General features: G+C 43.2%; 4 protein-coding genes across 10 annotated transcripts in view; 1 reads left to right on the plus strand and 3 right to left on the minus strand.

Annotated features, from left to right (window-relative positions):
• LOC118402048 (vesicular, overexpressed in cancer, prosurvival protein 1-like) overlaps positions 1–16,004 on the minus strand; it is a 23,826-nt gene extending 7,822 nt beyond the window's left edge. For both annotated transcript variants that reach the window (XM_052476910.1, XM_035799898.2), the window contains exons 1-3: positions 15,589–16,004; positions 12,581–12,639; positions 8,175–8,252 (exon numbers count right to left, since the gene is read on the minus strand). In XM_052476910.1, the coding sequence (XP_052332870.1) occupies positions 8,175–8,252; positions 12,581–12,639; positions 15,589–15,636 (185 nt within the window). In that variant the 5' untranslated portion in view covers positions 15,637–16,004. The remainder of the gene's footprint in view (positions 1–8,174; positions 8,253–12,580; positions 12,640–15,588) is intronic.
• A 6,523-nt stretch (positions 16,005–22,527) lies between these two features.
• Positions 22,528–31,035, minus strand: LOC118402049 (biliverdin reductase A-like). 2 transcript variants are annotated; one of them, XM_035799899.1, is made up of 7 exons: positions 30,879–31,035; positions 28,394–28,514; positions 27,278–27,397; positions 25,987–26,084; positions 25,710–25,817; positions 24,542–24,710; positions 22,528–24,352 (listed from the first exon to the last, which is right to left on the minus strand). In XM_035799899.1, exons 1-7 carry the CDS (start codon positions 31,033–31,035, stop codon positions 24,073–24,075), a joined length of 1,053 nt encoding a protein of 350 aa, XP_035655792.1. In that variant the 3' UTR covers positions 22,528–24,072. The 2 variants fall into 2 exon arrangements, with proteins under 2 accessions (XP_035655792.1, XP_035655794.1); XM_035799901.2 differs by having other exon boundaries at positions 30,883–31,007.
• LOC118402050 (cytochrome c oxidase assembly factor 1 homolog) lies at positions 31,029–67,658 on the plus strand. Of its 5 annotated transcripts, none has more exons than XM_035799906.2 (6): positions 31,029–31,121; positions 33,802–33,955; positions 34,081–34,232; positions 34,344–34,420; positions 34,557–34,711; positions 67,534–67,658. In XM_035799906.2, the coding sequence occupies exons 2-5, from the start codon at positions 33,862–33,864 to the stop codon at positions 34,672–34,674; spliced, it is 441 nt and encodes a 146-aa protein (XP_035655799.1). In that variant the 5' UTR covers positions 31,029–31,121; positions 33,802–33,861; the 3' UTR covers positions 34,675–34,711; positions 67,534–67,658. The 5 variants fall into 5 exon arrangements, with proteins under 5 accessions (XP_035655799.1, XP_035655797.1, XP_035655798.1 ...); XM_035799904.2 differs by lacking the exon at positions 67,534–67,658 and adding an exon at positions 42,936–43,583; XM_035799905.2 differs by lacking the exon at positions 67,534–67,658 and adding an exon at positions 40,325–40,850.
• Positions 51,329–117,111, minus strand: hecw1b (HECT, C2 and WW domain containing E3 ubiquitin protein ligase 1b). Its single transcript, XM_052476913.1, has 28 exons — positions 116,902–117,111; positions 104,941–105,274; positions 104,378–104,485; positions 100,610–100,704; positions 99,165–99,240; positions 97,868–98,037; positions 82,687–82,829; positions 82,370–82,470; positions 80,447–81,793; positions 80,252–80,353; positions 72,137–72,287; positions 70,281–70,405; positions 69,941–70,074; positions 69,537–69,722; positions 69,167–69,301; positions 68,901–69,006; positions 68,705–68,801; positions 67,742–67,825; positions 67,545–67,648; positions 67,275–67,389; positions 66,499–66,612; positions 66,055–66,207; positions 65,632–65,730; positions 65,077–65,206; positions 64,745–64,891; positions 56,040–56,154; positions 53,991–54,189; positions 51,329–53,775 (listed from the first exon to the last, which is right to left on the minus strand). Exons 1-28 carry the CDS (start codon positions 116,929–116,931, stop codon positions 53,664–53,666), a joined length of 4,812 nt encoding a protein of 1,603 aa, XP_052332873.1. The 5' UTR covers positions 116,932–117,111; the 3' UTR covers positions 51,329–53,663.
• Positions 117,112–123,270: the final 6,159 nt, after the last annotated feature.

A 123,270-nucleotide genomic window follows, 5' to 3' on the forward strand; every position in this document is an offset into this window, starting at 1 on the left:
AATGGGATTTATTACAGACAGAAACATTCATAAGTTTCATCAGCTGTTCGTGCGGCTGGTCTCAGACAATCCCGCAGGTGAAGAAGCCAGTTTGGGGGTCCTGACCTGGCCTGGTTACACATGGTCTGTGAATTTTTGTCCGGGTTGGACTTACTGCCAAATTCTCTAAGATGACGTTGGAGGCGGTTTATGGTAGAGAAATTAACATAAATTCTCTGGCAACAGCTCTGGTGGACATTCCTGCAGTCAGTATGCCAATTGCCTGCTCCCTCAAAACTTGAGACGTCTGTGACATTGTGTTGCGTGACAAAACTGCACATTTTAGAGTAGCCTTTTATTGTCCACAACACAAGAGCACCTGTATAATGATCATGCTGTTTAATCAGCTTCTTGATATGCGACACCTGTCAGGTGAATGGATTATGTTTGCAAAGGAAAAATGCTCACATTTCTGGGATCTTTAATTTCAACTCATGAAACATGGGATCAACAATTTACATGTTGCGTTTATATTTTTGTTCAGTATATATAGTTGACATCAGTAAAGTTTTTCTCTGTCATCTCTACTTTCGCGGAGCAAAGGCATTTAGGGACCGGGGAGAGAATGCAATAACTCTACCCCAAAAAATGGAAAGATTTTCTGTGCAAAATCTGTCCAAATGACATCAGTTTGACCGGCTGGTATTGGAAATAGAAAGCTGTGAAAACAATCCATGTTTCTGCTAAATGGCATATATATATATATATATATATATTTCTGATAATATTTCAGTTTGACTTGAATGCATATTTGATTTGGTTGAAATAGTATCAGCATTAATGATGCTAATAAAGATAATGCCTTTTACAGAAGGTATCTAATTGTGCATTTGCATTCTCTCGGGATGCTGAAAGAAATAAATCATTTTCTCCACTCCTGTTCCAGAGTCAAAATGTAGCCAAAGTGTATAATTTTACTGCAAGAAATGATTCATTCTGAAGGAGTTAATATAAAGGTTATTGTAAATAAGAATGTGTTCTAGCTTGTTATGGCTAGCGTTCCCCTAGGGGATTATGAGCCCCTCCTTTATAGTAGAATCATACAACCAGAATCTAAAGACGGTGACATCTTGTGGAAGCCCTAGGAAGTGCATGCACATCCATATCTAAAATGGACATCAAATGGCACTGTTTTCAAAATCGAGTTCTCACTTCCTGTTTGGTTTTCTTCTCGGGTTTTTGTCTGCCATATGAGTTCTGTTATACTCACAGACATAACAGTTTTAGAAACATCAGAGTGTTTTCTATCCACCAGTAATAATAATATGCATATATTCCCATCTGGGAAAGAGTAGGAGGCAGTTTACTCTGGGCACGCCTTTCATCCAAAAGTGAAAATGCTGCCCCCTCTCCCCAACAGGTTGTTCTTAACTGACTTGCCTAGTTAAATAAAGGTTAAACAATAATAAATAAATAAATAAATAAATGGTTATAGGCCCTACAGTCAGTGTCTGATCTGAAGAGTAGGCTACATACAGTTTCCTTGACATCTCATATGCCTACTTGAAGTCACCTTCTTGTGACTGTCAAATTTGTATCGCACCTCATAATCATCACACATACTCTTTCCCAAACATTACTTTTCTGGCCCTCCCTTCTCTTTATTTCCAACTCTCTATTTGAATTAAACTCTGACATTGTCCTTTTTGCCTCAGTGGATCGATGTACATTTTTTCTGCCCGTTCCTAAAAGCATTTAGCGTATAGACAAGCGTACAGTTAGACCCTAAAGCTTAGGCTTACGCACTAATGCCAGATAGCCTAGAATAATGAATAAAAACCTCAATGTAGCCTAGATATAAATTGCACAATAATTATAAATTCATGGCTTTTTGTAGGTATTGTTTCCTCTTATTCAACCCATGCTTCAAACACACAATATTTAATGACCCTAAACCCACCTGACCTGTGGATATAACTGCGGGGACTGCAGTTTATGAGTCAACCTGCGCATCACTAACATGCATGTATGCTAGGGTTGACCCCATTTAGTCGACTAGTCGATTGTTTGGTCGATAGGCTGTTGGTCGACCGAGATTTCTTTAGTTGAACATTTAATCAATAGCCTAACTGTTAAATGTCCCTGGATTTATAAATCATCAATATATATACAGAAATAAGACCAGTTAGCCTCGTGCTAGCCTCATCTCCCGGCTAGCCAACAATGTAAACCAACTACAATATCTCTCTTGCCAATTGGCCTGGACCCGTTGTCGACACAGACGGGTCCAGTCCAATTGATCCAATTGATCCATCACGACTGGTCTGCTGACATAATTTGGCTCTCAACCGGCCTCTGCGTCTTGGATGTCAGTGAAGACCCATCTGCTAGCCCCAGCCAGCTAGCTTTCTGAACGCCGTGTCTCCCTCTCGCCTAGCGTAGTAATGACTACCGAACGGCTCCCTGTTTCATCACCTACTGGACTGTTCATTAACACGGTACTTCATTTTGTTTATCTCTCGGCCCCAGCCTCGAACTTAGGCCCTATGTGTAGCTAACTGACCCGCTCTGCCCATTCATCAGTGCCACAGGGTTCAATCCTCGGGCTGACTCTTTTCTCTGTTATATATCAATGATGTCGATCTTGATGTGGGTGATTCTTTGATCCACCTCTACACAGATGACACCATTCTGCATACATGTAGCCCTTCTTTGGACACTGTGTTAACAAAACTCCAAACGAGCTTCAATGCCATACAACACTACTTCCATGGCCACCAAATGCTTTTAAATGCTAGTAAAAACTAAATGCATGCTCTTCAAACGATCGCTGTCCGCACCCAAACGTCCTACTAGCATCATTGCTCTGGACGGTTCGGACTTAGAATATGTGGACAAATATAAACACCTAGGTGTCTGGCTAGACTGTAAACTCTCCTTCCAGACTCATATTAAGCATCTCCAATGCACAATTAAATCTAGAATAGGCTTCCTATTTCGCAACAAAGCCTCCTTCACTCATGCTGCCAAACATACCCTCGTAAAACTGACTATCCTACCGATCCTTGACTTTGGGGATGTCATTTACAAAATAGCCTCCAACACTCTATTCAGTAAATTGGATGCAGTCTATCACAGTGCCATCCATTTTGTCACCAAAGCCCCATATACTACCCACCACTGCGACCTGTATGCTCTCGTTGGCTGGTCCTCGGTACATATTCGAAGCTCCAGGTCATCTATAAGTCTATGCTAGGTAAAGCTCCACCTCATATCAGCTCACTGGTCACCATAGCAACACCCACGCGCTCCAGCAGGTATATTTCACTGGTCATCCCCAAAGCCAACACCTCATTTGGCCTCCTTTCCTTACAGTTCTCTGCTGACAATGACTGGAACAAATTGCAAAAATCGCTGAAGTTGGAGACTTATATCTCCCTCACTAACTTTAAGCGTCAGCTGTCAGAGCAGCTTACCAATCGCTGCAGCTGCACACAGCCAATCTGTAAATAGCCCATCCAACTACCTACCTCATCCCCATATTTTATTTTGTTTTTCTGCTCTTTTGTACACCGGTATTTCTACTTCCTCATCCTCACATATCACTCCAGTGTTAATTGCTCAATTGTAATTACTTCTTTATTGCCTTACCGCCTTACTACATTTGCACACACTGTATACAGATTTTTCTATTGTGTTATTGACTGTACATTTGTTTATGTGTAACTCTGTATTTTTGTTTTTGTTGCACTGCTGGAGCTTTATCTTTGCCAGCTCGCAGTTGTAAATGAGAACTTGTTCTCAACTGGCCTACCTGGTTAAATAAAGGTTAAATAAAAATATATAAAAAATGTAGCAGATATTGGATATGGTATAAAGAGTATGTGGCCTTTTCTGAAGCCTACAGGCTGGAGATAAAATGTATGACAATGTAATGAGAAGGACGCTTTTTACATCATGCAGGTTTCTCAGATCAAACAGCCTAACCTATATGGGCACAATCAAATAAAATGTGAACTGTCATGTTAACAAACAACATATCCTAAAATCAGAACAGGACAAAGTAAAATGGACATTATGAAATGGACAATCACTGTTGTCCAGGTGTTTCACCCCATTGCCATGATCAGTGGTTTCAAGTTTGTTTCTGTAAAAGCTGACTACAGCGAGAAAAAATTGCCTCTGCATTACCCGCTGTGTAAACACATTGCGAATAGGCTCACTATAAATCCTTATAAAGTTGGGTAACTGATACTCAGTGCATAAATAGCCAAATTGATTAGTCACAGGAATCAGGACAAATAAAGCCAACGCAATGGCCTGTTTTACAAATGGTGGGCCTACCACATGGATGGGCATCCATAAAATGCCCTTGGGCCGACATGGTCGGCTACAACCAAGTAAGCACAAGCGGCCATCTTTTGGATGTATTTTTTTGGTATTGTCCGGACTTTGTTTTTTGGTGTTTTACAAATGGTAGGCTTACCACATAGATGGGCATTCATAAAATTCAATTTCAGGCAACACTGTAGGCTACACCGCAGTAAACATGGACCAACACCAACGCCTTTTGGACATCTTTTCTTGGTGCAGTTCCAGACCAGCCTTGATTTCCACATCCACTGACATTGGTTTTTGGTCTAAATATAGACATCTATAAATGACGTATTCAACTTTCATTCAGAACCAAATATATGAGTCTGATTTCAACACCCCCGTCTGTAAAGTACATATTTTCAACATCTGGAAAATAAGTATTTTCAACCTTCATTCAGAACCGAAAATGAACCAAATTTCAACGTCTGGAAAGTACATATTTTTCAACGTCTGGAAAAGATGCCTTTTCAGCGTCCTAGAAAATATACATTTGAACATAAAGAAAATACCTTTCACCCTTCCAGACTCATATCAAACATCTCCAATCTAAAATCAAATCTAGAGTCGGCTTTCTATTCTGCAACAAAGCCTCCTTCACTCACGCCGCCAAACTTACCCTAGTAAAACTGACTATCCTACCGATCCTCGACTTCGGCGATGTCATCTACAAAATAGCTTCCAATACTCTACTCAGCAAACTGGATGCAGTTTATCACAGTGCCATCCGTATTTGTTACTAAAGCACCTTATACGACCCACCACTCCGACCCGTATGCTCTAGTCGGCTGGCCCTCGCTACATATTCGTCGCCAGACCCACTGCCTCCAGGTCATCTACAAGTCCATGCTAGGTGCCCTATTCGGACAGAATTAGTTTTAGGGCGTACTGTGGATCACTAAATATCCTAATGATTACGATCACACTTCCTCAATTCTGATATTATGGCAACACTATAGGAAAGATGGTTTGGTATGGTTTAGAAACTTGGGAACCAAGCTCGAGTTATCTATCTGTGACCTATCACCTGGACATGTTGAAATACTATGCAGTGGGGCAAAGAAGTATTTAGTCAGCCACCAATTGTGCAAGTTCTCCCACTTAAAAAGATGAGAGAGGCCTGTAATTTTCATCTTAGGTACACCTCAACTATGACAGACAAAATGAGGGAAAACAAATCCTGAAAATCACATTGTAGGATTTTTAATGAATTTATTTGCAAATTATGGTGGAAAATAAGTATTTGGTCAATAACAAAAGTTTATCTCAATACTTTGTTATATACCCTTTGTTGGCAATGGCAGAGGTCAAATGTTTTCTGTAAGTCTTCACAAGGTTTTCACACACTGTTGCTGGTATTTTGGCCCATTCCTCCATGCAGATCTCCTCTAGAGCAGTGATGTTTTGGGGCTGTTGCTGGGCAACACAGACTTTCAACTCCCTCCAAAGATTTTCTATGGGGTTGAGATCTGGAGACTGGCTAGGCCACTCCAGGACCTTGAAATGCTTCTTACGAAGCCACTCCTTCATTGCCCGGGCGGTGTGTTTGGGACCATTGTCATGCTGAAAGACCCAGCCACGTTTCATCTTCAATGCCCTTGCTGATGGAAGAATGTTTTCACTCAAAATCTCACGATACATGGCCCCATTCATTCTTTCCTTTACATGGATCAGTCGTCCTGGTCCCTTTGCAGAAAAACAGCCCCAAAGCATGATGTTTCCACCCCCATGCTTCACAGTGGGTATGGTGTTCTTTGGATGCAACTCAGCATTCTTTGTCCTCCAAACACGACGAGTTGAGTTTTTACCAAAAAAGTTATATTTCGGTTTCATCTGACCATATGACATTCTGGATCTGGATCATTCTGGATCATCCAAATGCTTTCTAGCAAACTTCAGACGGGCCTGGACATGTACTGGCTTAAGCAGGGGGACACGTCTGGCACTGCAGGATTTGAGTCCCTGGCGGCGTAGTGTGTTACTGATGGTAGGCTTTGTTACTTTGGTCCCAGCTCTCTGCAGGCAATTCACTAGGTCCCCCCGTGTGGTTCTGGGATTTTTGCTCACCGTTCTTTTGATCATTTTGACCCCACGGGGTGAGATCTTGCGTGGAGCCCCAGATCGAGGGAGATTATCAGTGGTCTTGTATGTCTTCCATTTCCTAATAATTGCTCCCACAGTTGATTTCTTCAAACCAAGCTGCTTACCTATTGCAGATTCAGTCTTCCCAGCCTGGTGCAGGTCTACAATTTTGTTTCTGGTGTTCTTTGACAGCTCTTTGGTCTTGGCCATAGTGGAGTTTGGAGTGTGACTGTTTGAGGTTGTGGACAGGTGTCTTTTATACTGATAACAAGTTCAAACAGGTGCCATTAATACAGGTAATGAGTGGAGGACAGAGGATCCTCTTAAAGAAGAAGTTACAGGTCTGTGAGAGCCAGAAATCTTGCTTATTTGTAGGTGACCAAATACTTATTTTCCACCATAATTTGCAAATAAATTCATTAAAAATCCTACAATGTGATTTTCTGGGGGAAAAAATCTCATTTTGTCTGTCATAGTTGAAGTGTACCTATGATGAAAATTACAGGCCTCTCTCAACTTTTTAAGTGGGAGAACTTGCACAATTGGTGGCTGACTAAATACTTTTTTGCCCCACTGTATATTCACGCCTAGAATAAAAACCTCCAGGCTTGCATCCTAACTGCCAATTTATTGGGAAAAAATTAAAAATTACAGGGAGCAGTTTGAAAAACAATTATCCTGTCCGAATCATCTTCTGGAATAACTGACATTCTGGACTAATCATTACATAACCAACGTTCTCTAGTAATACTAGTCCTGTGCGAATAGGTCTATGGTCTAAAGAGTGCAAGGGATGAGGGAATAGGGAATGCTTTTCCTAAACAAATTAGGGATTTCAGAAACATAACTTTTCAGTCAAAATAGCTTTAATTATGTTGCACCTTCAGCCACATGGACAGCGCAATAAACACTTTGATGTTCTGTGGTGTTCGCTGCAGGAGGGAGGAGAAAGAGACAACTGGATGCTCGTCACAGTCACCCCGTGTTTTTTTTAACACAGCGCAGCAAGTCTTAGCCTGGCCCAGCACTATCAAATCAATTGCTAGTAATTTGTGTGTCTTCGTTATTTAATCAAACTGTGTGCTTAAAGCATCAGACAAGCTCAGTGAATATTGTTGATTTGATTAAAACACATAGGATGTGTCAATATATGGAAAATATACGTTTAAAAATGTCAGACGATTCTTGGTCGACCAAGATTTGTTTTAGTCGGGACAGCCCTAATGCATGCACAGAGCAGTTTCTACAATGACTGAATTGCATATTAAGATCATGTCACAACAATCAACCCACTTGGCATACGCTGGTCAATCAATGTTGCTTCCACAATGAAATTACATTGACCCAACGTGGCATTGATGTTGAATTGACGTCTGTGCCCAGTGGGAAGCATTTCACTGTGAGCCAGCGTTGCTATTCTAAGCTGCAGCAAGAAACCCTCACGTGAGGGGCATGGTCTAAGCAAAAGCAAAGGTGCTCCCATAGGACCATAAACTCTATGAACAAACCAGTGTCTTATGCATAAATGCACACAAGTACATACAGGGGCTAAGTTGGGTAGAGACAGAGAGAGAAGTGTGTTGAGAGAGAGAGTGCGAGTGAGAGAGAAAGCGAGAGAGAGAAAGCGAGAGAGACAAAGAGAAAAGAGAGAGATAGAGCAGGGAGGGAAGTAGGAGGGAGTATATCAAATAGAGTAGGATGAGAAGCTAGACTGGCATGCTAGTCTTGGGGGAACTCACCAGAAGTACCATAGTCTCTGGATGGAGAGAGCCCGGACACAGCACCGCGTCCCACAACAGTCCTCATACGACCGGCATCTACAACACGCACACGTACACACGTACACACACACACACACACACACACACACACACACACACACACACACACACACACACACACACACACACACACACACACACACACACACACACACACACACACACACACACACACACACACACACACACACACACACACACACACACACACACACAGAGAGAGAGAGGAAGCCTTTATTACAATCACCAGCATCTAGAAAACTGAGAGAGAAGGCTTTTGTACAAACAGTACAGTCTTCCAATAACCCTCTCAAAACACATTCAGACAAATGGCAGTTCTCATATGCACAGTACTGAGATAAATGTCTGAGACAAATACCAAGAGGCCCTGGAGAATAGACATATCAAGCAGATGACAAACACTCTGCAGTCTAAGGTGAATATTAAGTAAACTATTGAGGGAGCACTAGAATTTGTTCCAATTTAATTTCAGTTTGTCTTGAGTCCCTGAGCTGAAGTTGGATATCTACAGTTGAAGTCGGAAGTTTACACTTAGGTTGGAGTCATTAAAACTTATTTTTCAACCACTCCATGAATTCCTTGTTAACAAACTATAGTTTTGGCAAGTCGGTTAGGACATCTACTTTGTGCATGACACAAGTAATTTTTCCAAAAATGGTTTACACAGAGATTATTTAACTTATAATTCACTGTATCACAATTCCAGTGGGTCAGAAGTTTACATACACTAAGTTGACTGTGCCTTTAAACTGCTTGGAAAATGCCAGAAAATGATGTCATGGCTTTAGAAGCTTCTGATAGGCTAATTGACATAATTTGAGTCAATTGGAGGTGTACCCGTGGATGTATTTCAAGGCCTACCTTCAAACTCTGTGCTTCTTGGCTTGACATCATGGAAAAATCTAAAGAAATCAGCCAAGACCTCAGAACAAAAATTGTAGACCACAAGTCTGGTTCATCCTTGGGAGCAAATTCCAAATGCTTGAAGGTACCACGTTCATCTGTACAAACAACAGTACGCAAGTCTAAACACCATGGGACCACGCAGCCGTCATACCGCTCAGGAAGGAGACGCGTTCTGTCTCCTAGAGATTAACATACTTTGGTGCGAAAAGTGCAAATCAATCCCAGAACAACAGCAAATGACCTTGTGAAGATGCTGGAGGAAACAGGTACAAAAGTATCTATATCCACAGTAAAAACAAGTCCTATGTCAACATAAACTGAAAGGCCGCTCAGCAAGCAAGAAGCCACTGCTCCAAAACCGCCATAAAAAAAAGGCAGACTACGGTTTGCAACTGCACATGGGGACAAAGATCGTACTTTTGGAGAAATGTCCTCTTGTCTAATGAAACAAAAATATAACTGTTTGGCCATAATGACCATCGTTATGTTTGGAGGAAAAAGTGGGAGGCTTGCAAGCCGAAGAACACCATCCCAACCTTGAAGCACGGGGGTGGCAGCATCATGTTGTGGGGGTGCTTTGCTGCAGGAGGGACTGGTACACTTCACAAAATAGATGGCTTCATGACGAAGGAAAATTACGTGGATATATTGAAGTAACTTCTCAAGACATCAGTCAGAATGTTAAAGCTTGGTCGCAAATGGGTCTTCCAAATGGACATTGACCCCAAGCATACTTCCAAATTTGTGGCAAAATGGCTTAAGGACAACAAAGTCAAGGTATTGGAGTGGCCATCACAAAGCCCTGACCTCAATCCCATAGAAGATTTGTGGGCAGAAATGAAAAAGCTTGTACGACCAAGGAGGCATACAAACCTGAGTCAGTTACACCAGCTCTGTCAGGAGGAATGGGCCAAAATTCACCCAACTTATTGTGGGAAGCTTGTGGAAGACTACCCGACACGTTTGACCCAAGTTACACAATTTAAAGGCAATGCTACCAAATACTAATTGAGTGTATGTAAACTTCTGACCCACTGGGAACGTGATGAAAGAAATAAAAGCTGAAATAAATAATTCTCTCTACTATTATTCTGATACTTCACATTCTTAAAATAAAGTGGTGATCCTAATTGACCTAAGACAGGGATTTTGTACTCGGATTAAATGTCAGGAATTGTGAAAAACGGAGTTTAAATGTATTCGGCTAAGGTGTATGTAAACTTCCGACTTCAACTCTATCTGAACCCCCTGCTGATCAATTGTCAGCATCTGTATGCAGGAGAGCTGATGATGAATGGCTCTCATTGTGATGCCTTTATTTGTATGGTAGGTTAAACAGAACCAAGAGTTTTCAAGTCTTGGTTCCATTGAACATGCCATGTAAATAAAGGCATTTTAATTAATGATATGAAGAGTGCCTTGGTCCTCCTTTCTCTTTGATGATTTTTTTTAACCCGTTTTACCAAAGAACACCTATCTACAAAGACCTACTATTGTTTACCCTAGCAGCACTTCCCTTCCTTTTTTTGCTACATGCTCTCATTGTGACTTGACTACTCTACACACACACACGCAGGCACGCACGCACGCGCGCACACACACACACACACAAAATGTTTTATGCGTCAAATATAGGAACCTTTAGGTAAGAATGAATCATACTTAGTCATTGAAGTAAGTAGAAACTCATTCATTTTAACAAATTACTTTTATAGTTGTTTCTATGTCGATGGGGCAGTGCTTATTGTGTGAGGCAGAGACGTGATTTGGCAGTTCCAGGCTTCAGATCTGCAATGCGCAGAGAGCCGCGGTATCTGATGTTTTTCAAGGGCAGATAGCAGTTTCAGTTTTAAACATAGAAGAGATATGATCTATGGCATCATTACAGATTTCAGAGAAATGTTCATCATCCACTGATCTGCACTGCACATCCAAATCCTCTGGCTAAATCGACGGCAATCCACTTCCATGACAAATCCTCCACAACATTGGAAATACTCCTTCTCCTTCTGTCAGTATTTTGTACTGCATTTTAAAACCAGCAGTACTATAAGTGTGAGAGCTGAATTTCCGGCTTTCAGCATTAAGGCCATCCATTACACAAGTCATTAGCAGCACACCGCTAGGAGAGGGCATAGAGCTGAGCCAGCATTCTCTTAATAGTGCACTATTTCAATTCCACAGTCGCCCTGCAATATACTGTATTTCATTAGATCTGTGTGTGCACTATTTTACAGAGGCAATTCAATCCAAATCCCCCAGTCACTGCAGCATACTAACTCCCAGTAATGCTCTCCTCTCTCTCCTACCCTAACTCCAACTCCATCCTTAGGCTTTACATTTTTTATAACTCCTACTGATGCACCACCACTGTAGTGCATTTTTAAAAGCTCCTCATACATTGAAAATGAGGCCTTTCTAAAAAAGCAAGTGGTAGAATTCTGCAGCCAGCCTAGTGGCTAACATGTTTTTATAATTGCAAAGACTCTGTCTGAAGACTAATTATTAATCCATTAGTTCAATGATTTAGATAGAAGTCAAAGAGCTTCTCCAATGTGATTTCTCAACCCAGTGGATGCTGTGTAGTCTCAAAAACCAGACCCTCGGCAACACAGTGACTATGGTCTGGTTTCATTGATGGAGTTTTTAGGCATAGAGGAACTACGTCACAGCCTACGTCACTACCTTTCCACTTAAATAAAATACTAAATAGTAGCTAGCAAGATGGAGATCACAAAGCTTATGTTTAATGAGTGCATTTCGCAAGTGGCTAGTTTGCATCAACTACCTTAACTAAAACCACTGCAAAGGTTTTGTCTGCAAACTTTGGTTTTGAATCCTGACATTCTGGCATATCTGCCTGGTGATTTGTTGGGACTCCCCAGATTTTTTTCACCTTATCAATCAATGTAGGCAGTGACGTTGGTATTCTATGCCAAAAGAGTCCATCCTAGAAGCCAAACCCTAATCACTGTGATGCCTAGGGTCAGGTCCTCGAGACGAGATGCTGTGTGGGATTTGATGATTGGATTTGGAAAAGCTACAGCTTATTCATTATTTCCCTTCGTCGCTTCGACGGCATGCCTTTTGAATGACTGCCAAAATGAGTCTGCTATGATAGTGGAGTGAGTCAAAGGCTGGTATTGACTCATAATAACGTTACCAACCTGGGTTATTTCTCTGTATTCATCCACATCCAGGGACCATTTTCTTTAACCAAACACCACCCGGCCTTCAAACAAGCCAGAGGGAATCAATAGACTGCCCTCTTTAAATTCACATACAGTTTCATCTGAGTGGCAGAAGGTTGAAAACAAATAAATATGTCTTGTAAAATATGAATGCCTTACTATTAACCATTATACAGTATGCTGCAATGTAATTTAGTCTGTGTCCAGATGAATTATGTTACCCATGTGTATGTGCAATATACTTACATGAAATAGATTGGGTAGCCTCCTTCAAAATACCAGCAGTACTTCTTGGAAGCTGTGCACTGTATATGAGAAGAGGAAAACTGGTCATTGATTTATAGTTGCTGGTAGGAAATCAAAGACCAATCTCAGAGGGGAAAATGAAGCATCATGATAAAATCATCTTGAAAGGCAGATAAGAAATGAGAGAACATGTTGAATGGCCATTGTGTTGGGCATGTAAACATGTCAACCATGTGAATTCCTTGGAGTTGAATTTCTCTGTGATGTGCCAAATGTGACCACCAAACAGGACTTGGTTGTCTTGTCATAAACATTGGTATTATAAATATCACTTACTTAAGCAAAGTTCATATTTCATGAACCAAACTTCTATTTCATGCTCTATGTTCAGAGGCCAACTCAAGATGATTGTGAACCGCTGACTGCAAAGTCCAGACGAGACCAGAACCCACTCTGCACACATACAATGCAGCCTCTGTCAGACCAGGCCCAGGGCTTTGTGTATAACAAGCCTCTAAATGAGATACTGGAGAAAAACAGGCTGTGGACTCACTATTACTGCCCTCACTGGGCATAATCACAAGCTATTCCACTGTGTTCTTTTCTGAGGCTCTGGCTTGTATGATGATGAGACGTCCACTTTGTTTGATGTCTTTCCATCACCATTTAAGGCATGTGTGACCTGTGAGGCGAGCCAGCTAGCATTGGCCCTTGTTTAATGGGAGTAATTGTGGGAAACACTCCAGTGTTTTTTCCACACCAGCCTGCCAGGTGGATGTTTGTGTCCACGGTCAATTGCAGCTAGCAGGGTGTCCCTTCCAAATACAGTCATGGCAGGGGGACACAAAGGCAGCCCCTGAGCAGGACTGGAGCCTGCCTTTGTGGTCACGGAAAGGACCACAAAGAGCTGTTTGTCACTGCTTCAGCTCAGTGACAATTAACAATAGTTAGCAGAGGAAGAGCTGCCGTGTGTGTGTGTGTGTGTGTGTGTGTGTGTGTGTGTGTGTGTGTGTGTGTGTGTGTGTGTGTGTGTGTGTGTGTGTGTGTGTGTGTGTGTGTGTGTGTGTGTGTGTGTGTGTGTGTGTGTGTGTGTGTGTGTGTGTGTGTGTGTGTCAGTGGAGGTACCTCAGTGGAGGAAGGAGAAGACCATCCGACTCAGCGAATTTCATAATAATAAGATTGTGAAACATTAAAAAAGGTGATTGTTTTTGGATAAAACTATTCTAAATATATTTATGTAACCAAATAATTGATCAAAACACACTGTTTTGCCATAAAGGTCTACAGTAGTCTCAGCAGCACTCTTTAGGCTAGCACAATGGTGTAGCCAGGGGAGAGCTAGCTTCTGTCCTCCTCTGAGTACATTGACTTCAATACAAAACCGAGGAGGCTCATGGTTCTCAAACCCTTCCATAGACTTACACAGTAATTATGACAACTTCCGGAGGACGTCCTCCAACCTATCAGAGCTCTTGCAGCATGAGCTGACATGTTGTCCACCCAATCAAAGGATCAGATAATTAATCTAGTTCTGAAAGCATAAGCTACAGCTAGATAGCACTGCAGTGTATAAAATGTGGTGAGTTGTTAACTCAAAGAGAGAGAAATACAATAGTTGAACAGTTTTGAATAAATAAATAATTTTCAAAATTAAGGAGAAGCAAGAGAGAGAAAGAGAGTTAACTATATTTCACAGTATATATTTTTTCACTTTCACTTACTTAGCTAGCGTCAAATGCATAGCTAATTTAGCCTACTCAAACACCCGGCTCAAACAGGGTTGGATGCTATGTTAGCTAGCTGGCTATGGGTATCCAACACTGAAACTCTTCCAAGTTAAGGTACGTTTTGGTTTTATTCATTTATTACCACCAGGGCCCACCGTTGTAACTGCTAAAGTGCTTGCTGCTGACTACACTGTACTGCATGATTGTAGTGGTTTACTAAAGTGTTTGTTCTAGTAGCTATGTTGACTATGACGTGACAATGATGTAGGCTGTGTGTAGCGGATAGTGGTCATGATATGAAGGTTTGGCTTGGAAAGGTTTCTTCACCTAGATAGATGGAATTATATATACAAGAAGCTGTTTGTACATGGTTGCTATGAAAATGAATTGAATTTGTGCATGATCAGGGGTGTTTTCATTGTGCCTTTTCTGTTGAAAAACTTTTCTTAAACGGAAGCAAACAGAACGAAACATGTATAACCATATCTGAATTTGTCCACTCAAAACTCTTGTTTGCAGATGTTGGACTATTGATTACACCCTAGATCAGCTTGATGCACGCAAGAGTGTGCAAGGCGGCATTGAATGTGAATGTGGCACTGTCTGTCACCTTGATTAGTCAAAATTCTCTCCACCCGAATTACCTACATTGTAAACTTTCATTGATATGCTAGGTTGTAGCAAACTCATGAAAATGTGAATATCATGTAGTAGCCTAATCCTATCGATGTTACATTGAGCTGGGTGAATGGAATATGAATGACAGTCATCCGATATGCTGTAATAGGGACATGTTCATGAAACAAAAATCATCCTTCCTCATCTTAAACGTCACCAACCACCACTGGTGTGTGTTGTCTCTTATTTGATGGAACCAAATGATCAGCGGCAAGATAAGGCCAAATGAATTCATATTGTGGTATGATATGATCCAGGCTGATGTAAATATGAGCCCAGTAAGATTGTTATGAATGCGGAATTTTTCAAAAGAATGTTTCATTTCAAGAACATGAAATAGATCTTAATACATTACTACAGAATAGCCTTCGATATAACACTAATTTATGTAACCTTACATAACTGCCTAACTTTCATACGCCTTAATAGTTTTCAATAGCATACAATTTCTGCAGCAGCAAGGCACATTGTTATGTTGACATTCAATAAACCCCAGGGTTTTAATTAATATTTGAGAGACCAACGAGTCAGAAGCAAAAAGAGGGCAATAATTCTCCACTTTCATATTGATTGAATTACTGACTATAAATATCAGATACTCACCTCATCCACTAACCAAAACAGAAATAGGATTCCACACAGAACTGCCATAATTCACGAGATGTCAACACCGGACAGTAGCCTTGTTCACCTAAACACCGTGATAATCCAAAATTCATCAGACATAGAAATCATTCTTTGTCCATCTCGTCGCATAGTGCGTTTGCAGTTTGGCGAGCCACGGGCCACGACTGTTCTATGTTTATTTCGCGCTGTCAATCCGTGCCATTGGTTGGTGCGGCTTCAAACAGTCAAGCAATCAGAGCTGATCAGTTCTTCACAGTTGAGTTCGTCACTGGCAATTAGCTTTAGCATCAAATCGTATTGTACATATTATTTTTACAAACGTACGTGTTTTCCCTCTGCACACATACGCGTAAAGATGATCATAATCCACACGATACGACACGCCCCTACAGTATCCCTAGGAACACTGCACTCAAGGACGCAGAGGCAGTGCTTGAAAGCGCTCGCAGACCATTCATTCAGAACATTTTTTTTAACCCATGACAGGCTATGACTCCACACTGTCACTTCTGTGTAACAACATTTAGATCACACAAATCATATGAAGTATGCAACGCAATGCTATAGAGCCCTCAAACTCAACTCCGGACCTCAAAGCCAGTTCCACTGAGCTTTTTATTGGTTCCCTTTTTATCAGGAGCTGATTTAGACCTGGGACAGAAAACCAGCAGGCTCGGGACCTTGTAGGGAAAGAGTTGAATACCCCTGCTATAGAGGTTTTGTCATTTGTAAGAGTAATGAGTAATGAATGAAGGATTTAATACATTAATATATTTTCTGATCTTATTGGTGTGGGTGTGTCTAAATGTTGTCTACATGTTGTCTAAATGTTTCATGAGTAGCCCACAGTGTTCTCTCTGATCGCCATCAGTTACTCTCTGTGAGTCTCACAACAGAAGTAGATAGCACAGGCAGGAGCAACACTCATGTCCATCGCCTGGCAACCATATATCCTTCAGATCAGACCAGTATCATGGCCCTGGGTCCGGGTTGCAACAGCTTGTGTGCTTGTGAAACATCAATACAGAATAGTTCCCATGCATGCCTCTACAAAGCTTTATTATTGGTGGTTGCCTGCCTGAAATCTTAAGCTGTCAATCGGTGTGGCTTCAGACAGTCAAGCAATTGGAGCTGATCCGTTCTTCACAGTTGAGATTGTCACTGGCAAAGTCATTTCCGGGCAAGAGTGTCTGCTGGCATCATGCTTGATGAGTAAACAGTGTTTACTCATTAGGTGTGCTTGCTGAAGGCAAAGCACAACTCTAGATGTCTTACATAGTCATATTATTATTAGATTTCTTTAGCCAGCTCTAGAGCTTAAATCTCTGGAGTTTAAATATTTAAGACTGCCCCAACTCAGATTGCTTGAGGATTTTTTTAGAGAATTTATACTTTTTGAACTATAACAATATTTAAATTATCTCCCAATGCATTTCAATGGCAAAAAAAGGCCTATAGACTTGAATGGTCAAAAAAAGCTACAATTCTAGACCTTTCTCATACACGGTTTAAGCTGTCAACACCAAATCCACATTGAGAAGATGTTCAGACTGGCCCAACTTAGATTTCTTGTCAAAGGATATATGATACTATGTATACCTTTGGAACTATACATTTTAAATTGGCATAAATTAACATGGGTTTGAATGAGAACCATAGGAATAAAGTGATTGCTATTCTAAATGGCCCTACAAGTTACAAGACCAACTTTAAAACGTTCAGGTTCTAACGTTCAGGTATCCTAACTTCAAATTCTCTAAAACCAGAATGAGACAAAATAATATGAGAATATTGTTCCTACTGGAAGATGAGGAAAAATTAGACCTTTCCAGCTACGTGATCATGCCGATATCGGAGGAGCTTGACATTGATGTAACAACGTAAGATCTGGAGCGATGTCATCGGATCAGCGTGAAACAGAAGAACGCTAAATATCCTTGTATGGTCATCTTTAACCTGTGGAACTATAAGACCAAAGTCAACATTCTGAAGGCACAGGAGGGAAAGGAAATCAAAATCCATGGTCAGTCCATTTGATTCTTCCAGGACCTGTCTGCTAAACTGAGGAAAAAACACAAGAGATTCATTCCGATCAGACAGTCACTGGAGGAAAAAGGTATCAAGTCTCAACTCCGATTCATGACAGTACTATGGGTATGAAAGGGAACACATAAAAAGCGATAAGTATACTTGGCTACATACAGTGATTCCCAAGACCAGCTTATCGTAAATTGAGACAATATGTGAGTGGGTGTATGTATGAGTGGATGTATGTGTAGGTGGTGTATGTGCATATGAATGGGAGAGTGAAGGGGGGTGAATATGAATATGTGTAGGAGGGAGGGCGGGAGAGAATGGGTGTGCAGAGGTATAGGGTGTATGTTGTGTGTGATTGAAGGAGAATGGATAAGTAAATGTATAGAGGGGTGTAAATGTGTCTGAGAAGAAGGGAGGGGGGGAAAGACGGAGGTTGGGATAAACTAGGCCTGGGTGGGTAAGAGAGGGCAAGGATGGGAGGTGGTGATAATCTTGGCTTGTGGGAGCAAGGGTTTGTAAGGATGGGTGGCTGGTACTACATAGCTATATGGAATTGTTTTAAGAAATATATATGTACTGTATAAAAAATATGTTTGATCAAAAATTATTTTTGGCCTTACTGCCCATGCAAACGCATTGAATGACAGATTTACTACCTCGAACAACAGATAGTCCCCCCTAAAAATCTGAAGGAAGTTTGTTCAGAAGAGTCTGTTCTATATCTGAGAGAAATAAGAAAGATTAGGAAACACTTTTTAATTATAATTTTTTACATGTATTTAACTTCTTCTTTTTGGCACTAAACAGTCTCTATATATACTTCCATTCATTTTTTCAACCGGTACTGGGGGAGCTTCAGACCAGTCTTGTGAGGCCTGTGAGCATCCTACAGCAAAACAACAAACACGTGTGTGTTCGTGAGTCTCACCTGTCATTTTGGAGTCACTTTTATTATGTATTAGAATATGTTTCTAAATATTTCTTCACTACTGTGGATGCTATCATGATTACGGATAATCCTGAATGAATCGTGAATAATGATGAGTGAGAAAGTTACAGAAGCACAAATACCATACCCCCAAGACATGCTAACCTCTCACCATTACAATAACAGGGGAAGTTAGCATTTTTGGGGGGTATGATATTTGTGCTTCTGTAACTTTCTCACTCATCATTATAAATGATTCATTCAGGACTTTCTGTAATCATGGTAGCATTCACATTAATGTGGAAGTGTTTGGAAACATTTTATTCTTATTTACAATAAAAGTGACTCTAAAATGACACAATACATTATATATGCCATTTAGCAGACGCTTTTATCCAAAGCGACTTACAGTCATGTGTGCATACATTCTACGTATGGGTGGTCCCGGGGATCGAACCCACTACCCTGGCGTTACAAGCGCCATGCTCTACCAACTGAGCTACAGAAGGACATGATTTACCATTTATTTCTATTGGGCACATAATAATCTGAAACACAACCAAAACAAACAGCAAATGAATCCAACAAATTTGTAGAGTCATTGCGTGCAATGAATATGGGACCAAATACTTAACTTTTTACTACTTTAATACACATACTGTATAAGTGAATTTGTCCCAATACTTTTGCTGCCTTAAAATGGGGAGACTATGTACAAAATGTGCTGTAATTGCTAAACTATTCACACGATATGGATAAAAATACCCTCAAATTAAAGCTGACTGTCTCCCAAATTTTGTGATATCCAATTGTGATCTTGTCAAGTCTCAACCTTCGCCTCTTCCGAGGAGTTGCAGCGATGAGACAAGATCGTAATCACAAAATTGGGCAAATTTAAAAATAAAAAAGGTACAGTAGGGTTGTGGATCAGAAAACCAATCAGTATCTGGTGTGACCACCATTTGCCTCATGCAGCGTGACACATCTCCTTCACGTAGAGCTGATCAGACTGTTGATTGTGGCCTGTGGAATGTTGTCCTACTCTTCTTCAATGGCTGTGAGAAGTTGCTGAATATGGGTGGGAACTGGAACATGCTGTTGTAATCCACACCAAGTGAAATCACTGCAACACTTAAGCTGCAGTCAGGTTCAGAATGGGTGGAAAGAAACAAGTTAGAAATGTGTTCGTTTCAAAAACTAAAAGCATTATATTTGGGACAAATCATTCACTAAACCCTAAACCTCAACAAAATCTTGTAACAAATAATGTGGTATTTGAGCAAGTTGAGGAGACTAAACCATGGATTCTAAACTGTCATGGTCAAAACATATTGATGCAAAAGCAGCTAAGACGGGGACCGGTCTGTCCATAATAAAGCGCAGCTCTGCCTTCTAATCAACGCTATCAACAAGGCAGGTCCTACAGGCCCTAGTTTTGTTGAAACTGGACTACTGTCCAGTCGTGTGGTCAGGTGCCACAAAGAGGGATTTAGGAAAATTACAATTGGCCCAGAACAGGGTAGCACGGCTGGCCCTTAAATGTACATGGAGAGCTAACATGAATAATACATATGTCAATCTCTCCTGACTCAAAATAGAGGAGAGATTGACTTCATCACCACTTTTTGTTGTGGGAAGTATTGACATGTTGTATGCACCGAGCTGACTGTTTAAACTACTAAGGCAGCAGCTAATTGGGATCCATAATAAATACAAAACCTTCTCAGACCTTCTAACCCTCGCAAGGCTGCAGGCCCAAATGGCATCCCCGCTTGCGTCCTCAGAGCATGCGCAGACCAGCTGGCTGGTGTGTTTACGGACATATTCAATCAATCCTTATCCCAGTCTGCTGTTCCCACATGCTTCAAGAGGGCCACCATTGTTCCTGTTCCCAAGAAAGCTAAGGTAACTGAGCTAAACGACTACCGCCCTGTAGCACTCACTTCCGTCATCATGAACTGCTTTGAGAGACTAGTCAAGGACCATATCACCTCAACACTACCTGACACCCTAAACCCACTCCAATATGCTTACCGCCCCAATAGGTCCACTGATGACGCAGTCGCCAACACAGCACACTGCACACTGCCCTAACTCATCGGGACAAGAGGAATACCTATGTAAGATTGCTGTTCATCGATTACAGCTCAGCATTTAACACCATAGTACCCTCCAAACTCGTCATTAAGCTCGAGACCCTGGGTTTCGACCCCGCCCCGTGCAACTGGGTCCTGGACTTCTTGACGGGCCGCCCCCCAGGTGGTGAGGGTAGGTAACAACATCTCCACCCCGCTGATCCTCAAAACTGGGTCCCCACAAGGGTGCGTTCTCAGCCCTCTCCTGTACTCCCTGTTCACCCACGACTGCGTGGCCATGCACACCTCCAACTCAATCGTCAAGTTTGCAGACGACACTACAGTGGCAGGCTTGATTACCAACAACGACGAGACAGCCTACAGGGAGGAGGTGAGGCCTTCGGAGTGTGGTGTCAGGAAAATAACCTCACACTCAATGTCAACAAAACTAAGGAGATGATTGTGGGCTTCAGGAAACAGCAGAGGGAGCAGCCCCCTATCTACATTGACGGGACAGTAGTGGAGAGGGTGGAAAGTTTTAAGTTCCTCGGTGTACATATCACGGACAAACTGAAATGGTCCACCCACACAGACAGCATGGTGAAGAAGGAGGCTGAAGAATTTGGCTTGTCACCAAAAACACTCACAAACTTTTACAGATGCACAATCGAGAGCATCCTGTCGAGCTGTATCACCGCCTGGTACGGCAGCTGCTCCGATGATAACCGGAATGCTCTCCAGAGGGAAGTGAGGTCTGCACAACGCATCACAAGGGGCAAACTACCTGCCGTACAGGACACCTACACCACCTGATGTCACAGGAAGGCCAAAAAGATCATCAAGGACAACAACCAACCGAGCCATGGCATGTTCACCCCGCTATCATCCAGAAGGCGAGGTCAGTACAGGTGCATCAAAGCAGGGACCGAGAGACTGAAAAACAGCTTCTATCTCAAGGCCATCAGACTGTTAAACAGCCATCACTAACATTGAGTGGCTGCTGCCAACATACTGACTCAACTCTAGCCACTTTAATAATGGAAAAATTGATGTAATAAATGTATCACTAGCCACTTTAAATGTTTACATACCCTACTTTACTCATCTCATATGTATATATTGTACGCTATACCATCTACTGCATCTTGCCTATGCCGTTCGGCCATCACTCATTCATATATTTTTATGTACATATTCGTATTCATTCCTTTACACTTGGGTGTATAATATAGTTGTTGTGAAATTGTTAGGTTAGATTACTTGTTAGATATTACTGCATGGTCGTAACTAGAAGCACAAGCATTTCGCTACACTTGCATTAACATCGGCTAACCATGTGTATGTGACAAATAACATTTGATTTGATTCTCCCCTACCAACCTACACGTGCACTCCTGTGTGAATCACAGCAGGCCACCTTGTCATCCCCATGGCAAAGCTCCAGGGCAAAGCTTGGGCGGCAGGGCCTTCTCCAGGGTCGCTCCTCCCTCCAGCAATCTGTGGTTCTAAGTCCATCACCATCTTTCAGTCAATCCCGAAGCCCCACCGCTTTGACAAAGCATATCCTTAATCCCCCCCCCCACACACAAAGAAATACACTACTCTCTTCACCATACTGAGCAGCACCTAACCCAAAGCCTTACCCTAAACCGCGTTCATATCCAAATCCCAACCCTACATCACACTCTATCCCTTTCTTGAGCCCACCCCTCTCTTTATTCATGTTCTTGTTTAGTCTGATGTTTTGACTCCTGTTAATCTGTTTGTTTTTGTAGTGACTTTGGGTCCTTGAAAAGCGCTCTATAAGTACCATGTACTATTATGACACACAGTGACTATTTCATCAAGGATGGAACAGCCAGAATCATACAGGAAGACGATCAATCAGGCACACTTTATTAATATGGATACCAGCAAATTATGAATCTTATAGCAAACTATACCGTTACAATACACTCAAAACATGTAAACATTCAGGCATTATAATCCAATATAACAGCACGATTCTCCCTCCTCAACTGATAAAGAAATGTAATTTCCTCTCCCTATAAATTGCTACTAACACTACAGTGACACCCAGTTAAGTGTCACTGGGTAGTGTGTACTTGTGTGACACGGGATGGAACCATAGATATCATTAGATGGGACTGACATGGATGTTAACAATGGAGGAAACTGAGCAGGCCAATAAGGCACCAATTCAGTCTGTCAGCATCCCGGAATTAAATACAACACTAATTTGGAGACCATTGAAATACTGGTTTCTGTTGTGGCCCCATTCAGAGGGATAGTCACTGGGGAGACAAAGAACAGGAGGACTTATTCTACCATCGAAGTGCAACCTTAAGACTTTCTGGAGTGTACAGTTCAAGTTTTCACATACTCTTTTTTTGTGTTTGTCTTTTAAGTTTCATCACCATCAGCCATGCAAAAGTCGTTTTGAAACAGAGAGAAAAGGGGAAGGGAAGCGTGTTGCAAGAACAATCACAAGAGTGATTTATTTAGTGCTAACACCAGGGAGGTGTTTTCAGCCGTGGCGTCACGTCTTTGTAAATGAAAATGGCTCTTTATGGTTGAATAAATAGAATAAAGCAACACTGTCAATTTGTCAACACATGACAATACACTCCCCCTCCAAGGGATGAACATTAATCAAATAATACTTTAAAACAGATGTGCCAATTGCAGTCCAACAACATTTGGACAACTGAAGTTGCAGTGTAAATAACACACTTTCACCTGCCAGAGCTGTCGAAATATTCATCCGTGCCATATTTAGCTGAGGTATCAGGCAAACACCTATTGTAGAGAGTGAATGATTTGAACATGCAAGGATCAGTATGACACTGTTTTGCTTTCCACTTCTGAGTGCACGGTAGCTAAACAACATAAGCCAATAAATGTCATAAGATAAATAAGTAATGAACATATAAAAGCACCACCAGCTAATGCTAAAGCATCATGAGCTGTGTTCAACCACCAGAATGTTAGAGTACATGTAATGTAGATTCACTTGAATAAGTAACACAATGCAAACATCAAACTATTAATGGACCTTTCATCAATGTGAAGATGCAGTACATATGACGTCTGTTGTGAGTAACAGCCTAACCCTAATATAATAAGCTGACATGCCTTAGAGACCTATCTGTTTCTGAAAGGCATCGCACATCTCCTTTCCCTCATTTATGAATAAAATCCCTTAACATTGCAAAGACGTTGCGAGTGCGTCTGTCAGTAGTACAGCATGTTACAGTAGCTGTACTGTAGAAGGCTTATTTAGGGGCCGGATCTTGTGCGCTTGGACATCTACCAGTAGGCTGAGAAAAAAAAACATAATTTCTAGAAATCCTGGGAATTTTGGAAAAGTTACTGTAACTTTGCTGGGGCCCCCCGGTAGGCTGGGACCCCACTGTGTCTCTAGGCGTCCTGGGCTGATCCCTGGCCTTGCTGGCTCAGCTGCTGGATGCGGTCGGCCAGCTCCAGACAGTGGAGGACCCTGTGGCGCTCGGCATGGAGCTGGTCACGGGGGACCTGGCCCAGAAGCTTCTGACTGAAGAGCACCAGGTCCTGCATGAAGAGACCCACCGGCTCCCTGGCAGCCGGGGGAAGCTGGGTCATGGTGCATGAGTCAAAGCGGAAGTTGATATTCTTCACTCTGGGCAGGCCAGGACCCCGCTCCTCAATCCATGTGAGAGGCCTGTATTAAAACCACAACATGTTACAAGGAGGTTATAGTTAACCCAAAGTTTCAGGGCTGGACTACCAGTATTTTCTTTAGGTGTAATAAAGGCAATTATGTTTGAGGCTGGCCGAATAGCTAGGTTTGAGGTGTTGTGAAGGACACGTTATCTGATATTATTACTTGATTCTAATGTACAGTACATACTTCTGCTCTTTAGTCATGAGTTGAGTGGTCATCTTCATGTACTTGTTCTCCTGGTCTTCCTCCATGCTGGCAGCGGTGACAGACAGCTCTCCAAACAGATCCACCAGCCAGGTAAGCCGGGCGATGCCACTGAAAGCTGGAAACCCAAAGCCCGGCTTCAGAGGACCTCCTATCAGACGACACATAGGAACACTACAGTCAGAAGTAGTTGTAAAGGGACATGTAATCCATTGGCTCATTGTCAATCATCATCTGGTTACATTTAGGACTGGTTAGCACACATTTTGCATTGATTTTGTACTCATCACATTACAGGACATACACTGTTGTGGTGCATATATATATATGCATATATATATATATATATCACACCATAAAGCATAAAATGAACATGAACCATTGAAGTGAATTTCCCAAAATATACAGTTATATTTCATTTGGTGCTTGCTGCCTCCTACAGTCCAACTCCTAAAACTGCCCTGACTCAAATGTCAGACACTACTCCCTCTGGCTCTTCCACTCGCTCTCCGCTACGATTCTTAGTCAAAAGTCAGCCGCTATAAAATATTGTCTGTCATCTGAGGTTGTGTGGAGCGTTTCAAGTTGAGAACTATGATTTATTATTCAGTCACTGCTGCTTTAGGAGAAGCCCATTCATATGCATTAACTAACTTGTTCCCCAGCAGTGCTCTGATGAATAGAACAGTTAGTCCGCATCCCAAATGGCACCCCATTCACTATGTAGTACACTACCAATGACAATAGTGCACTATGTAGGGAATAGGGTGCTGTTTGACATGCACCTCTAGACATCATCAATAACACCCTGCCTTATTTCACACCAGAGATCTGTCTGCCTGCCTCACTCCACAGGCTGGCTCTCTTTCACATCAACCTAAATGGGTGTACTGTGGAGACTGAGAAAACAACATTTTACAAGTCACTTTGATGGGAGCTATACTATATCAAAAGCTCTGGAATGAAATATTTATTCCGAACCCTGTGACCTGGACGATGTACATCAAATTGATACATGTTATGCAGTTATTTTCTGTAACAAGTATTGTATTTTAGGTGATGTATCAGTGTTGTATTTGAGGTGATGCATCAGTGGTGCTGGGATTTTTGTGTATTTGTGCTTTACTCCCTGTCCCAGTCTGTCTCTCACCTGTGAAGTGAAGGGATCCTTCCTCCAGCTTTTTCCCTGCTATGTCCTTCTTCAGCTGCTTAAAGTCGGCTGTCAAGAGTTCTATGTGCTCCTCATGCAGGACCACTCCTAGGTACATATTAGACATAGAACATTAAATACATAGGTGATCAATACTAGTTAAGATACGCGCGTCTACTACATCATCCCCATAATGTCATCAATACTTCACCATGTCTTCTCTATACACTTCGAATTAACCAAAATAAATCTCTCCCAATGATTATGTCCAGCTCACCTTTTTCCTGAGCCAGGTCCCAGAGGTCCACGGCAGTCTTGTGTGTCATGGCCATAGGATATTCCACACAGACATGCTTCCCAGCTTCCAGAAATGTCCTGTGCTCCGTTAGAACATGCAAAATAGTATAGGATAATTGAGTTTGTTTGAGTAGCCAAGAAGGGTGTCAAAGAGACCTTGCTTCAACAGAACATGCAAAATTATGAAGACGATTTAAAAAGAGTTCTGTACTAGGGAGATGCACAACTCAAATGTAACTTAATATCCCAAACTTCCCAGTAATAACCGTTGGTCAATGTTTCAATAACCCAGGATGTTCAGAGTTTGGAAAACTTCACATTGACCACTCTTAAACTCCTTGTAACTTTCTCAAAAACATTCCAATTAAATTGACAACAAAAGAAGATAATGAAGTATCCTGTATGACAAAGTCGTTCAAGAACATTTCAGCCCCCCTTTACTTTTCCTTTCCTTTACAGTATGAAGGGCAGTACCTGCTGTTCCATTTAGACCGTTAGCCTGGAACTGTCTAGCAGTGAAACATGATGACAATGTTCTCAACACCCCTCATTAACCAGCCTAAAATAACTCTCCATTCTTTAACAGCCTGTCTAAGCCTCTCTGTACACTCCTAACATTTAACAGTGAGAGGGAGAGTAGAAAGCATCATTTAAGAGTGTGTTTTCGCTACAGTTTGCAGTCATAATGAGGGGCCCTTAGAGAGCAGGAGCCTTGGTCATGCTCTCCAGGGTTTGAGAGGTAGACATCAAACAGCTACACATATTGTAATCAGCTGTGGGAGAGGGAGGAGACTGCTCAGGATAATGTGAATGCCAGAGGAGCCCCTAGGGTGACATTTGTTGATACAGCTCCGGAACCGCCTCAGATGTTACCTGATCGATTTACAATGAAGCACCTATGAGGGTCAAGGACGATATCTTGAACAACTTGCTAAACTGTCGTGTTACTGTGTGTCCCAACGTTGTATAATACATAGCTTATAAACTACAACTGTTAGACAGTTTGTCTGAGGGCCTGGTAAATGGACCAGGCTCAATGAATGGTTAATTAACCTACAAACTGAGCCTCCGTGGACTGAGAAAGAAAAGCAACAGTGTACTGAAGCTTGACACGTGTTCCAGTGCTGACTCCTAGTGGTGATTTGTAACATGGTGAAACTATAGCTCTGTTGTGTAAGAGCACTTCAGACAGAAACAAAACTGATGACGGGGTAACTAAACAACTACCAAAGAGGACCGTCAGAGACATGGGGTCAGTGAGAGAGTTTTACCTGATGTTTTCCTCATGCACAGCGTTTTCAGTGCAGACGAAGGCCACCTTTATGTCATCTCTCCTCAGGGCATCCTCGATAGTGATCTGTTTCACTCCCTGCTGCTCCTCTAGGGTCCTCCTATGGGAAGACAGCACTAGAGTTGTATTCAGTAGGGGAAAAGTGACTTGAAAAAACATGTCAAGAGCACAGTTGAATTGTTCCGTTGTGTAAAGGTTTGCTACAGTGTGCACGACTCAGGCAACATGGTCATCCACACATCCCAGCTGCTGCCTCTATGATCGAGTACAGGACAGGTCAGAGATTATATATCACCATTAAACAAGATCACGTAATATGATTTTAATCGCTTCACTCTACAATATTGAAGTATTACAAAAGTAAAAAAGCGCACAGTGAAAAATGACAGGCGACTGACCTTGACTCCAGTGCTTATTTATTTAATATTTTCAGTGCAACAAAGGTCATTGCACTGCAAATATACACTGAGTGTACAAAACATTAAGAACCCCTGCTCTTTCCATGACAGACTGACCAGGTGAATGAAGGCGAAAGCTAGCTATGATCCCTTATTCATGTCACTTGTTAAATCCACTTCAATCAGTGTAGATGAAAGTGGGGGAAGACACGTTAAATAAGGATTTTTAAGCCTTGAGACATGGACAGCTTGGAGCATTTCCTCTCTCTCTCCTATTGAAAAAGCTACGGTCCGGTTGAAATATTATTGATTATTTATTGTAAAAACAACCTGAGGAGCTACTACAACAATTGGATACCACGAAATTGGGGAGAAAAAGGGATACATTTTTTTATTTTTTATTAAATTAAATTTAAAAAACAAGCTAAGCTGTGTTTTGCTATATTGCACTTGTGATTTCATGAAAATTAAATATTTTTAGTATTTTTATTTGAATTTGTCGCTCTGCAATTCAGCGGATGTTGACGAAAATGATCCCGCTAAAGGGATGGGTGCGCCAAGAAGTTAATACTAGTTGTTCCTGCCAAAACCAGCACCTGGACACACTGCTGTGTTTCTATTTATTTCGTATATTGCAACCATTGTTTTTCTCTTGTTTTTTTACTGTCAGCAAACAATGAGATGTCTTGGTGCCTCACCTGGAAATGAAGCCTTTGACACTGAGCTTCTCAGCTGCACTGGAAGGCAGAGGGGCTAGCATGTCCCTGATCCTCACAAAGCCTGCTGTCCCGATGCCCACCACTACTGAACCAAACATGTCTGACAGCAGAGAGGAACAGGGAGTTGGGAAGGAAATGGTTGGAAAGAAACCAGTGTCTTGCTCCTTTCAATTCTGTCAAAGCCAACATACAGTGCATTCGGAAAGTATTCAGACCATTTGACTTTTCCTCATTTTGTTACATTATAGGTGTTTAGAAATGTTTGCAAATGTATTAAAAATATAAAACCTTATTTACATAAGTATTCAGACCCTTTGCTATGAGACTCGAAATTGAGCTCAAGTGCATCCTGTTTCCATTGATCATCTTTGGGATGTTTCTAGAACTTGGAGTCCACCTGTGGTAAATTCGATTGATTGGAAATCATTTGGAAAGGCACACACCTGTCTATATAAGGTCCCACAGTTGACAGTGCACGTATGTGCAAAAACCAAGCCATGAGGTCGAAGGAATTGTCCGTAGAGCCCCGAGGTAGGATTGTGTAATGTCAGAACATTTCTGCAGCATTTAAGGTCCCCAAGAACAGAGTGGCCCCATAATGATAAAGTGAAAACAGGTTTAGAAATTTTAGCAAATGTATTAAATACAGAACTGAAATATCACATTTACATAAGTATTCAGACCCTTTACGCAGTACTTTGTTAAAGAACCTTTGGCAGCGAGTACAGGGTATGACGCTACAAACTTGGCACACCTGTATTTGGGGAATTTGTTCCCATCTTCTCTGCAGATCCTCTCAAGCTCTGTCAGGTTGGATGGGGAGCGTCGCTGCACAGCTATTTTCAGGTTCTCCAGAGATGTTCAATCTGGTTCAAGTCAGGGACTTGTTCAGGGACTTGTCCCGAATACACTCCTGCGTTGTCTTGGCTGTGTGCTTAGGGTCGTTGTCCTGTTGGAAGATGAACCTTCGTCCCAGTCTGAGGTCCTGAGCGCTCTGGAGCAGGGATCAAGGATCTCTCTGTACTTTGCACCGTTCATCTTTCCCTTGATCCAGACTAGTCTCCCAGTCCCTGTCACTGAAAAACATTCCCAGAGCATGATGCTGCCACCACCATGCTTCACCATAGGGATGGTGCCAGGTGTCCTCCAGACATAACGCTTGGCATTCAAGCGTTATGGCATTCTGGCCAAATATTTATTGGTTTCATGAGACCAGAGAATCACCGAGTGCGCTGTCATGTGCCTTTTACTGAGGAGTGGCTTCCGTCTGGCCACTCTACCATAAAGGCCTGAGAGTGCAGCAGAGATGGGAGAACCTTCCAGAAGGACAACCATCGCCACAAAGGTACTCTGGAGCTCTGTCAGAGTGACCATCGGGTTCTTGGTCACCTCCCTGACCAAGGCCCTTCTGGTCAGCTCTAGGAAGTCTTGGTGGTTCCAAACTTCTTCCCTTTAAGAATGACGGAGACCACTGTGTTCTTGGGGACCTTCAATGCGGAAGAAATGTTTTGGTACCCTTCCCTAGATCTGTATCTCGACACAATCCTGTCTCGGAGCTCTACGGACAATTCCTTCATTCAACCTCATGGCTTGGGTTTTTCTCTGGCATGCACGGTCAACTGTGGGACCGTATATAGACAGGTGTGTGCCTTTCGAAATCATGTGAGTTCAAATGAATTTACCACAGGTGGACTCTAATCAAGTTGTAGAAACATCTCAAGGATGATCAATGTAAAAGGGATGCACCTGAGTTCAATTGAGTCTCATAGCAAAGGGTCTAAATACCTATGTAAATATGTTTGTGTGTGTGTGTGTGTGTGAATACATTTGCAAACATTTCTAGAAACCTGTTTTCACTTGGTCATTATGGGGTATTGTGTGTAGATCGATGAGGGGAAATATATTTAATCCATTTTAGAATAAGGATGTAAGTTCACAAAATGTAGAAAAAGTCGAGGGGCCCGAAAACTTTCCGAATGCACTGTATTTCCAGGACTTATCTAATGTCTTTGTGCAATGTGCACAGCTGATGAAGGCTTCCTTCCTATCAGACCTAAAATGGTGCAGTGTAATAATGAGTACACTAACGTTAGCTATCATGGTGGGATGCCCCGCGACCCCGCGATAGCTATATACATCTCAAGGTATCCATATTACAGATATATAAACTAGAACTAGGGTGGGGTGCTGATCATTACAAATTACAAATGCAAATCATTACAAATAATAGGAACATTCGAGGTCTCCATTGATTTACACAAGTAACTTAAAAATTAGACAAGGAATTTCATAATTGACATGAAAATGGTAAGTCTATGTTCTGCATGACATCAAGAATAAATACAGTAACACACGTACAACTTCACGAATTCCCTGGAAACAATGCGCAATGCTGTCCTTGTTGAATGAGTTCCACATTCAGCACTAATTAAAACTGGTTTACATACAAGCATGATGTCCTTACCTACTTTCTGTATTGCCCTCGACGACAGTAAATTGACGCAGATGACTCGCTTATGTGAATAAAATGCTACTGTCGAGCTCTTGTCGCTGTGATATAACTGTGTAACAACTTTCATAACACTTTTTTTTTCAAGACAGCTTGCGTGTGACGTGTACATAGAACGTGAAGTTTCATCACGTGATATGGACGTCTCGCCTCTTATGTGGTTGTACGTTTTGTTATAAAAACAAATTACGACATTCGGTAATTATTATATTTTCGTTCATTTACATAACGTTTACATGTATTTTAAAATGTATGGATGTGTTTCAGCCAATGACTGGTTTCAGCTCAAGCAAGCTTTAGGTTAGATTTAGGTTTAGGCAGCAATATGGCGACTCCCATAAATACAGCATGAATGTCCTCAGTTCAGTCTCTAATTGAACTGTTGTTGTAGATGACATTCTGAATTATATTTTTAGAGTAGTGCATGTTCCTCTAAATTTAATTTGGTCGTAAAAGTCTTCGTACGAAATGCCTACACCAGGCTACAAGAACGTTTTGCTTGAATGAATTTCCAAGGCTGCGCTACAGTGCTATCCTTGGTTGCGCTTACCCCCAAAATACTAATTACACTTTGAATACCCTAGATGGCGATGTCACAAGAAGCCTAACCTATAACGTTAATGAACAAAAATTGTAACGCAACAATTTCAAAGATTTTACCGAGTTATAGTTCATATAAGGAAATCAATCAATTGAAATGCATTAGGCCCAAATCCATGGATTTCACATGACTGGGTAGGGGCGCAGCCATGGGTGGGCCTGGGAGGGCATAGACCCACCCACTTGGGAGCCAGGGCCATCCAATCTGAATTGGTTTTTCTCCACAAAAGGGCTTCATTACAGACAGAAATACTCCTCAGTTTCATCAGCTGTCCGGGTGGTTGTTCTCAGACAATCCCGTAGGTGTTAGGTGATTGCTGGATGTGGATGTCCTGGGCTGGCCTGCTTACACTGGTCTGTGGTTATGAGGCCCGGTTGGGCGTACTGCCATATTCTCTAAATCAACGTTTGATAGAGTAATTAACATGAAATTGTCTGGCAACAGCTCTGGTGGACATTCATGCAGTCAGCATGCCAATTGCACACTCCCTCAAAACTTGAGACATCTGTGGCATTGTGTTAAGTGGCCTTTTATTGTCCCCAGCACAAGGTGAGCCTGTGTAATAATCATGTTTCAATAAGCTTCTTGATATGCCACACCTGTCAGGTGGATGGAGTATCTCGGAAAAGGAGAAATGCTTACTAACAGGATGTAAACTCATGAAACATGGAACCAACACTTTTTATAAGTTGCATTTCTATTTTTGATCAGTATAGATTGACACTAATATGAATATACTGTAGGGGATCATTTTAAGAAATACAGTGCCTATAGAAAGTCTACACTCTTAAACTGTTTACGTTTTGCTGTCAGAAAATTACATCTAAAAAGGATTACGTTACATTTGTTTTCATACAGATCTACCTACTCTACTCTACATTTTCAAAGTGATAGAAAGCCATAGAACATTTTCCAAATTGGATTAGTATCTACCCCCCTAAGTTAGTACTTGGTGGAAGCACCTTTGTCAGCTGTCACAGCTGTGAATCATGTCTAATGTAATCCCTTTTTAAATTTCATTAAAGGCAGAAAAATGTGAAAACGGCTCAAGGGGGTGTAGACTTTCTATAGGCACTGTATTTTGGGCAAATTTGTACCTGTGTACAGGTCTTAAGTGGGTTCTCAGGGTAGTCTTGTGTTTTAAGTAGTCTTGTCTTGGCTTTCTCTGCTCCAAGACACTGGACTGTTACTCTCTCCCTGCCCACTTTAAAAAATATATATATAAATAATGCCCTACCCAAACCTCGTTCTTTCATTGTACAATTATAGGCCTACTGCACCCAGTCACACAGAATGTGGTCAGTAAAAGAGGAAATTGTCATTTTAATGTCTGACCTACCCTTAAAATTAAAATCCTTAGTTGCTACATCCATTTTTGTACTTATCAGATAATAAGGCTATGGATTATTGAGGAATATGACTAATACATGCCTCATGAGCTTACTTAATGGTCGTACCCCATCAGAACTTAAAATATAAGCTTGTTTTAGGCCTAATGATTGTAAGCAATGTAAATGTCAACACTGTATAGCCTCAAAACATTGTTAAATCTATAATTATGTTTATCTTGGATGGTCAGTCCTTGCATCCATAGCTATGTCTATACATTTGAGAGTAGTTACATTTCTACAGGCACATCACTCAGCTTTTTACTAAAACACAGGCGGGGCGACCCTTTGTTATTGTTTCAACTAAAGATCTTAGGTTTAAAGGGATAGTTCACCATAATTAGAAAGAAATATATTGGTTTCCTTGCCCTGTAAGCAGTCTATGGACAAGGTAGGACACAAATCCATGCTTTGATTTAATCTGTGCTTCATGTCAAAATCATACTAAAGTATAAAAAAAAATGTATTGTGTAACTCAATGAAGTTACTTACAGATGATGTGGACATGAAGCACGGAAATGTTAATAGATGTACCATTGATTTACATTGGATTTGTGCCAAACATGCTAACAAGCTAGCATTTAAAACAGTGGCCAAGTAAACAAAACCAAAGCATGGACTGCTGTCCATAGACTGCTTACAAGGTAAGGAAACCAATGTAATTTGGGTGAACTATCCCTTTAACAAAACAGATTTGATAAAGACGACAATAAAGAGTAACAGATCCAAAATAAATATGATTATTTTATGAGTTGGATGATCAATTGTGCAAATAATCTGAATGTATGCTCCTTTTGACTCAAAGATTCTGATGAAATGTGGGATGGTTTTGTGGAATTTGTACATTTTGGAGAACGTCTTTATAACTTGTATGTCTGTCATCAAACAGTCCACTCTCCAGGATATTCTTGTCACTGGTACCGTGAGTTTGCTACTCTAAGCAACAATCATGAGGGTCTCCACAAGCAAACTCCAGCAGATGGCCATCTACACCACCTTGTTGACTGGTGCTGGATGCGGCACAATGTATTACCTTCTGCAAAGTACGTATCACTCAGTGTAGGTGTTGCCATGGATAATTCATGGTTCTTTAATGTTAGAAAGTGAATGAAAGCAAAATGTGCTCATGTAAATATTTCTGCCTGCCACTCTTTGTTTTCTTTGCTAGAGAACTTCTCACGGTCGGACTACCACCGTCTTGCCCTGGAGCAGCTGAAAGCCAACCAGACAGCCATGGACAGTCTGGGAGCACCACCCCTGAAGGTCCACAACATCCACCTGTCTGACCGACACAACCGGGTGGAACCTTACACGGCTGAGGTAGCTCTCTGAGGGTCATTCCTCCTGTATGGGAACCAACTAGGAGCATCACCAGCATTACCATTATCCATCACTGTGTGTAAGATATTAATATTACTTTTTATGTTTCAGATCAAAATCCCAGTGACAGGATCTAAAGATGGTGGCTACCTCTACACATCCTCAGTAAGAGACCCCCAAACACTTGGGTAGGTACTCTTCATCAATATTATTCTATATAAATATAGAGGAAATTAGAGGAAATTGATTGATCCATATAATGCAATTGAATGCTGTTGTTCATCATACAGTAAGTACCCTTCTCTCTTTCCCTGGTGCCACTAGGTGGAATTTAACGCAGGCAGTGCTGCAGCTTAGAGAGGGTCAGCGTATTGACCTTCTCACATTCACACCACCGCCAAATAAGACAGAAGGACTTGAGACAGGCAACTGGTCCTCCTGATCTGCTCACCAGTCACCAAAACTACAGTGTGATGAAGGTAGAACTGCTACAATTGTCCCCATGTCATCAGGCATGGTGTCGCCATAGTTTTATGAATTGAAGTGTCATAGTCATATTTGAAAAAAGCACCAGAGTGCAGTGCGGGACACTTATTTAGACAAAAGGGCATACACAAGCTGCCTCTTGGTTTGGAATAACCACAGTAATGTTGATGATTTGACCAATGTTTATCGATGCTACTGTGTACATAACATTTACATACAGGGAAAATGAAAAAAGTGCTACGTCCATAAAATGTCATGCATATTCAATTTGCTCAGCGCTGTCCTGAGTAAAATGTTCATCCTACTGGTGAGAATGAAAGGACAATAACAGAGCAGCAATTGTGTCATATGCAGTGGTAAAAAAACAACAGCGTATTCCTAGTATAACATTTCTCCAGATGAATAATGTAAATTGGCAGTGTTGGGGAAGCTGGGGAAGCTAGTCTGAAAAGAGTTTACCAGCCACCAATTACTTCACACTGGAAGAGGTTAAGTAAACTATATTACTCAATCTGCAATGGCATAGAATATAAATAGCAAGAACAGATAACTCTGTAATAAGATGTTAACAGAACGTGTAATTTATCCTATTAAACACAACAAAAAATGTTGTTTCAGGTGAGAATTAGCCAGGTCTGAAAATTAAGGAAATTCTTGCCTACTTCACCCATATTTTATTTTTGCAAAAAAGAGTAGTGTTTCATTCCATTAGTTACCTACACCACTAGATGGCAATAAAGTAATTAACTATTGAAAACACTACAAATATTTGAATTTAGTTGCACTACCACAATGTGCAAAATGTAGTTTAATTACTAACTGAACCACATTTAGTTCAGTACACCCCAACACTGGTAATTGCTTAGTCCAAAGCCATATCTTAATATCCATCACTTGAGAAACATTTAGGCAATGGTTCCAGTTGTACTGTACAGTATCTGAACAACCAGAAATGTTGTCTCCCAAGGAGGTATTGTTCTATGTTTTCAGATTGATTTATTCGGATGTGACATTTTACAGTGAAAATGAGATCTTTAAAACGTGGAAAATAAACAGTCAAATGGCTTTATACAAGTTATGATAGCAAAATAAATTGTACTTGTGAATTCTGAACATACTGTATGAACATTAGGAAAATAATGGCAAATAAGCTAAACATGAACCACAATATTAAACAGAAAGTGAAAGAATGGGGAACCAAACAAACAACGTCAGAAGTTGAATTCATTGAAATGCAATGCAGGCAAACAGAGATATATTTTGGTTTGTGGAGTACAGACAGTGTGGTGTGGTAAACAATATACAATCAGTAAAGAGTCCATCTACAGTAGAAGTGCTCATACCCATCTATCAGAAGATTATCTTCTGTAGGGAGCTGAATGACTCCTCGAACCTGAATCGCTTGGAGACGGCCTTCGCATCCTGAGACAGTCTCTGTGTCGGGCATCATCATTTTGCATTATCCTATGGTGTAGGCAGCCACTACTATCAACTCATAAACAAACATGAAAATGCACATCCTGAGGCTGTGTTCCTAGTGGCCAGTGATTTTAATGAAGGGAAACTGAAATCAGTTTGACCCCATTTCTACCAGCATGTCACCTGTGCAACCAGAGGCGACAAAACTCTAGACCACTTTTACTCCAGAAATGCATACGAAGCTCTCCCCTGCCCTCCCTTCAGCAAATCTGACCATAACTCTATCCTCCTGATTCCTGCTTACAAGCAAAAACTCAAACAAGCAGGAAGTACCAGAGTGGTACAGAAGTGGTCTGACAAAGCAAAGTAGCTGACTAAGCTACCAAACTGTTTTGCTAGCAAAGACTGGAATATGTTCCAAATTAATCTGATAACATTGAGCTCTTTAACACATCAGTCAACGGCTTCATTAATAACTGCATCAACGACGTCATCCCCACAGTGAACGTACATATACAGTGCATTCGGAAGGTATTCAGACCCGTTGACTTTTTCCACATTTTGTTACATTACATCCTGAATCTACACACAATAACCCATATTGACAAAGCAAAAACAGTATAGACATTTTTGCAAGTGTATAAAATAAAATAGAACATCACATTTACATAAGTATTCAGACCATTTACTCAATACTTTGTTGAAGCAGCGATTACAGCCTCGAGTCTTCTTGGGTATGATGCTTCAAGCTTGGCACGCCTGTTTTTGGGGAGTTTCTCCCATTCTTCACTGCAGATTCTCTCAAGCTCTGTCAGGTTGGATGGGGAGCGTCTCTGCACAGCCATTTTCAGGTCTCCAGAGCTGTTCAATCGGGTTCAAGTCCGGGCTCTGGCTGGGCCACTCAAGAACATTCAGAGACTTCTCCTGAAGCCACTCCTGTGTTGTCTTGGCTGTGTGTTTAGGGTCGTTGTCCTGTTGGAAGGTGAACCTTCACCCCAGTCTGAGGTCCTGAGTGCTCTGGAGCAGGTTTTCATCAAGGATCTCTCTGTACTTTGCTCTGTTCATTTTTCTCTCAATCCTGGCTAGTCTCCCAGTCCCTGCCGCTAAAAAACATCTGCATAGCAGGATTCTGCCACCACCATGCTTCACTGTATGGATGATGCCAGGTTTCCTCCAGGTGTGATGCTTGGCATTCAGGCCAAAGAGTTCAATCTTGGTTTCATCAGACCATAGAATATTTTTTCTCATGGTCTGAGAGTCCTTTATGTACCTTTTGTTAAATTCTAAGCGACCTTTCATGTACCTTTTACTGAGGAGTGGCTTCCGTCTGGCCACTCTACCATAAAGGCCTGATTGGTGGAGTGCTACAGAGATGGTTGTCCTTCTGGAAGGTTCTCCCATCTCCACAGAGGAACTCTGGAGCTCTCTCAGAGTGGCCATCTCCCTGACCAAGGCCCTTCTCCCCCGATTGCTCAGTTTGGCCAGGTGGCTAGCGCTAGGAAGAGTCTTGGTGGTTCCAAACATCTTCCATTTAAGAATAATGGAGGCCACTGTGTTCTTGGGGACCTTCAATTCTGCAGAAATGTTTTGGTACCCTTCCCCAGATCTGTGCCTCAACACAATCCTGTCTCAGAGCTCTGGACAATTCCTTCAACCTCCCTCATTGCTTAGTTTTTGCTCTGACATGCACAGTGTCACTGTAGGACCTTGTGTAGAAAAGTGTGTGCCTTTCTAAATAATGTCTAATCAATTGAATTTACCACAGGGGGACTCCAATCAAGTTGTAGAAACAACTCAAGGATGATCAATGGAAACAGGATGCACCTAAGCTCAATTTCGAATCCCATAGCAAAGGGTCTGAATACTTATTTAAATAAGGCATTTCAATTGTAATTTTTTTACTACATTTGCAAACACCTGTTTTCACTTTGTCGTTATGGGGTATTGTGTGTAGATTGAGGGAAACATTTATTTAATACATTTTAGAATAAGGCTGTAATGTAACAAAATGTGGAAAGGGGGAAGCGGTCTGAATACTTTCTGAATGCACTGTATCCCAATCAGAAGCCATGGATTACAGGCAATATCCGCACTGATCTAAAGGCTAGAGCTGCCGCTTTCAAGGAGCGGGACACTAATTTGGATGCTTATTAGAAATCCCGCTACGAACTCCGACAAGCCATCGAACGGGCAAAGCATCAATATAAGACTAAGATTGGATCCGACTACGCCGGCTCTGACGCTCGTCGGATTTGGCAGCGCTGCAAACTATCACGGATTACAAAGCTGCCCAGACGAGATAAATACCTTCTATTCCCGCTTCGAGGCATGCAAATATGAACCATGCATGAGAGCACCAAGACCTTCAAACAGGTTAACCTTCACAAGGCCGTGGGTCAGACGGATTACCAGGACACGTACTCGGAGCATGCGCCGACCAACTGGCAAGTGTCTTAACTGACATTTTCAACCTCTCCCTGACCCAGTCTGTAATACCTACATGTTTCAAGCAGACCACCATAGTCCATGTGCCCAAGGACGCCAAGGTAACCTGTCTAAATGATTATTGCAACCCACACACTCACAGATACGTACACTGACTCTCCAACACACACACACATGCATATTGACGCCACTCACACACAGTTTTGTTTTTCTATCCTTTTGGCGACCAAAAAATGTGTTCACTTTCAAAAATCCTATTTTCCCCTTAGCCTAACACTATACCTAACCCTAACTTCTAAACCTAACCCCCAACCTTAACCCTAATTGTAACCCTAAATCAAGTCAAATGTATTGGTCACATTTGTTTTAATGAACCTGAGCCTAAAATATAATTTTTCCTCATCGGGACTGGCGAAATGACCCTACTTCTCAGAATTTTCCTTTGAGGACTTCTGGTACCCACAAGGATAATGAAACAAAAAAACACACACACACACACACACTTTTACACTGCACATTGACTCTGTACTGGTACTGCGTGTAATATAGCCTTGTTATTGATATCAATTGTGTTATTATTTTCGAATGTTATTTTCTTACTTTTAACGCTGCATTGTTGGGAAAGGTCTCGTAAGTAAGCATTTCACAGTAAAAGTATACAACTGTTGTATTTGGCACATGTGACAAAAGGTAGTTCCGCGCTATTTACTACCGAAGTGAGAAAATGCTCATAATCTATTGTATTGTAGATGTCTCTGACCAAATAGTATGAGATAAATTCAATTCACAATGATGACCGTTTTTCAGAGCATTTCTGTTTGGTTTTTCTCTCTCGTGCACTGACGGACCACTCAATAGTGCAGAGAGTGATGCTTCAAAGTCACGTTCCCTCACATTCCAATTTGTATAGATTAGAGCTACTAGCCAAGTTAGCCAAGATATCACTTACTGGGCACTTTCAAAATCGAGATGAAAACATGAATACAATGTAACACAAACTAAATGTAATATGGTCAGAACTATAAATATCTCAGAATGAGTACTGCCGTTGACATACAGCAGCCCCAACACAATTATTAACACAAATATTCACCCACAATCCCACATCTGATGGTATTACATTTTCAATAAGCATTTCAAATATCCTCTCTTGGACTTGTGCAGTCATTGATTAGACATGTCAGGAATTAGACTACAGTCATTTGAGAGCCAAAATGGGCCAGTGAACAAACATATTGCATCATTGCACATGCATTTTCAAATGAATGAGAAAGTTCAAGGCAAAGTTCACCAATGTTAAGATGGTGACCGTCAAACTATTCAATGTCTGGAATGCCTTGAGCTTTATATTGAAGTCATTGGACTAATAATGAAACTAGTCACTGGTCCTAATGGTAGTAAGAAGCTGCAGGTTTCTGCCATCCCTCTAGCCTGCTCTACTCTAGTCAGCGAGGCATTTCAGATGCTTGAGCAGGGTTTAGGTTTAATTGGATTACCCTCCTACTCAGGCAGAGGGAGACAGGTGTTTTTTCCAACTCACTGCACAATAAATCCCCCATTCCCTGCAGTGGGGCTTGGGGTATTCACCGTTAGGAATGTGAGTGGCAACTTTCTTTCTGTAAGTTGCTGACTCTCCTCAGCTCTTACATTTTAGTAATTTAGCATATGCTCTTATCCAGAGAGACTTACAAAAGTGAGTGCATACATTTTCATAACTTTTCTTTTCTGTGTACTGTTCTCAGCCGAGCAAAGCAGGAGGAGGGACCTTGCTCTGCAGTCCTGACCTTTCCTCCTCTTCCTCAGGAACATGGCTGTGTTCTCCATCCCTGTGCTCTTCTCCACACACCTCTTCACTATGGCAAACCTCCCCCTGGAGAAAGATAGGGGACTTAACGTTGAAGGACAAGCCTTAATAATGAGCACACTGCCCCTTACAACAGGATCAAAACACATAGGACTACAACGTGATGAACCATTTCTTAATAGGTCTTAGAGAAGGCTAACTATAGTGATGATATTATTATTATATTATGATAGTGATTGTTGATGTTGATTGTTGATTATACATTTTAGTGGATAATCAAGATTGTAATTTACATCCAACTGGTCTGTCTTCCCTTGATTAGAAATGTATAGTGAAATTGAATGATTGGGAAATGGGCAATAAGGTGGCACAGACCATCGAAAGTTGTCATGGTCACTGAATAGGTCTTTGTCTCCCTGCATTCCTTCATGATTCAATCATTATTAAACCAATGCGACCTTCAAGCTCACCTAACCATTCATTTTAATTACCCACTTTAATTCCCAGAAAGAGAGCCTGGGTTCATCAATGACCTCATGCAGTATTATTGGCTGGCTAGCTGTCACATTGTGGCTCCCGGCTTAAGGCTCCAAAGACTGTCTCTACCCTCAGTTTATCAAGTGCAGTGAGATTCAGGAGTCAGCAAATCAAGTTTTCATACATACACAAGTAAGGACTATAACATATATCTAAACTATCTAGCATAAGGCCATACCCAATACTTGAACATAATTACAAGATGTTTTCCAACTGTTGTAAATAAGTGTGTTAGTAGTAGTAGGTTCCGAGTAGGGCCATCCATGCCTCGATCCAGTTATTCACAGAGTTATGTCTCTAGCCTTTAGCCCTGGCTGACGTTGTAAACCCTGACGCTGATAAACCCATTGATGGTCTCAGTGAGAGTCACACTGAGGACCAGGTGCATGGGCTCTCAGCTGTGTGTATATGAGAAAGTGATTATAAAGCACAGGGTAGGTGGGTTAAGGTGAGAAGACACTCAGCCCAAACAGGATCACTCTCACCACAAATTAATGATCTTGAAAAAAAAACAATAACTTAATATATATATTTAACTGACTAAGTGTTTACACGACTACCTGGACAAAATTGGCCCTGGCAAAACGTCCATGAGGGACTAAATTCTGCTCATTCCCAAGAGGCCTGATTACAGCACTCAAACACATGTTATAAAGCCTGTGTGACTTGTAACTTATAAAAATGAAACTCCCACAAGCTATTTTACACATGGCCACTCATACACACATGGTCACTCCTACACACATGGTCACTCCTACACACACACACAAACACACACTTAGATACTACTGCACTGTTGGAGCTAGGAACACAAGCATTTCACTACACCTGCAAGAAGATCTGCTAAATATGTGTATATGACCAATACAATTTGTTTTAATTTGACACACACACTTTGATAAACTAGCACAGAAGAGCGCTAATGATAAGTCACTCGTGTGTTTCCCCAACATCTCCTGGTTAAAGGTATGGTATGCAGCTACGAGAGGTCTGGCTCAAACTGGATTACAATATATTACCTCTGAATCGCAGACAGCTTGGCAGCCCAATTAGCATGGCTTAGCATACTCCTCTGTTGCACTGACCAAATCAAATGTTATTGGTCACATACACATGGTTAGTAGATGTTAATGCAAGAGTAGCGAAATGCTTGTGCTTCTAGTTCTGTGCAGTAATATCTAACAAGTAATCTATCAATTCCACAACAACTACCTAATACACACAAATCTAAAGGGGTGGATGAGAATATGTCCATAGAAATATATGGATGAGTGATGACCGAGCGGCATATGCAAGATGCAATAGATGGTATAAAATACAGTATATGCATATGAGTTGAGTAATGTAAGATATGTAAACATTGTTAAAGTGGCTTTATTTAAAGTGACTAGTGATCCATTTATTAAAGTGGCAAATGATTTTAGTCTGTATGTAGGCAGCAGCCTCTCTGTGTTAGTGCTGGCTCTGTTAGTGATACTATGTTGACTAATTACATTATTTAAGGGAATGAACTCACACTAGTACTGAACCTGGCCAACTGTAGTTTACAACTCAACAAGTTATGCACGGGAAAAGATTGTAATACTGTAACTTGTCTCAGCTGTCCAGATAAACCATGAAAAAAGATAAATCGATAAGAGTGCTAATCAAAGAGTGTCCATGGTTTTGGAATAGATTACATGCTTTTGTCCATGCTTTGGCATGACAAATCTCCTGTGACTTCAGTTCTCTTTATTTTCGGTATGTCAATGGCCAGATTCACTTGCCAGTCTTGCACCCACAGCTGGGGAAAATGACTAGTCAATGGGGATCTGTAATTGTATTTCTTTGTAAATTATTAGATGGACATACATCCACTGGATGGTGCCTGAAGTTGTTACCACATTGAACATTGATTGAAAAGGACAACCATGCACTATGATTGAAAGCATCCCAAGTTAGTTATTAGAATATTATACACCAGGCAGAAAATAGCCTGTAGCTTTTTTAATAACCCCCAACCTCTTTGCCAGGTATAACGTTGTACAGGTCCTGAAATGGCTCTGTCCTTGATTGGGGTTTTGATGCTGTCCAGAAGAAGCGCAGTGGCTCCCCGGTTCGTCTCGACCTGAGGGTGGCTTCTCTCGTTGATGATCCATGGACTGGCTTGTGGAATCATTCTTGGTTAACTTGATGAATACTCTGTATACAGAAATGCGCGCTGTTGTGAGCGTAACAAAGTGTCCTTTCTTTTACTGCGTTTTGGAGAAGTTTTCCAGTTAGGGCATTTCTGACCAAATTTACAAATGTAATTCTAGCCAATCACCCTGTGTTTAAGTGTCACGTTCTGGCCTTTATTTCCTTTGTTTTGTCGTTATTTAGTATGGTCAGGGCGTGAGTTGGGGTAGGCAGTCTATGTTTGTTTTTCTATGATTTTGGGATTTCTATGTTTTGGCCGAGTATGGTTCTCAATCAGAGGTAGGTGTCATTAGTTGTCTCTGATTGAGAATCATTCTTAGGTAGCCTGGGTTTCACTGTTGGTTTGTGGGTGTTTGTTTCCGTGTCTGTGTTTGTTCACCACACTGGACTGTTTTCGGTTTCGGTTATTCACATTACGTGTATTGTTTTTGTATTTCATAGTGTTCAGTGTTTTTGTTATTAAAAACGATCATGAACACTTACCACGCCGCATCTTGGTCCTCCTCTCCTTCAACGGAAGAAAACCGTTACAGAAACACCCACCAACCAAGGACCAAGCGCCGTGGTAACAGGCAGCAGCAGGAGAGGCAGCACTATTTAGAGACATGGACTTGGGAAGAGATCCTAGAGGGGAAAGGACCCTGGGCACAGCCAGGAGTATATCGCCGCCCCAAAGAAGAGCTGGAGGCAGTGAAGGCTGAGAGGCGCTGGTATGAGGAGGCAGCACGGCGGCGCGGATGGAAGCCCGAGAGTAAGCCCCCAAAAATGATTGGGGGAAGCACACAGGAAGTGTGGCGAAGACAGGTAGGAGACCTGCGCCAACTTCCTGTGCTTACCGGAGGGCGAGAGAGACCGGGCAGGTGCCGTGTTATGCTGTGGAGCGCACGGTGTCCCCAGTGCGGGTGCATAGCCCGGTGCGGTACATACCAGCTCCTCGTATCGGCTGGGCTAGAGTGGGCATCGAGCCAGGTGCCATGAAGCCGGCTCTACGCATCTGGTCTCCAGTGCGTCTCCTTGGGCCGGCTGTCCAGAGCTGCTAGAGTTTCACGCCTGTCCAGAGCTGCTAGAGTCTCCCGCCTGTCCAGAGCTGCTAGAGTCTCCCGCCTGTCCAGAGCTGCTAGAGTCTCCCGCCTGTCCAGAGCTGCTCGAGTCTCCCGCCTGTCCAGAGCTGCTAGAGTCTCCCATCTGTCATGAGCCGCCAGAGACACCAGTCTGCAAGGAGCCGCCAGTCTGCAAGGAGCCGCCAGAACCGCCAGTCAGCCAGGATCCGCCAGAGCCTCCAGTCAGCCAGGATCCGCCAGAGCCACCAGTCAGCCAAGATCTGCCAGTCAGCCAGGATCTGCCAGAGTCGTCAGCCAGTCCGGAGCTGGCCTTCAGTCCGGAGCTTCCCTTCAGTCCGGAGCTGCCCTTCAGTCCGGAGTTGCCCCTCAGTCCCGAGCTGCCCCTTAGTCCCGAGCTGCCCCTCAGTCCGGAGTTGCCCCTCAGTCCGGAGCTGCCCCTCAGTCCAGTGGGGCCATTTAGTAGGGTTGCCAATCCTAGGTCGGCGGCGAGCGTCGCCGTTCCTAGGAGGAGACTAAAGCGGACAAAGACTGTGGTGAAGTGGGGTCCACGTCCCGCACCAGAGCCTCCCCTATAGGTTCAGGTTTTGCCGGAGTCCGCACCTTTGGGGGTACTGTCACGTTCTGACCTTTATTTCCTTTGTTTTGTCGTTATTTAGTGTGGTCAGGGCGTGAGTTGGGGGTGGGCAGTCTGTTTTTCTATGATTTTGAGATTTCTATGTTTCGGCCTAGTAAGGTTCTCAATCAGAGGCAGGTGTCATTAGTTGTCTCTGATTGAGAATCATACTTAGGTAGCCTGGGTTTCACTTAATTTTTGCATCGCCCGGTCCGGGGCTTGCTCATTTTAGACCATTCCATTGGTCGTAAAATAACATCTCCACCCACCTTGGGCAATCTTGGAAAACAAAACATTTCCGAGTTAAAGGAGCAGGGAGGAGGCTTGAAATGGAAGGAATTCGATGTCCCTGGCATGCCCCTTGTGAACGGGGTTAGCATTAATTGTATTAATTTTGAAACCGGGCCTCCCGAAAGTGAACCGGGTACCCCTGTCAAAGACAAAAGTGAGGTATGTCAAGCACGTGGAGTAATTAGTTAAGATTGTGTTTTCACATGCATAAGGGTTTTCTCTTTATTAAAACGTATATCGCTTTACCTGCCTTCCCAAGGAAAACTACAAAAATGGTAGCCTAATGTATAACCTATTTGATAGAAAATGTATGTTTTATGTTTCTGAACAATGCATCATGCTGTTTTGTTGACATTATGGCCCGGTGTTGGTCGATTTGACCCAGTCCTCCTCCCTCGCTTTTTTTGCACAGTGAGGTGAGGAGCCATATCGCAGTTTACCCCGGTTCAGTCTCATAGAACTCCCACCTTGATCTCATTATGTAGGTAGCCCAGGTTGAGTAGCTTCAACGGAAACACTACACCCAACTGAAAGATGAAATAGGATTGATGGTCATAGGAACAAGCATTAACAATTTCTTTATTCACTTTTAAAAAGTCACAAATTTGACTTTGAGTCAAGTAATGCTCTTGGGCTGATGACTTGCTATAGCCGATAGCTGTTTATGTTCTTTAAAATATGAGAAAAGGATATTTGATTTGTCTATAAATAAGCCTATTGTTGTCTTCAATGACAAAATAAAACGTCTCTATCGAAATAGTTTACAATTCACTTTAGTTAAAGGGGCAATGCAGTCATGCAGATTTCTTGTTTTTTATATTTCCACACTATGAGGCTGGAATTATACTATGAAATTGTGAAAATTATGATAATACCCTTCAGTGTAAGAGCTGTTTGAAAATACTGCCTGAAATTTCAGCTCGTTTTGCATGGGTGGAGTGATATCACCAGGCAGCAGAGGTGGCACCACAGGTCACCTGATGGTAACCAGGTAAAACTCAGGAACCTAGTAAGGTTTGCCCTACTGCCTGGGGCAAGTGAACCAAGCAGTCGGACAAGTTAAGCCTTCTCTAAAGTTGCCCCAGGTGATTTATTTTCACTAAAACAACAAAACTGTAAGGAATTCCAGTAGACGAAGCCTAAAACGGATCTTTCTGGCTCATCCCCATTGTTTAAGTGAAAGAATGACCATTTATGGAATTTGAGATATCGCATTAAAGCACAGTTAACTACTATAACTCCCACCTTGAGCCAATCAGTGTAATTGTGTAAATGCCAGAGCTCTATGGCAAGACACATCATTCACTCAAGTTTTGTCAAAATTGGCCCAGTGTTGTCTGAGATATTGCGTGTGACTAATAAACATACAAACGAACATACAGGAGACAGATCCACTGTCCCTTCCCTGATTTCACAGTGGGGGACAACAATCACAGTAAGGTACTTAATTGTTACCCAGAAATGATTTGATATTGAGATAAAAACAGCTGCATTGGACCTTTTAAGAGGCATTTTAAAAGGGTGTTTCTATATGCAGAAACGCTGATGCAGGCATAGGTCAATTCAAAAGTCTTTGTAATCTAAAATCAAATCCACTCCCATATGAGATTACTATGATCTTACCACAGATGAAAGTTATAATTATTAGTTATAATAATCTTTGACCGTAGTGTCAATAGTGCTTTATTACGCACAGGAAAAATAGTACTCGCCAAGATACTGGGCGCACATACACAAATGCCCAAAACCAGGACCAAACCAGTCAAACCAAACCAGAGGGAAAACCCAAAAACAAAACGCACGACCACACAATAACACAGTGGGAAATCATTAAGCCCGCACAAAGAGCAGGCGGGCCTACCGGCTAAAATAGCCCAACTAAAAACCTAAACAAGAAACAGGTGATACTAATCAGACAAAACCAACAGAAAAGGGAAAGGGTTCGGTGGCAGCTAGTAGGCCGGTGACGACGACCGCCGAGTGCCACCCGAACAGGAAGAGGAGCCACCTTCGGTAGGAGTCGTGACAGTAGCCCCCTCGCTGACGCGCGACACCGGCCTCGAGGGCGACCTGGAGGGCGACCTGAAGGGCGAGGCGCAGGGCGAGCCGGATGGAGGCGATGGAAATCCCTCAACAGTGACGTGACTGATCCAAGATGTCCCCCACCTGTACCCAGCACCTCTCCTCCGGGCTGTACCCCTACAAGTCCACGAGGTACTGCAGGCCCCTCACCCAGCATCTCGATGCCAGAACAGTATGTACTGTGTACGGCGGGGACCCCTTGATGTCCAGAGGGGGCGAAGGCACCTCCTGCACCTCACATTCTTGCAGGGGACCAGCTACCACCGGCCTGAGGAGAGACACATGAAACAAGGGGTTAATACGATAATAGGAAGGGAGTTGTAATCTATAACACACCTCGTTTATCCTCCTCAGGACATTGAAGGGCCCCACACACTGCGGCCCCAGCTTCCGGGCAGGGCAAGCGGAGGGGTAGGTTTCGGGTCGAGAGCCAGACCCTGTCCCCCGGTACAAACACAGGGGCCTCACTGCGGTGGCGGTCAGCGCTCCTCTTCTGCCGTCTACCGGCTTGCTTGAGGGATTCCTGGACGGCCCTCCAGGTCTCCTTGGAGCGCTGCACCAACTCCTCCACCGCAGGAGCCTCGGTCTGACTCTGATGCCACGGCGCCAGGACCGGCTGATAGCCCAACATGCATTGAAATGGTGACATGTTCGTGGAGGAGTGGCGGAGTAAGTTCTCGGCCAACTCCGCCCATGGGACGTACCTTGACCACTCCCCTGGCCGGTCCTGGCAATACGACCGCAGAAAACTACCCACCTCCTGGTTCACTCTCTCCACCTGCCCATTACTCTCGGGGTGATAACCAGAGGGCAAACTGACCGAGACCACCAGACGCCCTCCACACTCGGGATGTGAACTGGGGACCCTGATCAGAGACGATGTCCTCCGGCACCCCGTAGTGCCGGAAGATGTGGGTAAATAGAGCCTCCGCAGTCTGTAGGGCCGTAGGGAGACCAGGCAATGGGAGGAGATGGCAGGACTTAGAAAACTGATCCACAACAACCAGGACCGTGGTGTTCCCCTGAGACGGGGGAAGATCGGTAAGGAAGTCCACTGACAGGTGAGACCACGGCCGTTGTGGAACGGGGAGGGGCTGTAACTTCCCTCTAGGAAGGTGCCTAGGAGCCTTACTCTGGGCACACACCGAACAGGAAGAGACATAGAACCGCACGTCCCTAGCCAAGGTGGGCCACCAGTACTTCCCCCTAAGACCCCGCACTGTCCTCGCCACACCAGGATGACCCGAAGAGGGTAGTGTGTGAGCCCACCGAATCAATTGATCACGAATACCAAGGGGCACGTACTTGTGACCCGTAGGACATTGTGGAGGCGCAGGTTCCACCCGTAACACCCGCTCAATGTCCATGTCCACCTCCCATACCACCGGTGCCACCAGCCTAGAGGCTGGAAGGATGGGAGTAGGACTGATGGGCCGATCCTCCGTGTCATAGAGACGGGACAGCACGTCAGCCTTCGTGTTCAGGGAACCTGGTCTATACGAGATGGTGAACCTAAATCGGGTGAAGAACATGGCCCACCTTGCCTGACGCGGATTCAGTCTCCTAGCTGCCCGGATATACTACATATTCCTGGTGGTCAGTCCAGATGAGAAAAGGGTGCTTAGCCCCCTCAAGCCAGTGTCTCCACACCTTCAGGGCCTTTACCACAGCTAACAACTCCCGGTCCCCCACATCATAGTTATGCTCCGCCGGACCGAGCTTCTTCGAAAAGAAAGCACAGGGGCAGAGTTTCGGTGGCGTACCCGAGCGCTGTGATAGCACAGCACCCACCCCAGCCTCGGATGCGTCCACCTCCACTATGAACGCTAAAGAGGGGTCCGGATGCGCCAACACGGGCGCATCAGTGAACAGCGCCTTCAACCGATTGAAGGCTCTGTCCGCCTCTGCCGACCACCGTAAACGCACCGGCACCCCCTTCAGCAGTGAGGTAATGGGGGCCGCTACCTGGCCAGAACTCCGGATAAACCTCCGGTAGTAAACCCTAAAAACCGCTGCACCTCCTTCACCGTGGTTGGAGTCGGCCAATTACACACAGCCTTAACGCGGTCACACTCCATCACCACGCCCAAGGTGGAAATGGGATAACCCAGGAAGGAGATGGCTCGTTTGGAGAACACACACTTCTCAGCCTTGACGTATACGTCATGCTCCAGCAGTCTACCAAGCACCTTGCGCACCAGAGACACATGCGCAGCGCGTGTGGCGGAATAGATCAGGATATCATCGATATATACAACCGCACCCTGCCCGTGCAGGTCCCTGAGAATCTCATCTACAGAGGATTGAAAGACGACTGGAGCATTCTTTAACCCATACAGCATGAGGAGGTACTCACAATGGCCCGATGTGGTACTAAACACGTTTTTCACTCGTCTCCCTCCTGATTACGCACCAGATTATACGCGCTCCTGAGGTCCAGTTTCATGAAAAAACGCGTTCCGTGAAATGATTCCGCCGCCATAGCGATGAGAGGTAGCAGGTAACTAAACCCCACTGTGATGGAATTGAGACCTCTATAATCAATGCACGGACTCAGACCTCCCTCCTTTTTCTTCACGGAAAAGAAACTCGAGGAGACGGGTGAGATGGAGGGCTGAATGTACCCCTGTCCCAAAGATTCCGTGACATGTCTCCATAGCCAACGTCTCCTCCTGTAACAATGGGTACACGTGACTCCTGGGAAGCACAGCGTTTACCTGGAAGTTTATCACACAATCCCTCTGTCGATGAGGTGGTAATTTAGTCGCCCTCTTCTTACAGAAGGCGATAGCCAAATCGGCACAGTGGAAACCTGGTCTGGACTCTCCACCGATGTGGCACCAATGGAAACTCCCATACACCTACCTGAACACTCCTCTGACCACCCCTGGAGAACCCCCTGTCTCCACGAAATCCTGAGATTGTGACTGGCCAGCCAGGGAACCCCCAGCATCACTGGAAACACAGGTGAATCGATAAGGAAGAGAGTAATCCGCTCCCTATGATCCCCCAGCGTTACCTTGTCCAGTGGAACCATGGCCTCCCTGACCAGCCCGGACCCTAATGGCCAGCTATCTAAGGTGTGCACGGGGAAGGGGGGATCTATCGGCACCAGCGGAATTCCCAGCTTGAGGGCGAGTCCACGATCCATAAAGTTCCCAGCTGCGCCTGAATCGACTAGCGCCTTATGCTGGGAAGAGGGTGAAAAATCAAGGAAAAATATGTATACAAACATGTGACCAACAGGGGGCTCTGGGTGAGTTTGATGCTGACTCACCTGGGGTGACCAAGAAGTGTTCTGCCTGCCCTCAACTCCCAGACAGGCTCCTCCAGCACCGGTCGGCCGTGTGTCCTCTCCGACCACAGCTGGTGCAGGAGGAGCCTCCTCCTCCGGTGCCCCTCGAAGCGGCCCCCCTAACTCCATAGGAATGGGAGCGGGAGGGATAGGAGGTGGAACTGACAGGACCCTTTCTGAACGGGAGTTGTGACAAGTTAACATATCCTGGGAACATATCACTATTCTTTGACACTCATAAAACTAGTGGAAGAAAGTAGGTGCTTAACGAAGTGATTTTTTTATTGACATTCGTTAACAGTATATTTGCTTGAATTGAAAGCGCAGCCTGAGAATTACTGAGCCCAACAGACAACCAAAGAATACTGTCGGGCCAAGAAAATCTAGGAGGACATAGTGGGGCCAGACAGTGAAACATATATACCTCAGAGGGTTTCTGAGAACAAAATAATGGTTGTAAAACGTTCACTAGCTGCCATCTCTTAAAGAGGAAATATCATGTGAGATATTTTCAAAATAGGCAACAGATTGATGTTTGAAAATTGCATTGCTTGATCATCGCCACACAAAATGTGCATATCATGAGACACATTTTCAACAGTAACTTAAACATACTGCATAAAAACAGAGTGTAGAAAATAAATAAATAAAAATACATGAATAACTCCCTTCAATCTTGTACTGTATATCTGACAGTTTGTCATTTCAAAATGATTTCAGGAACATCTTACTGAGTATATTAGAAATTGTTATACATTTCCTGTATATCTTACAGCCTTTCAATTTTATAATAGCAACTGTAAATGCACTCACTATACATTCCAGAATCTTAGTTCAAGGAAAGGAACACGAGATAAAGTGAACAGATTGGATCAGAAACATAGGTCATGTAAGTACAGTAGTGTTTAATGTAAGTTTCTGGTGTCTCTCTTCTAATATCAAACTACTATAACGATGCACATGAAAAGATGGGACATATACAATTATTGAATTGGTCTGCAATCAACTCAGTTATAGGCTTATGTCTGTGTGACAGTGGCATGTTGTCATATACAGTGTTTTCATGTTAAGGCATGGCATTTGCAGACTATAACAGCTGTCATATCCTATTATGATAAAGTCGCGATAGCATATGTGCATTAAATGTCAACATGAGGGTAAATTAATAAAGCAACCCTGTGGGGTCTGTCCTAAAGGATGTGGCATGGCAACCTGGAACTGACAAAAGACACTGCAACATGACGTCCATTTTGAGTCAATTACATTTTCATCATGTCATAGCACTTATGGCTGTGGGCAAGGGTAGACATACAGGCATAAACTGAAACAAAATCAAACATGTTAACTCTGCTAAAACACAAGCGGCAACAGGTCAACAGCATTGTATGCTACTGTATTTATTTCAGCAAAAACTATATTTGCAAGTGATGTTACATTTAAAAATAGAATTGATTTTTATTTGAATAGTGGTATACCTATTTCAGGTGAGTTTACTAAGAGTTAACTCCTTACAAGTGCAACAATTATTCAGGAAGAATAAGATCCAGTACAATCTAAACACAATACCCGCAAATTTACTTCAAATCATCTCTCTCTTGGTGTTTGAAAATGATAACAAAAAACTTCAATATGTCCTGTTGTGTTTTCCATGCTTGAAAAGATCTTGTAAAAAACACATTAAAATATATATTTTTAAATTTCCAAAATAATATGTGGTGTTATTCACAGTCTACCATATACCGATGAAACAAATACATTTTGTGATAATGAAACATTCATAATATCCTGACTGAATTGTGTTGAAACAAGAGAAAACGCATCTCATGTAAACATCAAATGGTTCTCAAAATCAAGAGGGGAAAAAACAAGTTTTCACATGGAGCACATCAAAACAGTTATTCTTCTGATCAGACATTGGTAATAAAGTGGGTTTCTTCACCTCCCTTCACTCTAATCACTTACAGTGAAACTGTGGCTTGTGTTCATTTCCCAATCAACATCAAGGTTTACATCAATTCCACATATTTAGTGATAACACATCGTTTTGACTTCAGTTACAGTGCAGTATAACAACTAATATCCTTAGAATCCTCCAACAGTCATTTTGCAATTGTGGGAGGGTCTTGCTATATTTTGGAATCTCTCTTGATATATCACAATGTTCACAAAATCTTGGTAAAAATTATATTTACTTGTAGTTCTTTATGGACAATATGCTTTGGTTATTATTTTAGTAGTAATACCCTTCAGCAGCCATTTTGTCCTTGAGAGCTGATGATGAGCCAGTCCTTTGCTGATGTCCTATCCTGGGATAATCCCAGTCGCAGCAGTATTTGAAGTGGAATTGCTGAAGTTGGAACACAACGTTTTGATATAATGTTGGTTGTAGTGGTTCTTCCCGTGACAGTTTTTGAGGCATTTTTCTCCCTCTTATTATGTGAATTGAGGCATTTCTTTAGTGATAATTGTGGTTGTGATTGGTGATAGATTGTGACGATGCTAGCTGAGGCTGTTGGTGCAGAGATGGACTAGCCGATTCGTTGGTGTGATTTGTTGAGTCATGGCCCTGAGTACTGTTATAGGCTGAGGCCAAATAAGAGCTATTGCATACAGCTTGGTTACTTAACAAAGGTACATTGTAATAGGTGAGTAATGCATGCGGTGGTGGTTGGCTTTTCCTTTTTCTTGTACACTGTACATAGATTGTTAAAAAAGAGAAATGTACAGTCCTCTGGCTGTTGTATTGAAATGTACAGTAAAAAGGGAGTGTTGCAAACAGTAGAATCCCCGGTCCTGAGGCACAGGATTCGACAGTAAGATCTTGACTGCTTTCCAAATGGAACCCTATTCCCTAGTGCAGGGTTCCGCACATGATGTTATTTACATGGACATAAAAGACTGTAAAAACACCAGCAAATCAGCTCCAAGTAATTTTAACTTTGGAAATCTGTTCCAAAGTATTCCAAAGCATAATAGCGAGATATTGTGATCATATACAAATGTAAGCAACGTTTGAAGTGATTGTTTTAGTGAAATATTATATCTGTTTGGGATTCTTGTGGTCAATTTGCAGTCTACAAATTATTTGTAATTATAGTATGTAATTCAAGAAAAAATTGTCCCGCGGCTAAATCTAGTTGATGATCCCTGCCCTAGTGCAATACTACGGGCACTATACAGGTAATAGGGTCCCATTTGGGATGCACAATGTCTTTCTCCTTCACTCAAGGCCAAAGGTGCTGGTCTCCTCCACAGCGATAAGCAGTTTATCATAGAGCATGGTGTAGGAAAGGTACGGAGGGAGATCCAGCCGGTTGAAGCATGTGTGTGCCCTGGAAGATAGATATACTGTAGATCATCAGCATTAGACAACCACATCAACTGAATAGTTTTTTTGCCAAATGCGTTGTATGTGAAAGTTATGCAGGGGTTTGAAGGATAACATAATTAGGAAAGTTTGAATCCAAAGCATGTACAGACCTATAATAGCCTATAATTTAATAATCATACAATTATAGTCTTGGGTAAAGAGTTTACTGTATATTACCTGGGTAGAGCGGTGATCTTGCCCCACTTCTCGATACAGAAGCGTCGCAGGCCGTTGCTGCCCCGTAGTGCGGTGAAGCCCTCGTAGGGAACACTGGAGGTGCCCGTCACAAACTGCAGCAGACGCAACCTCTGCTCATTGTTGAAGCGCTCCACTGCCCCCCAGAACCACCGGATCACTATGTGGCTGTCATGGTAGCCTGCAATAGAGAAGGCCAACGGAGGTGGTAGCTGGTCCCATACCGGATGTGCAGTAGCCAACTCCTTTATTGTTGCAATGCCATAGAAAAGTTGGCTACAGCATATACAGTTTAGGACCAGGGGCTACAGGGGGGCTGGTTCAACAAGGGAATGTGGCCTGTGTGTTCAGTCCATCTAACAAGATTGACAATTAAATGTCAATCAACATACAACATACAGTTGAAGTCGGAAATGTACATACACTTAGGTTGGAGTCATTAAGACCCGTCTTTCAACCACTCCACAAATTTCTTGTTAACAAACTATAGTTTTGGCAAGTCGGTTAGGACATCTACTTTGTGCATGACACAAGTCATTTTTCCAACAATTGTTTACAGACAGATTATTTCACTGTATCACAATTCCAGTGGGTCAGAAGTTTACATACACTAAGTTGACTGTGCCTTTAAACAGCTTGGAAAATTCCAGAAAATTATGTCATAGCTTTAGAAACTTCTGATAGGCTAAGTGACATCATTTTAGTCAATTGGAGGTGTACCTGTGGATGTATTTCAAGGCCACATTCAAACTCAGTGCCTCTTTGCTTGACATCATGGGAAAATCAAAAGAAATCAGCCAAGACCTCAGAAAAAAAATTGTAGACCTCCACAAGTCTGGTTCATCATTGGGAGCAATTTTCAAATGCCTGAAGGTACTACGTTCATCTGTACAAGCAATAGCACGCAAGTATAAACACCATCAGACCACGTAGCTATCATACCGCTCAGGAATGAGACGCGTTCTGTCTCCTATCGATTAACGTTCTTTGTTGTGACAAATGCAAATCAATCCCAGAACAATATCGACATAACCTGAAAGGCCGATCAGCAAGGAAGAAGCCACTGCTCCAAAACCAAAAAAGCCAGACTACAGTTTGCAACTGCACATGGGAACAAAGATCGTACTTTTTGGAGAAATGTCCTCTGGTCTGATGAATCAAAAATATAACTTTTTGGCCATAAAGCCGAAAAACACAGTCCCAACCGTGAAGCACGGGAGTGGCAGCATCATGTTGTGGGGGTGCTTTGCTGCAGGAGGGACTGGTGCTTCACAAAATAGATGGCATGAGGCAGGGAAATTATGTGGATATATTGAAGCGACATCTCAAGACATCAGTCAGGAAGTTGAAGCATGATTGCAAATGGGTCTTCCAAATGGACAATGACCCCAAGCATACTTCCAAAGTTGTGACAAAATGGCTTAAGGACAACACAGTCAAGGCATGGGAGTGGCCATCACAAAGTACAGACCTCAATACCATGGAAAACTTGTGGGCAGAACTGAAAAAGCATTTACGAGCAAGGAGGCCTACAAACCTGACTCAGTTACACCAGCTCTTATTGCGGGAAGCTTGTGGAAGGCTACCTGAAACGTTTGACCCAAGTTAAACAATTTAAAGGCAATGCTACCAAATACTAATTGAGTGTATGTAAACTTCTGACCCACTGGGAATGTGATGAAAGAAATAAAAGCTGAAATAAGTAATTCCCTCTACTATTATACTGACATTTCACATTCTTAAAATAAAGTGGTGATCCTAACTGACCTAAGACAGGGAATTTTTACTAGGAATAACTGTCAGGAATTGTGAAAACTGAGTTTAAATGTATTTGGCTAAGGTGTATGTCAACTTCACAAACACGTATTACCCATAAAAACATGTTGGGCTAGATTCCCGTACCCACTACATTCACCATAGTCCTACACGTTTTTTACATTTTTTAATGTAACCTTTAATTAACTAGGCATGGTCATTGAAGATTCTCCATTAGCTAATGTCCAGTGATGTGCTTCACTGTAGTCTGCTCACCTCCTCTATACTCTGTGTTGTTCCTCCAGTCATTGAGGTCTATCTCAGCTGTCCCAGCAATGACCAGCTCCAACTCTCTGGCATCGAACACTGACACCAGCCGTGAGTCCACCACCTGGAGAAATATTGCAGGAACATAGAACATTAAAAACGATGTAGGAGTGTACATACTGTATGTGACTTGTTTCAGGTAACTAGGCGTATGTCGCACATCACTACTTCACAGGAGAGGCATTTGAAAGAGAGAGAGAAAGACAGAGAGAAAGATTGCCACCCGGGCCTGCCGGTGAAACTGCTAAACTGCTTTCTGACTGTACACTGTACCGCATGATTTTAGCGGGTTTACTAACGTGTTAGTTCTAGTAGCTATGTTGACTAAACTTTGTAAGCTTGTAAACTTTAATTCATAGACTTCTGTAGGGTTTAGCAGCCTCATGATGGGTACAAGGAAAATGTGAGTATCATGTAGTAGCCTAAACCTATCGATGTTGCATTGAGCTGGGCGAATGGAATATGAATGACAGTCATACAATATGCTGTAATAGAAATAAGGTCAAGCTAATAAAATACATAACCATACTCCCTTGGCACTGACCGCCACTTGTGCAGATAATCCTTTCTACCGCAGCTTTTTTGAAAGATATCATGAAGAAGTACAAAAGCATTGATAATGCTCTCCACTTTCTGGAAGAAGCTAGTGCCATGCTGACACTCTCTGACTCTGAAAATGAATCAGATGATGAGGAAATCCCTGATGTAGGTAAAAACATTTTCATTGAATCAGACATTGTAGAGTCTTCTGATGACAGTGATGGGGAAGAAAATCAGTGGAATGCCCGATGGAAACAGAGTATGGATGGCTAAGGAGATGTTAAAAGTTCTGCTGTTCGATTGCAAATATGCGGAGGGAGTTGAAAAGAGAACACAGAAGGCTGTTGTATGAAACAACTGTCTCTGAATTTCATCTTGAAACTTAGGGCAACCATGGCATCTGACAGAGAGGGCGAAGCGTTCATCCATGTATACAAGTAAGAGTCTAGCTAGCTACATTTTCAGATATTATATGTTTCTAATTTTGTCAGCAAGTCATTTTCACTGCAAGTTAAAGCTTACTGTTAGCTAGGTAGCTAACGTTAGCTGGCTGGCTCGAGTAGAAATATTATTCACATCTCAGAAATCTACTTGCATTGCTAGTTATAGCCTAATGTTAGCTAGCTATGCATGGTGGCTAGCTATGACAATCAGTATGGGTTGATATTATTGCCACATTCAAAACAACTGGGAACTCGGGAAATCTCAGACTTACAACTTCAGTGCGTACAAGACAACTAGGAACTCAGACAAAACAAGCTCAAACTGGGAAAAATCATTTTGAACAGTCATCCAACACGGAATGCCAAGTCCGTGAACCCGGGCCTCTTTCTAGAGCCCAGACTTTCCAACCTGAAGATCACTGATGTCATGATTTGACCTTGTATTTTTCCAAGTTCCCTGTTGTCTTGAAAGCACCATTAGGTTCATTGTTTAGCTAGCAAGCTATCAGGTAGCTAATGTTAACTACCTGATAAGATGGCGCCGGAGAAGAAGGCTAACGTTTTGCGTGCCCCCAGCCGATTGTTTTCTTGTTCGTTTATTCGCGTTGATTGTAACTTATTTTTGTACTTATTTTGTACATAATGTTTCTGCTACCGTCTCTTATGACCGAAAATAACTTCTAGACATCAGGACTGCGATTACTCACCACGGACTAGCAGAATCCTTTTTTTCCCTTTCATGACTCTGTCGAGCCCGACGCGAATGACATACTGCTTCCTCGGGAACAGGCCCCGATCTGCGTGATCTGCGTGATCTGCCTGCTGAGAATTCATAGGCGATCGAATTAACCCCCACTTCCCTCCATTCTGCCTGCAAACGTGCAATCTTTGGAGAATAAAATTGATGAGTTACGTGGAAGATTAAACTACCAACGGGACATTAAAACTGTAACATCTTATGCCTCATGGACTTGTGGCTGAACAACGACAATATCAACATACCGCTGGCTGGTTATGCGATGTACCGGAAGGATAATACAGCAGCGTCTTGTAAGACAAGGGGAGGCAGACTATGTATATTTGTAAACAACAGCTGGTGCACGATAACTAAGGAAGTCTTGAGCTATTGCTTGCCTGAGGTAGAGTATCTCATGATAAGCTGTAGACCACACTACCTACCGAGAAATGTTTCATCTATATTTTTCGTAGCTGTTTACATACCACCACAGTCAGAGGCTGGCACTAAGACAGCATTGAATGAGCTGTATTCCGCAATAAGCACAGAGACGCATACAAAGCTCTCCCTCGCTCTCCATTTGGAAAATCTGACCATAATTCTGTCCTCCTGATTCCTGCTTACAAGCAAAAATTAAAGCAGGAAGCACCAGTGACTAGATCAATAAAAAAGTGGTCAGAGGAAGCAGATGTTAAGCTACAGGACTGTTTTGCTAGCACAGACTGGAATATGTTCCAGGATTCCTCCAATGGCATTGAGGAGTACACCACATCAGTCATTGGTTTCATCAATAAGTACATTGATGACATCGTCCCCACAGTGACCATAAGTACATACACCAACCAGAAGCCATGCATTACAGGCAGCATATGCACTGAGCTAAAGGCTAGAGCTGCAGCTTTCAAGGAGCGGATCTCTAACCCGGACGTTTATAAGAAATCCCGCTATGCCCTCCGATAAACCATCAAACATGCAAAGCGTCAATACAGGACTAAGATCGAATCGTACTATGCCGGCTCTGATGCTCGTCGGAGGTGGCAGTGCTTGCAAACCATTACAGACTACAAAGGGAAGCACAGCCGAGAGCTGGCCAGTGACACAAGCCTACCAGATGAGCTACTTCTATGCTCGATTCGAGGCAAACAACACTGAAACATGCATGAGAGCACCAGCTGTTCCGGAAGCCTGTGTGATCAAGCTCTCCGCAGCCGATGTGAGTATGACCTTTAAACAGGTCAACATTCACAATGGCGCAGGGCCAGACGGATTACCAGGACGTGTACTGTGAGCATGCGCTGACCAACTGGTGTCTTCACTGACATTTTCAAACTCTCCCTGTCTGAGTCTGTAGACCACCATAGTCTTTGTGTTCAAGAACTCTAAGGTAACCTGCATAAATGACTACTGCCCCGTAGCACTCACGTCTGTAGCCATGAAGTGCTTTGAAAGGCTGGTCATGGCTCACATTACCACCATCATCCCAGAAACCCTAGACCCACTCCAATTTGCATACCGCCCAACAGATCCACAGATGACGCAATCTCTATAGCACCACATACGGCCCTTTCCCACCTGGATAAAAGGAACATCTGTGAGAATGCTATTCATTGACTACAGCTCAGCATTCAACACCATAATGCCCTCAAAGCTCATCAATAAGCTAAGGATACTGGAACTAAATACCTCCCTCTGCAACTGGATCCTGGACTTCCTGACGGGCCGCCCCCAGGTGGTAAGGGTAGATAACAACACCTGCCACGCTGATCCTCAACACTGAAGCCTCTCAGGGGTGCATGCTCAGTCCCCTCTTGTACTCCCTGTTCACTCATGACTGCACGGCCAGGCACGACCTCAACACCATCATTACATTTACAGATGACACAACAGTGGTAGGCCTAATCACTGACAACAAAGAGACAGCCTATAGGGAGGAGGTCAGAGACTAGGTCGTGTGGTGCCAGGTTAACAACCTCTCTCTCACCGTGATCAAGACAAAGGAGATGATTGTGAACTACAGGAAAAAGAGGACTGAGCGCGCCCCCATTCCCATTGCCAGGGCAGCAGTAGAGCAGGTTGAGAGCTCCAAGTTCCTTGTTGTCCACATCACCAACAAACTAACATGGTCCAAGCACACAAAGACAGCCGTGAAGTGGGCACGACAAAACGTATTCTCCTCAGAAAACTGAAAAAGATTTGGCATGGGTCCTCAGAAGGTTCTACAGCTGCACCATCGAGAGCATCCTGACTGGTTGCACCACTGCCTGGTATGGCAACTGCTCGGCCTCCAACCGCAAGGCACTACAGAGGGTATTGCGAATGGCCCAGTACATCACTGGGGCCAAGCTTCCTGCCTTCCAGGACCTCTATACCAGGCGGTGTCAGAGGAAGGGCCTAAAAACTGTCAATGACTCCAGCCACCCTAGTCATAGACTATTCTCTCTGCTACCGCACGGCAAGTGGTACCTGAGCGCCATGTCTAGTCAACAGCTTCTACCCCAAGCCATAAGACTCCTGAACATCTAGTCAAATGGCTACCTAGGCTATTTGCAGTGCCCCCCTCTTTACACAACTGCTACTTTGTTGCCATCTATGCATAGTCACTATAATAACTCTACCTACATGTACACCCCCCACCCCCCGTATATAGTCTCGCTATTGTTATTTTACTGCTGCTCTTTAATTACTTGTTACTTTTATCTCTTATTCTTATCCATATTTTTTTTAAACTTTATTGTTGGTTAGGGGCTCATAAGTAAGCATTTCACTGTAAGGTACTTGTTTTATTCAGCGCATGAGACCAATACATTTGATTTGATTTTGAAGCTACATGTCTAAACAAAAGACTCCCCTTTGCCAGATGATTACATGACCCATCAAGTTAGCCAGTTGTGTCTAGGGGTGATTACGGTCATCTCTATTTTATTTAATGAACATGTGTATATGTCTAGACCAGGTATTCATTTCCCCAGGGGTACGCGCAATGCCATTGGGGGTACATCAAATAAAAATGTGATTTTTTACATTTTTTTTCCCTTCACATTTTCAAACAGTCCATTTATATTTTCCAACGTGGCAATACATTTATGTGAGTTTTTTCCCGTCTGAGTAGCCTCGTTTTACTGCTAAAATAAACATTTTACCATCTAGTGTTCAGCGAAATAACAACACAATGTCAAATACAGGTAGCCTAATTAACATCCAATCACATTAACCGTTATTCTCTCGTGGGAATTCCACTAACGGTCCGTATGTAGCTGCTGCTCCTGTTGGTATCTGTACTGATGGCGCAAAAGCCATAACAGGGAGACATAGTGGAGTGGTAACGCGCGTGCAAGCAGTTGCTCCCGACGCCACTTGGGTACACTGCAGCATCCACCGAGAGGCTCTTTCTGCGAAGGGAATGCCTGACAGCTTGAGAGACGTTTTCGATGCTACAGTGAAAATTGTTAACTTTGTTAAAGCAAGGCCCCTGAACTCTCATGTATTTTCTGCACTATGCAATGAAACGTGTAGCGACCATGTAAGGCAACCCAGAGAAGTGCACTGGTTATCAAGGGGCAAAGTATTGACACGTTTTTTTCAATTGAGAGACGAGCTCAAAGTTTTCTTTACTGACCATCATTTTCACTTGTCTGACCGTTTGCATGATGACGAGTTTCTCACACGACTGGCCTATCTGGGTGATGTTTTTTCTCGCTTGAATGATCTGAATCTAGGATTACAGGGACTCTCCGAAAATATATTCAATGTGATGGACAAAACTGAAGCTCTGATTAAGAAGGCAGAGCTCTTCTCTGTCTGTATTAACAAGGACACAGGTCTTTCCATCATTGCATGATTTTGCGTGTGCAAATGAACTCAAGCTTACGGACAATGTCAAATGTGATATAGCGAAGCACCTGAGTGAGTTGGGTGCGCAATTATGCAGGTACTTTCCTGAAACGGATGACACAAACAACTGGATTCGTTATCCCTTTCATACCCTGCCTCCAGCCCACTTGCCGATATCTGAACAAGAGAGCCTCATCGAAATTGCAACAAGCGGTTCTGTGAAAATTGAATTTAATCAGAAGCGCCTACCCAATTTCTGGATTGGGCTGCGCTCAGAGTATCCTGCCTTGGCAAATCGAGCTGTTAAGACACTGATGCCCTTTGCAACCACATACCTATGTGAGAGTGGATTCACGGCCCTCACTAGCAAGAAAATGAAATACAGGCCCAGACTGTGTGTGGAAAATAATTTAAGACTGTCCAATACAACCCAACATTGCAGAGTTATGTGCATCCTTTCAAGCACACCCTTCTCATTAACCTGTGGTGAGTTATTCAGAAATGTCGATGAACAAATAAGGTTTTATATGTAAGATGGTTAAATAAAGAGCAAAATGATTGATTATTATTATTTGTGCCCTGGTCCTATAAGAGCTCTTTGTCACTTTGTCACAAAAACTCAACCTCATTCTTATGTTTAATAAATGTATTGTATAGTGTGTGTGTGTGGCAGGTTTACAATGATGGCAAAAAATAACATTTGAGAGTGCGCTGACCCTGGTGGTAGAGGGGGTACGCAGCTGGAGGTTGAAAGTTTGAAGGGGTACGGGACAAAAAAAAGTTTGGGAACCACTGCTCTAGACAATAGCGACCCATCTACTTAGATAGATGTGGCTCGGGGGTGGTTATAGCATTTCTTTCACACGACCCATCAATTTAGACAAGTGTGTCTGGGTAAGAATCATTTAATATTTATAAAATATTTATCTGGGCACTTTCTATTTTTGATATTGCTACTGTACAAATATGCAAGTAACCATTTCACAGTACCGTTTACACCTTCTGTATCCTGTGCATGTGACAAATAAACATATATTCTATTTGATATAGTCTGTGTTTACCAGATGTGTGAATGTGAAGAACCACATGACCTGCACCATAGTCAGATTCAGTGGTGGGCCGTCAGGGCCAGCAAGGCTTTCTCTGCTGGCCACAAAATATATATATATTTCCCACAAATATGTATTAAATTATTCCCCAGAGTAAGAGTTATACTCTTCATTTCATAGCTTTCCTCTTGGTTGCACTGCTTCCAGCCCCAGGTTGAGATTTGGAGGGCTGGTCTTTGATAGATCCAATCATATTCAGCCATCATGTGTTGCCAGGGGTCTAAAATCTGCCCTCGGGCCTTCAGAATCAACAGTGCGGGCGCTTGTAGCTTAAAGTAAATGGAAATTAAAATTTAGTGTCAACCAATCAGCTTTAGAGTTGGCTATTGTACGCCTGCTGGCTGGCTCCAGTGTTACACAGGAGCCAGCTAGCAGACGTAGTGTGTGCACGTCTTTTGATTGGATTACCAATATTGAGAGGCAGGTCCTATGGGCAGGTCTATGCAGAACCTCAGAACTAGGAAACTGAATTTGATAAACTAATTAATTTGCGTACTACTAAGCTGTTTTTTCAACCCACAATGGCAGAAGGAGGAGAAGATATCGATTTGGTCAAGGATATAATTATAACGCCATTCTCAAGACTATCTTTTCAAAAAAAAGTTAGACATTGTAAGGAGAGGTCGTCCGACGCCGACGCTACAAAGCCTGTCACAGGCGGGAAAGGGGTTCGTTTGCCACTTTCAAAGTTCCAACTACGAGCGCTATCAATGGCTCACAGGCTCCGAGAAGCACTGCAAACTGTACTGCTGGGAATGCCTATTATTTGCAAGTGATCGATTTGGTGTTTGGAGCCACACTGGCTTTGCAAACTTGAGTTGTCTAACCAAGGCAGCAACGAGACACCAAAGTACGGCTGGGCACTTACAAGCAATGGTGCTTTTGAAAACTTTTGGGTACACCCGAGTGGATCTACAGCTCAACGAACAAGCACGCAGGGCAACGGAGCTGCAAGTGAGCTACTCCGGAGCTGCAACCGATGAAAAGGTGAAGAAAAATAGGGAAATATTGAAAAGACTCATTGATTGTGTCATGTTTTTGGGTAAACAGGAACTTTCATTTAGGGGACACGATGAAAGTGCTGACTTTTTTTTGGACTTAAAGCTCAAAGTTTGTGGACCAGAAATGGATAGAAGAAGAATATTAATATAACTCTGTTGCACTCGACTATGTTCTTGTCTATTAGTTTAACTGTACTGTATTGTATTCTTCCCCTGCAATTCTCTGAATAAAAATGTCAATTTCAAGGTGACGCAACGCCTGGTTATACTGCGTTTCTGTCTAAATGTATAGTGTCTAGAGCCATGGCATCATACTGATGGTAATAAGAGGTGGATTCATTCGGGTGGGACTGGCCCCAGGCCCCAGGCCCACGGCACGCCACTGGTCAGATTAGGATATTGGCAAAGGAATAGATAGTGTATTTTTTTTTTTTTTTTTTTTTTCACCACTTCTATTCTTGAAATCTTTGGTAGTTTACTACACTACCTTACTCACTCTGTTTAGCACATGGTCTCAAATGTGAATCCTTAAAGATATGGGTGGGGCTAAGGCTTAAGTGGGTGTGAAGAAGAGCTCTCCAGTTGGTGTACCAAAACATTCAAGGGCCGTTTTCTCAAAAGTTTATTGACTTTCAAAGCAGAACTACTTTCCCATTGTTCCTCAACTGCAGTGTATGATATACCATTTTCTAGCTCTGAGTTTCTACTTTCATCCAATATAAAAAACACAATTTCAAATAATTGTTTCAAATATGTAACCCAGGCCGGTCGGGTCACATATTTAGACACATTGCTCCCATCATTGATTTGTTGATTTCATTTGATAGTCATGTTCTATTGCATTCTAAGAAACTTTAAGAAATCATATTTATAGTGCAAAGTGAAAACCCTCTTAAATCATAGCAAGGCTGGAAAAACAATAAACCAAATTGGAAATATTGGGGGGAAATCATGCCATGGCCAATGGTTGTTGCCCTGAGAGTGTTTGCTCTACCTCATAGAAGCCTCTGACCAGTGCCTCTGTCTGCTGGACCACTCCTCTCTCCACCCTCCACTTCACCATGCGGTCAATGTACTCCTTCTTATTCTTTTCTGTCACATTAATGTGGGCCCCTCCAGACTTCAGCTCTCTCTCTGTTACCTGCCCACAAAGAGAGTAATATCCATATAACAATACAGACAAATCTTACAAAGGAAAAGTCCCCATGAAAGTGTACAGTATACTGAAAGATATACACTGTAAAAAAAAAAACATGTTATACAGTACTTCAGCTTGCTATGGGTGTATGTGTTTAGACATTGTACGTATTAGTACTTCACACATACCTGTCCGAAGACTTCCTCATTCACAGTGAAGGTAAGGTCCAGCACATCAGTGATGTCATTGTCTTTCATCCACTGTAGACTCTGATGGAACTCCTCATCTAGATACTCCAGATCACTCAGGTCAGTGGCTCTGCACAGGTAAACATATTTATCTCACAGATTAACTTCCGTGGGGTTCACTAGCTATTACTGCACAAAGCAATCCATTGTCTTAAAGTCAATTAAGGGGAGTGATTAACTTGCTTTGTGTGTAAATGTAAAGGATGCTGATTCTGTCAGTTGTTCTGTCAGTAGCCTATCATCATCATCATCCAATCTGGAGAGACTTGTCTTTAGTTATCACGCTAGAAAGTCAATCTGGGTTGACTGTGTTAAGTCTAAAACTACTGGCAACATTTATGCCTGATTGCACACTAATCAATTCTGGATAATGTTTCTTTCTTGTGTACGTGGCAGAGACATGTTTCCATATAGAATAATTGTAAAGGCCAATTCAGACAGACAGAGACAGAAACACAGACAGGCAGGTGTGCGGGGAGACAGACATAAACTCACAGTCTGAGGAGAGCCTTGTAAAAGGGCCGCGTGAAGAAGGCATCCAGGAGATATTGGTGGATCAACACCAGTCCCAAAATACGCCCACTAAACCGGAACCTGCACAAAAACACACAGAGACAGGTCTCACACACAATTACAAATCCAATGCAATGAAAATGTTTAGGTCTCATCACATGAGACTTCCATGAAACCCATTCATTTTAGGTCTCCAATAAGTAAACGAAGAACAAGCCCACGGTCATGTTCATTGGGACAATGGAAAACACTTGAAAACGCTTTGCAACAGAACACAAAAAAGAGTGTTTCTCATTTGACAAGTCAAGGTCGTCCCTCACAGTTAGTCAGTTTTCTTCCCTTTGGTGCCTAATGAACACAACCCAGGACGAGTTTCAACCCAGGACGAACAGATGTCCTCCTCACCATTCCAGATGGTTCTCTACGAAGGCAGACATGGGGCTGATCTGGACGGTGTATGTGTCGTTGGCTGAGTACTCAAACAGGCCATAGTAGGGGTTGAACAGCTCCTGAGACAGCAGGAAGAAAAACTCTCTGGACGGCCCACTGTAGTCCAGCCTGACGGCGTGGGAAGAGAAGAGACCAGTTATCTGTCAGTAGCAGTCAGTGATGCTAGAAGAATGAAACAGACATGCACTATCCTCTATATAGCCCAAAAACTAGCAGTTCATTCTTTAAAAGACGAGAGGGGGGTTCTTTCTTGACACATGCATTACTTTTTCAAGTAACTTAATTGAATTCCGTTATTGTAAAGACATGCACTTTCATGCAATGGTTGAACTCCACAGATCAAAGTCCCTCTTTGTTGTAATGTCTGTGTTCAGGTCAATAGAAGCAGCTTTGGCTTACCCCTCCTCTCCTATGAAGGTGATGTAGAGCTTATTCCTCTGTAGTTCCTTGCGTGAGTAGGCCATGACCTGGTTAAAGGTACCCTCCAACAGGTGGTCTCTCCGGACAATAAGCCTGGAACACAACAACATCATAGGATGCTGAACAACACAGACATGGATATACAACATGGTGCTAATTTGCACACACAACCCTAACGTTTTTTTGAAACAGTAGGGTTGTGGCATCCCAGGTGGCGCAGTGGTCTAGGGTACTGCATCGCAGCTCTAGCTGTGCCACCAGAAACTCTGGGTTAGCTCCCAGGCTCTGTCGCAGCCGGTCGCGACTGGGAGGTCCGTGGGGCGACGCATAATTGGCCTAGTGTCGTCCGGGTTAGGGAGGGTTTGGCCGGTAGGGATATCCTTGTCTCATCGCGCACCAGCGACTCCTGTGGCGGGCCGGGCGCAGTGCGCGCTAACCAAGGTCGCCAGATGCGCTGTGTTTCCTCTGACACATTGGTGCGGCTGGCTTCCGGGTTGGATGCGCGCTGTGTTAAGAAGCAGTGCGGCTTGGTTGGATTGTGTTTCGGAGGACGAATGACTTTTGACCTTCGTCTCTCCCGAGCCCGTACAGGAGTTGTAGCGATGAGACAAGATAGTAACTAATAATTGGATACTACGAAATTGGGGAGAAAAACGGGGTAAAATTTTAAAGAAAAGAAACAGTAGATTTGTATAGAGCTGTAACTATACTTGAAAAAGGTGTGAGTGATCATGTTGCTGGACAGTTTTCCTTACTTGATTTTTCCTGGGCCCTGGCCATAGCCTTTAGCCTCCAGTTTCCTGTAGAAGTTGCGTAGTTTGGCCTCAAAGTCTCTCCGGTACGGGGCAGGTGCTCTCGCTCTTGACATTCCTGTTGACAAGCGCATTCAACTCCATGACATGAGACACAGACCACACCAGGATAACCATCTGTGACATTTTTATTAGACCAATTCTTGTGAATTAACCAAATGTGTGTACATTTTCAACCCACTATCTCTCCATTTGTCATTAGTGCAAACCCACCTGGAGAACTCTGTGGTGAAGACCCAGGTGAACAACGAGGAGAGAAGCTGAAGCCAGGATGGAAGGAGGGTGGAACATATGACATGATTTCCTCTTCAAACAAGCTGCATAGAGAACAAAAAGTCACACAAATGAAAATAATTACAATACTACAACAGATTTTTTTTTTAGGGGTAACATGAACAGTTGCATCCTACCTCAATAGTATCACCAGGTCTGCATCACATGCCAGTTTCTCCAGTCTTTGGGTGCCCTCTGTTCTGATGTAGTGGATCTTTTCCCTGCAAGCACACATGATACTATAATCTGGACTAGACTGGGTAGGTGTGTTTTATCAAACCTGACATAGAATAGAATAACTTTATCATCTTTATTACTGTGTAACTATTCCTATTATTACAGTGTAACAAGTACTCATTATTACACCGTACTTAGGGTTACTTCAGGGTTAGGGTTGAACCGAGATGTGGACATGAAGCTAGGGTTAAGGTTAGGGTTATGGTTGAACCGAGATGTAGACATGAAGTTAGGGTTAAGGTTGAACCGAGATGTGGACATGAAGTTAGGGTTAAGGTTAGGGTTATGGTTGAACCGAGATGTGGACATGAAGTTAGGGTTAAGGTTAGGGTTAGGGTTGTACCGAGATGTGGACATGAAGCTAGGGTTAAGGTTAGGGTTAGGGTTGAACTGAGATGTGGACATGAAGCTCGGTTTAGGGTTGAGCCTGGGGTTAGGGTTAGCGTTGTCCTGGGATGTGGACATGAAGCTAGGGTTACGGTTAGGGTTGTACCGGGATGTGAACATGAAGCTAGGGTTAGGGTTAGGGTTGAGGCTTGGGTTAGGGTTGTACCAGGATGTGGACATGAAGCTAGGTTTAGGGTTAGGGTTGAGGCTTGGGTTAGGGTTGAACCAGGATGTGGATGTAATGCTAGGGGTAAGGTTATGGTTACTGCTATAAGTAATAATGAGTAATTACAAGACATGTTACACTGTAATTACATGAGTAGTTACACAGTAATAAAGGCACTAATGTAAGGCGTTACCCTTTATTTTTCCCAAAGGAACCAATACAGTAGTGAGTGAGAAATATTCAGATTCTCTGAATCTACACAGTCCTTATTTGAAAAACAAATCCAATTTATCCCCCAGTGTTTATCTACCTCAGGGAATGGTTCCTGGACAGGGCTGGCTGGCGCTCCGTTAGAACTTCTAGTATTCCAGGCTGACGCAGGAAGACCACTATCTTCTCATTATAAGCTGTGAGTGGAATTGAGTTCAGAAGACAGACTTACACAACAGAAACTATATGGTACATGTGAATTATGACTGTGTTCTTTGTGTATGTACAGTACACACCTTGTGGCACTGGGTCTGGGGGATGCTGACTCCGTATTGCTGCCACCACACTGTTCCCTGGCCTTGACAACAAGGCCACACCTCGACTACGGGAGACCTCAGAGGCCTGAAAAAATACATATGAAAAAAGGATCAGTTATAAACAAGCAAATACATAAATTCAATTCCATATTTCCATCATTCTAATACATGATTGGCCCTTATTAAACAGTTACTACACTTAAAAACAAGGAAATGTCTTCTGTGTGCTGTTTGACTCTCCTGACCTCTCCTGCACTGTAGCTGCGTAGTCTCTGCAGGTGCTGCCTGTGGGTCAGGTGGTTGGGCAGGCAACCATTCTGCAGGGGGATTCTGGGGTCGATGAACGTGGTCGCCCGGCTGTTGTGGTCCACAAAGAAGTTCTGGACCAAAGAGAAGATGTTACAGGTAAAAACTTACCAAAGTTAGAAACACAAATCTAAACACCGCTAGATCTGAAGGCAAATACCAAATCAATAGTATAATTAGTATACTTATTCAGCCCACCCCCTCAATTTTCCCACATATTTTCCATCTTTCAACCAAGGTACAATCCGCCCTTTTGTGAATAGGTTGGTGAGTTATCTGTGGATGAACTGAGGATCTTTGTCTCTGCACCTTGCCCTGAGGGTCAGTCTTGATCTCCCAGCCCCGGGGCAGTTCCAGCTGGGCGTCAGTGAAGCGGTTGAGGAATGTGACCAGGTCTCTGTTGTGCTGGTACCTCTCAAGGTTACGAGCATCTCTACGAATCTTCAGGATCATGTGCTTCAGGCACGTACTGCTGGTGAACATGCGATAGGCCCCCTGAGAAGAGAAGAAGAGCTCGGCATGACCATGGAAACTAGAAACCCCATATGCAACCAATCTGAACCAAAATGGAAGAATATTCAGCATCTGTTACTGAAGACAATATGTTACTAAGCATTGATATTGCTGTTCAAAGGGAAATGATGCTTATTTGTCAGATGAGCCATGCTGACTGTGTAGAGTTATAAATGTCCACTGGGGAGACAGGTACTCACATAGTTGGCGTGGAGGACAGTGAAGAACTCTGGGTGTGTGATGAACTTCACCGCTGGGCTCTGTAGCAGAGCTGTGATTTTCTGGCTGTTGACTGGAGATGATGATGATGAGGAGGAGCTGTCTCTTCTCAGCTCTACACACACACACCAGGAGAAACAAAGGAACAATTCACTGAATGGTGACTTATGTACAATTTTGTATGTATGTAGTACTTTGATAAGTCTCTCACTAAACAGGATCTGTGTAGACCCATTAGTTTTACAAAGCAAGACTACACTTAAATAGCACATCAGCTTATTGCATTCTGTAATTGTGACATTGTGGTGTGGTCCTACTCACCATTAGCCATTGGAGGAGAATCAGTCTCACTGCTGTTGTTGTTGAGGCTTGTTCTCTCACTCCTGCTTCTGCTTTCTTCATTCTCACTCCTGTCTATGGCCATGGTCCTCTGGATGCTCTGGTACCTGACAAACACACCAGCACACATTTACCAAACATCCAGAAATCAGAGCACCGCTGCCTGCATATAGACCAATTCTTTAAGAGTGCAAGAAACTAGTGAACATGACTTATCATATACTATCTCTTATCTGAGTACGTTTACATGCACAGTAATAATTTGATTCTAAACTGACTATGGCAGTAGGCAGATTATGCAGTAATCATGTAAACACATTACCCTGCTTATCTTAATTGGCATAAGGTCAACATCGAATTAAACATAGGCAGATTAAAACAACTTCTTTTCTGATCAATCTTTCAAATTATTAGAACATGTAAACATCTTAATCGGTGTTCCAGCAGTGTATTTGATCTGTGTATGTGCTAACACCAGCCGAGAGCCTCCCTCTTTAGACCGAATGAAGTGAGTTCGGAAACAACTGAATATATGCGTCTTAGAAGTAGTTTTCACATACAAACTTTATATGTCCGAACTCAAAATCAAATATGCTTTCCAGAAATAACATGGACGCTGGGGTAGAACGTTTATTTTGATTGGTGATTTTCTGCATTTATCAGAGTGCATTCAGTAGACTGATTTCAGATCTGTCCATGGAAACAGGATTATGAGGGTATTGGGGCGTTGGTTTAACATGGAATTATGAATCGTTCTTCTTACAAAGCATGTCAACGTTTTAATCAAACTATTATAGTAATCTGACTATCAACAATAATTGCATTATTGTGTGCATGTAACCATACTCATTGAGTCTATGCAGTCAAATCCAGCTTGAAAGGTCACAATTTGTCTGCCAGTAATATTTAGTGCAGATTCTTAACTGCCCGTAGGGATAAAATACAGTTGTATTCCATTGAATATGGACTTTTGTTAATGAATTCAATGTTAATTCATCCAGAGAAGAGGGGCAGAACTCAAGCTTATACTCACAAAGCACCAGAGAGAGAAGAATTGAATTTGAGACCATTGATCAATGGATTATACCACCGTAATAGTCTTCTACACATGTCAAGTCTGACAATGAAAAAGATCTCTGACACAGCCCCGACACTGTCCACTGCTCATGCTTCCAATTGGACACGCTTCACATTCCAGACACACACAGCGAATTCCACCAGCGCAGCAATAACCATTGAAATGAATTTTGTCTCCCTCGGCTTTCTGTCTCCCCAATCCCGTTAAGAGATTTCATGCACTGCGTTTGTATAATAACACTTAAGCAATAACACTTATTCACAGCCTGTTCTGCACATTTCTCATTTGATTTTTACTGTCAAGTAATTCTTTCTCCATCCAAAATATCTCAGGCATTTGATAGAGTTCTTCTAGTAATGGCTCTAATATTAGCCCCCCCCCCCAAAAAAAATCACACCTTACATAGCAAGCGGTCACAGCACATACCAAATGTTCAGCACACAAAATATATTGGTATCAAAGAGATTCAATAATTTGATCTTAATACAAAACTCCCCAATACTCATAAAGAACTGAACCATTTCTATTAAAATCATCCAAAAAAACAAAGAGGCTTTACATTCTTCCTACAACCACCAAGTGGCCCTATATAATGTATGTTTTCAGTTGTGCTTTTTGAACATAAAATAAAGAAACAATTCCAAAAGTATCGTAGTGACTTCAAAAAAAGTGTAGTGACCACAACATGACTACAGAACTATGTTTTGGACACTGTCTCCCTAGCTCTCTTCTCTTTCTTACCCTCTACCCCTTCACTCACCTCCTATTGAGTTGTTCCATCTGCTGAACGGATCCGGACCTCCTCATGCCGTCGGGCGTGGCTGCTGAAGTGGGTCTCTGCCACGTGGTGGTCCTGTTGATGTGGTCCACATAGAACACACGACCATGGCTGTCCACACGTGCCTCCCAGTCTACACACACACACACACACACACACACACACACACACACACACACACACACACACACACACACACACACACACACACACACACACACACACACACATAAGCAAACAAAAAAATGCACATCCAGAGGTGGCACTCCCAGTGGCCAGTGATTTTAATGCAAGGAAACTAAAATTGGTCTTACCTCATTTTACCAGCATGTCACCTAGAGGTGAAATAAATCTAGATCACCTTTACTCCACACAAATCTGAAATCTGACCATAACTCTATCCTTCTGATTCCTGCTTACAAGCAAAAACTCAAACAGGAAGTACCAGTGAAGTGGTCCAATGAAGCAGATGCTACGCTACAGGACTGTTTCGCTAGCACAGATGGGAATATGTTTCGGGATTCGTCCAATAACATTGAGGAGTTTACCACATCAGTCACCGGCTTCGTTAATAAGTGCATCGACAACATCATCCCCACAGTGATTGTATGTACAATGTTAGTCAAACGTTTGTACACACCTACTCATTTAAGGGTTTTTCTTTATTTTGATCGTAGCGGGATTTCTTATAAGTGTCTAGATTCATGTCCCGCTCCTTGAAAGCGGGGCAGCTCTAGACTTTAGCTCAGTGGGGACGTTGCCTGTAATCCATGGCTTCTGGTTGGGATATGTACAGTACCAGTCAAAAGTTTGGACACACCTACTCATTTCAGTGTTTTTCTTTATTTTTACTATGTTCTACATTGTAGAATAATAGTGAATACATCAAAACTATGAAATAACACATATGGAATCATGTAGTAACCAAAAAATATATTTTATATTTGAGATTCTTCTTTGCCTTGAATAGCCAAGCTTTGCCTCACAAGCTTTGCCTTTGCACACTCTTGGCATTCTCTTATAATGAGATAGTCACCTGGAATGCATTTCAATTAACACGTGTGTCTTGTTAAGTCCATTTGTGCAATTTCTTTCCTTCTTAATGTGTTTGAGCCAATCAATTGTGTTGTGACAAGGTAGGGGTAGTACAGTCGTGGCCAAAAGTTTTGAGAATGACACAAATATAAATTTTCACAAAGTCTGCTGCCTCAGTTTGTATGATGGCAATTTGCATATACTCCAGAATGTTATGAAGAGTGATCAGATGAATTGCAATTAATTCCAAAGTCCCTCTTTGCCACACAAATGAACTGAATCCCCCTCCAAAATAATTCAATGCATTTCAGCCCTGCCACAAAAGGACCAGCTGACATCATGTCAGTGACACAGGTGTGAGTGTTGACGAGGACAAGGCTGCAGATCACTCTGTCATGTTGATTGAGTTCGAATAACAGACTGGAAGCTTAAAAGGAGGGTGGTGCTTGGAATCATTGTTCTTCCTCTGTAAAATATGGTCACCTGCAAGGAAACACATGCCGTCATCATTGCTTTGCACAAAAAGGGCTTCACAGGCAAGGATATTACTGCCAGTAAGATTGCACCTAAATTAACCATTTATCTGATCATCAAGAACTTCAAGGAGAGCGGTTCAATTGTTGTGAAGAAGTCTTCAAGACGCCCAAGAAAGTCCACCAAGCACCAGGACCGTCTCCTAAAGTTGATTCAGATACGGGATCGGGGCTCCACTAGTACAGAACTTACTCATGAATGGCAGCAGGCAGGTGTGAGTGCATCTGCACGCACAGTGAGGCGTAGACTTTTGGAGAATGGCCTGGTGTCAAGAAGGGCATCAAAGAAGCCACTTCTCTCCAGGAAAAACATCAAGGACAAACTAATATTCTGCAAAAGCTACAGGGATTGGACTGCTGAGGACTGGGGTAAAGTAATTTTCTCTGATGAATCCCCTTTCCGATTGTTTGGGGCATCCGGAAAAAAGCTTGTCCGGGCAAGAAAAGGTGAGCGCTACCATCAGTCCTGTGTCATGCCAACAGTAAGGCATCCTGAGACCATTCATGTGTGGGGTTGCTTCTCAGCCAAGGGAGTGGGCTCACTCACAATTTTGCCTAAGAACACAGCCATGAATAAAGAATGGTACCAACACATCCTCCGAGATCAACTTCTCCCAACCATCCAGGAACAGTTTGCTGACGAACAATGCCTTTTCCAGCATGATGGAGCACCATGCCATAAGGCAAAAGTGATAACTAAGTGGCTCGGGGAACAAAACATTGATATTTGAGGTCTTTCCGTCCCTTGGAGGGGTGCGTCACTTGAGTGGCTTGAGTCACTGACGTGATCTTCCTGTCTGGGTTGGCGCCCCCCCTTGGGTTGTGCCATTGCGGAGAGTGGGTGGTTGAAGATATCCCTCTAGTGGTGTGGGGGCCGTGCTTTGGCAAAGTGGGTGGGGTTATATCCTTCCTGTTTGGCCCTGTCCGGGGGTATCATCGGATGGGGCCACAGTGTCTCCTGACCCCTCCTGTCTCAGCCTCCAGTATTTATGCTGCAGTAGTTTATGTGTCGGGGGACTTGGGTCAGTTTGTTATAGCTGGAGTACTTCTCCTGTCTTATCCGGTGTCCTGTGTGAATTTAAGTATGCTCTCTCTAATTCTCTCTTTTTTTCTCTCTCTCGGAGGACCTGAGCCCTAGGACCATGCCTCAGGACTACCTGGCATGATGATTCCTTGCTGTCCCCAGTCCACCTGGCCGTGCTGCTGCTCCAGTTTCAACTGTTCTGCCTGCGGCTATGGAATCCTGACCTGTTCACCGGACGTACTACCTGTCCCAGACCTGCTGTTTTCATCTCTGTAGAGACAGCAGGAGTGGTAGAGATACTCTTCATGATCGGCTATGAAAAGCCAACTGACATTTACTCCTGAGGTGCTGACTTGCTGCACCCTCGACAACTACTGTGATTATTATTATTTGACCATGCTGGTCATTTATGAACATTTGAGCATCTTGGCCATGTTCTGTTATAATCTCCACCCGGCACAGCCAGAAGAGGACTGCACACCTCATAGCCTGGTTCCTCTCTAGGTTTCTTCCCAGGTTTTGGCCTTTTCTAGGGAGTTTTTCCTAGCCACCGTGCTTCTACACCTGCATTGCTTGCTGTTTGGGGTTTTAGACTGGGTTTCTGTACAGCAAGCACTTTGAGATATCAGCTGATGTACGAAGGGCTATATAAATACATTTGATTTCATTTATTTCGGGTCCATGGCCAGGAAACTCCCGAGACCTTAGTCCCATTGAGAACTTGTGGTCAATCCTCAAGAGGCGGGTGGACAAACAAAAACCCACAACTTCTGACCAACTCCAAGCATTGATTATGCAAGAATGGGCTGCCATCATTCAGGATGTGAACCAGAAGTTAATTGACAGCATGCCAGGGCAGATTACAGAGGTCTTGAAAAAGAAGGGTCAACACTGCAAATTTTGACTCTGCATCAACTTCATGTAATTGTTAATAAAAGCCTTTGATACTTGTGAAATGCTTGTAATTATATTTCAGTATTCCATAGTAACATCAGACAAAAATATCTAAAGACACTGAGGCAGCAGACTTTGTGAAAATTAATATTTGTGTCATTCTCTAAACCCTTTGGCCACGAGTGTATACAGAAGATTAGGAAACAGACTACAGTGTCAAATCTGCTGAATTGGAGAATCGCCTCTTGAATCGGGGCAACAGCGTTCAGGTCCCGAAAAATGCAGGTATAAGGGCTGGAATACTTGACAGAGAGAACTTGTTGCGAAGGTGAGTGCCTCGTGATACATCAGAGAGAGTAGAGTGTATGCTGTTACAAAATACAACACTGAAGCAGAGAACATTAAAAGAATAATTGAAAATAATTAGGGAATCATCCAAAGTGATATGCTACAACGCCAAGTCTTCCCTGAGCCACGTCATAAGCTTTAAGAGATGTCCGACCCTAAATGACACATTAGTCCACAGTTATCTTCCTGGTGACTCTCAAAAAAACATTTCAATGTAACCAGAGCAACAATTGCAGTAATATTGTACAGAAGAAGTATTTTGTTGACACAGCTTCTAAAATGGTGTATTACGTCAAGCATTTCATTAACTGTAAAACCACTCATGTCATCTATAGATTGGAATGTCCACAGTGCAAGATGTTCTACATTGGACGGACAAAGAGACGCCTTCAAGACTGCTTAGTGGAACACAAGTATGCCATACGGGTAGGCAATGAAGATTACCCCATGGCAAGGCACTACAAGTCCTTACACCATGGCAACCCTGCCCCCTACAAGCTATGGGTATTGATCATGTTCCTGCCTCAATTTGACAGTTAAACAGTTAAACCAAAGGGAAAGTTTTTAGATTTACAAACTACAGGCCACTAAGTACCCTGGTTTAAATGAAGATATGGATTAACCAACTACAGGCCACTAAGTACCCTGGTTTAAATGAAGATATGGATTTACAAACTACAGGCCACTAAGTACCCTGGTTTAAATGAAGATATGGATTTACAAACTACAGGCCACTAAGTACCCTGGTTTAAATGAAGATATGGATTTACAAACTACAGGCCACTAAGTACCCTGGTTTAAACGAAGATATGGATTTACAAACTACAGGCCACTAAGTACCCTGGTTTAAACGAAGATATGGATTTACAAACTACAGGCCACTAAGTACCCTGGTTTAAATGAAGATATGGATTTCTCAACCTTCCTGTAGGGTAGTGATAGGTCCATTTGTTGTCATCTAGTGGACATTTAGCTCAATTTCCCTCAGCTATGTTTAGACTGTTGTTGTTCATGTTTGCTGTGTTCTAGTGTACTATGGAATATATTGCTTTCTTGTTCTTGACACTTCTCCTAGTCATATTTAAGGTTAGAACTACCTTTCTAGGCGTTCTGATACTTCTAGCTTGGAGTTGAATTTTTTGATAACATAGCTACAGTATTTAACTTTTTAATGCGTATAATATTGCTTACTAGGTGTGTCCAATCAATTTTGCAACCAGTCCCTCTTCAAATTAGGGCTAATTGGAAAAGCTGTTCAAAAGAGGACATTGTATTATTTCTTTGTACCCACTGACGATGGCCATGCAGCTGAAACATGTCAGATTATTACAACTTTGTTTCTATTGAACATGCAATACAAATACAGGCATTTTAATTAATTATATGAAGAGTGCCTTTGTCCTCCTTTCTTTTTAAGGTACACTTGTTAATTGACATGCATTCCAGGTGACTACCTCAAAGCTGGTTGAGAGAATGCCAACAGTGTGCAAAGCTGTCATCAAGGCAAAGGGTGGCTACTTTGAAGAACCTCAAACATAAAATATATTTTGATTTGGTTAATACATGATACATGATTCCATGTGTTATGTAATAGTTTTGATGTCTTCACTATTATTTTGCAATGTAGAAAATAGTAAAAATAAAGATAAACCCTGAAATGACTAGGTGTGTCCAAACTTTTGACTGGTACTGTACATGTCCCAACCAGAAGCAACAGAGTACATGCAACATCCCCACTGAGCTAAAGTCTAGAGCTGCCGCTTTCAAGGAGCGGGAAACTAATCCAGACACTTATAAGAAATCCTGCTACGATCTTTGACAAGCCATTAAACCCTCAAATATCAGTACAGGACTAAGATTGAATCCTACTACAATGGCTCTGACACACGTTAGATGTGGCAAGGCTTGCAAACTATCACTGGGAAACCCTGCCGTGAGCTGCCCAGTGACACAAGCCTATCAGATGAGCTAAATCCCTTCTATAACCACTATGATTATTATTTGACCCTGCTGGACATTTATGAATGTTTTAACATCTTGAAAAACAATCTAGCCTTGTACTCTTATAATCTCCATCGGGACAGCCAGAAGAGGACTGGACAACCGTCAGAGCCTGGTTCCTCTCTAGGTTTCGTCCTAGGTTCCTTCTACATCTGCATTGCTTGCTTTTGGGGGTTTTAGGCTGGGTTTCTGTATAAGCACTTTGTGACATCTGCTGATGTAAAAAGGGCTTTATAAATACATTTGATTGATATGCTCGCATCGAGGCAAGCGACACTGAACTATGCAAGAGAGCACCAGCTGTTCTGGACGACTGTGTTCTCATGCTCTCCTTAGCAGAGCAATTTGTGACTTGTTTTTGTAATCAGTGGCTGTATCGGAGGAGGAGTGGTTTCATTTATTTTCTGAATGTATTTCCCCAGCTTCTCAGGCTCAATCTCAGAGTGCTTCATTCTGTAGCTAGAGGACTCCTGATATCTCCAGGAGTGGTAAGTATAATTTATTTAGTCTTTATCTGTTGTGGTCTAGTACTATCTTTTTGCTAGCTCGGGCCATCTACTTTAAGTGCTACATGTCTTCCCAGTGGCCTACTTGGTGTGTGAACTGCTGACTGCTCATAATTTAAAGATAGTTGTGACACATCAACCAGGATCAAAGGGAAGGGCAATTTGTAAATTGTTTTGGTAATCAGTGGCTCTATTGGACGGGGAGTGATGTCACCTCTTCTAGGCAATCAGCAATTACTACAGGGAGGTGTGCTCTCCACCTCTGCTAGGCAATTAACAATTACTGTTAGTTCTTCCGTTTCCCCTGATTTCTCAGTGACAACTGTAAGTGACAGTCATGTCAGTGGCAGTTTTGTTGTGAAACTAAGACCGTCGCCAAAACAAAGACTGTTCTGCAGAGTTATTCAAGGAGGGCTCCACACCACTCTCTCGCTTGAGTATCTTACCCAGCTATTTACAGATCATCCCATTTCTTTTTTTTGTATCTTTGTCAACTATGTGTGTGTTTTCTATACCTGTTCACACCTCTCCCTGAAGGCTTTACAGATGCTCTCCACACTTTGGCTGCAACCCTTCTAATTTAGTGTACCCTGCACGCACAACCCATGTGGAATTCTGGGTCGCTGGCAGCATTTGAAACTGCCCATCTGCGGTAAAGAATGACAAGTTCATCTCGGCCTACGCTGCCATTCAGTCCTTTGACGTTTTGGCCCTGACGGAGACATGGATCACCCCAGAGAACACCACAGATGCTCTTTCTTCATCTGACTATGTTTTCCCTCATAGTCCGAGAGCATCTGGTCATCATTGTGGTGGCACAGGTTTTCCCATTTCTCCTAAGTGGGAATTCTCTCTTTTCTCTTTCCTCCCTCTCTCACCTGTCCATCTCCTCATTTGAATCCCGTGATTCACTTAAACTTATCCACTCAAGCTTAACATTATTGTCATCTATCGCCCAACAGGTGCCCTTGGAAAGTTCCTCAATGAGCTTGACACCTTGATAAGCTAATTTCCTGACGATGGCGTCTGCCTTCGATTAATTTCTTTCCAACTCTCTCCTTCCTCTTTGCCTCTTTTGACCTCACCATTTCCCAATCCTCTCCAACTCACCAGGAAGGCAATACACTTGACCTCATCTTTACTAGAGGCTGCTCGTCTTCTAATCTCACTCCAACACCCCCCCCATTCTCTGATCACTACTTTGTTTCCTTTTCTCCCTTTCCTCCAACCCTAAACACTCAGCCGCTACCTAGATGGTTATGCGCTGTCGCAGGACCTATCATCCTTTCACTCCCTCCTCTCTACCTTCTCTTCCTCTGTATCCACTGCTAAAGCCACTTTCTACCACTCAACATTTCAAGCTTCTACCTCTAACCCTAGGGAACTCTTTTCCACCTTCTCCTCCCTTCTTAATCCTCCATCCCTCCCCCTCCCTCCGCCCTCTCTGTGGACGACTTTGTCTCCACTTTGAAAAAAAGGGTGGCAACATCTGCTACCCTATTGAGTCCACTGGTCACACAGAACTACCCTACACCATGAACTCTTTCTCCCCTCTCTCTCTCTGGATGACATCATGCAACTAGTGAGATCTGGCCGCCCGACAACCAGCGCGCTTGACCCCATCCCCTCCTCGATTCTCCAGACCTCTGGATCTCAGATCTCTAGAGACCTTCTCCCATTCCTCGTGCATATTCCTTGTTTATCAACAAGAAATATGCATGATTTGACTCAGACAACATTTATACCAAATGCTTACTTGGTGGCAGTGGTTCATCGATGGTGGGGTAGTGATGAGAATCAGGACGCAGAGCAGGAAGCTGGCTAACTGGAGGATGACTGGAAGGTAAGGGACAATCACCTATGGGACGACAAAAACAGGTCAGTCTACCCTAAGTTATCCAAACTACATCTCCATATCTCAAGTTAGTATTCAGTGAGGAACTCAACTCACGTCCTATCCTCCCACTGGGCCCAGCCACGGGTGACTCTCCATTTCCCATGAAGCTCTGGGGGCTCTGGACCTGCGTGGATGGGGCCTCTTGCCATTGGGGCATGCCATCCCCTGGCTCCCTGCTCTCTGCCCCGCTCACCTCCATGTCCTCATCCTCTTGGGAGGAGAAAGCACTGCTCCCCTCAGATGTCCTGCTTGCAGCCAGTAGAGGTGCCCGGGTGTGGCCTACTCGGCCCTCGTAGCATGAGCTACTACAGCAGGGCTCCATGTCATCCTCGTCGGACACTCTCTGGTGACCCCTGACCTGGCCCTGGGGGTGGCGGCCCTTGCTGTCCAGCAACAGGGCCAGGTCGGACAGACGCTCAATGGACAGGCTGCGGGGCAGGGTCCTCCTTGGGCCAGGGGTCAGGGGCTCGGCCTTCTCATCCTCTTCTGAGCCATCCTGGTCCCTGGGGCTTAGCTGGTCAGGGCCTGGGTCTGGGTCTGGATCTGGGTCCAAGTCGGACTCCATCTCAGCCTCAGCCTGCTCTCCCTCCCCGTCTTCCTGGGTTTCTGGCTGGGCAGAGGGCAAGCTGTGGAGGAGGTGGTGGATGCGGATGTAGTGTGAGCGAGGGGTTTCAGGCTCCCCGCAAGCCGAGGCGATGACTGTCTCCAGCTCGGACACAGGCAGGGAGCAGGGCCGGTTCTTACGTCTAGGGGTGGTCCTGACGCGCAGGGAGCAGGAGTCCTCGTCTCCCTCTTCCTGCCCCACTGCCTGCTGTTCTGCTGGCCCTCGAGAGGCTCCAAAGGCTGCACTCTCCATGTCCTGCACTACAGCAGAGCTGAACTGACCCTCTACTGGGGCACTTTCCACCCCCTCTGCCCACTCAGCCTCCTGCCCAATAGCCCTCTGCTCCTCTGGGACAGCAGGCTGAGGACTAGTGGGGGTCTGCTGGTCCCCTTCCTCACTGTTCTCCTCTACCGTGGGTAGCTTCTCTGCAGAAACAGCTACAGCCACAACCGCCTCCCCGTGGGCACCATGGACTTCTGGTTCGCTTGGTTCTGTTTTTAGGGCTTCTGCTCTGGAACAGCCAGGCCCTGAGTCTCCATCTCCATCTGTGGGCTGCTTTGAACTCGAAGGCCTTGCTGGATCCCCCTCCATAGGAGTGTCAGTATCTGTATCCCCTCCAATAGGGAGTTCTGGAGCTCCAGTATATTCCTCCTCATCCATGGGGAGTTCAGGAGCCCCCGGATCCAGGCTCATGGTGTCCTCTGCCTGGCCTTGGGCCTGGGAAGACTGGCCTTCCCCTTGGTTCTCCTGCACAGCGGTACACTCAGGCTCCGTGCTGAGAGACATGTCCTCATCATCTGCAGGGGGAGAACAGAGCTCATTACCTCACAGTCAGGGGCCTGGCTACGACACAGTGGGGCATATCCACATTAACTCACACTCTTTTAACTCTTAATAGACTATTCTGTTTCTGCTATGGTATGTCAATAAATATAAAATATTGTATAGACCGAAGCAGCATGACAATATGGCACATGACAATACCAGAATAATCAATGCTTAATATCTGCCTGTCAAAACCTAGATATGACAGTTGATATTTACAGACATACAGTAGATATTATATATTCTAATTGTCCTACCTTTGTATTAAGAAACAGACTAATTGAACCTAAATGAGAGGAAGAAGACAAACAGGATGTGAACAAACCTGGGTTCAAATACTATATGTTTCTGTTAAATAACTTTGAGTTTTGATTGAGCCTACTGAGAGAACCAGATGGGTGGGGTTTGTAACTGTGGGACTATTCCCTGAGCTCCATTACGCCAGGCAAGTTTGATCAAGTGCAGATAAAGTGTTTGAAGGAAAACTAGTACTATTTGAACCCAGGTCTGGACGTGTGTGAGATGATATGTGTGCGAGAAAAAGGAACCTGGATGAATGGAGGAAGTGATCTCAAATCTGAACTGCAGCTGTCCACTGACATGTTCCGTCGGCAGCCTTCGGCCCAGTGTGTAGCTAACCACACGGTCACTATGGAGGAGGAAAGAAAGAGGGGAGGGAGAGCGGAGAGGTGAGAGATAAAGAGAGGGGGTGAACATAGGGGGGATTCAAGAGGGAGACGTGTTACTTTATGATTCAACCCCCCCCCCACACACATTTTGGTGTTTGCCCTGAATTAGAGGGCTCTTGTAAGCATTTGATTATCCTGATAATCCTATGAGCGTCCTGTTTATTCCTGAGCCATACCCAATTGCATGCTTCTCCAGTAGCCTCTGCACAGGCATGGACAGCTTGCCCAGGAAACGTTTGATGATGGGACGACTCTTGGCAAACTTATCTTTCACCTCGATCTCCAGAACGTCCGTGGGCAGAGACACAAAGTTGAAGCGCTGAGGAGAGCGAGAAAGACATAGAATCCATTTTTAAATGCCTATATAGGGGCTGTGTGTGAGTATGCGTGTAGTGTTAGAGATGCGTGTCACTGTGAGATGCTTGTGTAGTTGTTAGTAGTATTGAAAACACTTGCAGCTACAGGAAACAAAGAGGGAGCTATCCATGGTGCTGAACTCAAAGTAAGACTAAGTATATGCATTACCCAACCATGTGTAACCTCAAATGACAGTGATGCCAAAATGTAATGGTAAAGAAAAAATGAAACCTCTTTAAATTGGACATTTTAATTTAAATCATTTTTTAAAATTCACCCTGTGATCTCTATAACAGATGAGCTATGAACTGGCCTCCCTCCAGATATCTCTATATCTCTACATGAACTGACCTCTATGGTTGTAGCTTACTGTACTGTTCTGTAGTGTACTGTGCTGTTCTGTACTTGTAACAGAACATGAATGGATCAGAGACCCATACGTAGAATGTATGCACACATGACTGTAAGTCGCTTTGGATAAAAGCGTCAGCTAAATGGCATATATTATATTATATATTAGATATCACTGGCTCAGTATTACAGATACAACATATGTATGCAGTTAACCCCCTGCCTGCCTAAAGCATACAGCCAGCATGTTTGCATGCATTTTTTAAATCATTGTCCTAAATTGCAGGTCATATAGTAAAGGGATGTAAAAGTAGTCCATAATGTATACATACAATAGATATAGGATCTATGGTAGTGGTAGTAGCAATAGTAGACAAGGCAGTAGCAGTGGAGGCTCCTCAGAGGATGAAAGGGAAGCCCATCCTCAGTGAATTTCATAAAAATAAAAATAGTGAAACAATTAAAAGGTTCCCTTACATTGGTACCCCAGGAAATTTGAGGTTTTATTACATACAGTCGGGAGGAACTACTGGATATAAAAGCAACGTCAACTCACCATCATAAAGACCAGGAATACGACTTTCCCGAAGCGGATCCTGTGTTTTGCCCACCACCCAGGACAATGGATCGGATCCCAGCCGGCGACCAAAACAACGACGCCGTAAAAGGGGCAGACGAAGCGGTCTTCTGACGTGGTGTGATCATAACAACATACAGGAACTCAAGTCCTTCTGTTCACCTGACTTAGAATTCCTCACAATCAAATGTCGACCGCATTATCTACCAAGAGAATTCACAGCCGCATATATTCCCCCCCAAGCATCGATGGCCCTGAACGGACTTTATTTGACTCTATGTAAACTGGAAACCACATATTCCGCTGCATTCATTGTAGCTGGGGATTTTAACAAGGCTAATCTGAAAACAAGACTCCCTAAATTCTATCAGCATATCGATTGTGCTACTAGGGCTGGTAAAACCCTGGATTATTGTTATTCTAACTTCCACAATGCAGATAAGGCCCTCCCCCGCCCTCCTTTCGGAAAAGCTGACCACGACTCCATTTTGTTGCTTCCAGCCTACAGACAGAAACTAAAACAGGAAGCTCCCGCGCTCAGGTCTGTTCAATGCTGGTCCGACCAATCTGATTCCACGCTTCAAGATTGCTTCGATCACGTGGATTGGGATATGTTCCGCATTGCGTCAAACAACAACAGTGACGAATACGCTGATTCGATGAGCGAGTTTATTAGCAAGTGCATCGGTGATGTCGTACCCACAGCACCTATTAAAACATTCCCAAACCAGAAAACGTGGATTGATGACAGCATTCGCACAAAACAAAGCGCGAACCGCTGCTTTTAACCAGGGCAAGGTGACCGGAAACATGACCGAATACAAACAGTGTAGCTATTCCCTCTGCAAGGCAATCAAACAAGCCAAGCGTCAGTATAGAGACAAAGTAGAGTCGCAATTCAACGGCTCAGGCACGAGGTATGTGGCAGGGTCTACAGTCAATCAAGGATTACAAAAAGAAAACCAGCCCCGTTGCGGTCCAGGATGTCTTGCTCCCAGACAGACTAAACAACTTCTTTGCTCGCTTTGAGGTCAATACAGTGCCACTGACATGGCCCGCTACCAAAACCTACCCTTCACTGCAGCCGACGTGAGTAAAACATTTAAATGTGTTAAGCCTCGCAAGGCGGCAGGCCCAGACGGCATCCCCAGCCACGTCCTCAGAGCATGCGCAGACCAGCTGGCTGGTGTGTTTATGGACATATTCAATCAATCCTTATCCCAGTCTGCTGTTCGCACATGCTTCAAGAGGGCCACCATTGTTCCTGTTCCCAAAAAAGCTAAGGTAACTGAGCTAAACAACTACCGCCCCGTAGCACTCACTTCCGTCATCATGAAGTCCTTTGAGAGACTAGTCAAGGACCATATCACCTCCACCCTACCTGACACCCTAGACCCACTCCAATTTGCTTACCACCCCAAAAGGTCCACAGACGACGCAATCGCAATCGCAACCACAATGCACACTGCCCTAACCCATCTGGACAAGAGGAATACCTATGTGAGAATGCTGTTTATCGACTACAACTCAGCATTTAACACCATAGTACCCTCCAAACTCGTCATCAAGCTCGAGACCCTGAGTCTCGACCCCGCCCTGTGCAACTGGGTACTGGACTTCATGACGGGCCGTCCCCAGTTGGTGAGGGTAGGTAACAACATCTCCACCCCTCTGATCCTCAACACTGGGGCCCCACAAGGGTGCGTTCTGAGCCCTCTCCTGTACTCCCTGTTCACCCACGACTGCGTGGCCATGCACGCCTCCAACTCAATCATCAAGTTTGCAGACGACAGTGGTAGGCTTGATTAACAACAACTACGAAACGGCCTACAGAGAGGAGGTGAGGGCCCTCGGAGTGTGGTGTCAGGAAAATAACCTCACACTCAACGTCAACAAAACAAAGGAGATGATCGTGGACTTCAGGAAACAGCAGAGGGAGCACCCCCCTATCCACATCAACGGGACAGTAGTGGAGAGGGTAGTAAGTTTTAAGTTCCTCTGCGTACACATCACGGACAAACTGAATTGGTCCTCCCACACAGACAGCGAGGCTGAAGAAATTTGGCTTGTCACCAAAAGCACTCACAAACTTTTACAGATGCACTGTCGAGAGCAACTGCTCCGCCCACAACCGTAAGGCTCTCCAGAGGATAGAGAGGTCTGCACAATGCATCACCGTGAGAAAACTACCTGCCCTCCAGGACACCTACACCACCCGATGTCACAGGAAGGCCATAAAGATCATCAAGGACAACAACTACCCAAGCCACTGCCTGTACACCCTGCTATCATCCAGAAGACGAGGTCAGTACAGGTGCATGAAAGCAGGGACCAAGAGAATGAAAAACAGCTTCTATCTCAAGGCCATCAGACTCTTAAACAGCCACCAATAACATTGAGTGGCTGTTGCCAACATACTGACTCAATTCCAGCCACTTTAATAATGGAAAAATTGATGTAAAAAATGTATCACTAGCCACTTTAAACAATGCCACTTAATATAATGTTTACAGACCCTACATTACTAATCTCATATGTATATACTGTACTCTATATCATCTACTGCATCTTGCCATCTTTATGTAATACATTTTTCACTAGCCACTTTAAACAATTTCACTTTTATATGTTTTCATACCCTACATTACTCATATCATATGTATATACTGTACTCGATACCATCTACTGCATCTTGCCTATGCCGTTCTGTACCATCACTCATTCATATATCTTTATGTACATATTCTTCATCCCTTTACACTTGTGTGTTTATAAGGTAGTTGTTGTGAAATTGTTAGGTTAGATTACTCGTTGGTTATTACTGCATTCTCGGAACTAGAAGCACAAGCATTTCGCTACACTTGCATTAACATCTGCTAACCATGTGTATGTGACAAATACAATTTGATATGATTATAATTTGAGTTAAAACTACACTAAATATATTCACGTCACCAAATAATTGATTAAAACACACTGTTTTGAATTAAGGTCTACAGTAGCCTCAAAAGCAGGGTAGCTCCATGGTAGGGTAGCTCCATGGTGTAGCCGGAGGACAACTAGTTCCCATCCTCCTCTGGGTACATTGACTTCAATACAAAACCTAGGAGGCTCGTGGTTCTCACCTCCCTTCCATAGACTTCAAAGTAATTATTACAACTTCCGGAGGACGTCCTCCAACCTATCAGAGCTATTGCAGCATGAACTGACATGTTGTCCACCCAATCAAAGGATCAGAGAATTAATTTTAGTACTGAAAGCATAAGCTACAACTATATGGCACTGCAGTGCATAAAATGTTGTGAGTAGTTGACTCAGAGAGAGAGAGAGAGAGAGAGAGAGAGAGAGAGAAAAAAAATAGTGGAACAGTTTTTAACAAATACAATTCTTCAAAAATGAAGCAGAAGCAAGAGAAAGAGAGATTTTTAAAACTTTCACCTAGCTAGCAAATGCAGCTAGCTAGCTAGTTTAGCCTACTCAAACAGAGAGGGATGCTACAGTATGTTACCTAGCTCACTATGGCTATCCAACACTGGAGCTCTTCCAAGTCAAGGTAAGCTTTACGTTTAATTAATTTATTGCCACCAGGGTCCGCCGGTAAAATTGCTAAACTGCTTGCAAACTGTACACTGTACTGCATAATTGTAGCGGGTTTACTAACGCGTTAGTTCTAGTAGCTATGTTGACTTGACGCCAGCTAATATGGTGACAATGATGTAGGCTGTGTGTGGTGGTTATGATATGAAGGTTTGGCTTGGAAAAGTTTTAATGCCTGGACACAGACAACTGACGTGTTGTGCACTGAAGTCTACAAGCGAAGCGAAAAGGTGAGAGGAAGAGAGAGAGTAGATGCGAGAAGGAATTTTACAATAATCTGGCTGCTATGAAAGTGAACTGTGTTTCCATGTGATCAGGGGTGTATTCATTCCACCGATTCTGTTGAAAAACGTTTCTTAAAAGGAAGCCAACGGAAAGAAACGGAGATTAACATTCCTGAATTTGTCCAATAGAAATTTGTTTGCAACTGTTGGACTAATGATTACACCCTAAATCAGCTAGATGCAGGCAATATTGTGCAAGGCGGTTATTGAATATGTCCATGTCTGTCACCTTGATTACTCAAATTTCTTTGCACATACATTGTAAACTTTGATTCATAGGCTAGGTTGTAGCAACCTCATGATAGGGAAAATGTAAGTATCATGTAGTAAGTAGCCTAAACCTATCCATGTTACATTAAGCTGGGTAAATGGAATATGAATGAGTCATCTAATATGCTGCAATAGAAATAAGACCATGCTCATAAAAAATGTATCATACGCCTCATCTTAAATGGCACAGACCGCCATTGGGCGGTAGTCATACTAATCATGGATTATACCACCACACTCCTAGTTACTAGTGTGTTAGTGTGATGATTCAAGGTCAGCGTATTCTGAACCTGCAGCATCATCACAAGCAGACAGGCATAGCTGCATGGGCCAATGACTGTAGGGGAATGGGCCTGTGTTAGTTATTATCAGGATGATTGACTTTCACTTTTACTGTAGGCCACAGGCTGTAATGTATTGGCTGGGTGAGTCTAGACTAATTGTTCAACCCAAACAATGAGAGATGGTTGTCATTCTGGAAGGTTTACTCATCTCCACAGAGGAACTCTAGAGCTCTGTCAGAGTGACCATCGGGATCTTGGACACCTACCTGACCAAGGTCGCTTTCATCCGATTGCTCAGTTTCGCTGGGTGGCCAGTTCTAGGAAGAGTCTTGGTGGTTCCCAACTTCTTCCATTTAAGAATGATGGAGGCCATTGTGTTCTTGAGGACCTTCAATGCTGCAGACATTTTTTTCTAACCTACCCCAGATCAGTGCCTCGACAAAATCCGGTCTCTAAAAGTTCTACGGAAAATTTCTTTGACTTCATGGCTTGGTTTTTGCTCTGACATGCATTGTCAACTGCGGAACCTTATATAGAGAGGTGTGAGCCTTTCCAAATCATGTCCAATCAATTGAATTTACCACCGGTGGATTAAGTTGTAGAAACATCTCAAGGATGATGGATTTCGAGTCAATTCGAGTCTCATAGCAAAGGGTCAGAATATTTATAGTATGTACAGTGGAAGTCGGACGTTTACATACACCTTAGCCAAAAACATTTAAACTCAGTTTTTCACAGTAAATATTCCCTGTTTTAGGTCAGTTAGGATTACCACTTTATTTTAAGAATGTGAAATGTCAGAATAATAGAGTGATTTATTTCAGCTTTTATTTTTTTCGTCACATTCTCAGTGGGTCAGAAGTTTACATACACTCAATTAGTATTTGGTAGCATTGCCATTACATTGTTTAACTTGGGTCAAACGTTTTGGGTAGCCTTCCACAAGCTTCCCACAATAAGTTGGGTGAATTTTGGCCCATTCCTCCGAACAGAGCTGGTGTAACTGGGTCAAGTTTGTAGGCATCCTTGCTCGTGCACTCTTTTTCATTTCTGCCCACAAATTTTCAATGGGATTGAGGTCAGGGCTTTGTGATGGCCACTCCAATACCTTGACTTTGTTGTCCTTAAGACATTTTACCACAACTTTGGAAGTATGCTTGGCGTCATTGTCCATTTGTAAGACCCATTTGCGACCAAACTTTTACTTCCTGACTGATGTCTTGAGATGTTGCTTCAATGTATCCACATAATTTTCCGTCCTTATGATGTCATCTATTTTGTGAAGTGCACCAGTCCCTCTTGCCACAAAGCACCCCCACAAGATGATGCTGCCACCCCCGTATTTCACGGATGGGATGGTTTTCTTCGGCTTGCAAGCCTCCCCCTTTTTCCTCCAAACATAATGATGGTCATTATTTTTGTTTCATCAGACCAGAGGACATTTCTCCAAAAAGTACGACCTTTGTCCCCATGTGCAGTTGCAAACTGTAGTCTGGCTTTTTTATAGCGGTTTTGGAGCAGTGGCTTCTTCCTTGCTGAGCGGCATTTCAGGTTATGTCGATATAGGACTTGTTTTACTGTGGATATAGATACTTTTGTACCTGTTTCCTCCAGCATCTTCACAAGGTCTTTTGCTGCTGTTCTGGGATTGATTTGCACTTTTTGCACCAAAGTATGTTCATCTCTATGAGACAGAATGTGTCTCCTTCCTGAGCAGTATGACGGCTGCGTGGTCCCATGGTGTTGATACTTGCTTACTATTGTTTGTACAGATGAACGTGGTACCTTCAGGCATTTGGAAACTGCTCCCAAGGATGAACCAGACTTGTGGAGGTCTACAATTTTTTTTCCTGAGGTCTTGGCTGATTTATTTGGATTTTTCAATTGATGTCAAGCAAAGAGGCACTGAGTTTGAAGGTAGGCCTTGAAATACATCCACATGTACACCTCCAAATGACTCAAATGATGTCAATTAGCCTATCAGAAGCTTCTAAAGCCATGACATCCTTTTCTGGAATTTTCCAAGCTGTTTAAAGGCACAGTCAACGTAGTGTATGTAAACTTCTGACCCACTGGAATTGTGATACAGTGAAATAATCTGTCTGTAAACAATTGTTGGAATAATTACTTGTGTCATGCACAAAGATGTCGTAACCAATTTGCCAAAACTATCGTTTGTTAACAAGACATTTGGGAAGTGGTTGAAAAATGAGTTTTAATGACTCCAACCTAGGTGTAGGTAATCTTCCAACTTCAACGGTAAATAAATTAGCAAAGAATGTGCTAAAAATATCTAAATACCCGTTTTCGCTTTGTCATTATGGGCTATTGAGTGTAGATTGCTGAGGATTACTCTTTTTTTCAATCCATTTTAGAATAAGGCTGTAACGCATCAAAATGTGGAAAACATCAAGGGGTCTGAACACTTCCCAAAGGCACTGTATGTGTCTGGATGGAACAGCACATGTTATAAAGAGGCCTTAATAATGGATCAATTAATCGAAGCGCCACAGCCGGTACCCATCGTTAACCTTTGGAAACGAAGGTTGCCTCGTGCTGCTGCCCCATGAACAACACCCAGAAATAAAATGTAGCTTCAGCATTATGTTTATGCAAGAACGAAGAATGTTATGAGAAATAAATATTAATTTGTGATTGCAGCATGCAGTCATGTGATGTGATTCTGGAGCCCTATAGGAAGATGGAGTGTCTACATCCCAAATAGTACCCTAGTCCCTATATAGTGCACTACTTTTGACCAGAGTGGGTTGTGGTAAAGATAAGTGCACTGTAAAGGGAATAGGGTGCTATTTGGGAGACAGAGGGGGAGATCTATTATTGAAAAGTGTTTCAGCTGCTGAGAATAGAACATGACGATGGTGTGAGGCTGTTTGCATTCCAAATGGCACCCTATTCCTTATATAGTAGATAGGCGCTGGTCAAAAGTAGTGCACTAGGAAATAGGGTGCCATTTGGGATGCACAGTGTGCCTGAGAGGCAGAAAGCTGGTGGTGGTGGGGTGCTGTGGTTTATATATAACCCTGGCCTGTACTGATGTGTGCCCTTACCTGTACTCCCATGACTCTCTCTGTCAGGGAGTCTTGAGGGAGCGAAGGAAGGCTGCGGCTGATCTGAATATCAAACAGGGGAGGGTGAGGGAGTAGGGTGCACTTTTCCGCTGCCTTCAGCCTTCCTCACAGAAGCCCTGGATAATTTCAAGGTACAAGAGGGAGACACGAAGAGGGAGGGACCTACTCTATTAGCTAAACTCTTCATTATACAGTCAGATCCAGCATGAAGCCACCAGAAACCATCACCGCAGGTGTCATACCTCCCCTTATCCATACTGATAATTTCCAAGAATACAGAGTGGCGCTGCTATATCCTTCCCCTCAATATACTGAAGGGGTGTTGATACTGTACCAAAGCAGAGCTGGGTCCGTGACACATTTCCTGCCCTTTCAGGGCGACACCACATAATTGAACCATTAGCTAAATGAGTACCAGTAACCCAGTAATAGCCTATTATAGGGAGAGAGGGGTGATTTTTACCAGCATGGTAATATAAGAGGATTATCACATGAGGAAACTCTGAGTCACGGTGTAAATGTATAATTCATACATTATAAATTATAATGCATTTTGACTGTTCTTGTCCTTGAAATAGCTTTCGAAACCAAAGCCCCTGAATCAGAAGGAGACACTGTCTGCTGAGTAAAGGAAGTGGAAGAAGGGTAATGATGAAGAATATAAAGAGGCAGGGAAGGAGGGAGGGAGGGGATACTGCTGTGTTCAGGAGGAGGAGATACAGGCAGGGAGGGAGGGAGTACTGCTGTGTTCAGGAGGAGGAGATACAGGCAGGGAGGGGGGAATACTGCTGTGTTCAGGAGGAGGAGATACAGGCAGGGAGGGGGGAATACTGCTGTGTTCAGGAGGAGGAGATACAGCCAGGGAGGGAGGGAGTACTGCTGTGTTCAGGAGGAGGAGATACAGCCAGGGAGGGAGGGAGTACTGCTGTGTTCAAGAGGAGGAGATACAGCCAGGGAGGGAGGGAGTACTGCTGTGTTCAGGAGGAGGAGATACAGCGAGGGAGGGAGGGAATACTGCTGTGTTCAGGAGGAGGAGATACAGGCAGGGAGGGAGGGAATACTGCTGTGTTCAGGAGGAGATACAGCCAGGGAGGGAGGGAATACTGCTGTGTTCAGGAGGAGGAGATACAGGCAGGGAGGGAGGGAGTACTGCTGTGTTCAGGAGGAGGAGATACAGCCAGGGAGGGAGGGAGTACTGCTGTGTTCAGGAGGAGGAGATACAGCGAGGGAGGGGAATATCCCTCCCTAAACAAGTCAAATGTTAATAAGCCTACTGCCTGCCAGTCCCTCAAACATCTTTTCCCTTCCCTCTCTCCAAGAGACATGTAAAATAAAATTCCTCCTCTTTCCCACTTATCCTCCTAACCCTCTACCTTCCTCTACTCTCTCTCTCTCGCTCCCTCTCTGTCTATCTCTGCCTGCCTGCATGCCTGCCTGTTTGACCAATTTTCCGACTGTCTGTCCTCCAAAGCACTCTCCTCATTAGCAGTGTAAATGTACATCCCCCCATGATGAGGAGGAGGAACACAGCTGATGGGTTTAATGAGATGTCAGCATCCCTTACAATACACATTGTTCCTCAAGTCACATTCATACACACTCTTCTAATATTACGTTCCACCCCCTTTTGCCATCAGAACAGCCTCAATTCATCAGGCATGGACTCTACAAGGTGTGAACGCGTTCCACAGGGATGCTGGCCCATGTTGACTCCAACGATTCCCGCCCATGTTGACTCCAACGATTCCCGCCCATGTTGACTCCAACGATTACTGCCCATGTTGACTCCAACGATTCCCGCCCATGTTGACTCCAACGATTCCCGCCCATGTTGACTCCAACGATTCCCGCCCATGTTGACTCCAACGATTCCCGCCCATGTTGACTCCAATGCTTCCTGCTCATGTTGACTCCAATGCTTCCACAGTTGTGTCAAGTTGGCTGGATGTCCTTTGGGTGGTGGACTATTCTTGATACACACAGGAAACTGTTGAGTGTGAAAAACCCAGCAGCGTTCCAGTTCTTGACATACTCAAACCAGTACGCCTGGCACCTACTACCATACCCTGTTCAAAGGCACTTCCATCTTTTGTCTTGCCCATTCACCCTCTGAATGGCACACATACACAATCTATGTCTCAATTGTCTCAAGGCTTAAAAATCGTTCTTTAAACTGTCTCCCCCCTTCATCTACACTGATTGAAGTGAATTTAACAGGTGACATCAATCATTTACATTTGTATTTATTATATTTAACCTTTATTAAACTAGACAAGCCAATAAGAGATAATAGCTTTCACCTGAGCTGTGTTCAAATACTCATACTAACTGCACTAACCGTACTATATGTGACTTGAATTGAGTATATCGTGAATTGAGTATATTGGTCATAGCATAGATATAGTTAGTATGCCAAAAGTTCACGGATGTCGAACTAAATTCGCCAAAATACGAAGTATACAAGCAGTGGACACTATTTCAGTGCTTTTAGGGACCATAATGCAATTCTTCAGAAAATGGGCATGGCTTCACAACATTTTCAGATTTGTAGAAAATGGCGGAAAATATGCAGCCGAAGCAAAGAAGTCCAACGAGAGCGGATACAAACTCATTGCTTTAACTAATTATGTCAAATGTTAAGAAAATGTTGAGCAATGTAATAAAGTAATGACTTTCAAATAAGTTACATTGCATGTTATGTTGGTTGACAATTTGTTAGCTATGCTATCCTTATGAACCGCATAGCATTACAGCAGCATCTACCGGTATGTTAGCTAGTTACCTAACATTAGTTGGCTACTAATACATCGAACTTGCCAGGCAGTATATTAACTATATGCTATCTAACTAACTTCCCAACGTTTATTGACTTGATTATTCACACAATTCTTAGCTAAGTGGTATAGTCATTTTGTGTTTAAATGGAAATGGTTCATTCTGGATATCTACTCAGATTTCAGAGGACTCTCCCGCAGAATAACTGATAAATTTACAAACGCTTAACACACATTGAATATGGCCGGTGTCTGTAAACTTCGGCCAAAAAAAAAAGCTATTACATTTTTGCCAGCGGCACAGTTACAGTCACCAACGCTCTGGATAACATGAAAACAGCCTAACCAGCTCTGCTAGGGCAAGTCAAATGGTTAGAGTGAGATGTTTTCTCATTTGTTTCTGGAAGTATATAGTCAACGTTAGCCAGTTAACTTGGCTGATTGACTACAATTGAATGCTCTGAGAGCGAAACGCTCTAAATTTACGAACGGACAATCTGACAATGTTCTGGATTTTGAACACCCAGAGTGCACTCTGCCACACCAGATTGAATTTACAAACACACCGAAAATCATAAAATATTTAGCTAGTCATTTGATATGCTAACAAGCTAGCAAGAGGTTTCATAGCAACAGCATCAACTTCCAGTAGACAGGCGAAGCTCTAGTACGCTCAACTGAAACAATACCGTTCGCTTACTGTATACTAAAATGAACTAATAGTATGTAGTATATACTCATTAAGTATGTAGTATACGGTATGGGTATTCGAACACAGCCCTGGATTCACCTGGTCAGTCTACATCATGGAAGGAGTGGGTGTTCCTAATGTTTTGCATACAGTGCCTTCGGAAAGGATTCACATCCCTTGACATTTTCTAAAATGGATTAAGTAAAACATTTCCTCAGCAATCTACAAACAATACCCCATAATTACAAAGCGAAAAACAGGTTTTTAGACATTTTTGCTAATGTATTCAGACCCTTTGCTATGAGAATCGAAATTGAGCTCAGGTACATCCTGTTTCCATTGATCATCTTTGAGATATTTCTACAACTTGAATGGAGTCTACCTGTGGGAAATTCAATTGATTGGACATTAATTTGGAAAGGCAAGGCACACATGTCTATATAAGATCCCACATTTGACAGTGAATGTCAGAGCAAAAACAAAGCCACGAGGTCGAAGGAATTGTCCCTAGACCCCCGAGAAAGGATTGTGTCGAGGTACAGATCTGGGAAAGGGTATAAAAAAATGTCTGCAGCATTGAAGGTCCCCAGAACATAGTGGCCTCCATCATTCTTAAATGGAAGAAGTTTGGAACCACCAAGACTCTTCCTAGAGCTGGCCGCTCGACCACACAATCAGGGGGAAAGGACCTTGGTCAGGGAGGTGACCAAGAACCCGATGGTCCCTCTGACAGAGCTCTAGAGTTCCTCTGTGGAGATGGGTAAACCTTCCAGAAGGACAACCATCTCTGCAGCACTCCACCAATTTTATTTTTTTATTTTTTATTTCACCTTTATTTAACCAGGTAGGCTAGTTGAGAACAAGTTCTCATTTGCAACTGCGACCTGGCCAAGATAAAGCATAGCAGTGTGAACAGACAACACAGAGTTACACATGGAGTAAACAATTAGCAAGTCAATAACACAGTAGAAAAAAATGGGCAGTCTATATACAATGTGTGCAAAAGGCATGAGGAGGTAGGCGAATAATACAATTTTGCAGATTAACACTGGAGTGATAAATGATCAGATGGGCATGTACAGGTAGAGATATTGGTGTGCAAAAGAGCAGAAAAGTAAATAAATAAAAACAGTATAAAAACAGTATGGGAATGAGGTAGGTGAAAAAGGGTGAGCTATTTACCTATAGACTATGTACAGCTGCAGCGATCGGTTAGCTGCTCGGATAGCTGATGTTTGAAGTTGGTGAGGGAGATAAAAGTCTCCAACTTCAGCGATTTTGCAATTCGTTCCAGTCACAGGCAGCAGAGTACTGGAACGAAAGGCGGCCAAATGAGGTGTTGGCTTTAGGGATGATCAGTGAGATCAGGTCTTTATGGTAGAGTGGCCAGATGTAAGACACTCCTCAGTAAAAGGCACATGACAGCCCACTTGAAGTTAGTCAAAAGGCACCTAAATACTCTCAGACCATGAGAAACAAGATTCTCTGGTCTGATGAAATCAAGATTGAACTCTTTGGCCTGAATGCCAAGCGTCACGTCTGGAGGAAACCTGGCACCACCATTTTTCAGCTGCAGGGACTAGGAGTCTCGTCAGCAAAGATGAACGGAGCAAAGTACAGAGAGGTCCTTGATGAAAACCTGCCCCAGAATGCTCAGGACCTCGGACTGGGGCCATAAGCACACACAGCCAAGACAATGCAGGAGTGGCTGCGGGACATGTCTCTGAATGTCCTTGAGTTGCTCAGCCAGAGCCCGGACTTGAACATCTCTGGAGAGACATTTTTACATTACATTTAAGTCATTTAGCAGACGCTCTTATCCAGAGCGACTTACAAATTGGTGCATTCACCTTATGACATCCAGTGGAACAGCCACTTTACAATAGTGCATCTAAATCTTTTAAGGGGGGTGAGAAGGATTACTTTATCCTATCCTAGGTATTCCTTAAAGAGGTGGGGTTTCAGGTGTCTCCGGAAGGTGGTGATTGACTCCGCTGTCCTGGCGTCGTGAGGGAGTTTGTTCCACCATTGGGGGGCCAGAGCAGCGAACAGTTTTGACTGGGCTGAGCGGGAACTGTACTTCCCCAGTGGTAGGGAGGCGAGCAGGCCAGAGGTGGATGAACGCAGTGCCCTTGTTTGGGTGTAGGGTCTGATCAGAGCCTGGAGGTACTGAGGTGCCGTTCCCCTCACAGCTCCGTAGGCAAGCACCATGGTCTTGTAGCGGATGCGAGCTTCAACTGGAAGCCAGTGGAGAGAGCGGAGGAGTGGGGTGACGTGAGAGAACTTGGGAAGGTTGAACACCAGACGGGCTGCGGCGTTCTGGATGAGTTGTAGGGGTTTAATGGCACAGGCAGGGAGCCCAGCCAACAGCGAGTTGCAGTAATCCAGACGGGAGATGACAAGTGCCTGGAGAGACCTGAAAATGGCTGTGCAGCAACGCTCCACATCCAACCTGACAGAGCTTGAGAGGATCTGCAGAGAAGAATGGGAGAAACTCCCCAAATACAGGTGTGCCAAGCTTGTAGTGTCATACCCAAGAAGACTGGAGGCTGTAATCGCTGCCTAAGGTGCTTCAACAAAGTATTGAGTAAAGGGTCTGAATACTTAAATGTGAATGTGATATTTACAGCAAAAAAAAGTCTAAAAACCTGTTTTTGCTTTGTCATTATTGGGTACTGTGTGTAGATTGATGAGGAAGAAATAAAATATACTAGGGTCTGAATACTTCCTGAATGCACTGTATGTTGCAGGGATAGTGCTATCAACTCATCACAACCAAACCACAACTGTTGAAACCCATTTTCAACACTTGTTCTCTTGAGCAAAAACACGAAAAACAACTTTGGTTACACCTGTGTAAATTCTGTACATCCCAGTTAGTGTTTCCATATGGTTCCAGGTCAGCAGTACATGTATAACATATTGTATAAAGCACCCTAAGAATGTCACTCTGCCTGACTTTATTGCCCTGTTACAGAGAGCATACTCAAGGTTGCTTGCTTTTTCATAGTCCTTCGAGCCAGATAGCAACAATTGTCTTGGAACACATAGAATATAAAGCCTTGTCAGGGCCCTCCTCTCACCTCTCTCTGCCAGCGGGGGTTGATGGTGTTACAGACGATGCTGGAGCGTTTCTCCTGGCCGTGGTGTGGCAGCGCTGGAAAGATGCTGTTCCTGCCGGGATGGATGGCGATCTTCAGGTAGGGGTCAGGGTTGAAGAACATCCCTTTCTTCAGCCCTGTGGCGTGGAAATCTACCAGAGATGATAAGAGTATAGAGGAGGAGACGATGAGGATAAACGGCTTTAAAATTACACCTTTAACGGCTTAAGAAAATCCCATACTTCTGACAAAGAAGAGAAGAGTGCAGTCAGCAGGAATGTCCCTGAGAAAGAGAATGTTCCTTTTCGCTCTGCAAATCAATTCGGTTCAATATCCTGTGTTGCCACAGTATGCTGTACTTCTACAATAGTAGTAGTATGTTCTACTATAGCAGAGCAGAGACAGAATAACTCACCCTGAAAAATAGGTCTAGACAGAATTATTATTTTGCATAGCGTTGCATTTAACTTGAACGTTTCTCCAACTCTGCTCTGTAATATTTGTGACAGCCATGCCATACAGTAGCATAGCCTCCCAGTGATCTGGGACCAGACAGGGACTACTACAGTCAGTATGTTTGTTCAGTATTTGTAAGCCTGTGTTGATCAAAGCTGAAGACGAAAGGGGAAGAGCTGCTGTCTGAAATCCCATCTGCCTCCCCCTGACATCTCCCATGCAGCCGTGGGGGGAGAGAATCGTTTGGATACACGACTGAGCAAGCTGTCACCCCCACCTTTCATCTGTACTACCTCACTGTGAATCAGGTGGAACTGGATCATGCCTCTACTGCTGCTGCTGCTGCATCCCTCAGTTAGGAATCCAACTCAACTCAGGACTGTCGGAAACACTTAGCACAATAGACTCACTGTGCTTTTCCTATGATGAGTCAGCATGTTAGGATGTTTTTGTGACATTTCTACAGATGTGATGTATTTCTTCATGCAGCGTTTGGGAATGAAACAGCCGCATTTAAGTATGGAAGTGTTAGGAGAAAGGAATCCTTTTCATCACCGTCATGTAAGTGTGGGTTTGTCGATATTTCTCTAACTGCTAGCATTCTGTATCATGCCAGTTGGCACAGAACATTCCTTCCTGTAATGCACATGATGTACTCCAGATGGATGATAGTACTGTATCTGAATCCTGGGATGAGTTGCTATGGAGACACAAGCTGTGTGTTGCCCTTTGCCACAGTAATGCTGGCACGTGTGCTGGCCCAACCCTGTAGAGACGCATTGCCAAGGTAACGTGGTGGTGGTGTGGGGGGGGGCATGCTCACCTGAGAGGGAGAAGCTAATGAGTCTTCTGCTGCCTGTGCTCTGGGGGACTTCTTCATTTGTGACGGGCTTAAACACCTACACAAAGAGAGAGAGGGTTAGAGAGAGATAGAGAGCGATAGAGAGAGGGTTAGAGCGATAGAGAGAGGGTTAGAGCAAGAGGGTTAGAGAGAGAGAGAGAGAGAGAGAGAGAGAGAGAGAGAGAGAGAGAGAGAAAAAGTCCCATCAGCGTCCGCCTTTACAGCACCTCTCCTCCCTGTTCCTCCTCCACAGGTGTAAGCCTGCCTAAGGATCTTTATAGCAGGCAGGTGGATTTGTGGAAAATAGCCACTGAGAGATGATGGAGGGCCACTGAGAGATGATGGAGGGCCACTGAGAGATGATGGAGGGCCACTGAGAGATGATGGAGGGCCACTGAGAGATGGAGGGCCACTGAGAGATGGGGGTGGAGGATAAGGGTCATATGCAAACGCACACACACCATCACAGCAGTAACAATACAATGGCATTTTGACAGGCTGTGGCATTGATGTGTTTCTCTGAGATTATTCCTCTGGATGGGATCTCTAGGAGGACAAGTGAGTAGTCATTATAGCAGTGTGGGGGTATGTAGGCTGTGGTGGCAGGGCCTGCATAGGCCTGGGCTAATGCATTTCACTCCCTGGCTGCAGTGGGCCTCCAGCAGACAGCTGGAGTGCCCACAGGGGACCTCTACTACAATATACTCCACAGGGACAACACAAGGACATATCTGATTCCCCTCTCTGTTCACCTCTGGCTGTGGCGTATCTGTCTGTCTATCTCTCAGACTGCTGTCTGTCTGTGTGTGATCTCTCTCAAGACAGGCAATGTCAACCAGCCAATAAGCATATAATATTATACACTTAGCACCACTTTCAATTTCAGGATTTTCTTTTCCAGTCAATGAGAAAAGAAGGGTAACCAATCTAATGGATTGCTAAACCCATTATATCTGCCCTTTAAATCACGTCTGATAACCCCTAGTAATCCAGGTAACACTGGACAACAGATGACATGCTAACCCCTTTCTGGAACAGTCAGGATTTTTCTTCTTACTTTTCTTACCACTCTAGGCTCTAGTGATAAGCTTCAACCCAGACAATGGAAAAATATATCCTTTAGATGGAAAGACATACAGTAGATCCGTTGTAATTCACCATCTCTTCCCTTCAGTGCCCCTTGAGAAGCCCATATGAACATATAAAGCCCATGTACAGTAGCACTAATACCAGGCTGGGGCTAAGTAGTCCTACATGATATATAATATAATAATATATGCCATTTAGCAGACGCTTTTATCCAAAGCGACTTACAGTCATGTGTGCATACATTCTACGTATGGGTGGTCCCGGGGATCAAACCCACTACCCTGGCGTTACAAGCGCCATGCTCTACCAACTGAGCTACAGAAGGACCACATGCTCACCGGAACTGAGGGGTTCTTCACAGTCAAACTGGGGGTAGTGGCTCGCAGGGCCCCGCTCACACCATGGTAGTATTTAAAACAGATCTTGGTCTCCACTGAGAGGAAAGAAGAGACAGATGACAGAAGAGAGGACAGAAGTTAGTTTAAGAACAGGAGAGAGATTGTCCTATCTTTTTAGAATGACCTACTGTTTGCATTATACACTATTTCTCTGTTTATTGGCACCTGTATCAGGTTTCACAGTTGGAAAGCTCTCAAAAACAGGCCAGAGACACACCAGCGTGACCTAAGAAAGCTGTTGTGAGCAGCATGCCAATAAACTGGGGGAGAGAGAGCAGACGGTCCTCAGCTACATGGTTATTAGCAGCGGAGCCTGACACAGAGACATAATACTATCCCTTTAATTACACAGAGAGATAATACTATCAATTTAATTACACAGAGATAAGAATCTCAGTGGCTGCTTTCCAAGCTGCTAATCTACTGTGATAGCTAAATGGAGATGCTTGAGAATCAACACCATTGAGCCTACAGGGTGGCACACAGGCACCAGCGAATGGTATTGTCCAAAAGATTGATTGCTGTCTCTGCCTGGCCGGTTCCCTTCTCTCCACTGGGATTCTCTGCCTCTAACCCTATTACGGGGGCTGACAAATCTGTCGTTCTGCCCCTGAACAGGTAGTTAACCCACTGTTCCTAGAATGTCATTGAAAATAAGAATTTGTTCTTAACTGACTTGCCTAGTTAAATAAAGGTAAAATAATAAAAAATAGGTTGGTGGTGTGGGTGCTGTGCCTTGGCAAAGTGGGTGATGTTATATCCTGTCGGTTTGGCCCTGTTTGGGTATTTATGCTACAGTAGTTTATGTGTCGGGGGGCAAGGGTGAGTCTTTTATATCTGGAGCATTTCTCATGTTTTATCCGATGTCCTGTGTGAATTTAAGTATGCTCTCTCTAATTCTCTCTCTCTCTCTTTCTTTTTCTCTCGGAGGACCTGAGCCCTAGGACCATGCCTCAGGACTACCTGGCATGATGACTCCTTGCTGTCCCCAGTCCACCTGGTAATGCTGCTCCTCCAGTTTCAACTGTTCTGCCTTTCGGCTATGGAACCCTGCCCTGTTCACTGGACGTGCTACCTTGTCCCGGACCTGCTGTTTTGGACTCTCTCTACCGCACCTGCTGTCTCTAACTCTGAATGATCGGCTATGAAAAGCCAACTGACATTTACTGCTGTTGCACCCTCGACAACCACTGTGATTATTTTTATCTGACCCCGCTGGTCATCTATGAACGTTTTAACATCTTGGCCATGTACTTTTATAATCTCCACCCGGCACAGCCACAAGAGGACTGGCCACCCCTCAGAGCCTGGTTCCTCTCTAGGTTTCTTCATAGGTTCTGGCCTTTCTAGGGAGTTTTTCTTAGCCACCGTACTTCTACATCTGTATTGCTTGCTGTTTGGGGTTTAAGGCTGGGTTTCTTTTATATCGGCTGATGTAAAAAGGGCTTTATAAATAAATGTGATTGATTGATTGATAGATATCTGATTCTTGCGAATGAGCTGTCCCTACTGATGAGGTGGGAGGAGCTCTTTGAGGGATGAGTCTTACTTTAGGTAAATAAACAATAAGCAGTGCTAGCTAAATAACAAAATCACCCACAGATGACAACGTATTACTTTAGCAGAACCAGATGAGAGGAGGATAGCACTATGGTAGTTACTCATAGCTGCACTTTGTGTCAAAGCAGGGCTGTCCACACCGGGGTCTACTGTACTATACAGTCAGTGTCGGTTCTCTAGTCTAAAGGAACTAATGGGATCATTTGGCTGTATAAATGATGTCAATTATTTTATTTATGGAAATCTCTTCCAAATAGACTTGCTTTAATCTGTACAGAGTAAGAAGGATTTGTGATTCAAAAGGGAAATCCTGAAACTTATGGAAGTCTGAAGATTCAAAATGGTCACAATGGTAATGAGAAAAAAAATAGTTATGAGATAGTTTCAGTGTTACAGTGGGGCAAAACAAGTATTTAGTCAGCCACCAATTGTGCAAGTTCTCCCACTTAAAAAGATGAGAGAGGCCTGTAATTTTCATCATAGGTACACTTCAACTATGACAGACAAAATTAGGGAAAAACATCCAGAAAATCACATTGTAGGATTTTTAATACATTTATTTGCAAATTATGGTGGAAAGTAAGTATTTGGTCACCTACAAACAAGCAGGATTTCTGGCTCTCATAGACTTGTAACTTCTTCTTTAAGAGGCTACTCTGTCCTCCACTCATTACCTGTATTAATGGCACCTGTTTGAACTTGTTATCAGTATAAAAGACACCTGTCCACAACCTCAAACAGTCACACTCCAAACTCCACTATGGCCAAGACCAAAGACCTGTCAAAGGACACCAGAAACAAAATTGTAGACCTGCACCAGGGTGGGAAGACTGAATCTGCAATAGGTAAGCAGCTTGGTTTGAAGAAATCAACGGTGGGTGCAATTATTAGGAAATGGAAGACATACAAGACCACTGATAATCTCCCTCGATCTGGGGCTCCACGCAAGATCTCACCCCGTGGGGTCAAAATGATCACAAGAACGGTGAGCAAAAATCCCAGAACCACACAGGGGGACCTAGTGAATGACCTGCAGAGAGCTGGGACCAAAGTAACAAAGCCTACCATCAGTAACACACTATGCTGCAAGGGACTCAAATCCTGCAGTGCCAGGCTTGTCCCCCTGCTTAAGCCAGTACATGTCCAGGCCTTTCTGAAGTTTGCAAGAGAGCATTTGGAGGATCCAGAAGAAGATTGGGAGAATGTCATATGGTCAGATCAAACCAAAATATAACTTTTTAGTAAAAACTCAGCTCGTCGTGTTTGGAGGACAAAGAATGCTGAGTTGCATCCAAAGAACACCATACCTACTGTGAAGCACGGGGGTGGAAACATGCTTTGGGGCTGTTTATCTGCAAAGGGACCAGGACGACTGATCCGTGTAAAGGAAAGAATGAATGTGGCCATGTATCGTGAGATTTTGAGTGAAAACCTCTTTCCATCAGCAAGGGCATTGAAGATGAAATGTGGCTGGCTCTTTCAGCATGACAATGATCCCAAACACACCGCCCGGGCAACGAAGGAGTGGCTTCGTAAGAAGCATTTCAAGGTCCTGTAGTGTCCTTGCCAGTCTCCAGATCTCAACCCCATAGAAAGTCTTTGGAGGGAGTTGAAAGTCCATGTTGCCCAGCAACAGCCCCAAAACATCAATGCTCTAGAGGAGATCTGCATGGAGGAATGGGCCAAAATACCAGCAACAGTGTGTGAAAACCTTGTGAAGACTTACAGAAAACGTTTGACCTCTGTCATTGCCAACAAAGGGTATATAACAAAGTATTGAGATAAACTTGTGTTATTGACCAAATACTTATTTTCCACCATAGTTTGCAAATAAATTCAGAAAAAATCCTACAATGTGATTTTCTGGTTTTTTTCGTCTTATTTTATCTGTCATAGTTGAAGTGTACCTATGATGAAAATTACAGGCCTCTCTCATCTTTTTAAGTGGGAGAACTTGCACAATTGGTGGCTGACTAAATACTTTTTTGCCCCACTGTATGTAAAGATTTACAATATGCTCTGACGAAGCAGTGTCCTGTTCTGAGTGGCAGATGCTACATCCGTTATAAAACATCTCTCTCAGTGTGTGGGGGATGTAGTGTACTGTAATGTAGCTGGTTTTGGATGTATTTCCAGAAATGCACTTACGCTCCACAAAATAGGAGTTGGCCTCAATTTTCCACACTATCTGGCCCTTGTGCGAACCATTCACTCCGCGGCTCTTGTAGTCTAGAAAGTTCTCCGACGAAACTTCTTCTGAGAGAGTCGAAAGGGAGGGAGGTGAAGGTGAGATACAAAGTCCCATTACAGTATCACACAAGCATTGTCAGTTCCCTGTGGATACGTAACATTAACTGTGTCTGAGCACCACAACACCACCTTTAGATAACCTCAAATGATAAGGGAAGGCAGACTGGACATAACCTGACCTAACATGACCTGAGTCATCGCATTGCTCTCTATGTAGTGTACATGCAGTCCCTTTCAAATACTGTAGACTTGAATGAACACATTCTAGTTCTTGTCCTACACACCTATTCCTCTTCCCCAAAAGCTAACTCCAAAGAAGATCACATGCAGTATGTGTAACAGCTTACAACATTTGAAATAAGCTGCTCTTCATCTCACTGTCTCTAGCTGCCTCACTATCATCTACTATTACGTATTGCTTTGGTCCCTTCTATGAAAATCACTGTTATGGCAGTGCTCACCGATGAGGTACATGCCAATCCAGTCCCCAGCGTCCACCTCCTCCTTGATGTCCCAGCAGATGAGGATGTCCTGGGTCTGACCGATGGCATAGAGTGAGGTGCTGACGGTGAGCGTTGAACGGCTGTGTGATGTCACCAGGTCTGTGTCGCTGGTCGAGCGGTGCATAGTCGCCACGACCTCAGGAAAGCCGTTCTGGAAGTTGACGTTCGGGAACTGCTCGGGATTGTAGCTGTGGCGGATCGGGTGCTTACAGCGCCGGCGGTTCTGGGACGAACGTGACGGGGATGCCATTGCTGCTCGTCCAAGTCCGAGAAACCTGTTCTGGTACAAGTTCTGGAGAAGAGGAGAGGAAAGAAGGAGAGAAACTGTGAATGGGGAGGATGGAGAGCTAGTACTGGAGAGAGATTTTTAGGAGGCCAAATGTTAGCATTGCTATTTCTGCGTTTTTGAGATACAATCAAAACTTGAATCGCCATCTTTAAGAACATGTCAGGTGTGTTTTTCTTTTGGTTTATTCTGGCAGACTAAAAGGTAGTGATTTGTACCATCCTGCAGAGAAAGTGGAGCTATAGGGGGAATATTACCAGCAGGAAATATAATCCTAAAATCTTTTGGATGTTTCTCCACTATGTATCAATAACTTCTGAGTGGGAGGAGAGAGACAACAATGCCTAGTTAGTGAAGAGGGAGCAGCACAGTGCTATGAGTGAGGAACACTCCAAGGTCCTGTCCTGCTCAGACTGTTCAGAGGTGACTGAGTGTGCTGCCTCTCTCATAATAATAATAATAATAATAATATGTTTACATTGCCAAAACAATAAAATAATGAACAGTAAACAGTATACACTAAGTTCCAAAGGAATGGAGAGTGTTCAAAACAGTCTGAATGGATTTAATGAAGCCTATGGATTGAGTAGAATATAATATAACTTTATTGCGCCAAGGATGCATGTAGTTACATGTAGTTAATACCAAGCATGAGATTCCCACATTGTAGCCTGTACATTGAATGTATTCACTGATCATGTACTCTACCTTAACAAATAAAGGTGCGGTTCAGGTATGAACGTCTGTGAGATGTTCCTTTACAGTCATATCCAATACCAGGAGTATCAAACTCCAGTATTTGATGCTGTGTCTGCATGTATCTATTACAGTCATACCAGCAGCGCAAGAAGTGTGGGGCATAATATATCTTTTTTTTTTAATCCAGTCGGATAAACACTCCAAATAGCCTTCGACTGCTTGGTGGCATCCGCATGGTCCTAAAGCACATCGTTGTTTTAAAAAAAAAAATATTCCAATGATAATACTGGAGGGGCACAAAAATGCCATTTCAGAAAGTGAAAGTTGCACCCCTAAATTATACACTTCAACAGTGTTTACCAATCCTGCCCATGGGACAGCAATGGTTACACATTATAGCTACGCAATAGACTAGAAACATGATTTAACTAGTTAAAGGCTGATTTGTAACTGATATACACAGAAACAGAATTTAAAAACAGTACACTATACTTCCTATGCATTATGTAAATACTCTAAAACCGGTTCATCTCAATATCTACTTTCCTCCATCTGCACTGATCTGAGGACACAGGATTGGTGTAGTATTTAATCAAATGAGAGACTTCATTTCAACTAGGATAGAATGTGAAAGGCTTTATTGAAAGAAGTTATCCAAGTGTTATAAATACATAATACATGCATTATAAATATTATAATTGTAATCTTATATTATAAATAGAAGTTCAATCTGTTGTTCAATGCACATCTGGTGTGCTAAAAACAGAGGAATAAAGAGGAGATGAGGAGAGAGGTGTGAGAAAAACAGAGGAATAAAGAGGAGATGAGGAGAGAGGTGTGAGAAAACAGAGGAATAAAGAGGAGATGAGGAGAGAGGTGTGAGAAAAACAGAGGAATAAAGAGGAGATGAGGAGAGAGGTGTGAGAAAAACAGAGGAATAAAGAGGAGATGAGGAGAGAGGTGTGAGAAAAACAGAGGAATAAAGAGGAGATGAGGAGAGAGGTGTGAGAAAAACAGAGGAATAAAGAGGAGATGAGGAGAGAGGTGTGAGAAAAAGTGTAGAAGACAGAAAGGAAAAGAGGAGCAGGGATGACAGCATATGATTCATGAATTACAGTGCGACTATATGTAATATTCTCTCAGTTCATCACAATTGTATAATAGTGTCTCTCGTGGTGTCTCCCCAGATGGCCCGAGCGGGTGAGGTGGCGATGATGGGACTGGGGGTTGGCATCCTCTCTCACATCAAGACATACCTGTAGACGAGAGACAGATATAGCATGTTTAAGCCTTGTGTTTCTTTTATTCTAACACTGTCAGTCATCATAATCATCAGGAGGTGAAATGCAAAACTGACCTTGGATCATTAACTCTGGGATTACTACATCTCTAGCTGCATTTCAGTGTAAAGCATCTATTTAATAATACTTCCTGTTGACCCGACCAAGTGACCTCTCACCTCTGATCATACTGTGCCCTCTATGTAGCCAGTTCAGATGCGGTAGGGGTTCACCGACACAGCTGATATAACCTAGAGGATTTAGGCAGAAGGGGGGAAGAGGGAGGAAGTGAAGGAGAGAGACGGTTATTGAGAAAATAAGGTAGTTGAAGAGACAATGTTCAACAGGAATCTGTGTGTCGTCTCACCCGTTGTCCACACTAAGTGGCTGAAAAGTACTTTATACTGAAAAACATACAGACACACGATGACAAACAATATATCGTTTTCTACATTATTTTCTACATAAAAAGAAAAAATGACCATGTCTTACTATTCTCCATGGTTGGCCCTCTTGCCTGTTCTTTGAAGGTGGAAGGAGCCACAGTTATACACCTGAGCCTGCTTACTGCACAACACAATCCATCAATCAGATTGATACACGAGTGTGTAGCTGTGGGATATAGGGTGTCTAATTGTTCTTCTATTTCAATATGGGTGACTCTTAAAGGAGCCTGTTCTGTCTTTGTACAGACATTACCCTTACCTAAACTGTGAATTGAATAAATGCAGTTGACATAGCGAAGTAAATGGAAGAATACACTTATTGCAATGTGGATGGCTCTTAAGAGGCTTTGGTTGTGCATAGTCTAGTCTTTGGTGTTGCCAAGGAACAGCACCCTCTTCGAAGAAGTAGGAGGTGAAAATCTCCCGCACACGGATTGCCTCCTGTGCTGCATTGTTAGCGCCCATCCTTGAAAAATCCTGCAGATCCCCTCCTGGTCCTCATCTACATCCTCATGAAGTTCTGCAGGACACAGGTAGACAGTCCCAGATGGCCCTGGTAACCAAATCGTTTTGAAGCAATCTCCAGTTGCAAGGTATCTGTAGGAATATGGAAGATAGTCAATATTAGACTTTGACATCCCCAGGTCATTGTGGATTTCTAAAGTATAATATCTCTTATAACAAACCATGATAACATTGGATAGACAGATGCATGTGCACACACATGGGCATGTGTAGCAAACAATAGCAGGATCATATCAAGGATAGCATCACAAATAATAATACAGTTGAAGTCGGAAGTTTACATACACCTGAGCCAAATACATTTAAACTCAATTTTTCACAATTGCTGACATTTAATCATAGTAAAAATTCCCTGTCTTAGGTCAGTTAGGATCACCACTTTATTTTAAGAATGTGAAATGTCAGAATAATAGTAGAGAGAAATATTCCCACATTCCCAGTGGGTCAGAAGTTTACATACACTCAATTAGTATTTGGTAGCATTGCCTTTAAATTATTTAACTTGGGTCAAACATTTTGGGTAGCCTTCCACAAGCTTCCCACAATAAGTTGGGAGAATTTTGTCTCATTCCTCCTGACAGAGTTGGTGTAACGGACTCGGGTTTGTAGGCCTCCTTGCTCATTCACACCTTTTCAGTTCTGCCCACACATTTTCTATGGGATTGAGGTCAGGGCTTTGTGTTGGCCAATCCAATACCTTGACTTTGTTGTCCTTAAGCCATTTTGCCACAACTTTGGAAGTATGCTTGGGGTCATTGTCCATTTAGAAGACCCATTTGTGACCAAGCTTTAACTTCCTGACTGATGTCTTGAGATGTTGCTTCAATATATCCACCTACTTTTCTTGCCTCATGATGCCATCTATTTTGTGATGTGCACCAGTCCCTCCTGCAGCAAAGCACTCCCACGACGTGATGCTGCCACCCCCGTGCTTCACGGTTGGGATGGTGTTCTCCGGCTTGCAAGACTCCCCCTTTTTCCTGAAAACATAACAATGGCCATTATGGCTAAACAGTTCTACTTTTGTTTCACTAGACCAGAGGACTCCAAAAAGTACGATCTTTGTCCCCATGTGCAGTTGCAAACCGTAGTCTGGCTTTTTTACGGTGGTTTTGGAGCAGTGGCTTCTACCTTCCTTGCTGAGCGGCCTTTCAGGTTATGTTGATACAGGACTCGTTTTACTGTGGATATAGATACTTTTGTACCTGTTTCCTCCAGCATCTTCACAAGGTCCTTTGCTGTTGTTCTGGGATTGATTTGCACTTTTTGCACCAAAGTACGTTCATATCTAGAGTCTCTTTCCTAAGCGGTATGACGGCTGCGTGGTCCCATGGTGTTTATACTTACGTACTATTGTTTGTACAGATGAACGTGGTACCTTCAGGTGTTTGGAAACTGTTCCCAAGGATGAACCAGACTTGTGGAGGTCTACAATTTTTTATCTGAAGTCTTGGCTGATTTATTTTGATTTTCCCATGATGTCAAGCAAAGAGGCACTGAGTGTGAAGGTATGCCTTGAAATACATGTACAGGTGCACCTCCAATTGACTCAAATGATGTCAATTAGCCTATCAGAAGCTTCTAAAGCCATGACATAATTTTATGGAATTGTCCAAGCTGTTTAAAGGCAGCTTGGAAATTTAGTGTATGTAAACTTAGTGTATGTAAACATACACAGTCAATTTAGTGTATGTAAACTTCTGACCCACTGGTATTGTGATACAGTAAATTACAAGTGAAATTATCTGTCTGTAAACAATTGTTGGAAAGATTACTTGTGTCATGCACAAAGTAAGTGTCCTAACCGACTTGCCAAAACTATAGTTTGTTAACAAGACATTTGTGGTGGTTGAAAAACGAGTTTTAATGACTCCAACCTAAGTATATGCAAACTTCCGACTTCAACTGTACATAAGTACCACTTGAAGCTTGATGATGAGTTGATCATTTGAATCCGCTCTGTAGTGCTAAGCTAAAAACTAAAATGTGCACCCCTCTGAGTCCCCAGGACCAGGACTGAGAACCACTGCTCTTCATTGGGACCTCTTCATCTGCAGACAGGCTTTCAAAGCTCTCTGTATCTGAGGGCATAAAACATTGCAATAAACAGACTTCATTTTACTCAAATTAGACAGCACTGAATATTATGTTACTATATCTCTGTTCTCACTTCTAGGGACTGGAACTACACAAAAGTACCTGCCCTATCCAGAATAGCCTACTCTCTCACTTTGACAATTGGGGCAGCTGTCCTTTCACCCTTCTCAATTGCTGTTACCTAGCTACCTACAAATGCATTTGGAGTTTGTTTTTACAATGATAAATACATCAAGACACCTAGCTAAAATTAAGTTAGGTAGATGGTGATATTTAATTAACTTAGCTACACAGTATGTAAAGTTGGCTAGATAGCGAACTGCTACGTTAGCAGTTCATTTGAGTTAGCCTGCACTATAGCTAGTTAGCTAATAATACATTGTTTAAAAAACACTTTTTTTTACTGTATTTACTTACTTGAATAGGTTCTCCCAGCCATGTGAACGATTGGAAACAGGACAGCAAAGTTTGTTTGTCACCAGAGCGGTTTAGAGTATATTACTATTTACCTGTGAATAAATTCATGAAATAAAGAATGGATTAAACTATTTACCAACCAGACCTTCATTCAAACTTGCTATGCTGAATTCTTGATGCACAGTCGAACGTGCTGCTATATGCTGCCAGCACACCCACAAGTGAGCCACTCTGGGCGGCCGGAGTGGCAAGCGGCACAGAGTACTAATGTACACAAGCTATTATTGTTATTTTATTGTGTTACTAGTTCGTTTTTTTTTTTTGCTAATCTTTTCTTTCTTTTTAATTCTGCATTGCTGGGAAAGGGCTCGTAAGTAAGTATTTCACAGTAAAGTCTACACCTGTTATCTTTGTGTGACAAATACGATTTTATTTGATGTAGGCTACATTTGGACTCAGGGTCAGGAGTGTTTTTGTTCTTGCATTTTCTCCCCATCTGAGAGCATCTGGAGAGAATGCTAATGCACAGTTAGATATGTTCTGTAGAGGTGTTATCTTATCAGCATCATAAAAGCTGATAGTATTTCAATCACATCAAATATGCATTCAAGCCAAACTGAAATATTATCAGAAACATGTTGGGTTGTTTTCACAGCTTTCTATTTTCTTACAAATGGTCAAACTGATGTCATTTGGAAATGTTCCACAGACAAACTCCAGTATTTTTGTTTTTGCATTTTCTCCCCATTTCCTAAACGTCTTTGCTATGTGAAAGAAGCAGATGACAAACAAAACTTTACCAATGTCAACTAGATTGAAGCATTCCTTCTATCAATTTATGCCATTATTCTGGTGAGCAAGGGTTTATTTAGTGTTCTAGGGCAACATATAATGACAGAAGAGAAGCTCCATATACAGTATCTAATTATAGACAAGTTGACAGCCATCTCTGACTGTAGCCTACGGCACATTTTCTATATTAGCGCGTTAGGGTCGGGTGCAGGCCTCAGATTTTCACTTTATCACGTACAGGAAAGTATTCAGACCCCTTAACTTTTTCCACATTTTGTTACCTTACAGCCTTAATTACAAAGCAAAAACAGGTTTAGACAATTTTGGAAATGTATTGAAAATAAAAACAGAAATACCTTATTTACATGTATTCACACCCTTTGCTATGAGAGTCGAAATTGAGCTCCGGTGCATCCTGTTTCCATTGATCATCCTTGAGATGGTTCTACAACTTGATTGGAGTCCACCTGTGGTAAATTCAATTGAATGGACATGATTTTGAAACGCACACACCTGTCTATACAAAGGTCCTACAGTTCACAGTGCACGTCAGAGCAAAAACGAAGCTATGAGGTCGAAGGAATTGTCCGTAGAGCTCTGAGACAGGATTGTGTCGACGCACTGACCCGGGGAAGGAAACCAAAACATTTCTGCAGCATTGAACACAATGGCCTCCATCATTCTGAAATGGAAGAAGTATGGAACCACCAAGACTCTTCCTAGAGCTGAGCAATTGGGGGAGAGGAACCTTGGTCAGGGAGGTGATGGATAACCTTCCAGAAGGACAACCATCTCTGCAGCACTTCACCAATCAGGGCTTTATGGTAGAGTGGCCAGACAGAAGCCACTCCTCAGTAAAGGGCACATGACAGCGTGCATGGAGTAATCCAAAAGGCACTTAAAGACGATCAGACCATGAGAAAGAAATATACTCTGGAAACTTGGAAACCAAGATTAAATTCTTTGGCCTGAATGCCAAAGCGACATGTCTGGAGGAAACCTGGCACCATCCCTACGGTGAAGCATGGTGGTGGCGACATCATGCTGTGGGGATGTTTTTCAGCGTCACAGACCGGGAGACTAGTCATGACTGAGGAAAAAATGAACAGAGCAAAGTACAGACAGATCCTTTTTTTTACCCCTTTTTCATGGTATCCAATTGTTTTAGTAGCTACTATCTTGTCTCATCGCTATGACTCCCGTACGGGCTCGGGAGAGACGAAGGTTGAAAGTCATGCGTCCTCCGATACACAACCCAACCAAGCCGCACTGCTTCTTAAGACAGCTCACATCCAACCCGGAAGCACCAATGTATCAGAGGAAACACCATGCACCTGGCAACCTTGGTTAGCGTGCACTGCACCCAGCCCGCCACAGGAGTCACTGGTGCGCAATGAGACAAGGATATCCCTGCCGGCCAAACCCTCCCTAACCCGGACGACGCTAGGCCAATTGTGCATTATCCCACGGACCTCCCGGTCGCAGCCAGTTGCGACAGAGCCTGCAGTACAGCGCCCTTAACCACTGCGCCACCGACAGATCCTTGATGAAAACCTGCTCCAGAGCGCTCAGGACCTCAAACTGGGGTGACGGTTCACCTTCCAGGGGGACAACAACCCTAAGCACACAAGCCAAGACAACACAGGAGTGTCTTCCGGACATGTCTCTGAATGTCCTTGAGTGGCCTAGCCAGAGCCCGGACTTGAACCCGATCGTACATCTCTGGAGAGACCTGAAAATAGCTGTGCAGCAAAACTCCCCATCCAACCTGATAGAGCTTCAGAGGATCTGCAGAGAAGAATGGGAGAAACTCCCCAAATACAGATGTGCCAAGCTTGCAGCATCATACCCAAGAAGACTTGAGGCTGTAATCGCTACAAAAAGGTGCTTCAACAAAGTACTGAATAAAAGGGTCTGAATACCTACGTAACTGTGAGATTTTCGTTTTTTAAAAGTTTTTTAAATAAATTAACAACATTTTCTAAAACCTGTTTTTGCTTTGTCATTATGGGGTATTGTGTGTAGATTGATGATATATATACATATATATATTTTTTTAATCCATTTTGGAATAAAGCTGTAAGCTAACAAAATATTGAAAAAGTCTAGTGGTCTGAATACTTTCTGAAGGCACTGTATAGTAAGGTGGTTGTAAGCAATTTCGGGCAGGTGCGGTTGAACAAACCACGCGTGCACACACACATGTGCGCACACACACACACACACACACACACACACACACACACACACACACACACACACACACACACACACACACACACACACACACACACACACACACACACACACACACACACACACACACACACACATAGTCTCTACTCAGTCACTACTCAGTCAATGCTGGCCAAGTGAAAGATGAAGATATGTCTGTTAGTCTGCCCGGGCAGCTGGCCAACACAATAGACCAGACCCCCACTGCGCGCTGAGAACAATCCACCAACACAATGACCATTCAATAGCCTGTCTCATTAGAGCCAATTTCTGGCCCTCCAGTGTGGAAGTGCATGCAGCTGCCAAGCATCCTCTTCAACAACTATGCCACTGTTCTTCAGCAACAAGGTCACTTGTCTGCCTTGATACAACCTCTGTATGGATGGAATGCCACCATACACAACACACACTGTTTAAGAAATATTTGAGCGGAAGTAAAAAGAGAAAGGGAAGAGCAGGGAACAATGTGACAATTTGACTTGTCAATCTCTGCTGTGTGTGCAGGTTAAGTAGAATAATTGAGTAGATAGAATAGTTGAGTAGATAAAATACTGAAATGGTGAATAAGCGAGTTTAAAAAAAAGGTTACGCTATACAGTTAAAGTTTCATATTAAAACACCAGACAGAGAAAATACTACAGTACAGTGGTTTATTCTCTGTCTATCTCAGAGTTGGCCTATTACTTAACTCCTTTTAGGAGCCATATGAGATCATCAGTTCAGTGATCATCAGTTTCTCTGTACTATCTGCACTGTGCAGCAACTGAAGACATTAGTCCACCTACATAATACAGCAGGCCAGGCCTACATAGCTCTTCTTTCACATAAGCTCCCAACCAATTAATACATGCAGGGATGCAGACAGTAAAATTACCCTCCGTATCACCTTTAAGGGCTGCCAACTCATTATAACAATATCACTATACTAGTAGAATGAAGCAGAGTTGTAAATCCCTTGTGATTAAAAACAGTAAAAAAGGTTGAGTGAAATACAAAGAAGTTTTGTGGAGAAGTCTTGCTATAAAAAGAAAAGGTGCCTCTACAAAGTTGGACAGTTGCCAGCATGATGCACGGAAATGCCCCACTGTAATGAATCCCATACTGTAGGCTAACTACCTCTACATAAAGCTCATGATTTTAATCTAATTGGATTTACTCACTGAGACGAATCCGAAGAATAGGACCTGGTGCACTATCATCCCGCCATCACAAATTATACTACAGCGAATCAGCAGCGTGAGGCTAAACAAACCACATAGCTGATCGCAGCGTGCAGTGTGCAACCATGGGAACGCAGCTAGGACCATATGGCTGCATTTAGACAGGCAGCCCAATTCTGATGGTTTTTTTTTCGATAATTGGTCTTTTGACCAATCAGACCAACTCAGAAAAATATCTGATGTGAAAAGATCTGATGTGATAGGTCAAAAGACAAATGAGTGGAAAAAATATCAGAAATAGGCTGCCTGTCTAAAAACAGTCTATATAGCATTCTGTTGCATCCAGATACTGAGGTCCTGATACTGAGTGTCTTATTCACAGCACTAGATTAGCAGCAACATCAAAAAATATCCTTCCAGTCAAAGGAGCAATGTTTAGTCCTCCTAATGCAGCTCAGCACTGGGACTGCCTAGCTGGTTGGTTAGATGACTCACTCAATGCATTTTTAAACTATGTATTGAGCAGTGGCTCAGCATTCTACTTCCTTCTGCTCATTTAAATCCACAGGGCTGAACCAAGCAGGGCTGGAGCAGGGAGGTGCATTTTGGGGGATTTTGTAAAAGTGCTCTCCCATCTCTCATCCATTTAGGAGCACCTACTGTTACTACTCCATGCCCAGAGATGTGAGGAAGACAATAGATTCATCTTGATTAAATGTGCTCAGGAAGGTGTATCAAATAGATCAATTCTCCTTCAAATACATGACAGTATAGTAGCTCTAATATATACCAGCCAATAAGAGGCAGCAGGGATGATCAATTAGGCCCTCAAATCCATTCCAAATGTAAGTGTATAATGGCTGCAGACACTTGGCAGGCAGGGAAATACAATCCCTCTCCAACTAAGTTGCCCCAGGCAGTTTTACTATATTTTCTTTACACTGAACTATCCCACTTGACTTACACTGAGTAAAACCAAGTAAAGAAAATGCTGTATAAACGCCTAGCAGCATTGCTAGTTCCTAAAAGATTGTCTATGGGGGCAACCCACACATGCCAAATAAAATGTACTACATTTTACTTTCCTTGATCGACAATATGACAGACACTGAAACTGTAACAGGAATATTAGCTTGATTTTCCATATACCTTTCTGGTATTCATAGACCTTTCACTGTGAACAAGTCTCCTCCACAGTGGTGATTTTAACATGGATCAATAGACTGCGGGTCCCCGTTCTACATGGTAGCTTGAGTCTTTGGCAGTTACAGGTGAATCAATAGTAATCTGGTCAATCTCTCTGCTACTGATCAGGATTACTGCTATTACTGCTACTCATGAGCACTGACTGCCTTTTATAATGAAAACAGTCTCTATCTCCCTGTGCTGTGTTGAACGGGCTGGAACAGCCTGTGTGTGGTAGGCGGCCTATGGTAGCAGTAGTACTATGGTAGCAGTACTACTATAGTAGTAATTTAGTAAATTACAAATATTGCCTTCCTCCTTATCTAACCACTCCATTATATGTGGTGTTGTATTTTAGATTCAAACACAGACACAGAGTAAGAGACTCTCTCTCGCCCTCTCTCTCTCATATTATGGTGGGGCATCCCTATAGGATTGACCTACTCTGACTTGGTTATACAGACTCGATCAAAACACGCCCTACGAATGGAATGCCTAAATCAATATTCACTTTCTAATATCAACAAACACTGCGAGACCTCTCATAGTCAGCCATAGTAGTAAGCTACAGTACAGGGGTGATTTTTAGTGGCTGGCCATGATTTAGAGCACCCATGGAAACAATCTCGTTTGAGAAAATACGAGGCGTCAACCTCAGTCAGTATTATTTTGTAGCACATAGAACTCGTGATCCCATGCATCAAAATTAACTAGCGATCGATTCAGACACGAGCACGTATCAATTTAGCCACAACTATCTTATTCAAGGATGGACAAATAAATGTATCTAAACGTACCTGGGTCAGTGTCACCTGCCTTTGAATCATACTAGATGAAACTTCTCATTCTCATGGCATTTCTCATGTGTGGGTGTTTTAAGAATAAGATATAGCATATCCTCCGTTGGGCCATGTTCCAGGTTTTGTCGGACGATTTTCTGGTCATTCGTACGGCGATGCTGCTGTGCAGTGGTCTTTCTCTTGGGTACCACAATGCTTCGACCAATAGCGGACCATTTTGCATCAATTTAGCCTCTGTTTCGCTGCCCCCGCCCATGCACGCATCACGCACAAATTAAAGGCCTACGCTTTGCAAGGCACTCGCACGCATATCACAATTACGTATTTATACAGAACAAAAATATAAACGCAACATGCAACACTTTTACAGTTCATATAAGGACATCAATCAATTGAAATACATGAATTAGTCCCTAATCTATGGATTTCACATAACTGGACAGGGATGCAGGCCCACCCACTGGGGAGCCAGGACCAAATCAAATCAAATTATATTTGTCACATACACATGGTTAGCAGATGTTAATGCGAGTGTAGCGAAATGCTTGTGCTTCTAGTTCCGACAATGCAGTAATAACCAACAAGTAATCTAGCTAACAATTCCAAAACTACTACCTTATAGAGACACAAGTGTAAGCGGATAAAGAATATGTACATAAAGATATATGAGTGAGTGATGGTACAGAGCGGCATAGGCAAGATGATACAGTAGATGGTATTGAGTGCAGTATATACATATGAGATGAGTATGTAAACAAAGTGGCATAGTTAAAGTGGCTAGTGATACATGTATTACATAAAGATGCAGTAGATGATATAGAGTACAGTATATACATATACATATGAGATGAATAATGTAGGGTATGTAAACATTATATTAGGTAGCATTCTTTAAAGTGGCTAGTGATATATTTTACATAATTTCCCATCAATTCCCATTATTAAAGTGGCTGGAGTTGAGTCAGTGTGTTGGCAGCAGCCACTCAAGGTTAGTGGTGGCTGTTTAACAGTCTGATGGCCTTGAGATAGAAGCTGTTTTTCAGTCTCTCGGTCCCAGCTTTGATGCACCTGTACTGACCTCGCCTTCTGGATGATAGCGGGGTGAACAGGCAGTGGCTCGGGTGGTTGTTGTCCTTGATGATCTTTATGGCCTTCCTGTGACATTGGGTGGTGTAGGTGTCCTGGAGGGCAGGTAGTTTGCCCCCGGTGATGCGTTGTGCAGACCTCACTACCCTCTGGAGAGCCTTACGGTTGTGGGCGGAGCAGTTGCCGTACCAGGCGGTGATATCTGTAGAAGTTTGTGAGTGCTTTTGGTGACAAGCCGAATTTCTTCAGCCTCCTGAGGTTGAAGAGGCGCTGCTGCGCCTTCTTCACGATGCTGTCTGTGTGGGTGGACCAATTCAGTTTGTCTGTGATGTGTACGCCGAGGAACTTATAACTTACTACCCTCTCCACTACTGTTCCATCCACGATAGGGGGGTATTCCCTCTGCTGTTTCCTGAAGTCCACAATCATCTCCTTGGACCAGCCAATCAGAATGAGTTTTTCCCCACGAAAGACCTTTATGACAGACAGAAATACTCCTCAATAAAATTTGAGAGAAATAAACTTTTCGTGCTATGAAAAATGTATGGGATTTTCTATTTCGGCTAATGAAACATGGGACCAAGACTTTACATTTATATATTTGTTCAGTGTATATAAACTCAGCAAAAATATTAACGTGCTCTCACTGTCAACTGCGTTTATTTTCAGCAAACTTAACATGTGTAAATATTTGTATGAACATAACAAGATTCAACAACTGAGACATAAACTGAACAAGTTCCACTGACATGTGACTAACAGAAATTGAATAACTTGTTCCTAAACAAAGGGGGGTCAAAATCAAAAGTAACAGTCAGTATCTGGTGTGGCCACCAGCTGCATTAAGTACTTCAGTGCATCTCCTCCTCATGGACTGTACCAGATTTTCCAGTTCTTACTGTGAGAATTTGCCAGTTCTTGCTATGAGATGTCACCCCACTCTTCCACCAAGACACCTGCAAGTTCCTGGACATTTCTGGGGGGAATGGCCCTAGCCCTCACCCTCTGATCCAACAGGTCCCAAACGTGCTCAAAGGGATTGAGATCCGAGCTCTTCGCTGGTCATGGCAGAATACTGACATTCCTGTCTTGCAGGAAATAACACACAGGACGAGCAGTATGGCTGGTGGCATTGTCATGCTGAAGGGTCATGTCAGGATGAGCCTGCAAGAATGGTAGCACATGAGGGAGGAGGATGTATTCCCTGTAACGCACAGTGTTGAGATTGCCTGCAATGACAACAAGCTCAGTCCGATGATGCTGTGACACACCGCGACCATGGCGGACCCTCCACCTCCAAATCGATCCCACTCCAGAGTACAGGCCTCGGTGTAACACTCATTCCTTCGACGATAAACGCAAATCCGACCATCCCCCCTGGTGAGACAAAACCGCAACTCGCCAGTGAAGAGCACTTTTTGCCAGTCCTGTCTGGTCCACCAACATTGGGATTGTGTCCATAGGCGACGTTGTTGCTGGTGATGTCTGGTGAGGACCTGCCTTACAACAGGACTACAAGCCCTCAGTCCAGCCTCTCTCAGCCTATTGTGGACAGTCTGAGCACTGATGGAGGGATTGTGCGTTCCTGGTGTAACCCGGGCAGTTTTTTTAGCCATCCTGTACCTGTCCTGCAGGAGTGATGTTCGGATGTACCGATACTGTGCAGGTGTTGTTACACGTGGTCTGCCACTGCGAAGACGATCAGCTGTCCATGCTGTCTCCCTGTAGAGCTGTCTTAGGTGTCTCACAGTACGGACATTGCAATATATTGCCCTGGCCACATCTGCAGTCCTCATACCAAATTGAGATGGTTTGGGATGAGTCTAACTGCAGAGTGAAGGAAAAGCAGCCACCAAGTGTTCAGCATATGTGGGAACTGCTTCAAGACTGTTGGAGAAGCATTCCAGGTGAAGCTGGTTGAGAGAATGCCAAGAGTGTGCAAAGCTGTCATGAAGGCAAAGGGTGGCTATTTTAGGAATCTCAAATATAAAATATATTTTGATTTGTTTAATTAACACTTTTTTGGTTACTACACGATTCCATATGTGTTATTTCATAGTTTTGATGTCTTCACTAATTTCTACAATGTAGTCCCAGGGTCCCAGGGTCCCTTCTACAATGTAGAAAATAGTAAAAATAAAGAAAAACCCTTGAATGAGTAGGTGTTCTAAAAATTTTGACCGGTAGTGTACATGTAGGTAGAGTTAAAGTGACAATGCATATATTATAAACAGAGTAGGAGCAGCATAAAAGAGGGGTCTGGTAAGCCCTTTGATTAGCTGTTCAGGAGTCTTAAGGCTTGGGGGGTAGAAGCTGTTAAGAAGCCTTTTTGGACCTAGACTTGGCACTCTGGTACTATTTGCCATGTGGTAGCAGGGAGAACAGTCTATGACTAGCGTGGCTGGGATCTTTGACAATTTTTAGGGCCTTCCTCTGACACCGCCTGATATAGAGGTCCTGGATGGCAGGAAGTGTGGCCCCAATGATGTATTGGGCCGTACGCCCCATCCTCTGTAGTGCCTTGCGGTCAGAGGCTGAGCAGTTGCCATACCAGGCAGTCAGGATGCTCTCGATGGTGCAGCTGTAGAACCTTTTGAGGATCTGAGGACCCATGCCAAGTCTTTTCAGTCTCTGGAGGGGGAATAGGCTTTGTTGTGCCCTCTTCACGACTGTCTTAGTGTGTTTGGACCATGATAGTTTGTTGATGATGTGTACACCAAGGTACTTGAAGCTTTCAACCTGCTCCACTACAGCCCCGTTGATGAGAAGGGGGCCTCCTTTGTCCTCCTTTTCCTGTTGTCCACAATCATCTCCTTTGTTCTGATGACGTTGAGGGAGAGGTTGTTTCCCTGGCACCACACGACCAGGTCTCTGACCTCCTCTCTATAGGCTGTTTCATCGTTGTCGGTGATCAGGCCTACCACCATCGTGTCATCGGCAAACATGTTGATGGTGTTGGAGTCGTGCCTGGCAGTGTAGTCATGGGTGAACAGGAGTACAAGAGTGGACTGAGCACGCACCCCTGAGGGGCCTCAGTGTTGAGGATCAGCGTGGCGGATGTGTTGTTACCTACCCTTACCACCTGGGTGTGGCCCCTCAGGAAGTCCAGGATCCAGTTGCAGAGGGAGGTGTTTAGTCCCAGGGTCCTTAGCTTAGTGATGAGCTTTGAGGGCACTATGGTGTTGAACGCTGAGCTGTAGTCAATGAATAGCATTCTCACATAGGTGTTCCTTTTGTCCATGTGGGAAAGGGCAGTGTGGAGTGCAATAGAGATTGCATCATCTGTGTATCTGTTGGTGCGGTATGCAAATTGGAGTGGGTCTGGGGTTTCTGGGATAATGGTGTTGATGTGAGCCATGACCAGCCTTTCAAAGCAGTTCATTGCTACAGACGTGAGTGCTACGGGTCGGTTGTCATTTAGGCAGGTTACCTTAGTGTTCTTGGGGACAGGGACTATGGTGGTCTGCTTGAAATATGTAGCTATTATAGACTCAGTCAGGGATAGGTTGAAAATGTCAGTGAAGACACTTGCCAGTTGGTCAGCATATGCTCGGAGTACACGTCCTGGTAATCAGTCTGGCCCTGCGACACTGTGAATGTTGATCTGTTTAAAGGTCTTAAGCACATCGGCTATGGAGAGCGTGATCACACAGTCGTCCGGAACAGCTGGTGCTCTTATGCAACAGCGCCTACTCAACCTCAGAAGGCTGAAGAAATTTGGCTTGTCACCTAAAACCCTGACAAACTTTTACACACGCACAATTGAGAGCATCCTGTTGGGCTGTATCATTGCCTGGTATGGCAACTGCACCTCCCTCAACAACAAGGCTCTCCAGAGGGTGGTGTGCAACGCATCACCGGGGGCAAACTACCTGCCCTCCAGGACACCGACAGCACCCAATGTCACAGGAAGGCCAAAAAGATCATCAAGAACAACAACCACCCGAGCCCCTGCCTGTTCACCAAGCTAACATCCAGAAGGCGAGGTCAGTACAGATGCATCAAAGCTGGGACTGAGAGACTGAAAAACAGCTTCTATCTCAAGGTCATCAGACTGCTTAACAGTAATCACTAACTCAGAGAGGCTGCTGCCTACATAGAGACTCACTAGTCACAATAAACAATGCCACTTTAATAAAGTTTACATATCTTACATTACTCATCTCATATTTATATACTGTATCTTATACCATCTATTGCATTTTGCCTATGACGCTTGGCCATCGCTCATCCATATGTTTATATTAACATATTCTTATTCCATCCCTTTAGATTTGTCTGTATTAGGTAGTTGTTGGGGAATTGTTAGATTACTTGTTAGATATTACTGCACTGTCGGAACTAGAAGCACAAGCATTTCGCTACACTTTTCGCTAACCATGTGTTTGTGGCCAATAGAATTTGATTTGATTTGATCAACTGTAGCCTACTGCTAACAACTTCAGCTGCAGGTAGCCTAGAGAAGACTAAGCGCTCTGATCCTCTTTGGCCAGGGGAAATGAAGAGGTAATGTCATGTATTTATAGCCTAAACTGTGTATTTATAGCCTAAAATAGGCCTATTTATTTGTATTAAGAAAAAATGTGAATGTGATCAAATTGGTTTTACATTCAAACTTTGGGTGGCTAGGCTACCTTATCAATCCATAATTATTGATTGTAATTAATCAATCAAGACAATAGTCATGACATACTGTGTGAGTCACTTCTTAATACAAATGCAAAGGCCTACCTGATGCAACCCTGCATAAAGCAAACTCAGCCCTTTTAGTTCTATTGTCCAATTGCAGTTGTTTTATTTATTTATTTTAAACCATATGACCTGATTTAAAAAAAAACTCTGGTCCCATCATAACCCATATAAAACCGTTTTACAGCTGATTTATTACTATGTCAGACCCTCGAACTTGGGTCCGGATTGGACCTGGTTAGGTTAGCCCAGTGGTTCTCAAAACTCTTCTCAGGGACCCCCAGATGTTTCAAAATGTCATTTTAGCCCTGAACTACTTCAGCTGATTCACCTAATCAAGGGTTAGTTGACAAGTTGAATCTCGTGTGCTAGTTTTGGAATATTTCAAATACATGAAACGGCTGGGAGTCCCCAAAGAGTGGTTTGAGAACCACTGGGTTAGCCAACCAGATCAGGAAAAACTCTGGGTCCCAGGAAAACTTAGCATCTCAGTATTTCAAAATGTTTACTTATCTAAAAATGTCAACTTAGTGTGTAGATATTTTTAGATAGTTTCTCGAGATTTTGACTTGCGTATCTCAACATTTTTAT

This window comes from Oncorhynchus keta, chromosome 23 (genome assembly GCF_023373465.1).
Source record: "Oncorhynchus keta strain PuntledgeMale-10-30-2019 chromosome 23, Oket_V2, whole genome shotgun sequence".
In the NCBI taxonomy this organism is placed as follows: Eukaryota; Metazoa; Chordata; class Actinopteri; order Salmoniformes; family Salmonidae; genus Oncorhynchus; species Oncorhynchus keta.

Excerpts from the sequence above, each read along its gene's own strand:
- LOC118402049 (XM_035799899.1), bottom strand. The coding sequence starts at position 31,035 with ATGTACACGTCACACGCAAGCTGTCTTGAAAAAAAAAGTGTTATGAAA. Across the intron at positions 28,515-30,878 it reads GAGGGCAATACAGAAAGTAG|ACATGTTTGGTTCAGTAGTG; the intron begins GTAAGGACATCA and ends CTCTGCTGTCAG. Across the intron at positions 24,353-24,541 it reads CTCATGACTAAAGAGCAGAA|GCCTCTCACATGGATTGAGG; the intron begins GTATGTACTGTA and ends GTTTTAATACAG.
- LOC118402050 (XM_035799906.2), top strand. The coding sequence starts at position 33,862 with ATGAGGGTCTCCACAAGCAAACTCCAGCAGATGGCCATCTACACCACC. Across the intron at positions 33,956-34,080 it reads AATGTATTACCTTCTGCAAA|AGAACTTCTCACGGTCGGAC; the intron begins GTACGTATCACT and ends TTTCTTTGCTAG. Across the intron at positions 34,233-34,343 it reads TGGAACCTTACACGGCTGAG|ATCAAAATCCCAGTGACAGG; the intron begins GTAGCTCTCTGA and ends TTTATGTTTCAG.
- hecw1b (XM_052476913.1), bottom strand. The coding sequence starts at position 116,931 with ATGATTCAAAGGCAGGTGACACTGACCCAG. Across the intron at positions 99,241-100,609 it reads TGAAGAACCCCTCAGTTCCG|GTGTTTAAGCCCGTCACAAA; the intron begins GTGAGCATGTGG and ends CTCTTTGTGTAG. Across the intron at positions 64,892-65,076 it reads ATGAGGAAGTCTTCGGACAG|GTAACAGAGAGAGAGCTGAA; the intron begins GTATGTGTGAAG and ends CTTTGTGGGCAG.